The sequence below is a fragment of the Colias eurytheme genome, chromosome 2, assembly GCF_061535395.1.
Source record: "Colias eurytheme isolate Ceu_HAF_F1 chromosome 2, ilColEury1 Martin Lab GWU primary, whole genome shotgun sequence".
Lineage (NCBI taxonomy): Eukaryota > Metazoa > Arthropoda > Insecta > Lepidoptera > Pieridae > Colias > Colias eurytheme.
In genome coordinates, this window is record NC_142981.1 from 1,144,535 (window position 1) to 1,288,713 (window position 144,179).

The 144,179-nt window shown below is 37.2% G+C and overlaps 9 protein-coding genes and 1 long non-coding RNA gene across 12 annotated transcripts in view; 5 read left to right on the forward strand and 5 right to left on the reverse strand.

Moving 5' to 3' along the window:
* The first annotated feature begins 345 nt into the window (after positions 1 to 345).
* LOC149910067 (uncharacterized) lies at positions 346 to 4,669 on the forward strand. Its single transcript, XM_090110225.1, has 6 exons — positions 346 to 519; positions 597 to 711; positions 788 to 873; positions 1,069 to 1,216; positions 3,304 to 3,428; positions 4,529 to 4,669. The coding sequence occupies exons 1-6, from the start codon at positions 508 to 510 to the stop codon at positions 4,658 to 4,660; spliced, it is 618 nt and encodes a 205-aa protein (XP_089966351.1). The 5' UTR covers positions 346 to 507; the 3' UTR covers positions 4,661 to 4,669.
* A 6,144-nt stretch (positions 4,670 to 10,813) lies between these two features.
* Positions 10,814 to 31,597, reverse strand: LOC149910068 (cilia- and flagella-associated protein 43-like). Its single transcript, XM_090107192.1, has 24 exons — positions 31,499 to 31,597; positions 30,776 to 31,024; positions 30,305 to 30,440; positions 29,820 to 29,983; positions 29,491 to 29,644; positions 29,056 to 29,280; positions 28,635 to 28,846; positions 28,278 to 28,424; positions 28,006 to 28,163; positions 27,542 to 27,761; positions 27,205 to 27,325; positions 26,985 to 27,103; positions 26,615 to 26,782; positions 26,366 to 26,539; positions 26,060 to 26,187; positions 25,672 to 25,866; positions 25,183 to 25,308; positions 13,924 to 14,029; positions 13,477 to 13,635; positions 12,994 to 13,107; positions 12,514 to 12,657; positions 11,780 to 11,932; positions 11,333 to 11,469; positions 10,814 to 10,955 (listed from the first exon to the last, which is right to left on the reverse strand). Exons 1-24 carry the CDS (start codon positions 31,547 to 31,549, stop codon positions 10,814 to 10,816), a joined length of 3,702 nt encoding a protein of 1,233 aa, XP_089963318.1. The 5' UTR covers positions 31,550 to 31,597.
* Positions 31,598 to 31,872: 275 nt separating this feature from the next.
* On the reverse strand, positions 31,873 to 35,260 carry LOC149910069 (uncharacterized). Its single transcript, XM_090108930.1, has 7 exons — positions 35,196 to 35,260; positions 34,906 to 35,069; positions 34,503 to 34,601; positions 33,849 to 34,011; positions 33,034 to 33,244; positions 32,674 to 32,802; positions 31,873 to 32,079 (listed from the first exon to the last, which is right to left on the reverse strand). The coding sequence occupies exons 1-7, from the start codon at positions 35,258 to 35,260 to the stop codon at positions 31,873 to 31,875; spliced, it is 1,038 nt and encodes a 345-aa protein (XP_089965056.1).
* A 640-nt stretch (positions 35,261 to 35,900) lies between these two features.
* tweek (transmembrane protein KIAA1109 homolog tweek) lies at positions 35,901 to 88,092 on the forward strand. The gene is made up of 55 exons (XM_090110232.1): positions 35,901 to 36,043; positions 36,145 to 36,368; positions 37,619 to 37,762; positions 38,024 to 43,165; positions 43,239 to 43,384; positions 43,465 to 43,949; positions 44,565 to 44,745; positions 45,250 to 45,411; positions 45,627 to 45,752; positions 46,164 to 46,269; positions 48,620 to 48,712; positions 49,148 to 49,290; positions 49,537 to 49,723; positions 50,449 to 50,595; positions 51,102 to 51,313; positions 51,758 to 51,893; positions 52,446 to 52,649; positions 54,281 to 54,497; positions 56,622 to 56,753; positions 58,520 to 58,687; positions 58,852 to 59,029; positions 59,100 to 59,270; positions 59,995 to 60,141; positions 60,346 to 60,511; positions 60,969 to 61,099; positions 61,402 to 61,524; positions 61,926 to 62,069; positions 64,033 to 64,132; positions 64,399 to 64,616; positions 64,933 to 65,037; positions 65,521 to 65,812; positions 66,227 to 66,343; positions 66,435 to 66,514; positions 68,817 to 69,040; positions 69,553 to 69,663; positions 70,649 to 70,851; positions 71,584 to 71,716; positions 72,054 to 72,212; positions 72,619 to 72,907; positions 73,162 to 73,402; positions 75,148 to 75,376; positions 75,618 to 75,877; positions 77,102 to 77,243; positions 77,706 to 77,785; positions 78,022 to 78,127; positions 78,992 to 79,149; positions 79,788 to 79,962; positions 80,589 to 80,788; positions 81,303 to 81,428; positions 81,892 to 82,050; positions 82,491 to 82,730; positions 83,458 to 83,664; positions 84,330 to 84,460; positions 85,035 to 85,141; positions 85,741 to 88,092. Coding segments are annotated over exons 1-55 (14,193 nt in total). The 5' UTR covers positions 35,901 to 36,041; the 3' UTR covers positions 85,925 to 88,092.
* Positions 88,093 to 95,601: 7,509 nt separating this feature from the next.
* On the reverse strand, positions 95,602 to 120,577 carry Atg3 (Autophagy-related protein 3). The gene is made up of 7 exons (XM_090110251.1): positions 120,355 to 120,577; positions 119,887 to 120,075; positions 119,195 to 119,308; positions 118,413 to 118,562; positions 117,186 to 117,338; positions 115,755 to 115,882; positions 95,602 to 96,043 (listed from the first exon to the last, which is right to left on the reverse strand). Exons 1-7 carry the CDS (start codon positions 120,424 to 120,426, stop codon positions 95,890 to 95,892), a joined length of 960 nt encoding a protein of 319 aa, XP_089966377.1. The 5' UTR covers positions 120,427 to 120,577; the 3' UTR covers positions 95,602 to 95,889.
* On the forward strand, positions 96,410 to 97,604 carry LOC149910072 (uncharacterized). The gene has a single exon (XM_090110247.1). It carries the CDS (start codon positions 96,423 to 96,425, stop codon positions 97,602 to 97,604), a length of 1,182 nt encoding a protein of 393 aa, XP_089966373.1. The 5' UTR covers positions 96,410 to 96,422.
* Positions 120,578 to 120,855: 278 nt separating the features above from the next.
* LOC149910073 (uncharacterized) lies at positions 120,856 to 123,460 on the reverse strand. Its single transcript, XM_090110259.1, has 6 exons — positions 122,872 to 123,460; positions 122,607 to 122,699; positions 122,208 to 122,273; positions 121,937 to 122,005; positions 121,519 to 121,590; positions 120,856 to 121,389 (listed from the first exon to the last, which is right to left on the reverse strand). Exons 1-6 carry the CDS (start codon positions 123,164 to 123,166, stop codon positions 121,253 to 121,255), a joined length of 732 nt encoding a protein of 243 aa, XP_089966385.1. The 5' UTR covers positions 123,167 to 123,460; the 3' UTR covers positions 120,856 to 121,252.
* Positions 123,461 to 123,882: 422 nt separating this feature from the next.
* LOC149910074 (uncharacterized) lies at positions 123,883 to 125,450 on the forward strand. The gene is made up of 2 exons (XR_016457532.1): positions 123,883 to 124,367; positions 124,856 to 125,450. It is a non-coding gene; the product is annotated as an uncharacterized LOC149910074 (long non-coding RNA).
* A 1,543-nt stretch (positions 125,451 to 126,993) lies between these two features.
* Fis1 (Mitochondrial fission 1 protein) lies at positions 126,994 to 130,074 on the forward strand. 3 transcript variants are annotated; one of them, XM_090110292.1, is made up of 5 exons: positions 126,994 to 127,182; positions 127,259 to 127,372; positions 127,664 to 127,834; positions 129,283 to 129,437; positions 129,724 to 130,074. In XM_090110292.1, the coding sequence occupies exons 1-4, from the start codon at positions 127,138 to 127,140 to the stop codon at positions 129,400 to 129,402; spliced, it is 450 nt and encodes a 149-aa protein (XP_089966418.1). In that variant the 5' UTR covers positions 126,994 to 127,137; the 3' UTR covers positions 129,403 to 129,437; positions 129,724 to 130,074. The 3 variants fall into 3 exon arrangements, with proteins under 3 accessions (XP_089966418.1, XP_089966409.1, XP_089966424.1); XM_090110283.1 differs by having other exon boundaries at positions 129,283 to 129,416; XM_090110298.1 differs by having other exon boundaries at positions 129,283 to 129,391.
* A 57-nt stretch (positions 130,075 to 130,131) lies between these two features.
* Positions 130,132 to 144,179, reverse strand: part of LOC149910076 (protein abrupt-like) — a 17,194-nt gene continuing 3,146 nt past the window's right edge. Inside the window, exons 3-14 of the mRNA XM_090110273.1 lie at positions 141,839 to 142,002; positions 141,340 to 141,455; positions 140,822 to 140,963; positions 140,021 to 140,181; positions 138,399 to 138,528; positions 138,002 to 138,161; positions 137,785 to 137,829; positions 134,249 to 134,390; positions 133,970 to 134,107; positions 133,649 to 133,845; positions 133,379 to 133,564; positions 130,132 to 133,299 (exon numbers count right to left, since the gene is read on the reverse strand). Of these exons, the coding sequence (XP_089966399.1) occupies positions 132,881 to 133,299; positions 133,379 to 133,564; positions 133,649 to 133,845; positions 133,970 to 134,107; positions 134,249 to 134,390; positions 137,785 to 137,829; positions 138,002 to 138,161; positions 138,399 to 138,528; positions 140,021 to 140,181; positions 140,822 to 140,963; positions 141,340 to 141,455; positions 141,839 to 142,002 (2,000 nt within the window). The 3' untranslated portion in view covers positions 130,132 to 132,880. The remainder of the gene's footprint in view (positions 133,300 to 133,378; positions 133,565 to 133,648; positions 133,846 to 133,969; positions 134,108 to 134,248; positions 134,391 to 137,784; positions 137,830 to 138,001; positions 138,162 to 138,398; positions 138,529 to 140,020; positions 140,182 to 140,821; positions 140,964 to 141,339; positions 141,456 to 141,838; positions 142,003 to 144,179) is intronic.

Sequence of the window (144,179 nt, forward strand, 5' to 3'; positions counted from 1 at the left end):
TAACTAAAAATTGTTTCATGAAGTTAGAAATAAAATAATAAAATTGCTTGATATGGAACGCATATTGACATATTTAATAACGTTTATAAACTGGGAATCTTAAATTATTTTAAAATTACGTCTATAATAGAATATGCCATTTGAGGCAATGGTCTGATAACAAAACAGTGCAATTAACAATATATAATATATAAATAAAGCAACTTGACTAAACGATAAAATTGTTTTATAACTTTTTGAACAATATATCGGATATACTTCAAGGAATGTGACATTACTGAACGAATCTTGGCATGAGTTGGAAACCGCGCAGTCGCAAAATATTTAAAAAAGACAATGAAGAAAAACAATATGCAAGTGCAGGAATAGCTTTTAGGAATTTTATTATAGGTTTTTTGTATAATTTTTCTTAGGTTTAAGTAAGGAAAAAAAGATTGAAAATGTTGTGGAAACATATTAAAAAGGGATCAAAAAGAAGCGTTAATCGCTTTTGGTATAATAATTGAAATGTTTCAGCAGGTACGAATGCACTGAAAAATCAATATTTTTTTAAATTATAGCAGTTGATGCATTACGCTGCACATCTTTGTTTGCAGGGTCGCGTTATAATTGTTTGGTTATCTTGGCTTATCGGAGGAATTTGCGGTGTTATTATTTTGTTAATTATTATATGTTACTGCCGCCTAATGCCGCGACATCAGAAATCGTTTGGTATGTTAAATAGTCCAATAATGAAATGAGATGAGATGGGAAGCTTTTAAACAACATGAATTTTATTGATTTTTAGATGAACAATATTTAAAAGAGAACTACACAATAAAAGAGGGACATAGCTACACATGTCAAGATAGTTACAGAATAAAACACACAGAGGTATGTATTATTTATTTATTATCTATACTTACATATAAAAAAAATCCATTTCTATTTAAATTGTATGTAAACATGTACCTATTTTAAATTAAAAATGACATGTTTACATATGGCTCCTTATACTGAATTATTATTATGGATGTTGACATCTTTACGTGCATTGTACATTATTTCAAGAAATAAATTCATAAACAGGTGCAAGTACAAAGGCACACCAGGCCAGCGAGTTACGCAGGGGACGCAGAATGTAGGCACCAGAGGGAGGCTCGGCCACAGGCACATTGCTATGTGAATAGAGTCCCTGATACTCCCCGAGAGACTGCACAGTATGCTTCTAGTGGGAGTGAGTGTATTTGTGTGTTTAATTATTGCACGCCTCATAAGCGAAGCGTTGAGGTGGGTACTACTGTCGCTTCGCGCAAAACATCTGATTTTTCAAACTTAAAATGTCTTTATGTATCATACATTGCACTTGTAAGATAATACATACACACACATATTAAGAAAAAACACTATTTTTAACGTTCATGATATTTTTGATGTCATTTTTGTTATTTAAACTAGTTAAAAAACAGTTTAAAAAAGTTCTGTCTTGGACGTCCGTGTGTCTGTATGTGCGGATCCTTTTTCTTGTTAACACGATAGCGACCGAAATACTTTACTAATCGAGTCTTTTTTTTTCCCTTACGCTTGAGTATGCTCAGGAATAGAACCCTTTCATTTTTCAGGGTCTGATTCGATGTGGTTTAATTGTTATTAAATAAACAAAAAAAAAACTCGGATGTTTTTTTTTTTTTTTTTTTTTTTTATGAAGTGAATTTTTATATTTTTATTGAAATTGATTCCAGAAGATTACTGGGAACTTTAAAAATTCATTTTGTTACTTTTATTAGTAGGTATCCTTATAAGTATTTTAGTGTATTCAACCAACTTAAAAAAGTGTGACTATTTTACAACAATTTGAATATGAATTGTATTATTGTATACAATATCGAAGCTTTTTAAGAAATGTATAAAATACTTTTTTAAGAATTATTATCATACATAATATTATGTTACCGGCAATATATTAAAACCGGCATTGTATGCAATTCTTAGTAAATGTATGTTATTCCGAGAAACAGTCGGAATGAAATAAATTAAATTCGTCACATTACCTACTTATATCTTTAAATCTGAACTTTTCCTAAGTAGCAAACACATTTGCAAATGTGGGTGGTTTTTGGGGTAGCTATTAACCAATATGAGGTCAAAACTAAAATCCAAGATGGCGCCGACGAAAATTTGAAATCTTTTCGTCATGGGTGTCATTTTCATGGTTTTTGGGGTAGCTATTAACGAATATGAGGTCAAAACTATAATCCAAGATGGCGCTGATGAAAATTTGACTTTTTTTCGTGATGGGTGTCATTTTCATGGTTTTTGGGTTAGCTATTAACGAATATGAGGTCAAAACTAAAATCCAAGATGGCGCCGACAAAAAATTTACATCTTTTCGTCATGGGTGTCATTTTCATGGTTTTTGGGGTAGCTATTAAACAATATGAGGTCAAAATTAAAATTCAAGATGGCGCCGACGAAAATTTTACACATTTTCGTCATGGGTGTCATTTTCATGGTTATTGGGGTAGCTATTAACCAATATGAGGTCAAAACTAAAATCCAAGATGGCGCCGACGAAAATTTTACATATTTTCGTCATGGGTGTCATTTTCATGGTTATTTTGTTCTCTTACGCTTGAGTATGCTCAGGAATAGAACCCTTTCATTTTTCAGGGTCTGATTCGATGTGGTTTAATTGTTATTAAATAAACAAAAATAATAATTAATAAATAATTATTAAAAAAAAATTATGAGGCGTGCACTTTTGGATTTTCCAAACTATTTATTAATACTCATTAGTATAGTAATTATTTATTTATTTATTGTGTGTAAGAAACTGGTCCATAAAATATATTAAGTATATTAAACAGTGCAGAAGGCGGCTTTATTAACAAGTGATCTCAAAACAAGCTATTGTGTATAGTAAAAAGGAGTTTTTAAGTATGATGAAATGTCTTAATCACAATTTTTTTATTAATGCTGCTAAAGCTAGGCCAATGAATGCTATAAAACTTAAAATTAAAAATAACATAATTTCAGATATTTTATGGCAACACTAATTAAAAATAATATATTAAATAAATAAATAAATCTTTATTAGCTCAAATGTGGTTCACAAGTTATTACTATAAGGAAACAGCACATTCGCCAGTTATAATCTGTAGTTAAGTTCAAATACTTATTTATACATGTCAATATTTATGTTTATTTGGTAATTCTATTTTTTATGTTACGTAAATGCCATAAACTCCATAAGGCACAATTGTCATTATAAAATTATTACTTATTTATGTTTAGATAGGAAACTTAGCTTTCAACTATGTTTAGTGCTCGACGAAATAGAGGGTGCGGCAAGTATAGACGCTTTGAAGACTCGCTCACTGCCCGCCTTCCTCAGACCCAAGCAGAGACCACTCTCTACTGAAGATGATTTACATCAGTTGTATGCTAAGGTAGGGAGAAATGTTTATTTTATTTTATTTATTAAAATTAAAATATATGACTATAATTAATACTTTGTATGCCTCTTGGTGGAACTGCATTCTATAGTTTAGATTTTTTAAAGAAACGCAATTACTTGTGATTTGTGAATTGTGTTTCTTTAAAAAATCTAAACTATAAATATATTACTGTTATTTTGTTTTGATCTTCATCGGTGATCATCATTTAAATAAAAATGAATGTATGTCTGTGTGTCCTTTATATTCCTAAGATTATGGCCAAGCTCGAAGCTCGAAGGACCATTTCTAATTGAGAATATTTTATGATTTTATTTTTAATGGTAAACTATGCATTTGATCATGTGATTATCTTCAGCAAAGTATTGAAAATGAGCCCAAAAATATTTCCAAGTTGATACATATAATACATTTTATTAGTGTACCACAGGTGAAGCCGGGGTGCACAGCTAGTTTAAAACAAAAATAAATTTTTAAACTTATTTATGAATACATTATACAACCACGCATTCATTAATGATAAATGATAATATAAAAATGCGGATGTGGAGTGATCGTTCGATCACGCCATCGCATCGACCCGAAATCGGTATCTAGGTAATCGTCTTGCAATGTGCGGTCATTGTTCCGTACAATAAAATTTATATTGACAATAAGATAATTTATATTAAATATTAAGTTCTGTCTGCTCACATTCAAGGTAGGGAGAAGATGCATTTTCCATTTGTTCCTTTAATCGATTTCCTGGACCCTTCCATCATGTCACTATTTTTTTGTTATAACGGGAATCGAACCCAGAATCTCTCGGTTTTACGTTCACGCGTTAAACATTACCTAAAATTGTGAATAAACGTATGAATGCATGAAAAGTATGTTATATTTTAATTTTTGCTGGAAAACGTTTAAATTAGTTATATCCGGCTCAAAGGACCATAACTGGTTTACAAATATTTGGAATATTATAATTTTTTTTATTAATTTCAATTTTATTTCATTGGCAATTTTCACCAGGTTATTTTGAAACATATTTCAGGCACCAGTCTCTAATAAATTACAAGTAGACAATAAAATGTACATATTATTATTTATTCCAGGTGAATTTAAGCAAAAAGTACAAGAACCGAATGCGCAGCGAGCACGCGGCGATCATAGCGCTCAGCAAGTCGCACAGTCAGTTCCTCGACGCAGACGCCGTTATTGTGTACGATCAGAGGACTGCACTGTAATACCAAAGATATTCCATACTTATCCCATATCTATTCCATATGGGCAACTCGACTATCCGAGAGATATCCCATAGCTATCACATATTATCCCATTGAAATCCCATATGGGCTATCCCACATTATGGGATTGATTGATATGACGGGTCCAATAGTTTCGACAGAATAAATGATGAGTGAGAAAGAAAAGATTACATCAATGTCATCTTTGAAATAGATTCTGACTAAAATTGGTATCCCATCCGATCAAGAAAACATATTTTAGTAAAACACATTTTGGTTTTTTGGGCGGAAAGGTAATATGTATACGTTATAGCGCGTTCCATCTCAGACCACATCTCAGTTTAACATCAGGCGAGATTATGGTCAAGCGCTTCCCTATTTACCAATAAAAAAAAGAACGTAGGTACAAAATGTAACATAAACAGAAACCAAATATATAAATAATAATTGTTGAACTTTATACCTTCTATGTATCATTCTATAGTATATTAGTTTCTACTTCAATTAATAGAATATCTATAAATATAGCCCGCGACTTTAACATAATTTAATTTTAACATAAATATAGCCCGTGACATTAATAGTTTCATGCAAATATATATAGGTATACGTATTTCATAAAATCCATACATTTTTTGATTTTTAGTCCTCTTGTAAGTCCCTTATCGCTCTTTACATATCAATAAATACATAACAGTATTAAAGTTAGGATAGACTCAGTAAGGTAATACTGCTTCTAATATCTAACCATCCTACGCAATATTAATTTGAAAATAGATTTGACATTTTCAATAGTTAACAACTGACTAACTGACTAACAAACTGAATAATGAATATGAACTTGTCTGTTTACTGTATGGTATAAATCATCATAATATTTATTTTGCTTTAGATGTAACAGTTATGTTTGAGACTTTGGAAAATATTAAATGTGATTAAAATAAGTGTGATACATGTATCAAATTGTTGCCTAATGTCGCGCGTTATATTCTGTCGTGTTCTCACGAAGTTTTTAACTGCTCAATTTAAATTTTAAATTTTCTCTTGTCAGAAATTTTACCGAAGTTTTCAAAAAAAACCTTGTTAAATATGCCAAGACATATAAACAAGCCATATTTTTTAATTTATTTAAATCAGTCAAATATCACCATTTTGTATCATGTTAATTGGAATTTATAAAACACTACCTTTCCGCCCGCGGCTTCGACCGCTTTGTCTAAAACCTAATAAATTATATACTAAAACCTTCCTCTTGAATCACTCTATCTATTAAAAAAACCGCATCAAAATCCGTTGCGTAGTTTTAAAGATTTAAGCATACATATGGACACAGGGACATAGGGACAGAGAAAGCGACTTTGTTTTATACTATGTAGTTTTATCCTATTAGTAAATAAAATCTTCATGAGAACACTACAGAAGAAATGAATAAGGTTATTGATTGAATAATGTATAAACTTGTTGTTAGCTATAAGTAGCATTTGTACGCAAATTTTATAACACGAAACGAATTTTGAATGTAGTTGTCTATTTACGTGTTTTGGAATAATTGAAGATAGTATGTATATAGAAATGCAATTATTTATTTGAGGCATCATGCATATGGCCTTTATCTTATAGGTATATATAACTTCAAATGAAATTCATTTTCAAATTGAGACTGACCTCTGCCATTGCAGAATGCAGATTCACACAGAGGCTCCCAGAAATAGTAATAATAGGCAAAAATTTGAGCGGCACAATCCTTTTTAAATCGCAGAAAATGTAGTAGGTACTTACCTTGATCAAGTTCGTAATTTTGTCATTGCAATATAAGTTCAAATTATTGAATGCTACACATATGTACCTATCTTAAATATTTGAGAAAGAAAAGAAAGATAGAAAACATTTATTTCAGGAATGTACCACATTCATTGAATATTGAAAAAAGTTCGATTGTGGTATAAAGTAGTTTGATTGCAGCTTAGGCAATGTTATGGCTCGTAATATTTTGAAAAAGAAAAATGTATTCTCAAAGTAGTATCAAAGTATAATTTTATTTATTTAGTTTAATTACAGATAAATTATATATTTATTAAAAGCTTTTCTATAAGTATATTGTTTTAGTTAGCAAAATTATAGCCAATTTGTTAAAATCATTATAATTTGGATGTTATTGAGAGTTTTAATACATAGAAAGAAATCTAAATAACTGCTGAAACACACCATGTTTACACACATACGTCTCGAGAGCAACTGAACAGCGACGAACGCAATGGTGGCTTGGAAGTCACCTGAGTGGTGACAAGGTCACGCGCGCTTAGATTTCTATGGTTTTAATAGTTCAATTAAAGTCTTATTAATTTAAAGTTAAGTTTATTTAAATTTTATTTGGAAATTATATTTTGAGTACTTATTTTAATGATAATTTAAGAGTTTATAATAGTTACTAGCGAATAGTATTAATAGTTTAGTTAAAGGGCTCAACTATATCGAATGTTTAGCGTTTTGAATTGTTTACACGCCATTTTGTAGGCTTGAGGTTGTATATTTTGTACGCATTGTCATTATCTTCCGAAGTATTATGTATGTGATAGGTATGCTGTTTATGAATTACATGTTTTAAACGCATTTATTTGTTTTATTTCTAACCTTAAAATTAGGTACATAATATATAGTTTTATGTGGTTTTATTTCTTGCTCTTGCTCTGGGGCCTAGACACATTAAAACTCAAACATTTATTTATTCAATTAGACTTCTTTTAGAAGCACTTTGGAATCGTCATTACATATTTTTAATAATTACCATTATACACAATATTTGAGTTTATAATCCCAAGCAAGGATAAAGAACTATTTTGACTATAATTTCCTAAGCACATGAGCTGAGAAGTAATTACCTACGTATAAGCAGATAGTATAGTTTAATTTCGAAAAAAACATCTATACCAATAATAAAATAGAAGTGTCTTTGAAATAACCGATTTTTACTAAATGCATAACTAATAATATTACATAATATACCAAAATAGTAATTTTTACAATTATTGTCCGTGTGTCTGTTTGTTCCGGCTAATCTCAGGAACTGCGGAACCGAATTTGACGGGACCTTCACTATATAGCTGTTGTTATAAGGAACATTATGATTAAAAGGAAAAACTCATTCAAGCGTGGGGGTGAAACCGCGGGGTGAAGCTAGTGTCCTCAATAAAATAAGTATTGGCTATAGTTTGGTGGCCCGACTAGAAAAATGGGGCCTCCAATCTCCATTATATGTGTACAGTTGTAACACATAACCATACAAAACTAAATAGGTACGTAAGATAGTAATATTAATTTTACCTTATTCATGATGATTTCTAAGTAAGCATTAAGTAGGGGGAGTCCGGGAGACTTGAACCGCTTTTTACTAAAAACTCTATAAAATCTGATCATTGACCTGGAGAGCTTTAAGATCTACACCATATGGAAGCCTTATTATCTGGCTAAGATTTTATACTATTCTGGAAATAAAAGTTGCAAGGAGAAGATAGTAAACTAAGTTTTAATAAAAAATGAGTTTTGATTCAAGTCTCCCCAACCGGTGGGACACTTGCCCATCAGGTGCGGGACACTTGCCCATACCTTTTTAGAGAGGGGAAATGACGCAAATAATGCATATTATTCATTAGTTATGTATTATTTAGAGACATTAATTAACAATAACTAGATTATTCATAATCATCTTCTAAACAATTTAGTGAAAAATGTTTTCAGAGCAACTCCTAAACATAACATTCGCTTCTTTTTATTAATTAAATACTCGTTTTGAGGTATCTACTGCTAAATAAATCTACAAAACTAATTTAACACGTTCACTGCGGCATGTCCAGTATCGGGCCATCAGCGACTACACCACAGTGCGGCGCCCAAAATCGCAGTTTTCACCGTGGTGCGGCGAGGTTTTTTATATGTTAATGAATGACTAGAAAAGAGACAAATATATTTTTGTGATCACAGTTTGAAGTAGGACTCAATTTCGTTTAAAAATCGTATGGCAAAATATTGGACACACGCATAGAAAAGAAACCGTTTCTTTTGTGTGCGGCATGTCAAATATTTTGCCATGGACAAGCACCTCATGCCGCACTGTACTGCGAGCGCGCCGCGTGTCAATCTCGCATAGTGATGTACCAGGACCGCACGCGTCGTTATCAAATTTTTAAATGACAATGATACCTTAGAGGCTTTAGTTTTTTTTACTTTCTTTTATTTCGTAGCATAAATGCAAAAATGTGATGACAGTTGTGAAAATAATATAAAACATTAAAACAAAAGTTACTGAACAAATTAAAACAAAAGTGACTGAACAATTTCCTGATAGTACTCTATCAAGTACCTTGTTTTATATGTGTTTTTTTTTTGTATCGACGATCTCGTTATCTGTTAACAAACAGACTGAAATATACAATATTGATTTATATCGATATCGATGTTTTATTTTACAGTGTTTCCCATCGCTATTACTGTAAACATGCCGTATCAACGCAGTGCGGGATGGCAAATAATTTTTCACAAAATCAGGGGTTTACATTTTCCCTCATATCTTTTAAACTATTGAGTCAAACTAAAAGCTATTTATGCGGTATATACAAGACTATATATACTATTATCCGAAAAAAAAATTTTTGAAATATCTTGAAATTTCATGAAATTATTAACCTTCAAAGTCAGTAGGTGCGATGTGATAAAAATGGCTCATGACGCACAGTGGTGAACTTGCCGATGTGAAGTATTGAAGACATGCCGCACCAACGGTAAGTTTGGCATTTTAGATGCCGCAGTGAACGTGTTAAAGACATTTTTTACTATTAATATGTGCCTATTTGCCTATTTCTTCAATATTTGCCTCTTGGATGTTCACTTTGGAGGAATTTGGCGTAGTCGAATGCTAGTTGCATTGCTTGTTTTATGGTTAAACCATAGTGCATTTTACTGCAGGTCAATAAGTAACGAACGAGCAATTTCTCTTTATTTACATTGAAAATCCGGGTGCATTTGTATTGGCTCCCCTTGTCTTGCAAAGGTGTTAACTTTTGTTCACCTAACAGGTAATACCGTAAAGTGGTTTTGCCTATCCCATACATGATTGCAATTTGACGAATAGATCTTATTTCTCTGACTGCGCTTTCAATCTTAGACTTTACTTAGTACCTAAACGGTTTCCTGCGACGACTACCTTCCTTAGGCTTATTCTGAAATGGCATTTTCTTTCTAAAACAAAACAAAAGCAACTTAAATAGTATACAAACTGCAAAGGGAGAGTTAAACCATTGTTCAAGTCTCCCGACTGCAGACTGGTTCAACTCTCCCGCACCCGACCCATGGCCATATCTTGATTTTTTCCAACAAATCCACTATCAACTGGAGAACAACACTGAACGTACGACAAAATATGATGATCTAGTAATGCAATAACGTAGGTGTCTGATATATACCTTCATAAATGCGTGCATAGCAATTAAAACAACAAAGCCAAAAAAATTCACTCCGCGACGATGAAACCACTTTTTCGGAACTCACGGTCGAACGCGTCTGTTATCACTCAAAATTGTGAGTTGCTTGTGATTGGCGGATTACGCGCGTTCATTTGAGTGCCACTTGGCGTAATTTGGCACCTAATTTAAAAAGTTATTGAAAGTGGTTCAACTCTCCCACCTGGGCAAGTCTCCCGGATTCCCCCTACCTACAACAAGGAAAATAAAACAACCGTCGAACGTAATAATTTATATTTATTAAAATTTAAAATACTTAAATTAAATTAAACACATTCAATTCTTGAATTAAAACTTAAAAAAAAAAAATTAAAATTAAATTTTAAATTAAAATTTAAACTTCTTTAAGCGATTTGAGAGTAAAATTTCAAGTTCGTGTCAAGGCAATACCGTCACGTCATGGTTTAAGGCAACGATTTTGATATCTTTGAATCTTGATAAAGAAGTTTCACTTCTGACACGTGTGCTCAGCACACACGCTCTTCTTTAGGCTACATTAACTTTTAACGAGATCGTAATCTAATTCTTCCATTTTCATTTATACGAAAGATGACTTTTGATGAGAGCCTCTCCATTTATTCCAAAACTTCTGCCATTATTTCCTCCCCATATCCCCCAACCCTTGGTCGTAAATTCGGGGTTACTCCAGGGTTCTGAAGCTGGCCAGCGTGGGGAAGGTCTTGAGCCGCAGCAGTTCCAGCTGAGTCTGCAGCAGCACCACGTTGGTGTGGTTCGCTTGCACGTCGCGGATCAGCTTGCTGCGCATTACTAGGGTTTCCATGCTGAGGAATACATAAAAGAACATTAAAATTAAGGGATAAATAATTCTAAAAGAAAGAATATTATATTCCAGCTGATCACCCTGCTTTACCTTAAAAATACTAATATTAAAAATGGTAAAAACTAAAATGTGTAACCTAACCTAACCTATGCCTTTCTTTCACATAGCATGTTTTATATAGCATCTTTATGTCCTTGAGATCGTTAAGAAAATAAACAGTAACATATAATATATTAGGCTACTTTTACCGTGGTGAAACTTCCTTTTGGGGATTTCCTTTAACCTCGATATCGTAGCCGCGGGAATAATACTACAAAATATGGTTCAGAAATAATACTTTTAAACTAAGTAAATAAACGAAAAAAATCCACTGCTTACCGTTTCTTAAAGATGCGCCGTATACGGATCGGTTCCAGTGGATCTTCGTGCAGTCGCTTCTCCGACACCTTCACGTTCAAGCTGACGATCAGCTTCTCTAGGTCTTGCGCTTGCGCCTCTAATGCGTTGATTTTTATCTATAAAATTAATAAGTTGTAGGAATTTTGTTAAAAGGTTATATTTGGTCACAACTTTATAGAAGTATCGTCTACCTCTAATTAATATTGGACGTGATATTATTGTCTAATACTTATTAATAGCGAAGTTAGAAGTAGAGAGAAAGAGATAATGTTGACAGTTGAGTCTACACTGACCTATCTAAGTAAAATTTGGTATTTGCAAGAAAAGTGCATTACATAAAAAACAAGGGTACAATTTTATGAGATTTATGATTTTACCCTCAAACGAATTTCAAGCCCTAAATTTGTTACCCTGAAAAGTTCATACCTCAAGTTCCTCCACCCTCCGTATAAGTTGCGCAAGCACTTTATTAACGGAAACTTTAGACGCCTCCATCTCTTTTTCCATACGAAGGTAGTCCTGTTCGTCTGTGTAGCCCAATTCCTTGTTCTTCAGATACAGTTGCAGTTCTTTTGGTACCTGTACAAAATTTATGAATTTTGTTGTATCACGATTGCTGCACCCCATTGTTCTTATCTCCTCATCAATTATTTATTATGACCCAAACACATGGAGATATTAATTCGAATAGAGTTCTTGCATCATGTACCGCAGATATACTAAAATTCTACTGCCCGTTGTTGTGTTTCTATTGTCTGATGCCTTCTGTTATCGAATAGTTACGACCTTGTCACAGTAGGAGAAAAACTCTCGCTGCGGCACGAAAAATATACCTTTTCTTACATCTACCCTTTTCAATTCCCCACTTTTCTTCTTCTTTACTGTCTCCCAAATCCAATTAATTATTGTTTCTAGTATACCTAAAGCCGCTGGTAGGAGTAGAGCTCCAGTTCCTGCTCTATGTGTAATACAAAACTATTAAAGTACTAAAGTGCGTGTTCTACTATAATGATTGGTGTATAGTGGCGATTTACTTTTTGGTATGTGTTAAAAATATGTAATGACGATTCGAAAGTGCTTCTAAAGGAAGTCTAATTGAATAAATAAATGTTTGAGTTTAAGTTTGAGTTTGATCCCCTTTGGAACTCCATAATATTAACCTTAAGCCGCTGGTAGGAGTAGAGCTCCTGCTGCATGTGCCGCAGCTTCATGGCGACCTGCGCGTGCTCCCACTCCTTGGCGAGGATGCCCTTGCGGAAGTCCATCTGTTTGCGCATCATGCGTAACTTCCAGTCACCCACTTTCTATGGATTTTGGGGGTAATTCGTAAATTTTTGGCTTTGGGTTCTGGTTAGGTTAATTTGCTAAGTGTGATTGTTATAATAGTTCGGTTATAAATGGAATAGAAGGGAATGATAAAATATGGTAAAGAGGGAATATCGTTGAAGAGCAAAAGCCAAGAACAAAAAGAAATAAATGGTAACTTTGCAACTGATAATCAAAATCAAATTTGTTAATACATGGTATACAAAATGCAACACTGTGGTAGAAAAACAATATGCTCATATTATATATTTTTTAAATTGATTTTTAATAAAAAAATTTGGATATGGTTATAATGTAGAAGAAAACTTTTTTACCAATATAAGATTATTGATTTGTTCGATGTCTTCACGGAGAATGAGCGTGGCGTCTTCAAAATCTTCCATGTGACCAGTCGTTATTATTTCTACTTGCCCCGCTGGTAGAACTAGCTAGAATGGAAAATATATTTTGATTATCACTGTCTTGTGTAATTTAGTTAATATATTGGACATTTTTTTGCTTTTCAGCTTATAACTGGAGATGAATCTGACGCAAGTCTCCAATGTCATGCTTGATTGATATAATTTTCAGTGCTTATCTACCATAAATTTATATATTTTGTAACAGTGCTTTTTGGTAGACATAGTAATAATCGTAGTATGGCGAATGGAGTAAGAACGTAAGAGGTCTCAATAAAGAACCACTGGTTGCGGCTGCTCTAAGTTACACCTTACGGCTACCTTCAAGATGGTTACCAATACTTACCAATACAAACCTATAGAGAACTTCTTCAACTCGTGTACCTATAGTACCCTTACCTGCAGAGTCTTATTCCTAGCAGCAAACTCCACTTGCTCTCTATGTTGTTTCACAGTATCAGCTAATCGAGCGAGCCGGACTCGTCGAGCGTGTGCTGCTCCACGCCAAGCTGTACTTGCGCACTCTACGTAGCCCATCTCTTGGCATATTGCGCGCATCTGGTAGATATAGCAAGGAATAGGGTTATTTTGGTAGATAGATACACAGAAGTAGAGGTAGACGTACAAGATGAAGAAGTAGTAGTAGACGTGCAATTCGAATTAGTAGAAGAAACAGCAGAAGTAGTAGATGTAAAAGTAGAAGTAGTAAAAGAAGAAGAAGAAGAAGTAGGAGTAGAAATGGAAATAGTGAAAGAAATTAAATTAGACTGGATAGATTCTACATAAGTTCTTTTTTCTGAATAACGTCTAGGTACAGTTATTGTACGTACAGTAATTTAGCATTACCCGTATTTCGTTTTCTATCTTGACGCGGCGCAGCTTGCACATGGTAGCCCACAGCCCTTCATCCATCACGGGTGGCATGTTGCTGATTTGGTCCAATTGTTCCACGCTGCATGATAAATTTGATTATGAAGTCTAATCAGTCTTTTCATATTTTGTATTACATGTTTTTTCAACAACTGTTCAGAAAGAGAGAGAAAGAAAATGTTAACTTTGCTAAGTACATCTATTATACACTACTCAAAAATTTAACTTTTTCTGATTACCCACTTGAGAATAACATTAAAAAGAATAGTTAAAACAGCAATAAAGTTTCGTTAACATGTCAACAACGTAAGGGAATACTCAAGTACCCCAATAACTACCCTATAAATTACGTGTAGGCAAAACTTTGAGATAAGTGTAGGTGGGCCCTATTTTGTTTTGAGTAGTGTAGTTACGTAGTATGAATTAATTTTTATATATTATTTCGTATCACTCTAATAACAGAACACTTGAAGCACATACAAGGCACGCACAAAAATGCATATTTGTTCAAGCGTATTTTACATTAATTGAATTGTTGTTGTGAATTGATAGATGCGATGAATGTAAATCCAGTATGAAATAAACAGTCAAAGTGAATACACGTATTTTTTCTTCAATATCCCTCTACTGAGCTAATTTGAACCTTAACACAATAAACATATGGTCCTTCGAGCAGGATTAAATTGAATGGAGGGATTAGCGAGCTCGACCAGCGAAGACAAAAGACGACATTCCTTAGATAACACGGGTGTTCTTTGCATCGGTATTGTGCAGTTTTAATGTAAACAAGTTATAATTACGTTTTATAACATTTGTGAAGATTGATTTTATTGGAAGATTTTACTTACTATTTACGAATATAAAAAATGTCGCCGCCTACTGTGGAACAAAGTGGATATTTAAGTACATTGGAAGACTTAGCTAGTACTTTACAAAAAACACAAACAAACTTAAAGAAATGTCCTAAGCAGCGATTAACGGAAGGTTATATCACAGCGCGATTGCAGACGATTGAAGAGTATTGGGCATCGTTTAAGCAAGCTCACAACGGTCTTGTTAAGTGTACGCCACGGGAACAGAAGGGAATATTGACATACTTCCTGAACGAAGAATATTATTTATATGAAGATTTGTATCTCAACTTAGAAGCCGATTTACGGGATTTATTAATTAAATTGAAACAACCGAATCAACCCGCTCCGCCGTGTGATATGTCAATAACATGCGTAGAAGGTCAACAATCGTTTTCTAAGTTACCCAGGATACAATTACCAACTTTTTCGGGAAGATATGAAGACTGGCCCACTTATCAAGATTTATTTAAAGCGCTCGTTCATGACACTTCATTAGGGGATGTACAGAAATTACATTATTTGAAAACAAGTGTTTGTGGTGAAGCCGAGATGTTGTTAAGAAATATACCTATTACCGGGTCGAATTATAAACAAGCGTGGGACACATTAAAGGGACGATTTGGAAACAAAAAGATGATTGTTACTTCTATTTTAAAAAGATTATTTAACCAAAAGAAAGTAGTGAACCAGTCTGCAAGTCAAATTAAAGCAATATTAGATACAACAACAGAGTGCATACAGAGCCTTAATAATTTGAATATTAACACCGATTCTTGGGATCCTATAATTATATTTCTGGTGGGGCAGAAGTTGGATACAGAGTCGTTAAAGGACTGGGAGGAACTTACACACAAGGATGGAAGTGATGAACTATCTACATGGTCAGAACTAAAGAAGTTTCTTGAAGCTAAGTTTCGTACACTTGAACTTGTCACGCCAGTAACAACATCTACTAGGGAGAAATCTTCAACTTATAAGTCACATCACGCCACAGTCGAAGACGACCGCCGGGATATTTATCAAACACCACATGTTCGTGTTTCACCGGTATCATGTACTTATTGCAACGGTGAGCACTACATATTCAACTGCAAGGAATTTGTGAATCAGTCGGTTGATACGCGACAAGAGTTTGTGAAGAAGAATTATTTATGTTACAATTGCCTTCAACCGAATCATAATGTATACCGATGTAAACAAAGGAAAACATGTCGAGTTTGCGGAAGAAAACATCATTCACTTTTACATAAGGTTAGACTGACACATACAGACGAAGATGAACAACCACAACCAGAACAAAACATTACAACAGCACACTTCTCTAGAGAACAACCCGATCAACAAGTATTGTTAGCGACAGCACAAGTTATGGTTAAAGCGAAGAATGGTTACACACATATGCTTCGTGCTTTAATTGATCAGGGATCAGAGGCCACATTCGTTTCTGCGAGAGCAGCGGCACTTTTGGGTTGTACAAAATCCAAAATCAACGGTGTAGTCTCAGGAGTGGGAGAAGGAAATCGTATACAAATACAACATCTAGTCGATCTCGCAGTTTCGTCACGATGGAAAGAAGAAGATGATAGTATTGAAGTCAGGGCTTACATTCTTAAGACTATTTCAACAAGTTTGCCCTCAACACACATCAAGACAAACTGTTCAGAGCTCCAAATGTTACCATTGGCTGACCCTACCTATCATACACCAGGAAGAATTGACATGTTGTTGGGAGCGGATGTCTATTGCAAAATTATAGAAGAAGGATTGGTAAAATTGTCAGATGGGCTAGTGGCGCAGAAAACACGTTTGGGATGGATTATATCAGGTCGAAGAGATGAAAGGGTTATAGATAACAAACACAATGTAATAACACTACATATAACAAGGATGGTTGAAGAAGATAATGATTTACTTAGAAGGTTCTGGGAAATAGAAACAGATGTCTACAAAAAGAAGAAGATTCAAACAAAAGAAGAAGAACTATGTGAGGAGATTTACAAGAATACAACAAGAAGAGATTCAACAGGACGATATGAAGTACATTTACCGTTAAAACAAAGTATAGAAGACACGATTAAATTATGTGGAAAAACAAAAGAGCAAACTATGAAGAGATTTACACAACTAGAAAAGAAATTTGAAAGAGATGAGAAGTTGAAAACAGAATATACAAAGGTTATACATGAATACAAAACAATGGGTCACGTGAAACATGTAAAGGATGTCAATAGCGATAATGCTATTTATCTGCCGCATCACGCAGTAATACGTGATGACAAAGAAACGACGAAGGTACGAGTCGTCTTTGATGCATCGGCTAAAGGTTCTAATGGCTATTCATTAAATGATTGTATGATGATTGGACCTGTGTTACAGCCAGACCTCAGAAGTTTAATTGTAGCATGGCGAATGCATAAGATATGTGTTGTGGGGGACATCGTTAAGATGTATAGAATGATCAACATGACTGCTAAACATACACCTTTACAACGCATCTTATGGCGAGATAATCCTCATGATCAAATTGAAGAATATGACCTAACAACTGTAACCTTTGGTACAGCAGCAGCTCCTTATTTAGCTGTGCGTACTTTAATACAATTAGCAGATGATGAGTTGCATAATTATACGGAAACTGATGTTATTAAAAAGGCTTTCTATATGGATGACCTCATGACAGGAAATGAAAATATTGAGAAGACAAAGAACATGTGTAAAGAAATAACAGAGATATTAGCTAAAGGAGGGTTTCAAATGCAAAAATGGTCTAGTAATTCAGAAGAAGTATTGAAATATTTACAAAGAAATGATATTGATACAAGGGACAAGATAAATATAAAGTTAGATGATGTAATAAGAATTCTCGGATTAACATGGGATAGAAAGGATGATGCATTCAAAGTATCAGTAAACTTACCAGAAATGAAGCTTCCTGTAACAAAGAGAACAATTCTATCTGATGTGGCTCGACTTTTTGATCCTTTTGGGTGGCTTTCGCCTGTAATTGTTACTGCAAAGATTTTAATACAAAGATTGTGGTTATGCAGCTTAGGATGGGACGATAAACTAACACCGGATTTACGCGAAGAGTGGATAAGATACAGAGAACAACTTACACATTTGCAAAACCTCAAGATACCACGTTGGTTAAAAACTACACTTGATAAGGACAAAGTTGAATTACACGGTTTTGCAGATGCATCTGCTCAAGCTTACGCTGCAGTTACATATCTGAGAGTTATTCATGAAGAGAAAGTACATGTAACTATACTTGCATCACGAACTAAGGTTGCACCATTAAAGCAAATATCGGTACCTAGATTGGAACTTTGCGCTGCAGCCCTACTAGCGGAGCTGATTGAAGATCTTGTGGAAGTACTCAAAGTACCTAAACACAGAATATTCGCCTGGACCGATTCAATGGTTGTACTTTCATGGTTACAGTGTCAACCGATTCACTTGAAGACTTTTGTTGCAAATCGGGTTGGAAGTATAACACGAGTCTTGGATAACGAATGTTGGAGACACGTCAAATCTGCCGAGAATCCTGCAGATATTGCAACCAGAGGCATTGACGCATGTGATCTAGTAGATTCTGAGATTTGGTGGATGGGACCGGTTTGGTTACAACAAACAAACCTTCAACTTGAGAGATGTGATGTTCCAAAAATAGAATTAGAAATGAAGAAGCTAAAATGTAATGTTATTATAGAAGAAAAGCCAATTTGGGAGAGATTTTCCACTATGTCAAGAATGAAACGGGTACTCGCATATTGTAGAAGATTTGGTAAGAAACGGACAACACAAACACATCATTATTTAACATCACATGAAATGGAATACATATTAGAAGAATGTATAAGATATTATCAAAACTTGGTTTATGAAAAAGATATAGAAGCGCTAAAGAAAGAAGGAAGAGTGAAGAAACGAAGTACACTGATATCATTAGCTCCATTCATAGACGAAAGAGGTCTTTTGAGAGTAGGAGGCCGGTTGCAAAATGCATCACTGTCAGATACAACTAAACATCCTATTATAATACCGAGTCATCAACACATTACAAGGTTGTTAGTTAACGAAGCACATACAAAAACGCTCCATGGTGGCATACAACTAATGTTTATTTATTTATTTATTTATTTATTTATTTATTTATTTATTTATTTATTTATTTATTTCACCTTACCACCACCAATATAATATTACAATGTAACAATTTTAGTCTTTGAAATCATCAACAAAGATTCGTAGGTATAAAAGGCACGAGATAAACTTTGTGACATACAAAATATGCTTGTTCTTAGAGTATAAATACTGAAATTACATACAAAAAAATGCCATAAATTAATTAAATGCTTAACTCATACATAAATTAACTAAATACACTCTACTATAAAATTCTAAAAACTATCCACAACAATTTATTATTTAGTATATTTAGTATATTTATATTTATATATTTACCTCCAGACAATTTACAAACATCAATTAATCTATTTCAGTAAGACATAGTAATTATTACAAATAAACATAAATTACTTCCCTCCGTGCTAGTCGCTGACGCCACTGTGTTACAGTAGGGAAGTTTATTTTTATTTTATTTTTATTTATTTATTTTTTGCAAAGTTTACACTACGGTTTAAAGATATAAAACTTATGAGGATAAACAATAATTAGGTAAATTTAAGTAATACGTGTACTAAAAGGCACTAGCCACAAACAGTTTTTCTGTCTCGTTGTAGTCGAGGCTAAGCAGAAATTTATCCAAAGATTTACTGCAAAGGTATCTACTCATTTCTTTTATTTTAATTTTATTGTTAATATAATTATACAAATAGGGAGCAATATAATATGCAAAATTTTTCGCAAAACGAGTTTTACAACCCGGCACACAGTAAATCTCTTCAATGCGGGTTTTTCTTTTTGTAACAACGGAAGAAGATGGAGGAACTGTGTGCTGCTCCAGGACTATTACTTTGATAAATAATTGCCTCACAGTCAGAACGCGGCATTCGGTGTACAAGAGATTTGTTGGATATCTAAACGGCTTAAATTGCAGTACTTTTAAGATACATCTCTGTGTGCGTTCGAGCTTAAGAAGTGTTGTTTTGTTTGCGCCACCCCAAGCCGAGATACCATAATTAATGAGCGATTGGCACAAAGACTGATAAACGATTTTGTTCGTGGTTTCATCCTTAAGGCGTCTTATTTTTTTAAAAATTGGTATAAGTTTACGTATTCTACTTTTTAAATCATCTATTTGCGGCTTCCAGTTTAAGTTTTTATCTATTGTTATCCCTAAGTATTTTATAGTATCGACAGGACAAAGAGTATAGCAATCGCAGTTTCCTACATTTAAGCACGTATGCGCCTTTATAGTAAAATTTTGGGGAGGTCTATTATTATTTTTAAGAGAAAAATTTATATATTTAGTTTTTGTAAAATTTAAAGTTAAAAGATTATGATTTAGCCAATTTATTACCAATCGCATGCCTGATTCAGCTGCCAAACGAGCAGATTCCCATGTCTCCCCTTGAAAAACAATAACAGTATCATCAGCAAAACTTATTAACTTCGCGTCAGGTATGTGTAGATTACATAGGTCATTTAGGTATATTAAAAAGAGCGTAGGGCCGAGTACCGATCCCTGAGGAACGCCAAAATTTATGGACCGCTTTTGACTCCGTACATCACCAATTTTAACAAATTGAGTCCTATTTGATAAATAATCTCTAAACAATTCTAGAGGGGTACCACGAATTCCCATTGATTCAAGCTTTGCCAGGAGCAGGGGGACAGAGACAGTATCGAACGCTTTCGCCAGATCCAAAAAAACACCCAAACATTTTATCTTCCTGTCTAAATTGTTAGCAATAAGAGACACAAGAGTATTGATAGCATCACTAGTCGATTTTTTTGCACGAAAGCCAAATTGATTAGTTGAAAGTATGCAATTCTTTTCCAAATAATTAACGAGACGCTTGTTAATAATCTTCTCCAGAACCTTTGATATGGTTGGCAAAAGTGAGATAGGGCGATAGTTGGTTATACTGTCTCTGTCTCCCGACTTGTAAATCGGCACAACTTGAGATTGCTTTAAACGATCAGGAAACACACCCGATGATAAGCATATATTGCATAATTGCGTGATCGGTGGGCCAAATATAGCAAGATTTTTCTTTAAGAAAATAGATGATATGCCATCATATCCTGAAGCATAAGTGTTTTTTAAAGACAAAATTGTACTAGTAACCTCCACTATATCTGTTTCCAACAAAACAAATGAATTAAGTGAAATGGCGCCTTGATTATTTTTAGATTTGAGCTGAATTTCTGATAAATTTAGTTGATTTAAAATATTTGATGCTAATTCATTACCTATATTAACAAAGAAATCATTTATAAATTCAATAGAATGAACTGGAGTGTTCTTAAGTTTTAATAAATTTAAAGCATTATCAGGGCTTTTTAATGAGTTACTGTTTATATGGCAAATGCGTTTAATAGTTTTCCATGACTTTTTAATATCTTTTCTGTTATTATTAAGCTCAATTTTATCATAGTTGTTTTTAGAAGTATGTAAAATATTACTGCAATGATTCCTATAGCGTTTATATATGAGTTCAAGTTCCTTATTATTTGGATCGTTTTTGTTTCGGCGGTGTAAAATATCTCTGAAACGTATACATCGCAGCAAACCTGGTGTAATCCAGGGTTGTAAAATAGAATTTCTATTAGTTTTTTTTAAATAATCGGGAGCTATCGCTTATAATATTGCCAACGGTATCAAGTAATGAATTAGTTAGACTATTAGGATCATTTGTAGATAGTAGATTGTGCCAATCTACCAATGAGAGTAGTTTGGAAGCTTTTGAGTAATTTATATTGGTTGTAAAACATGTTGTCTTAGCTATACTAGTTTTTTGTTTGTTAGAAAAAGTAAGAAATATTGCAGAATGATCCGTTATTGCAGACTCACATACAAAAGTAGCCACTTTTATATTAGATTTTACGAAACAGTGGTCAAGACAGCTTTTACCACGTGTAGGTAAAGAGTGACTTGGTAAGAAACCGTGACATGCAAGAAAATCTAGATATTCGTCAGATCTTTGATCAGTGTTCTCATTACTGATGTCAATATTTAAGTCGCCAATTATGTAGATATTAGGAATAAACCTTAAGTTACACAATATTAAGTCAAAAGAATGCAGGAATTTGTCTATTGTCGCAAAAGAGGGAGATCGATAAATACAAACAAAAGCATATTGTTTTGCAATAGTTATAATTAGACCATCAGCATCATCCAAATTTGGTTCAACAACTTCGATGTCAGTAATATTATTACGTATGTACGCAGTAACCCCGCTGTTCTGGTTTATATGTCTTGTAGTGTTGTAACTATGATAGTTCTCTAGGGGTGGAACAAAGTCATAATTTTTTAGCCAGCATTCAGTAAGTATTATTAAATCGCACTCGAACGCACAACGTGACAGAAAAACCTTAAATTCCAAGAAGTTTTTATTAATACTACGAATATTTTGAGTAACAATTTTAAAAGAGGAATAAGAAGAAAAGCTGCTATCATTAAGAAGTTCCGGATTAGCAATTAAAGAAGAATTACCCACTCCAATCTCACTATCAACTTGGTTCCCTAGTGTTTCCACATCGTTTCTATCCATTTTCCAATTTAAGAATGTATGGAAAGTATTTTTGACAGTTATTTCTGGGGATGAGTGAGTAATATTTAGTTTTTTTGGGTCTTCTTGATAATTTTAGGTACTCCATTGAAGTATTTTATACATAGTTCTTGTTCACCTTCTTCAATGCGACGATTCATCTCTTCTCTTACTGATAATAAATGGGATTTTTGCGCGGGCGTTTGGTCAGAATACATAAAAATATTTTTAGGGAGTTTAGTTCTATTTCGCAGCAGAACTCGGGGAGTGTCATTCGAATTAAATAACACTTTTATCGGTCGACTTTTATTGGAAATGAATTTCCCCAACCGTATGCACTTTATTGGTTTCGGGCAATTTTCGTATATTGTCGAGATAATTTGGAAAACTTTTTCATAGTCATATGTGGTTCTAGAATTAAAATTTGTATCAATTTTTTCCGAAATACCGACCAAAATTACATTTTTTTCACGCTCATTACGCTCCTTCAATTCCGAAATTAAGGTTTCATCAATAACGCTTGTTGTTTTTATTTTGTCGTGATCAGGTAATAATTTTATTTTTTGAAAGTTGTTTTCTAGGGTTGAAATTCTGTTTTCTGACGAGATTAGACTAGAACGAATTTTTTGAGAATCACATTTCAAGTCATTTATTTCTTGGGTAAGCGATTGCGTTACCGAGTATATGGCAGTTATATCTTCTTTAATGCATGATATCTGTTGGCTCAATTTAGTTAAATTTTCATTTTGATCTTTGGCGAATTCTTGGAAAAAATTCATGATTTCAATACGAAAATCCGCTAGGTCTTTTTTAAAATCTTGTTCATACGTGCGCTCCTTTCTTTTCCTTATGTTAATATTTGAATTCTGTGTTTCCTCCATGCCGTATCCACGCAAATTCGGTGTTGATCCGCCTCCGCTACCGCTGCCGCTTATAAATGTAATACTCGGCGGCGTGTGTTGCAAACTCATAGCGAAAACCTGTTTGTTATCGTAAATATACTGCACGGGCGTTTAGTAATAACACTTCACTCTTAGTATGAATGTACTTTTGTATAACGTCAATGGCAGGTTCGATGTAGACTATGTAAATGTTCATATAACGTTTTATTAATTAATATAGCTCAACACACGTTATTTCAATGTAGATAACATCCGTAGTGAATAGTATCGACGAGTTTATAGCGAGTCAGACCGTGTACAGGCGCCGATAACACGAGTGCATCGCGCTGCGGCCGTGCGTTAACTGAGTTTACTTACATTAGAACAAAATATTGGGTGATTGGAGTGAAGTCGGCAGTAAAGCAATGTATTCGCAATTGTAAGATATGCATTATAGACAAGGCTAAAGTGAAGAGCCAGTTCATGGGTCAGCTACCAGCAATGCGAGTCAATAGACATCGACCGTTTATCAACAGTGGAGTCGATTATGCTGGTCCCGTATGGATAAGAACATCTAAAGGACGTGGTCACCATGCGACTAAAGGTTATATATGTTTGTTTGTCTGCATGGCGACACGCGCTATACATTTGGAAGCTGTGACAGATCTTACTTCACAAGCGTTTATAGCTGCGTTTAGAAGATTTGTCGCTCGCAGAGGCCACTGTGCTCACCTTTGGAGCGACAATGGAACTAACTTTGTAGCCGCAGCTAAGGAGATCAAAGATCTATTTAGTACGGGCAAGAGTAATATTTCGAATGAAATAGCCGAAGTTTTAGAAAACGACGGAACAACGTGGCATTTCATTCCGCCAAGAATGCCATCATACGGAGGTCTATGGGAGGCAGGCGTTCAATCTGCAAAGAGGCACATAAATAGAGTTAGTAAGAACAGCACCTTGACGTATGAGGAAATGTGTACTCTCTTGGCCCAGGTTGAAGCTTGTCTGAATTCTCGTCCGTTATGTCAAGCCGATGATGATATGGATACACCCCTTACGCCTGGTCATTTTCTAGTGGGCGAAACTTTAATCGGCGTACCCGACACTAACTATGATAATGTAAAGATTAATGTTTTGTCCAGATGGCAACTTGTACAGAGAATGACGCAGGATTTTTGGCGCCGGTGGCAACTGGAATATCTTAATACACTACAACAACGCTACAAGTGGCATGTCAGCGTACCATCACCTCAAATCGGGGATATGGTGATAATTAAAGAAGATAACATGCCTCCCACAAGATGGCTTATGGGAAGAGTAAAGGATCTACATCCTGGGGCAGATAACCATGTCCGTGTGGTGACGATACAGTGCCAGGGTAATCACGAGTTCAAACGGCCATTATACAAATTGATAGCGTTGCCTAAAGATTGTTAGTTTATTTGATTTACATTTATACACAATTGTTATTTACAAATTTACAGTCCACTAATATGTTATTTATAGTTGTTGTATAAATTTATTTGAATGTTATTAGATGAGTTCATGTTGATTTTACTACTGTATAAAAACTATTGTTTTTGGCCGCCGGTATGTTCAAGCGTATTTTACATTAATTGAATTGTTGTTGTGAATTGATAGATGCGATGAATGTAAATCCAGTATGAAATAAACAGTCAAAGTGAATACACGTATTTTTTCTTCAATATCCCTCTACTGAGCTAATTTGAACCTTAACACAATAAACAATATTAAATATGCTGGAAATGAAATAAATTATAACACTTTTAACCCATATTAAGGTACAGCAGACGATCTCACCCTTTAAAGAAATCACCACAATCCACATGCAGTAGCGGCGGGCGAACACCGCTGAGCACGGCGCCTGCCAGCTCGTATAACACTGCTGGCGTCATGCTCGCGCGCTGGTGCCACTTGGGGCGCTTTCTGATGAGACGTCATGTGGTTAAACCATAATTTGTGAATTAATACATCGACATAAACCGTAATCGTTACACTGTAAATTGTACGTTGTAAACTGTAAATGTTATAAATTGTAAACTGTTACGTTTAAACTGTACATTGTAAACTGAGAGCTGTAAGCTCCAAACTGTAAAGTTTAAACGGAATATTTATAATATGACATATATATTTAAATTTATTTCTATAAATAGTAAAAGCGGCTTGTCAAGTACTGACAAATTATCTCAAAGCAATATTGGTAACAGAACAAAAAAAAAACGGAAAAATGGATACAACACGTCTTTAACTATGCAAAACAATATCCCTAAGCAAAACAATATCCCTTACTTGAAAAACTTATAACATTGGTCGACAATAATAGGCGACAGATCGGCAAAGTGATTTTTGAACGTCTTGTCCAAATGTCTGTCCTTCTGCGACAGACTTTCGTACGTCGCTTGACAGTCCTCACTCTCTTGTTGTATCTTGTGCAACTCTTGTTGGAGCACTTCCACTTCTGCTTCTGTTTTGCTTATGTCATTTCTGAAAAGAAAATTTATGGGCAGTTTTCAAAGCTTTGGACAAGACAAGCGAATGTTTCTGTGATTTTATGTTTATCCTATTCAGAATTTTTTACTTTTCTTCTATGTATTTGGTATGCCTTTTTTCGTAAGGAACTTTCGTTAAGTCTGTATGCCATGTAGTCAATGCGTAAATTGCATTGTTTACCAATTACCTTATGTCTTCCAATTTTTCAGCCATTTCAGTTCTGTCTAAGTTTATTCTCCGTAGTCGCATCAGATTAAGATTTTCTTGGCCGATAACAGAATCGACTCGAAGTTTTGTCAACCACATCTCTTTTACCTGAAACAGTATATTTTTATTAACAAGCCTATGTCTTCATTCGTGATACCCGCATAAAAAGTAAAGAAACTTATGTGCAAAAATATAAATTACAATCTGTATGTGTGCCAATTTTCGTTCAGATCAGACTAATTTGAAAAAGCAATAAGATATTTTTTATTTCAATACAAATTTTCACCTTTTGATTAAATTTAACTATTCCCTCATTCAGAACTTGTGAAAGCTTCGCGTATTCAGCGTGCAACATCTTCCTATACTTTTCCCGTTCTTCATTTCTAAACGCCACTTTTGCTTCGTAATCGAAAACAAGGCGGAGGTCATCTTCATTGAAATGTTCTGGGTCTTTATCAAGCTGAAACATTTATTAGGATCAATAAGTTGACATTACATTATTAACATACGTTATATTAATAAAATAATATCTTACCATACACTGGGGCATTGGAATAGGTTTCTTTATCTCTTCATGCCACAGTTTTTCAAGAACTCCATCCATCATTTCTATGAGAGCTCGTTCACGGAAATCATCCTTTGGTCCAGGGTCTGGAGGTGGAATTACTATTTGGCTTGGGCTTATGTATGGTTCAATGCTACACTGTAAACAGTATAAAATTAACATAATTGCAGACCGGCTTAAGCGCTGGCTGATAAAGTACCTGGTAAACTATTTGCCATTTTAACTGACGTATAAGCTAAACACGACATAATATGAGGAATCTGTGAAACCACTAACCAGGCCTTACGGACATAAATTACAAAATAGAAGTAGGAGTATAAAAGTATTAAGTGAAACTTACCTCTTCTGGTTCGACTTTAATTAGCTTAAGTGGTTGTTCTTCTTGTTTCCATTCAGGGTCTTGAATAAGTATTGTTAAATGATGGAAGCTACCGCGGAGGTCTGATAACTTGTTTAGTTCTAGAATATTAATTATATTATTAATGGAATGTTTATTTCATAACACTTAATTATTTTTTAAACTTCGCTTTCTAACACTTGAATGTTACGAAGTTTATTACCATCGATGATAAAACGAAGCCTCGCATTTCTTTCTTCGACGAGACCAACTTCGCGTTTCTTCTGATTCATTAGATCGTCAAATTGCTTGTTGAACCACAATCGCATATTTTGCACATTCAACTGCAACATTATCAAAAATATTTTAAATTGAGGGTATTTCAATAATCTCTGACTAAATTAATTTTTATTTTTTATTGTGAATCCAGCATGGATTACAATTTGTTTCTACACCTATTTTTTCCACCATCACATTAATTCCTTAATTGGAATCGACGTTAAGGATATCACCAAATAGCTATGACACCTATTCTATCAAAATTGATGCAACAACCATACCTTGACGATATGCTGCAACCAGTTCATTTGCAGGAAGCTAAATGCCACAGTCTGCGGTATCATGAATGTGGGTATTTCCACAAATAGGTGTGCATTAGATCCCGCGAGTACGTATGGGGAACCTTCTAGAGATTCCTCTGATACAAGCGCTTCTGCTATCATTTGGCTCTCCATGCTTTTGTGAGCGGATTTCATTGATAGCACAGATTCGGGACCGGCTCTGGAGAATTGTATTGAATATGTTTCAGATAAATGAAAAATGATTTTAGCATAGGATATTCATAGAATAGTCATATTAAACTAACGATACACGGAAAAAATATTGGTTATACTGGATGTGAGAAATAAACTTGCTGAGAGAAATAAAATGCTTAAAAAATAAAGCGAATAGCAAATATTGTACGATGAAACTTAATAAATAAAAATTTGGAGACCCATATTATGTAGTGTACTATTATCATTACGGTATAGAAACATCTTCAACGCTTGGTTTTTCCACAAATTCTTCCCAAGGTCGAAACAAATCAGTATCGTTCTCCATTTCCACTCCTCTGAGTGCTTCGATCTGTTGCAGTTCTGGCCAATTGTCTCTCTGTGTTGGTAGTACCGCGTAGTTTTCTACCTATAATATTATACAAAATTTTTGTAAACACAACATTTTCAACACAACACAGTACAGTCTATGACAACTTTACATTTTTTTCAAATTAAAAATATTTTAAACAAAGTCTTTTACCTGATAATGGCTGAAAATAGCGAACAGTTTAACTCGCGGAGTGAGCATTGTGTCCCAGCAGTTAGCTTTAATCCAAGCAGTCACTTTATCTTGTGCCTGGATACGCGCTTCTGTATCTAGTCTTATTTGCTCACGCTCTTTCTCTGCCTAGAATGTGTAATTTTTATGCACATTACATATTTAATTATTTCAGTTTTCTCTTTGAAATGATTTTGATTGTTTTTAAAAGTAAATATTTTTATCATAAAGATTAAAATATTGAATAAATTCATGTTATTTAAATTATGTTTTACGTCGATTGATTCTGAATGTTACTTCTCAGGTCATTTTTATCTACTACCCTCAAACGCATAATACCTGTTTTAGCCTTTCCTTCTTATGCTCCAAATGTAAGTTGAACTCTGACAACGACAACTGATGCAATGGTATCTCCGCTATATTTTCCTCTAATAAAGCTACGACTCGAGACTGAACCGACTCGAAGGACCTGACGACTTCCTCGCGTTGCTTCTTGTAGTCCATCGCTTCTTCCCGAACTTTTTTGTCTTCTTGCAGATCGAGGTAGTTTTCTATTGCAGAAGAGAATTGCTTTTATTTTAATCATGTTAAAGAACATGATATTTTGATAACATCATTTTATAGAGAATAAAAAAAAATGTCAGTGTTACAAATTTAACAATAGAAGTTATTAAATTTTTTATAAAAATAACATTATTGCCACGATTTTGAATGTTAAAATATACAGATTTGGAGCGGATAGATCAAGAAAGGTACTTACTATCCCGTTCCCCAATAATAGTGATAGTATTATTAGCTTCTTCAAACATCTCCAAGGGCGGTGGTTCATGATGCAACTCTGTTTGTAAGTCAAGTCGCAGGCCATGCAAGTACTGCACTACAACAGTACCGTTACCGGCGAGGTGCGCTATGTGCGTGTTGTGCGCGTCTATGAGCGCCTCGCGTATGCCGCTCTCGTAGCGGTGGGTGGCTGATAGCTTTAAATCTGGGAGTATATTGATGTGTTAGTCTTTGTCTTATATCGTAAGTTTGTCTTACTCGTATTGTTAAGATCGTGGTTAGTTTGTATTTGGGAAAAGTGCTGTTTATATTTAAGGTTTTATTGTTTTTAGTTTTAACATTGTCATGAACTGGATTTACAATTGTATATTATATTTTTTATAGATAGTTCTGATTGAATGACTTGAATGCATACCATATTCTTGCGGTCCATGTGCCTGTCGCATGACAATAGTACCGTCATATCCAAAGGTCAGAAGGGCTCCCGAGTTAAAGAACCCATCGTAATATTTGAGCTCATGACCAGTTTCTATTATAGGTGCCATTTTCACAGATACCGTCACTCCTTTCTACAATTTTTTTTTCAAAATAACGATAAGTACACTACTACGAACAATAACATCACAAACTTTTTCCACAAGTAGGTTAACTGGATTTTCATCTCCTTAAACAATAAGCATCATAGCATTTTTTTAATCACGGTTACAATCCTTATAAATTTAATAAATTAATAACATAACTTACATCCCCCGATAGTTTCAGCACATGAGCCTTCGTAGACAAATGCGGTATGGCTATAGCCATGTCCTTCCCGCTCAGTGGTAATAGGCGCGAGTACGGGCCAGCCATCTTGCCGGCGAACTTGTTGTCCTTACCTGTGTCTGCGTTTATGCAAATAATTCTCTCACCTAAAAAGGTATTTTAATTAAAATAATAATTTATTTCAATTAAAAAGTTAAGATAAGTGTGGTAATTTCAACATTGAAGAAAAATTATTCTTGAAATTATCGAGCATACTTTGTCAAACAGATTGAATTGATTGAAAGATATTGAATAAGCCAGAATTTCCAGAGCCCATATTATGCCGTAAAAGTGTAGATTTAGAAGTCTTGGCTGAAAATGATAGGAAACTAATGTTGGTGGAACAGATAATACCTACCTACTTGCAGAATTCAAAACATTTTTTTGGTGTAGAAAAAGCGACTAGTAAAACAATTAAAATTTCTTACCAATTGGATATTTATCAGAGAATAGCACTAGGCTGAACGCCCGCATCGCCTCTCCAACTTGCATGAGGAAACAGTCCGCCAAACCTCGACCCAGTTCCGTGTAACGGACAAGGGTTAGTTTGTAATCTTCAGATAACTGAAGGAATATAATTTTTATGATCAATAGGAAATATGTAATCGTTGAAAAGGCTGTTTAACACCTTGTAGAAGAAAACATAAAACGATTTGTAATCGGTTCGATCTTAATAATGGATTCAATCACATACTCATCACGTATCAACACTATTTAAAACGAATGTAGACGACTATCTCTAAATAGCGAAAAAAAACCGATGTTGATGATATTATCACTTCTTAAATATTCAACAAGAAAAACTGAAGACCTTCTTTGCAATCGAGAAGCAAAGAAAGAACAAGTTCTTATGTGGATGATATTATGATAACTCGAAACAACACAAAGCCGCAAATCACCTTATAAATGAATATATGGCCAGCTGACATAGCTGCTGCCACCAATTCCCTTCCCCCCGGCGAGAACACAACCCTGGACACAATCTGGTGCGTCAGGCACACGCTGCCGACCTTCCGAAGGTCTGGTGGGAGGAACTGGTATAGGGCCATACCGTAGTTGTTGGCCACTTCACCGAATATTATGAGGAGCGGATCCACGGGACTGGCTTGGAAGGATATGTCGTTGCCTTCCACATATTTTACTAGGACCTAGAGCAAGTATTGTTTGTAGAGGTTTAACTGCGTATTTGGAACCGGTAAAAGGTAAAACTACGTAGAAAACAATATAAATTAGTATAATTTTATCCGTTATTCAATATTTGGATCACATCTCTATTAAACGTTAGGTGGGGTGGAATTCAAATAAGACATATTTATTATATATTGCCTATTACACTGCCTATTACACTTATTAAAAACATTCATAAAATAAATGCAGAAATTGCATTTCACCTACTTTTAAAATGAGAACTATGTGTTTTACTTATGATCATGTCTACAGTAGGTAATTAACTGAGGAATAAAAAATTAACGACTTATTACGTAATTTTAAAGGTGGCCTTCTTAACCATTTTTCATATACAAACTATTTAACTTGTGTCGTAATTGAATAACTTTATTTTTAGTTTCAATTCATGAAGATATTTCAACGTTTATAATAATTATATAAGACCTGTAACTTACGAGTTTTCCAGTGAACACCTCATAAATGCAGAGCACGCCATCCTTATTCATGGTGGCGATATGATTGTAATCAGGCGCTATGAGCTGAATTTTTATTATGTTTCTGAAATCAATTATTTCAGGATGAGTGATGCCAATCTCGGAGAAGGTGTTTTTTTAAAGTTTGTTTGGTAAATTTACCTTTATTAGGGAATACATTACATGAAAAAAATAATAATAATAAGAACCAAGTAGTGGACGTGATGTCCACAAATGCGAGAAAAAGTGGGATGTTTCTAAATTTTGTCTTGAGTCAATGTGAGGTGACTACCAAAGCCCAGCAAATCTGATTCGGAAAGTTGCTTCTCTCGAATATAAAAAAGCAAGATACAATACTACAATACTACCAATGCAAACCTCTGCTTAAAGCAAAACAGTTTAACATCCACGCTATCCCCGTCCTCCACGAGTTTGAAGACGAAGCCCCTCTCCGTCCACATGACCGCGAGGTCTGCGCTTGCGTTCGATACCAGTCGCGCTATTGTATCGATGGGCGTGTACTGCCAGGTGATGTGCCAGTGCTGGTCGGTTTTCTTCAAGTACTATAAAATATTATTTCCTATCATTGAGATATACATATGGAGACGACACCGCCTACATCACTTATGTTCCGCTCAACATAAGCCATATGGCTTAACTGCACGCTCATTTTTTATTTGTTATAAAGTGAAACGCATCAAATATGCCTTCGTGTGTGTTACGATATTGCACAAAAATAATACAAATACTGTGACTAACATAACTTTTCATCGGTAAGTACCTACTTAACTAGATAATAATTTTTAAAACTTAGTTAGAGCAAAAAAATGGCGCACAGATTTTGTTCGTGGTGTCTCCTCCATACGTAGTAATATTATCTCAATGATTCCTATGCAATTGTTTGATGAATTTATATTAGTCGTCTTTACGTATATGTCCCAGCAGTGGGTTCGTATATGGGCGGATGATGATGATGATTATTACGTGATCTAGAAGCGTTTGAAAGGAAAAGTTGAATTCGGAAAAGTTGCGGTATGTCGTTACATGTAGTAGTTATTGGCCAGAAGAAATGTAATCAAGCAAAAATGATCAATAGACAATCATAACATTTTTAACCAATACATGTATTTTTTTATCTTTTGATGAAGGAAACTTACACGAAGATGTTTATCAGGTCCATACATAAGAATTCCATGGCCAAAAGTGCACATGCAAGGTTTTCTTGATCCTTTTAGATCACCAGACCAATCCAGGTTTGTGACCATCGCGATACCGTCAGATAGCAGCTAAAATATGACGTCAAATTACATAATTTTTATGCAGCTGTATACAATTATTACAATACAATGAAATTTTGTTTCACCTTGAATTTGAATTTGAACCTAATTACACATTTATTGTAATTTACCTTCAAAAATCTTTAATGCAAATATACCCTCAAACCTCTATAGAAAAAGAAATAACTACCCTCAAAAATTCATAAATAAAATACCCACACAAATCTACCCCAAACTCACGCTATACAAATTGGCCCTCTCATCGATAGCGTACAGTTGCCCCTCGGTGCTCCAACAAACACCAACTAGTGGCGGTTCAGCCACTTCCCAGCCGGTGCTCTGTGGCTTACTGCGTCGCATCACTAAACAGCGCTTATAGCACTGTGCTACCTCCCATACTGTGAGACCCTCCCCCCAGCATTCGCAGAGGAGCATGTGTGATCGACTCGCCCTGGGGGCAATTGATAACTTAAATTTGCCGATGATTGATTGTGAGTTTATAGGAAAATTTTTGTGCATGATTGTGAGTGTAGTTGTGTAAACTAGACTCACAATCATGCACAAAAATTTTCCGAAATAAAACTCTATCTACGCTGATATAAGGCAGAGTTTAACTAGGGATACAATGGACTTCTGCCACGAAAGAAGGTGTTAATTTCAATGAATGTTTTATATTTATACAATAAAGCTCGGAATTTTTTTTTTCGACATTTTAATAGGCCATTATGAGTCTGGTTCAGTCTGGTTTATTACGGCAATGATTGATGGGGATAGCATTTTAATTATTATCTGTTATTATTGGAGTGTTTTCTGATTATCAGAATTAGGAATTAAAAAAATAATAATTGGTTTAAAAATGTTCGATATTCGATATAAAAACGTAACTAAGGTTTTCCTAAGAATATGAACTCCTGAAGGTTTAATTAATAGAGTAACTGTATGACATAATGTTTTATGATAAATATTACAAATTATTTTCATGACAATAAAGTTCAAACAGGAGTTTTTTTTTTTTTCATTTTTACGAAATAAAAACTTAAGCCAAAAAAACTGACATATAGATCTGCTGCCGCCTAACCACCCCCGTGGGTACATTGATCAGTCGCTGGTGGGTCCGCCAGCTCCACACCGTGAGGATGTAGTTGGGGAAGCCGCTGAAGCCGGCCACCAGGTCGCACTCCATCATGCACAGACCCTTGTAGCGGTTTACGTCTGTATCTGTGTTGAGGTCTTTTTTGTGATGAGATGAATTAGGTGCAATAAATTGTACACAAATATCTCTAAGTGTTTTTATTTTGATCCTATATTCAAGCTATAAATTATTGGGTTTGGATGGTTTCCCATTGACAAACTTTGACTAATAATAATAATGAAACAACAAAATAGGGGTAGATAGATATAGGAACCCGTAACAACAGTCGAGAGATAGCGTGCAGAGCTTGCGATAATGCGAGCGATGCACAACATGCAATATACAAACGTCCTAACTAAGGCGATTAACACACGGTACCGCGTACCGCCGCGGTTGGCAGTGGTGCCCTACGAGGTACGGACCATTCGACCGCGCGGTCGGGCGGTGTATGTGTGTTTAGTATCAACGGATTTAATAGAAGCCAATGCAACTTGAGAACCGCTTCACTGCCAACCGCGACGGTACGCGGTACCGTATGTTAATCGCCTTAATCAAATTTCAAAATGGTTTTGCTTACCTTTTAGCTCTGCTAATATATGAAATGAAGGATATTGAACTATGAACATCCGAGGGTTTTTCACCTTTTCAGCAAACGCAAATATATTTGATCTATGTCCTGTAAATAAAGAAAATTAAAAACATTTCTAAGGCCGAGCACACACGTTCAATTTTCTGATAAGGAATTCATATTCGGAAACCTGAATGCTCTGCTAACATAAAAAAGTTGCTTTTTCTCCGGGAATTCTTCGTAGTATGTATTTAAAACATAAAAAAAGCTGGTCACGTGTCCTGACGCGAGTTTAAGATTTTATACCCAACGCCGCTAAAGAAGTTTTCACTTCAAAAATAAAACAATTCGTATCTTTCGAAATCGAAAATACTTTAATGTGTACCTACTGAAAATAAATATAATATATTACCTGCAATAACATCCACTCCATCACCTTTCTCTCGACTGTTCGCTACATACACGAACTCTCCTTGCGTTTTGAAGTTAAAAAATATAATGTTTACATCATGCGCCACTGCAAATACTTCGTGGCCAACGAAAGTCATGAAATCTAAGCGTTGAGGTATCGCCCATCTGGAAACACGATAGCAGAAATTAAAATTTCGGATTATGTATACAAAATATAAAAAAGATTTTTATTTGTAGTTAACGTATTTATGAAAATCAATAAAATCTTATGCACAATTATTATTTTTTTACCTTGGCTTGGGTTTTAATTCCAGATTTCCTTCACTATCAGTATCTCCAAGACTACCCTCCACCATGATACACTGTATTACTTAGGCTCTTCTTAAACTCTATAAAATAATTATTATATTAATAGCACTAACAAACCTTAACAAATACACAAATATGTAGCTCTTTGTGAAATTAAAAAGCACATTACTTCATAATAATAACTCAATTTAAAATTACATGCACAGATTACATGAATTTGTTTTTGTTGCTAGGCAAACAATAATAGATGCCATTAATAAATCAAAGATTAATCAATTCATACAGATTACCAATTAGACAGCTACATATTATAATAAATTACGTAGCTATATAAAATTGTACCTTCTTCATCTTTTTAATTTTTATTAATTTGAAAAGCAACGGCCAACGATATTTCGCGCGCTTTTTTGTTAGTTTGTGAACGGAACATACATGAAAAATATAAAGTTTTATAATTCTTGGCTTCATATTAATAAAAAAATATGAATTAATTTTATTTGTAGGTCTTACAAGTAAATTAAAATCTATATTCCTAAAAAATCAATAGAAATTTATTTCATTTTAAATCCCGAGCAAATAATAAATTATTGAATGCGTCAATTTAAATGTCAAGATGATAGGCTAAATGTCAAATGTCAACTAACTTGTCATTTGTCAAAAGTAAGAATTATGATGGCCGATGGGGAACGATGGGAAGTAATCATAAACGAAAAATAAATTAGCGAAGTAAATATTCATGTGAAGAGAAATGTTTCCCTCTATCAAATCTGTGTTTATTTCGTATAGTGTTTTAAAATGAAAACAAATTAGTGAAGCAACGCAATCAACATGTAAGTTCAAATAATTGCGTTTTTATGAACGATGTTTATCAAATTTGTGACACACAAAGGGCTTGTTATTGTATTGAATGTAATGCTTTTCATGTTTATAGGGAGAACTTTACCGGGTCATTCGATCCGGTAGCAGAAAGATGGAATGCAACGATAGATTTCGGCAAGATTACCATGGACAGGAACTTTGCCCTTTTGATCGTTTCCCTAATATCGAGTATACTATGGATAGTCTATATAACTTACTACAATAGCCGAGTTCTGGGATTCATATTAACGAGGTTGATCAATAGATTTTACTTTCAAGACGAAAATTTCAAGATTGGTAAGTTTTTTCCAAATTAGTCTTAATTGTGAAATCAAGTGTGTCTAGAATATAAAAATCAATGTCAAGGATAAAGGTGAGTAAATGAGTATTAGAGATAATTTAACAATTCGTTAAAATAATTGTGAATATGTAGAAAAAAAGGTCATAAGTTTAATCATGAACATTAGCAGAAATTATGTTTTTGTGTATTTGTTTATTAAATATCTACATTATTTATTACACACTTTATATTAGCTTCACCTGTATGTTTGTATGTTTGTAACCGACTTCTTTGGGCGCGATTTTGACCCACTTTAAACGGCCAGATTTCGTTCAAACTTTGTAGATTTATTGAGGACCGATGACAATACACTAATTTGATAAAATTTTCTATTTTTTAGTTTGGTTTTCTATAAAAAGCGTGTTTTTTAGTTTTTTTAAACTATTATTATTTGTTAGGTATTTATGAAAATTTCTTGATGTTTTGCTTTTTGCTTGACTTTTGTTTTAAGTAAATACTTTTATTGTATTGGTGTATTGTTGTTATTCATATAATATTGAAAGAAAATACTACTTAAATAAAAAATATTAGAATGGATAATTTCATAGCCAGCCTTTGAAACAGTGCAAAGTATTTTAAATTTTCATATTTATATAAGAATCTCAATAAATCATTGATATGCTTAAATACTGTACTATTTCTATAATCAATATCCAAATGAAGAGGGAAGCCATAGAATTTGAGGCTCAAGTTTTAAAATAAATTGATGAATATTGTGTTTATAATGCAAAACAGTTTAAGACAAAACTTTATATGTGGCTATTAAGCAAAAATTTTTATAATGTAAGGGACTTTTTGGATTATAAACATAAATATTGACATGTATAATAATAACTGAAGTATAATAATTAATGTTTATATAATATACATTTTTTTTGCTGATTATGCGGAGATGTGAAATTATGTTTGCATGCCAGTATAACTGGCGAATGTGCTGTACTTTCCTTATAGTAATAACTTGACACATTTGAGCAAATAAAGATATTTTTATTTATTTATTTATAATATGCAAAACAACTTTTTATTTTTATTTTGGGGCAGATTATCTCATCAAGGTCAAAAACTTATGAGAGTAAATGTCTTTAGCAATCTATCTTGTGATCAACATGGAATACAATAATATATTACATTCCATTTTATACATATTTCATTGTATAATTATAGTATTGTTTACGCATTAGTCATTAGTTCTGTTATTTCATTTCAGGTTCCTTTACTCTTAATGCTCTCTCTGGAAAAATAATGTTCCGTGATATTGTGTATATTAATTACGACTACACACTGAGAATTCAAGACGGTTACCTAATATTTAGATGGTGGCGATCATATGTACCTAAAGATGTTTCTGAAGGTGAGATTTTAATCTTTATATTGTTTTAAACAAAATGTTTTTCTTGTGTCATTATTTTCAACAATGTTTTACTACCTACAAAAATATTATTATAATAAATAAGCTACTCATATTTTATGGTTGGACATTGTCCCCGGTACAGTAGTTAACGAGTTTTATTCCCGGTGGAGACCTAAAGATGCGCTCTCGCAGGACAGAAGGAGTTGATCAGCAACTTTCCTGTACATACATTTGTTATGAATGCAATATTTTTGTTCACAGATTTGTCACATTCTGATACTCGCCTATCGATAATGTTAAATGGTTTTGAATTACACTTCTACAATCGGTGCGAACTTTATCACGAACTTGAAAAAATTTTCGGCTTAGATCCCGTTATAAAACAGCCACATGACGATGACTCGACTGACCAAGACAAAGCTATGAATGATGCAAATGAAAAGAGAAGACGCGCTCAGGACACCGTCAGATCGGAGGCTGCAATGGCTAGAACTTGGCGTGATCTCATCCCAGTCATTAAAATCGATGTTTGCGCAGGCCGAGTGGTTTTCGGCAATCGCTTAGTTCCTACAACATTATCTATCAGTGTGGAAGAAGCTCATCTAATGTACAGTACCAAACCACCTGCATCCAGCTTGGATCATCTCATGCATTTCGTAAAAGTTAAAGCTGAAAATTGTAAAGTTATTTTAGCCCCTAGTCCCAATTACACAGCAATGGTTGATGAACCCCCACGTTACATGGGAGAAGGTTTTGTTGTGATGAGCTCAAACTACATCGAAGTCTATTTCTATATGGACGAACCAGGTCTAGTTCCTGAAGAACCAGTTTTGCTCCAATTAGCTAATGGTGATATTGTGGAGTCCGCTCCGCCTATATGGGGTGTCGATATCAAATGCGGTAAAGGAACCGACTTTAGCTACGGCCCATGGGCTGATCGGCAGAGAGACCATCTATTCAAATTCTTTTTCCCACCGAATTATAAAAGCTTAGAAGTCACTCCACAGCCAAAACCCGGCGATAGAAGACAAATGCAGTCTTTCGACATTCGCCTATCAACACTCAACGAAGCCACAATCGATATTTTGTTTACCAAAAACAAAGAGACAAATGCAGTTCATATCAATGTTGGTGCTGGGTCATACTTAGAGGTGACATTGCCGTGGATTGTTCTTCAAGATGGCTATACAACGAAAATTACGGGTCAATTGCTACACTTGGAAGCAACAACGAGTCTTCAATATAGAAGCTTAGCTGAGAGCGAAACTCTTGAATATACTGTAAAATGTCACTATCCACTAGTTTGGAACCACCACCAGTGTTGGCAACTTTCCCTTACTGGATGTAAAGCAACTGCCCATTTTGTGTACACACATATAGATTTTTTCCAAGATCTCACCAATGACTGGGCCAGTAAAGCGCGCCCAGATATTCTGCACTTTGTGCCATACACATGGAAAATATCATTACTGCTTAAAGAATGTGAAGTTGTCACAGTTAGTAATCAGTACAACTGGATTGACTGCAGCTCGACGAATCAAGAAAATAATCACGTCGCTTTTTGTGGCGATCTCTTAGATGTCTCTTTCGATTTACCATTCGTTGATTTCCTACCTGATGTAATTCCGCTTAAGATCTGGGTACAAGGAGAAGCAGTGGATATGAGTTTATACTTGCCCGAAGTCAATACTTCAAGATTACTGCTTTTATCAATTGACAAGAACATGAAATTAGTGCCGAGCAGATTAAGGGCATCAAAATGGCGAAGAAAATGTGTAAAATCACAAGGATGGGTTGATTGTTGGTCTGTTCCGATAGTCGCTTTGAGTGTTCGGTACAATTACCACCCTATCCCACCACTTGGACCAGAACCTCAAGCAGATATAACAACGCCTGAGAAGGAAGAAATTTTACTATCTCCCATGAGGATACCTAGAATGCGAAAACAACCGCAAATGAATTGGGGCATAGATGGCAATAACTTTGACAGAACAACACTTCCACCCGACAAAGTAAGCGTAGAGCTAGAAGTGGGTCCATCAGTTCTTCTGGCATATGGAACCATCATCACAAGTTTCATGAACTTGTTGGAAAATATTTTTGGTGAAGATCAAACATTTACAGATATGCAAAAAGCGCCCACAACAGGAACATATTATTGGGCCAGTGAAAACACCACAAAACTAAATGACAGAAGCAGTATTAATCAACATTCTGAAATTTCAATGGATGATTCGACAGATTCAAGTAAAGGTCCATTCGATCCGCGTAAATGTAGACCGCTCGATGTAAGCGTTTCTATCATAATCCATGACATTCAAGCTCATATGGTAAAAAATTGTAGTGAAAACGAACCTACCTGTCCAGTTATTTTAATTGAAAGATTTGGGTTTGAAATGGATAAAAGATTTAGAGAAACAAAACTTCAACTTCTTTTGAGCCCTTCAATACTCATATCGGCAAATAATATGTCACGACCAGTCGTCAACGGAAGCACTAATTCGAGTGTGCTTCAGCAAGGACATTTAATGCTTTCATCGTTTCAATTAAGAGGCAATGGATTTTTCAGTGACACCAACCGCTCCGTTGAAGAGGAAACTGTCGAATATGCCTGGATGATGGAGTTGCAATTAGGTCAGTTGACTGGACGAATGACACTACCTCAGCTATACCAAGTCGTTTCGTCGTTAGAAACATTCCTGTTACTAATTTGTGACAACGAGAATGAATTAATTCCACCAAATTCCGTTAAACAATGTCACCACGGTTTAAATAAGGCTTTATGTCCCGAAACAGACATTGCATTGAAATACAGGTGTCCCACAGCAAACGAGATAAAATACCGAATGATACGAGTAGCTATCGACCTCGTTGATTTGTACATCGCAGATTCCAATACTACACTCCAGTCTTGGATATCTCCCATACGACTCTCATTTTGCAATCTACACGGATCTGGCTGCGGTACTGGTATTACCGCTCTATTGCCTAACATTAAACTTGCTCTTTTCACACAAACAAATATGCAAACAAACAGCTACCACAATTCCAATGGTAGTGGAACAAGTAACAATGTACCACCACAGACTAAACTGCCAGAGAGTGAAAATTGGGTTGGTGTTGGATCTGTTGCCTTGGGTCCGGTATTGATTGAAGCAGCGTCATCGCTACCACAAAGCCCCAAAAATATTCACCTCGTACAACAGAAATTCTTGAAAACACATGATGATAAATTCAAAAGGTTATGGTTTCTCTGGCCAAATGAAGGTAAAGGTTCGCAATGCGGCTGTAACGGCGGATGTGCCTTTTTTGGTTCAAATAGAAATGGTGCAAACTTTTTCAAACCGTGCCCAACCGACATTCAAGAGGGTGTCAATATAGCCATGTTTAATGTTATAGAAACATCGCCCGGAGAATATGGCTATGGTCAAAGCTTGTTACATCCTGGCCAGCTGGTGTTCCACACCCCACCCTATAATAGCCTGAATGTTTGCTTGCAACCTACTAACGTTTCAACACTCATACCTTCGCCATTGCCACAAAATCTGAACAAATCACCGCAACCAACGGATAGAAGAAGTTTGACGAGACGATTTTCCTACACAAGTGTGAATAAAGCAAGCAATAACATATTGGTGTCGAGCACAAAGAGTGACGTTCCGTACGCTCGTTTGGTAGATTCCACGGCCCCCTTGGGCAGTTCTAAAATTGATAGTGATTCAAAACTAAACAAAACAATTTTAAATGTACCTCAAATGGAGAGTAGCGTTTCAGATTCGAAGCTAGCTTTGAGCTGTGGGATAGTAAAAGACAGTCCAAATATTACAGGCAGGAGACATATTCAAGTTGATAATGAACCATTTGCAGTACCTAAAGTACCTCCAAGAAGTGTGGCTGTGTCAGAATCTCACTATTCTTTGAACTCCCAACATCCACACGAAGAAGTGACGCCACATCAAGTTCAAAGAACTATGTCTATAACGAGCGAGAATCAGTCAGAAGCATTCTTCTCTGCCGACGAGGACATGTTTCCCAGTCGTTCGTCTAGCTTGAAGCATTCCTTTGGCAGTCGGCATAGCAATCCGAGAGATAAACACGCATATGCCATTAATGATATTAGCAATGAAAAGTGGACTGCAACTATTCCGAGGTCAGAAGTTAGGGATGGACCTGATAATATAAGCAATATAAGTGGTGTGCAACCAGATTCTGAAAGTGGTTCTGTATCTTCAACTTCATTCATATCGGCGATTTCCTCTCAAGAAGACATGACTTTAGTCAATTTGCATATGCAGACGAATAAACCTATAGTAGACTCCCCACTACTTATGTCAAGTTACATGCATAATTTACCCCAGTATAAATGCGGTAATTGGTCTACATGTTCTTTACCCACTGGAAATGATTTATTCACGCTTCCACTTTTTAGAAGAGCAGAGGATGGTACGCTAGTTTACGTGGGCCAGAAGTATCTACCGAACTTTGAAGCATTTGGCAAAGTGAACGTTTTAAAACTGATATCAAAGAGTACACAGAACAATCAAAGTTTACACGGCACATACGCGAACTTACCACCTAATTTTAATTCCCAAATCAAAACTCATCCATACCCATTAGCTTGGTGGGATTTACAACAAAATCTACAAGATAACCAAGAAACCAATACTGAGAAAAGCACAACATCAACATTAACTACTACAAGTGATACCAAAAATGGCTTATTCATAAGGCTTCGTGGTGAAATTGATATTATGCTTACTCCTCTCGTATTAGAAAGCACTCAAAAATTCGTTGAATCTATTACACCCGTACTAGCCAATGTACATCCGATCACTGTTATCAATCATTTGAGACTCTTATGCATTTCGTCTGTGGAATCGTCAAACGTTTTGAAGCAAAAACAACATGTATTAAATTGGTTGCCGCAAATGCAAGCTCGAAACGAATCCAGTATCATTATAGATAAAGACGATAAATGCAAACTGGCCATCATTCCTCAATCAAATATTTATGAAGAAACAATTTACACCCAAATCCAAGCTACAATGACTGTACCTAAAGTAAATATTATTTTCATTCAGTCATCTGTCGTTGAGGATATGATATCTTTTTCTGCTTTGGACAACATACAAGATCTCACATGCGTGTCACTGTTTGGTGTATCAATGGAAAATATTGTGGCCAAGTATGTTAGCTCAAGGAAAACGTTAGAATCAATACAGTTGTACTACAGACCTACATTACGAACTCTTGGAAGTAAGAAATCTTTTGGTATAATGAAGGGACCGAGAGCATTAATATCTCAGGCTTCAGGGCGAAAACGAGGGCCAGAAAAAGGAGAACCAGTCTTTATTGAAAGTTCACAACAACAATGTGAAGACACCAATGTTACATTGACAGTCGGTACGTAAACTTCTTACAATATAAATGCGACTATTTTGTTATGAAACAAATGTAATAAATATTCTTTTTGTAGGTAAAGTACATGGCCAGCTGCGACGAATTCGTAACGAATCATCTCAGTTAAAAGACGCGACAATAACGGGTATTCCATGCCAACATTCTAAAGTCGCATTTAAATTCGTAAGAATCGATTCTAATGCTAGAGGATGTGAATCTGTGGTAAGTGATATTCTTTATCTTATAATCGACAGGTATATTATATTATGTGTGTTATACTACTTAAAATATTTATACTCTAGAGTGGTGCTACGGAGGGTCAAAAAGAAAATTCAATTGGCTATATCATGTTCGAATGTGGCCTCGAAGGTGTCTCGGTGAAGGTGTCCAACCACTCTACGTCACACAAACCAAACGAGGAGAAGAAACCCGTAGTCGCTGACAACGAGAGCTGCCGGGAATCGGTTAAATCAGCAGAAGAGATGAAGCCAGAGAAAGAAAAGAAAGGCATACGAACTTCCGGCTTCGAGGATCTTTTCAAGAAACGGGAGTCGAGTTCTAAGCCGAGTACACCGAATTTGAGCAGTTCCCAACCTCCGCCAGTTCCTCCCCCACCAGAGCCAACGACTCCAGGGCCTGACGAACCTTCGAACGACAGCTGCACTACCCTAGTACCGGCTAAAGACAACGGGAATACGACTTCGTGCTCGATAGATCTGAAAGTGGTTTGGTTTAACTTCGCAGCACCGCCGCGCACGCCGATTACTAAAAAGATTGATTACACTCGGTAAGTCTTTCAGTTAAAAACTTAAATGAAACTTCTCCATCGGGAAAATAAGATAATTTTTATTTGAATATGTTTCAGTGTTACTAAATTTTAATATGGTGTAACATATCTCTGTCGCTCCTGCGTAAAAAAATGCGTCACGTTCGTACGGATCGCATATTATTGCTCACGTGTGAACGGGATGCATTTTATGCGTTTATATTGCATTTTTTATGTGACAAAGTAATAATACATCTGGCACCGATTTAGAAAAATTTTGAAAAATGAAAATGAAAAATTATTTATTTCAGTAAAAAACACAATAACAATACAAATATAAACAAGATTAGAATTTGGCGTAGCTTATTACACATTATAAGTATTAACTTAGCTTCCACACTAAGAGAACTTGTGTCCCACACTAAGAGACTGATTTTACTGATTTATTTTTCCTATATCCCAAGGTTGCCAGGAAGAAATCGCTTTTAAGTGATAAGTCCGCCAAATTGTACATTTATTTTAAGTTACATATTGTTTCTGTAAATTTTGTTTTTGTGTGCATTGTACAATAAAGTGTTTTCTATTCTATTCTATTCGAAGAGAGTTCTGCATTGGTTTTTTCACATAAATCCCTAGACTCGACTGGAACCTGCTCAGTACAGCATCTCCAGCCATAAACGCGTGGATGAACCCGTGCAACCGGCTGGGCATCCGCGTGGTGGGCATGTACCGCGCGCGGGCCCGGCGCCTGGCCGCCACGGCCGCCAGCCTCATGGCCTCCGCGCTCGACCGCGCGCCGCAACACACTCTGCCCAAGGTGAGTGTTGCGGGTGATCTACAAGCGTGGATGAACCCGGCTCGGCGTTAAATCGATCGCCACATCACATTTTGCCCAAAGTAGAGCTACAGGATGGTTAACGAAATACAAGAGGTCGAGAATTCGATAGAAATGTGTCTTTGTAGCGACTCCTCGCTCTGAATTACGCAAGCGAAATGTTTTCGCTACAGACACATCATTCATTGGGGCTATAACGGTTAGTCAGTCAATTAGACTGGTCGAGAGCTGATTCCCTATTTGCCTGGAACCCATTTACATTGATATCTCATGTGGCATTGACATACAATAAACAACTAACACACAATCATGTGTAAACTTGACCGAAGCAAAACTCTGCCTATGTGTGTATTAGAAGGCAGAGTTTTCTAATGAACGATAAAATCGACTTCCAATGTTACTGCAATAAATGTTCCAAGTAACGCCGATCGGACATTTTTTAAACAGTAAAATTTTGTAGTCTAAACGTAACAATTCATATTCCAGAGTCGCTACGGGCGTCACACACCCATGGCGAAACAGCTACGCGAAGAGCCATCACTACAGTTATGTGCTGTACTATTGAGATACGCGTTACAAGCTGATGCGGCTGCTGTGCAAGCGGATCTGGCTGAAAGACATCTACCCTCATTGTCTACGTTGCGACAGGTAAATAAAAAAAATAAAAAAAACTTAATCAGTTACTTCACTTTTTTGTATACGGTTCGCTAAATATAGTAATATTAGTATTTTCACAGTAACCGATCACTTTTCTGATAGGTGATTTAAGATTTTTTAATTATTATTTTTCTTAGATGCATTCTTATTATACAACCCTAATTATGTATACTTTGTTATAAATAAATAATTTTATTGTTTTCTAGGGTGTGATCGTATTAACGCGGCAATGGAAGAACATTCTGTATACGCCGTTGCTATTGGAGCACAGCTACAAGAGCAAAGTGATGAAACCTGTCGCTGTCACGTTCGCCTTGCCGGATTTAATTGAGGTATGAAAGGGATAGATATAGATGATAGAGATAGAGATGACTACCCGTAATTTTTTTAATTTTAATTTTATTTGTTTCATAACTATTAAATTTTTATGGTGTAATTTTGTAAATTAGCGAATACAATATACACTTCAAGCGATAGATATTGAACTTACAAAAGTAAATTCGTTGTGACCGATAATTAGACGATGGGTCTGCTTCTGTTGTTAAATTGTGTACAAAGTTAATCACTTTATTTTGAACCTTATTCTAAATGCTTAAGATTTATATTACTATATTTTTACATGTATGGTTCAGGATACTGTTTTTTATTACATTTTCACATGAGCAATAATGTTTTTTGAGTGAAAAATTGGAATCTAAATAGAGACGAAAGAAATTATTCATGCCTTTCTAAAAATTTCGCAGGATTCAGTAGAAGGATGGCAAGAATATCAATTCGATAATGAAGGACTCGACGAAAACTGTCTTTTATTAAATATGGAACCAGATAAATTAGCTACTACATTGCCTGGTATGTACTCAATGCTGAAAATATTTATTTTCTCACAATTATTAGATTATAAAATTATATTTTAACATTGCATTAATATAATTGGCGCATAGTAAACAAAAAAATATTAAATAACTGTAGAATTAATATATTTTATTTCATTAACATCTAAACCTGTTATATACTGGTCATACTTATTGGAAAACGATTCTTAATGCAGTATATTTAAGGTTTAAATTGCTTCATTAACTTGTGACGTCGATATGATAAACTATTTATTTATAATATTTTATATTAAAATGATTTTGCAGTGTTCCATACCACTTTGTGTACCAAAAATTTAGTCTAACTGTTGATTTTAAAAGTCTTTATTTAAGTGGGTGGAAATGATGTATTTTTTAAGTGGGGAAATAGACAGCTTGCATAGATATCGGATATGGGTCATCTATGTGAACGTGAACTCGGATAGTTTCAATAATATGTATTTTGGCAAGCATCACAGTACAGCTAAAAGTAACAGAATCACGAATACGCGGCTCTATTTATCCAATTTCACGTTCTATTAAGTTTAACTATAAAAAAAACCTTTTTAATAAATAAAAAAAAAATATTTAAAATATCGTGGTATGAAGCATTGCAATCAAGTGACGTAATCGCAAATCACTAACATGTGGGTTGTGTTGTCAAGCGGCGGTGCGGTCGGCTTGTCGCCCGCACTCCTACCCCTCCACGCCGCCCTCCGGTGCGTACGAGTATACGTTTTGTGATCGTTTTCTGTTCTATGTTCTTTATTTTACTTTTATTATGGGTAGAGATGCCAATTTTTAGGGTTCCGTAGCCAAAATGGCAAAAACGGAACCCTTATAGTTTCGTCATGTCCGTCTGTCCGTCTGTCCGTCTGTCCGTCTGTCACAGCCGATTTACTCGGAAACTATAAGTACTACAGTGATGAAATTTGATGGGAATATGTGTTGTATGAACCGCTACAAAAATATGACACTAAATAGTAAAAAAAAGAATTGGGGGTGGGGCCCCCCATACATGTAACTGAGGGATGAAATTTTTTTTTTCGATGTACATACCCGTGTGGGGTATCAATGGAAAGGTCTTTTAAAATGATATAAAGTTTTCTAAAAAACATTTTTCTTAAAGTGAACGGTTTTTGAGATATCAGCTCTCAAAGTCGTAAAAAGTATGTCCCCCCCCCTCTATTTTTATAACTACGGGGTATAAAATTCTAAAAAAAATAGAGGTGATGCATGCTAATTAACTCTTTCAACGATTTTTGGTTTGATCAAAGTATCTCTTATAGTTTTTGAGATAGGTTGATTTAACTGTAATTTATTATATTTGCTGCTACGGAACCCTTTGTGCGCGAGCCCGACTCGCACTTGGCCGGTTTTTTGGTGGTATAAGTTGTAAAAGTTACTATAATTATGTACTTTAAAGTTATAATAACTGGTAACAGTTATTTATGATGGTAAAGTAAGACGTAAAACGAAAGTTTTATTCACTTTATCTGGCAACATGTTTTTTGGACAAAGTTTTAATTACAAATTCAAGTTGATTGAAGAAATAATTGGAACAAAAGATTTTCACAAAATATAAGTGTAATTGCGTTTTTTTTTTCTTTTGGCTAATACACAGCGTGGCGCACATCATCTGCTTTGCAACATTATAACCTACTCATATTAAAATAAAGTATATTATTGGAATCTGTCATTGCTTTTACCTTGTGCTTTATATTTGTAGTACATGGGTCGCTATGGTTATCTTACTTTTCAGCTTACCTCATAATATTCATATCTTCATAAGCTTCACAAAGCACTTCTAACTACACATTTTTTGTACAATATGTGTTACCCTCTATAATATATTATTGTTTTGATTGGTTTCTTATAAATACTCATAATAATCAAAGTCAATAACAGCTAAACGAGATATAACTGTTCACTGTATAAATTGTGACTATTTCTCGATTTTCCTTTAAAAAAAAATACACACAATGTACAGACATGTTTTGAAACAGGAAATTGACATATCATTATTAATGATCAGGTTTATCACCTTCTACACACATAATATACAAGGTGAAAGGTAAGACGTTTGAAAAATTTAGACAGGAGCTTCTACTCATGAAACTGAACAACTTTTGTTCTACAAATTTGCTGAATTCGTAAAAAAAAATGGACTTTGTAAGGAAACTTCGCTAATCAGTTGACAGATTTCCATACAAAGTCCAAATTTTTTTCTACGAATTCAGCAAAGTTGTAGAACAAAAGTTGTTCAGTTTCATGAGTAGAAGCTCCTGTCTAAATTTTTCAAATGTCTTACCTTTCACCTTGTATATGTATGATGATATATGATACAGTCCGTGCAGCGCAAAGCAGTCGTGCGAGCCTCGTATTCCCGTCGTTGCCATTCTCCACGAGGAAGACGCCGTTCCAAGACGACTCGATTGCTAGTGAGTCGCCTTCATATATGTACTTCATTTAACATATTTTATAGTATATTGTCTTTGGTGGGAATAGCCTATCTTAGCAAAACATAATACCTAAAGAGAGTCAGTCATTTGAAGATCGTTACATTTCAATGTTGTCGTTATCATTCAGAGTTACTGAACACACGCAGAACAATTTAAATTGAAAGAAACGTAGCTCAATTTGTGATATAACATCAACAGATGCTGAGAGGAGTATAGGTATAATAATAATCCAACTGAAGTGTATATTTTCAGTTAGATTCGTATGGTTTAGTGGGATTATGCTTCTCTCGGTGGAAAGAATTAGTAGTGTGCCATGTAGTCGAACTAAATATCATGGGTTTAACGTTTTAACCTATAAAAAATGCTTTACATTTCTTAAATAATCGTGCTTTATTTTAAAACAATTCTGTACAGATTATGGGACATTGAAAGAAGATCTTCCAACCGTAGGTTCGAACCCATCCCTGTACTCTCAAGGCAGTCAGGATAACATAACATCTGACCGCGCAAGAGAGGACCTCTACCAGTGGATGGCGAAGCAGGAACCTATTAAAGTTGTACGTACTATTTTTAACTCTCATATTAGTCTTTTCAGACAAAAAATATAATGGTTTACCTGGTACCTTTACGGAAATTTATAAAATATGTCGATATTATAGTTTTTTTAATATGATTTTTATTGGTACCTCTTATATTTTATGTCCAGTTTTACGTCCTCAAAATATCAACAATTTGTTACTGATTTGTTGTAAAAAATTCTGTACTAAAAATACATTTCTCAATAAATAATTCACAATTTGCAGGAGCCAAAGAGTAAGAAGCCAATGATCCCGGCGTCCAAAATGAACCCACGCGTGGTGGCCCAATCCCTGCCGGCGTGCAGTCTGTATCCGTTACAAGGGTCCCTCATGTTGTTGGACGCACACCTCGTGTTCCAACCGTTCCTGGCTGCTTTGGGGGTGTCACCGCACCAGGTGGCGCATGGAAAGGGTGAGTTTGATTGTGAATATATAAAAAAATCTTTAAATGTCGTATGAAGTATATTGTATTATTGATGAATTCATTTGCTATCAAATATGGATTTTTGAGAGATGTTTTATTCGATTTTATTAAATGATGTTTTTTTTTCAATTTTAAAAATCGTTAATATTTGCGCACAGATTTATTTATATAATGAATAGAATACATTCTTATGTGTGAAACAGACTACATACACTAAAAATCACGAAAAAATCCAAGCCTAACCTATCGCGTTCAAAATCCACTTAGTCCTTCGAGCCGGATTTTAATTTATTTACTTTACGGTCTAGCCTTACATCCTTAGTCAGCGCTTTACACGAGCCGCGAACGCAGACTGACTCCGTAAAGATATTGTTTTTACGGTAATGTAATAGGATCGTGTAAAGTTGCAGATCACCTTAGCAGCTCATACATTTAGAAATATAAATAGAAAGCGTTTTATGTGCCATCATGTAAAAAAATATAAATCTTAGTAATATATCACACAAAATAGAAAAAAAAAGATAGCAATGGTGGCAAAAAGGACTCCCAGTCAAAGCAGCAACCATTATTTAAAATTTATTGCTGCACTGATTTTCAGAGGAGACCGCGTAACTGTACAGATGCAATGATTCAGTACTAAATGATACATATAATTATGACAGTGTGTTATTGTGTGCATAGGTAGAGAAAATATATGTGCATTTACTTGACAGGCGAGTCCAAGGACAGCAGCGGCAGCGGGGGCAACGCGGGGCTCGAGGCGCTGGGCTGCTCCGTGTCGCTGGCGGGCTGGCTCGACGCGCTGCGCGTGCACATCGTAGTCAGCGAGCTGGGCAGGCACGGCAAGGGGAAGGGGAAAGGTATTTAGCGATGGTTTTTTGAAGTGAAAACTTCTTTAGCGGCGTTGAGCACTTTTTCTGTAATGGGTATAAAATCTTAAACTCGCGTCAGGACACGTGACCTGATCGAAAAAGTGTAAGACGGATACCATTCCAAAATATCAAACATGCTCAACGTTAATAATCAAGTTTTCACTTCTGCCGGCACTCCCGGAGTGCAACCCGTCTTTTTTTTCATACAGAGACCGATAGATGTATAATAAAAAAAATAGCTATTTCTGTAAATCATTTAAATCTTCTAAATAAAAATGAATAGTCGAAATGTTTGAACGCAAATAACTTCCGAACGACTGCATCGAAGTTCCAATAAGAATCCTCACTGCTAATTCTAGCTTAAGGTTTGAATGAAAAATATAAAAAAAATTGAAATTTTTGAAATAAAAAAATGTTTCCGTGGGCGGAGCAGGGCACGCTTATAAAAAAATACTAAGTACGTAAATAAATAACATAATTTTCTATACTTGCAGCGTCACAAAGCCAGCCGGACATGGCGGCCGAGAGCCCCGCGTTCCTCTGCGAGAAGATATCCATCGACGTGCTCGTGAAGAAAGTGGCCGACATGGCCGTGGACGAGCTGGTGCAGAAGCAGAACGTCGTCTACATCTCCAGGGGGCAGCTGAAGAAACATATAAGCACCATGATTAACTGTAACCTGAGCATACGGTTTATTTCGCAACAGGCAAGAAAAAATCCTTATCAAAAAAAACTTTGTCTTCTCAATGAAATAGACTTGTTACTTGTTGACTTTGCCAATTACATTTCTGATTTTTACAGACTTTAATTTTAAAATTATATGTTTTTCTGCAGGTCATAAATTTGCCCTACCATTTTCAAAGTTAATATTTTTTTAAAAGAATACTTTATGGGTGATCTGCATTAGATACTGAAGCCAAAAATATAATTTTTAGAATTTTTGTCTGAATGTATGTCCGGGCTAATCTCAAAAAGCTCTGCATGGTTTTGCTTCAAATTTGGTACAGAGATAGCTTGAGACCTGAGGAAGGACATAGGATAGGTTTTATCCCGGAAATCCCACGGGAACGGGAACTATACGGGTTTTTCTTTGACTACGCGGGCAAAGCCTCGGGCGGAAAGCTAATAAAATAATGTGTTGCATTTACAGGTGAACATGCCACTGCTGCGCCTGCTGCATCAGATCAGCAACATGTACCAGAACGTGAAGGACACGCACAGTGAGCTGCGCGCGCGCACTGCACGCCCGCGCCCGCGCGCGCGCTCGCACTCGCACCGCGTCTCGGGTGAGTGCGGGCTTGTGTCAAAGAGGGCCCGATTCTTTCCCTATGCACCAGGGCCCTTGTCCCCGTTGCGGACGCGGTTCTACCGAATACCCGCGGCTCCGTCAATAAAGCGGCACGGCGGAACACAGTGGAGTTTAGTCGGTAGGACCATGCACTCAGCAGGGTGAGTCCGACATAACCCAGGGCTCTTCCCCCGAGTGCCCTGGGTATACCTAAATGCATTCTCCACTATAAAAATAAAAAAGGGCCCTTGTCCCTCTAGCTACGCCACTGCTTGTGTGCTGCTGCACCAGTCACCAACATGTACCAGGACGTGAAGGACACGTGTACAACTACATTTTTGGCTCGAAGGACCAAAATATTATATGCTCTTACACAAAACAATTTAAACAGTCTAACTTTAAACGGACTCTGTCGCTTTAATAGTTGTCCATGTGAAATACGACAATACCACCCTTAAAGTGTGAAAATGGAAATGACTCCAAAAGTTTAACAATGCATTTACGTGATTCGTAGGGACATAACTAATTAAACTTATTCATATCATTACAGTGGAATATCGCGAGAACCTAGTAAGCGTGACGTCCCTAGACAAGGACAGTCAATACGCAGGATTAGACTCCAAATGGGACCTACCCGCCACAATCGGACCAGAAACTAGCTCGGAGAAGGACATGAGCCCTCCGCCGCGGCCGAGACCGCAGTCCTTTGCGCAGAAGTTGCGCTCCACTGGCAAGAGCGTTAAGGGAAAACTAGGTAAGAATTACTGACTCAAGTATAGCATGAAATTTCATGAGCCAGGACATGAGCCCTCCGCCGCGGCCGAGATCTCAGTCCTTTGCGCAGAAGTTGCGCTCCACTGGCAAGAGCGTTAAGGGAAAACTAGGTAAGAATTATTGACTCAAGTATAGCATGAAATTTCTATAGGAGCGTTGAGAGTAAAATTTCAAGGTCGCGCCATGGCAATACCGTCACGTCATAGATTAAAGCGACGATTTTGGTATCTTCGAATCTTGTCAAAGAAGTTTCACTGACACGTTTGCTCGGCACACACGCTCTTTTTTATACCGATGTCTTGAATGCCATTTATTTTGTAGTCTTGTGTGTTGGAATAAATTATTTCTTCCTTTCTTTAGTCTTTTAGCACACCATACAAAATTACCGTTTTGACAGTCGTACTGTAGAGACTGCAAATGTGTGTGTTAACGCTTTATGGTTGGGCACATTTGTGACTAGCGTAAAAAAAAATTCGCGTTTTTCTGATGAAATACATCCGTAAACAGCACAATATCTAACCATTTTCTACAAAAAACGATAATCACAGATCCAAAATAATAAAATTACTTAACCCGTTACGCGTCCGGCGCACAGCCGGCACCGATCCCGATAGTGTCAAGGGAGTTCACGAAATCTAGCTTTTTTATGACTACCGAGTTTGAAAATTTTATTTACCCTATTGTTCTATAATTATATGCCATGTATGATATATTTTTGGAAAGAGGAAGAAACTAGTTATAGCATAAAAATGTAATCATGTATATTTTTTCTATAAAATTATAAAAAATTGATTTTCTTTTGTTTTAATTTTAATTGCTTACATACTAACACTTACATGATAATGCTGAGTCATCAAATGATCATATTCACGTTTTCATATCACTACACGATTGCCAAATACATTCACTTATATTTTCACACATTTAACACAACGTATTTCACTATGAATAATAACAAATCTCCATTATTCACAAACAAGAAAAAAAGCGCCATTTTGCGTCTTCCGCACTGAAAAGTTGAGACACTTTTTCACTGAGTATTCTTCAAATATCCCTAAAACCAATATCATAAACGTATTCTACGTAAAATTTCCAGTAATATACGTCTCAATTATCACTCATCTAATTATTCCTCTCGGCATAATTCACAATCCAAATATTCGTTGAACAAGACAAATGTCACAAACTATGGCCGATGACGCAACTCAATCAATGATTCACTTTTTTTTTTATTTTGTGGTTTTAGTCTCTATTGCCTGTCTCGGAGTCGTGTCGATTCGAATTATAAATGTTTAAGGCATAGATAAATATTTTTTATACTGGAAACATTCACTTGTAAGAACTACAGGTGACCTTCAAAGTCATTGGCCGCGTTAGGAACAGCTTTTGTACGCAGGACGCTACAGTACCATTTTGAGTTACGAGCAACCGCTGTACGTAGGACGCGTCACGGGTTAAGTCAATTTGATTAATGTTGCCAATCTTCGTTGCGTATCGTCCTTGTAGAAAAATGCGGACCATTTATAGCATGATCGTGCGGGGTGAGGTAAGTGTTTTTACTTTGGCGGGAGGCGGTTCTGTGCCTTTAGCTCATGATGTATGTGTTTGCAGGCTACAGCTCGCTGAACGAGGGCGCGCACACGCCGCTGTACGGCGCGGTGCGGGAGGGCACGGGGGAGGGCGCGGCGCGGGAGGGGGGCGCCCTCCCCCCGCCCTCCCCCGCGCCCGCCGGCCCCGCCCACCATCTGGCGCCGCGCTGCTGGCGCACGCTGTACCTGCTGCTCGACCTGTACGCGAACATGCCCGACGCGGACACCATTACGCACAGGTAGTGTGTGTGTGTGTAAAGACACGCATAGAATTCACAATTTATTACTTGGAGGAAGAAAAAGGAATTTGCCTATCCTTATACCTTCCCTATAGTCCCTAAAGTATCGACCGTACAAAAAAAATTGAACATAATTTAAAGGAAATTTTATTTTAAATATTTTCCTAGAAGTAACCGTCATGCTATTTGTGCAGTTTTTAGACTTATGAACAAAAATCTAAAAAAGGGTAGAGGACCCTTAGTTAACCTCCCACTCTTGAGAACTTTCGATATGATCATCAAACTCAAACTCAAACTCAAACATTTATTTATTCAATTAGACTTCTTCTAGAAGCACTTTTGAAACGTCATTAAGTACATATTTTAACATTTACCACCGATTCGGAAAGCAGTATCTACGGAGAAGAATCGGCAAGAAACTCCATAGTTGCTCTTTTAAATCATGTCAGATTTACAATTGTACAAATTACATATGTAATAATATCATAATATTATATTATCATAATATGCCAAAGAACTGTCCTGTGGTTTTTACGCGACAACCCTCCATGGGTTTTTATCTTCCATATATTCCTTAATACTGTAATAGGCTCTCTTGACAAGTACATTTTTTATATAAGATTTAAATTTAGAACTACTTAACTCTTTAATATTATGAGGAATTCTGTTGTAAAAGCGTATACCTTGGCCCATAAATGAATTTTTAACTTTAGCTAGCCGGAATAATGGCATTTCAATTTTATTTCTGTTTCTTGTGTCATAACAATGTCTATCTCCTACTTTTGTGTGTAAGTAAGCGTTATTATGTACATATAAAATATTATTAAATATATACTGCGACGGTACAGTAAGGATACCAGTATTCTTAAAGAGATCTCTTAGTGAGTCTCGAGCACGCAAATTATATACAGAGCGTATGGCTCTTTTCTGTAATATAAATATAGTTTCTATATCTGCAGCCCTGCCCCATAGCAGAATTCCATAGGACATTATGCTATGAAAGTAGCTAAAGTAAACCAATCTAGCCGTTTCTTCATCGGTGAGATGCCTTATTCTTCTAACTGCATATGCAGCTGAGCTGAGCTTAGCAGCGGTGGTGGTAACATGGGCCCCCCATTGAAGCTTCTCATCTAATGTCAAACCAAGAAAAAACAGTCGATTCCACAGGGTATAATACCTCCCCGTTTAAAATAATATTCCTTTTCACCTTTTTTACATTTGGGAGGATAAATTCTACACAATTTGTTTTTTTTGTATTTAATAGTAAATTATTAGCATTAAACCAATTGGATATGCGTAAAAGAGCAGAGTTTACTTCGTCAACATTTGTGTCATGTCTATCCACATTAAAAATTAATGAGGTGTCATCTGCAAACAGTACTATTTCACACATATCCTGCAAATAATAAGGTAGGTCATTAATATACACTAAGAACAAAAACGGTCCTAAGATAGATCCCTGCGGAACACCTATGTTAATCGGCGCACCGCGAGATTTCTCTCCATTAACGACAACGGTTTGTACCCTGTTCTGAAGATATGAAGCTATGAGATCCTGAGCTAAACCTTTGATACCATAAAAATTTAGTTTCCGTAGTAGAGTGGAATGTTCTACACAGTCGAAAGCCTTAGAAAGGTCGCAGAATATCCCCAAAGCATTCTTTGAATTTTCCCATGCTTTGTATATATGTGACAAAAGAGCTACTCCGGCATCAGTGGTAGAGCGCCCCTTTGTGAAACCATACTGTTTGGCGTGCAGTAAACCATTTGATGCAAAATGACTATTTAATTGGTTTAAAATTAGTTTCTCGAAGACTTTGCTCAAAGTTGGTAATATGGAAATTGGCCTATAGTTATTACTGTCTTCTTGGTCACCACTTTTAAATAAAGGAATAACTTTGCTAAACTTTAGACATATCGAGGACATATCGAGGAATAACTAGCAATTTTCAAAAATACACGAATTATTTCCGCTATTGGCCCATTTCAGCTTAATTTTCTCGGGCTAAATATTGCGATTCAAAAGGGTCATTTTAAGAAAAATATAGCTTCTGTCTGAAACCATAGCGTCGCGAGTCCGACTCGCGCTTTATTGGTTTTTATAAAATTTTGGTACACTTACAGATTCTCTGTATCAACGGAATTACCAGAGGCATATCGAACAAAAAGCGCTCGACCTAGTTCCCGTGAACAAAATAATAGTAATTCATCATCCACTGCCACTGGGACTGGTATCGTCGTTGTCGGTGCTGCTAAGTGAGTATTCGTTTTAAAATTTCAACACAAATTTTAAAATTTAAATCAAAATTCAAAATGTAATATTTTCTAAAATTGTGGTTACTGAAATGTACTGTTATAATTATTAAAATTTTCCACCATAAATCGTTAATTGATTGGCATTTTAATTACAATGATATATGCCGATTCATATAATTATAATTATTAATGTTTGGTCAATAATATGTATAAACTAAAAAGAGCAATGGTCCCAACATGCATCCTTGTAGCACACCACACTATTTATATTCATAAAACGGTTTAAACGGGGTCATTTCCTGTTTAATATTAAAATTTGTTATTTCAACACATTGGTTTCTTCATGAAACTCTCGATTTAGTAATGCGCATTGACATACTTTTTGCACTTATTCAATAAAATGCCATGGTTAATGAAATCAAATGCCATGGTTAATGAAATCGCTTTTATCAAATCAAACAATATAAAGCATGCATCCTAATACTATGACAGCCGTACAAATAAACGAGTTATAACATTTTATGATAAGGATAAACTAAGAATAAGTAAAAATCATACAAATAAACACGTAATAAATGAAACCTAGTATAATGTCGTAATAAGTATTCATACTGATGATATTTCGTCGTTATTCCGGCTACCACTCTAGTATAAGTCTGACATAACCGAGTTATAACATATCTTTTGGTACATTGTGCTGTGTTTTACAAATTTTACAAGCAATTTTCAATCTGAATTTGAGATAATATTAATGAGAGTAATACGAGAAGTAGAAAAAGTTGAGCAAATTAATAATTTCATTACGTACCTATTGAAATGGAAAATTTTGTATGAAATGTCAAAATATACGAAATTATGAAAATCCCTTTTGATATTTATAATGATTTATTTATTTTTATGCGCCAAACCATACATACATAAAACTTATTTCTAAACTTATCATAATAATATAAACTTTCGTTGAAAATATAAATCTTCTAAGCCTGGAGTTGTATGAGTACCAGTTATTTGGCAACTCTCTATCTCAAGGTAGGTTTATCTTCTGTTCTCCAGATATTTGATAGCGTTCTCTTTCATTTGCTTGCATTTTTAATGATATATTTAAATTATTTCCAATAAATATTTAAAAAATAAATAAACAGAACATCGTATGATGTAACTTCACAACAAATTCGACGAAGTCAAACGAGCGTCAAAATGACAGCACCGAGGCATAACCGTAGACGATTTCAATGTTTTTCATAATTTTGTGAATGAATTGCTATGTTGCCGCTTCGCGCCTATTGCATAGCGTGAGCATAGTTACATCGACGTTATTCCAAATTTATTTGTAAGAAATTATGACATCCTTATCCTTTATTTATTCTTATCATATCTATTCATTGCATAAGGTTTGAATACGCAAGTTTTTATTTGTACGGCTGTGAGGATTTTCGCTGCGAAACTTATTTTTCCCAAACTCAAACATTTATTCATTTGACTAAACTTCATTTAGAAGCACTTCCTAAAACTCCTAATATTTATCATCGGTTGGGAAAGATTTTTTTACAAAGACGACATCTCGAGAAGAACTTAATTTTGTGTTTTTATATTTCTTTTCTATGTAATATTCCGTTTGTTGTTGCTAATTTGTTTGTAATTGTAAATGTCCAAAATGACATGGATATGAGTTTATGTGACACGTTAATAATTATGCTACATTACACGATACACCAAAATTTACTCTTGTAATTGGGGCTTTTATAATAATAATGTGTTGCTTCCAGAATCCACCGCACGCGTCTGCTGGCCTCACTGTCGGGGCTGAAGCTGGAAGCCGAGATCACGTCGCTGCAGGGCTCGCTGTCGGCGTCCCGCGCGCGGCAGTGGGCGCTCAGCGGGAACCTCGGCCGCACCGCCATCGTGCTGCTGGAGGGCAACGCGCCCAACCACCAGTCAGTGTGATATACACGTCTAGATACGCAATACTCAAGATTAAAGGCTATGCTGATTGGTCAACATAGATAAATTCAACCTTATTTCGATGTGTTAAAGTCGATTTTATATCAAATTTTATTATTGTGGGTATTATAAGTGTAGACATGTATTTGTGTGTCAGGACGGTTGTGCGCGTGAGCGTGGGCAAGTCGCAGGCGCTGTACTCGTGGGAGGGCGGGCGGCTGGGAGCCACCGCCCTCGCGTCGGTGGGCGGCGTGAGGGTCGACCTGCCGCAGCACCCCGTGGCGCTGCACGGCGTCATGACGCGCTCGAGCCGCCAGCTGTCCAGCACGCTGCAGGTATGTACTCGTGCGGGTCGACCTGCCGCAGCACCCGTGGGCACTATATAACTGTATCTCTGTTGCACAGGAGCTGGGTGTCACGCGCACGGCCTCCCGGCTGTCCCGCGGCGGGCCGGGGGCGGAGGGCTCGGAGGAGGAGGGCAGCCCGCCGGCCGCCCCGCCCCCCCCGCGCCGCGCCCCGCCCGCGCCCGACGCGCTGCTGCATCCGCTACACCTGCAGTTCTCGATTGTGCTACAGGTATACCACTACTATGTATAGTACCATATTCAAACTCAAACTGAAACATTCATTGAATCAACTAAACTTCGTTTAGAATCGTTAAAATACAGAATAATAATAATTTACCTTGTAGTTATTGTGTTCTGGGGGAATTTTATCTGAATCTACCCTTTAATAAAAAATAAATATTTTATTTTGCATAGATTTTCAAACTTCTTAATTCTGTATTATTAATATTAATATTTCAGAAAAAAAATCTTATTACCCTACATTTTACATTTTGTCAAAAAATAGGTACATCCATGACATTCCACTATGTAGTAGTTGTACGGGCTAGCCGTACATCCTGAATCAGCACTTTACACGATCCTATTTCATCACGGTAAAAATAATATATTTAACGAGTCAGTCTGCGTTCGCGGCTCGTGTAAAGCGCTCAGGGTGTATGCGCTATAATATTATCATCAACTATCAATTACTATCAAATATCATAAATCAAATCATCAATATCATAAATCAAAAGCAATAACTAGTTCTTTATCAATATCAAACTATCAACTAAGGAGTGTATGGTATATCATATCACATCAGCAGCCCATACAGTAGTGTTACCTATTATAAAATAAATTAAGTACCTATTGGATTTAATAACTAAAAATTCTGTTTAACTAAAGCTATCTTCCAATTTAAATTACCTAACCAAAACTTAACCCCCAAAAAACACAATTCACCGTAATTCCAGAGTCTCAGTATAACAGCAGCCCTCCTACCGTCCCTACAAGCGCAATACAAGATGGAGCGCGTGCACAGCTCCGGCGTGACGGCCGGCAAGGCGCACTTCACGGTCGAACTGCCGCACCACTCGCTCAGCTTCGTCACCAAGCTGCAGGTGAGGATATCTTGTGACAAAAAACAATATCTTTATTGACAAAACATTTTACATTTGTGACATTTGTGATACTTAAAAAAATATTTATTGCCAAAGCATTTTACAATTGTGTTACTACCAAAATATTTATGGTCAAAAAATTTGACATTGTGACACTTAGCGCATGTATAAAGTATTTTCAAAATGGAATATTTTACACCCCAGGTGACAGAAGCGAACATTCCCGCGGCCGCGTCAGTCGCACTACCCGCAGTATCGTGCCGAGCGCGCGTGCTCGACTGTGCACCCGCTGACACGCGCCCGCAGAAACCACACGCTGATGCGGACGCGACCAGCGCAACTGACGCGACTGACGCTACTGATGCGCAACGTGAGTATGCTGATAACTGTGCTATATGTTTCGATTCTTTCAGCCCGGATGATAAGACCACTGTTCAAACTCAAACATTTCAACCGACCGATTCAATAAACAGACAGTTCGACATGTTTATATATTATAAAAATGGTCAAATGATAAGAGGCGTTGCCCTCTTTTGGACAAAGAGTGTATATTCTGGCATAACCACAAAACGCACTCATTCAAAGTTCCTTTTGATAAAATTTTGCAAACAATGTCATAGATAATACGGCATAATATCAAAATTGTTTAAACTATTGAAAATGCCATTACTAATGCCAAACTAGAAAGTTTATAATCAAATTTTTATGTAAGAAAATAATTAATGTAACCCAGCTAAGGCATTCGAGAGTCTTCTGGAACTTTACCATCTTTCGTAACATGACAAAACCACGTACAAAATATAAAATAATAAATAATCGTGTGTCAGCGAGTGCGGAGGGCGCGGTGCTGATGGCGGGCCGCTACCTGGCGGCGACGGCCGACATCGGCCTGTTCGAGCACACGCTCTCCACCGACCTGCTCAACCACCTCGTGTTCGTGCAGAAGGTCTTCATGAAGGTACGGGACTTTCTATGGTAAAACTAGTAAGGAAATGTGGGAATCAGTTTTTAGGGACTTAAGCGATTTGCGGAAAGGAAATGTTGGATAAATTTTGCATGTATTTGGAAAATTTATGTTTGATGTAATATTTTTTTTAAGTTCAGAAAATATATTGTCTATCTTTTCAGGTAGTAGATAGTGGCAGATAGTGTCAACCGATCACATCGATCGAACTGACAAAACGTTATTTAAATTCCGAGGGTTTTTCCACGATTTAAAAATGTACACATTATTTTATAAAAACAATATTTTAATTGCAGGAAGTGAACGAAGTAGTGCAGAAAGTTTATGGTGGTGAAAAGCCCGTGCCGTTGTGGAATGAAGAAGAGGCGTCATCTTCTGCACTGAGCAGAATATTGTTCTCCTTACTTATTAGAATCAAGGTGAGTGAAAAGCCTTCGTGTTATACTAGTATTAATGGTACTTTTACTAACTTATCCACCTGCATATTATAAATTTTGCTACAGATTAGCATTTAATAATGTATTATGTACGAATGACCCCTATAACACAGGTTTAACCTAGCATAGTGGACTCTGTATGTAAAAAAATGTATATACCTTCAAATTAGATCTGTATATTCCTTGTGTTTTTTTATTGAGTTTCTTGAGTCAAATAAACTTTATTTTATTTTTTATTTAATAATGAGTTTAAACACTAACTTTTTACTTTATCTGAAACGAATTGGCATGTCATATTTTCCTTTTACTTGATCTGAAACGAATTGAACGAACTGTCACAATATTATCCCCTCGACTATAAAGTATCCCCTTTATTTCCACAGCGTATCCAATTAACAGCAACGACGCCCAGCAACAGCGCGGTGCGGCTGGAGACGGGAGCAGTGGAGCTGGAGCTGTCCAACCGCGTGCAGAACGTCACGCAGCCCGCGCAGTCGCACGGCTTGCGGCTCTTCGCTAGGGCACAGGTATACCCACAGCGCATCCAGCTGACAGCAACGACGCCCAGCAACAGCGCGGTGCGGCTGGAGACGGGAGCAGTGGAGCTGGAGCTGTCCAACCGCGTGCAGAACGTCACGCAGCCCGCGCAGTCGCACGGCTTGCGGCTCTTCGCTAGGGCACAGGTATACCCACAGCGCATCCAGCTGACAGCAACGACGCCCAGCAACAGCGCGGTGCGGCTGGAGACGGGAGCAGTGGAGCTGGAGCTGTCCAACCGCGTGCAGAACGTCACGCAGCCCGCGCAGTCGCACGGCTTGCGGCTCTTCGCTAGGGCACAGGTATACCCACAGCGCATCCAGCTGACAGCAACGACGCCCAGCAACAGCGCGGTGCGGCTGGAGACGGGAGCAGTGGAGCTGGAGCTGTCCAACCGCGTGCAGAACGTCACGCAGCCCGCGCAGTCGCACGGCTTGCGGCTCTTCGCTAGGGCACAGGTATACCCACAGCGCATCCAGCTGACAGCAACGACGCCCAGCAACAGCGCGGTGCGGCTGGAGACGGGAGCAGTGGAGCTGGAGCTGTCCAACCGCGTGCAGAACGTCACGCAGCCCGCGCAGTCGCACGGCTTGCGGCTCTTCGCTAGGGCACAGGTATACCCACAGCGCATCCAGCTGACAGCAACGACGCCCAGCAACAGCGCGGTGCGGCTGGAGACGGGAGCAGTGGAGCTGGAGCTGTCCAACCGCGTGCAGAACGTCACGCAGCCCGCGCAGTCGCACGGCTTGCGGCTCTTCGCTAGGGCACAGGTATACCCACAGCGCATCCAGCTGACAGCAACGACGCCCAGCAACAGCGCGGTGCGGCTGGAGACGGGAGCAGTGGAGCTGGAGCTGTCCAATCGCGTGCAGAACGTCACGCAGCCCGCGCAGTCGCACGGCTTGCGGCTCTTCGCTAGGGCACAGGTATACCCACAGCGCATCCAGCTGACAGCAACGACGCCCAGCAACAGCGCGGTGCGGCTGGAGACGGGAGCAGTGGAGCTGGAGCTGTCCAACCGCGTGCAGAACGTCACGCAGCCCGCGCAGTCGCACGGCTTGCGGCTCTTCGCTAGGGCACAGGTAACCCAAAAAAAAAAAACCTTGTCTTGCAAAGGCTTCAAAAAATTGAATGAATGAAAATACTTTCACACAAAACAAAACCTACAAAAAAGCGGCCTTATCGCTAAAACAGCGATCTCTTCCAGGCAGAGATTTGAGGATCATGAACATTACGTTTTATGAGAAAATTAAAAAAAAAGATGGGTTGCACTCCGGGAGTGCCGGCAGAAGTGAAAACTTGATTATTAACGTTCAGCATGTTTGATATTTTGGAATGGTATCCGTCTTACGCATGGAATATAAGGGCTATAAAAAAAAAATCCGTCTTACGCTTTTTCGATCAGGCCACGTGTCCTGACGCGAGTTTAAGATTTTATACCCAACACCGCTAAAGAAGTTTTCACTTCAAAAAAGACCGGCAGAAGTGAAAACTTGATTATTAACGTTGAGTTCTCTCCATCCGTCTTACGCTTTTTCGATCAGGTCACGTGTTTTATACCCATTACAGAAAAAGTGCTCAACGCCGCTAAAGAAGTTTTCACTTCAATAACCTTGTCTTGCAAAGGCTTCAAAAAATTGAATGAATGAAAATACTTTAACACAAAAAAAACCTACAAAAGAACGGCCTTATCGCTAAAACAGCGATCTCTTCCAGGCAGAGATTTGAGGATCATGAACATTACGTTTTATGATGAGAAAATTAAAAAAAAATTGATTCAATTCCAATCTCTAATCAATTTAAAATGTGATATGTAAAAAAAAAATACCGGCTTCTCCTTTTTTTTGAAGTCGTTTAATCAATCACTTCACTTGACTAAATGCGAACATAAAATTGTGAACTATGATTAAACTGTAGAAAAATGCAATGTAATAAAATAAAAATGTTTTGCAGGTGGACATTAATCTGAGCTTGGGTCAACTGATACGAAACGCGATGTTCGAGGAAGCCGAGCCGGAGTTCCAACAGTATGCCTTTTTCAACACGAGGATTTGTAAGTGCACTAATACCTTCTTTTAAATGTTTATTTACACTGACAAATAATAATTTGCAATCAAATAATTTTGCGACTATAAACTGAAATGTAACGTATCCTATCTTTCAAGTTAGACCAAACTGCACACGGGTGCAAATCAAATTTAAAATTGGTTCAGTAGTTTTGGAGTCCATCGCGGACAAACAATGAAATTCTGAAATGTTTATTCCCTATTGTATTTTAAACTTGCCAACCGTAACAAAATCTTATTTATCTCCCTGTAGCAATGCGCAACGCGTTCCAAGAGGAAATAGTATGCGGTGAAGACAAGGAAGTAGTCCTGATCACCCTAAAGCGGCCCCTCGTGTACATACAACCCGTGGCCGTGGATCGGGCTATATTAGTGTGGCTGAATTATAAGAATGCGTATGAGTACTGGAATGAAAAACGCATGACGCTGAATAAGGAGGTGCTAACGGCTACCCAGCAGGTTTTTGAAAAGGTGTGTAGTACTTGTATGTACATCTTGGAACTTAGGACTAAGTTAGATAGCTGATAGTTGAAACATTTAAAACGATTGTCAATTTGTGGGACATATCTAATGCGTCTTTGAATATTATGTCAATAGTAATTCCATTTTTACAAAAAAAAAGAAATATACCACATAAAGGCCGTACTTACAATTTTCTATCGTTTGAAATCAACTTTGATGTAAATTTTGTGAATTTTTTATAAATTATATTTATAAATTATATAAATTGAAATAATATATTGCTTCATATTATTTCAATGTGGAATATGATTATTATTATTTCCAGGTGCAATTAACATCACAAATCGGCACGCCGCACCTGAGCACGCTGTTCTTACAACTAAATGTGGACGATATAGGCATTTGCTTGCCGCTCAACCAACCGCCTGTTGTAAGTCATTTAATCTTTTTGATGTGAAACATCTATAAGCGCACGAAAACCGATTTCTGGCTGAATTCTGGTATATTTGCATATTACTTTTACAAAAAAATGTCCTTGTTTCACATCTGCCAGGCATTCCGTGATGGCTTACATTTTTTTTATTTTTTCGATTATTGAAGTATTTCGATCATAATTCTATGATTGTTTTTGTTGGTTTGAATTTTAATAGTTAAGTAATTTGGGAAAAGAAATGTTGATTTAAAAAAATATTATGAAATGGAACGCAATTGCATCCTTAACAGTAGCTGAAATTTTAAAGAGATGAGGAAATCCACATTGAAAATGTAATTTTAGAGAAATTCGTTACTGATATTATTTTACGATTTTGATTTTATTTGAGAGATCATTATATCTTATTTATCGTATTCAATATAATATTTCTATCGTAATATTAGATACTATTCTGAATACTTAATAAGGGCTGTGTTTCAGTCGAAATGGTGCGGCTGGGGCTGGGGCTGGGGCGGGGGTGAAGGCCCGCTGGGGGACGGGGAGCGCGGGGCCGTGGTGGTGACCCTCGAGAGCACCAGCATCTCCGCCGTCAGCTCGGGGGCGCTGGTCAGCAAGGGCCGCTTCGTGGGGCTCTGCCTGCGGTTCGCGAGGGACTTTGAGGCCTCGCTCGATGATTGGAAGCCCGAACCCAGCGAGGCCTGTGTGAATGTTTGCTGTGTGTCCGAGGGCACGTATGAGGTGTGCAGTCGCACGGCCGCGGCCAGGCATAATGGTGAGTGGATTGGTTTGAAGGAAGTGTAGGAATAAAGTCTGATATAAATGAATAGATATCAGGATCAGTTACGCGTTTTCGTAATGATGTAAATAAAAACTCATAAAACGCTATGAAATATGGATGCAACTACAGTCACCTATGTCAGTGTGCAATACTTCCAATCAATAGTGACTAGTTACGTGTGAAAATTAAAATTTTATTTCACTCCAATACGAGTACATAATTTACAAACTCAGCAACACGCAAATAAGCCAATTAAACAGATATTTCCTCTATCTTTTGGCTGATACAGATTTAGAGGAGCTATAAAACTAATATTGTATGTACTATTTTCACTTGACTCCTGTGTTCATACACTTCTTGTTAAAACTTAAATTAATTTAAGTTTTAACAATATTATTCTTTTTACAGAAAACGCGAAATGGTTCCTGAACGTCTCGTGGCAAATGGAAGGTGTGGACATACATCTGGACACCAATGTTGGCAAACAGCTCTCCGCTTTGGGACATACTCTAACAATGTTAACTGGTAAAAATATATTTTCAGTAAATTCCATATAAAATCAATTTGGCTAAAATTTAAGCACAATAATTCTAACTATAAATTTATTATGAAACAGGTTTTGAAGAAGAGGATCCCTTGAAAATGGATTATGAAAGTGATTTGGACGATGAAGCTGATAACAGCAAAGATTCACAAGTAAGTAATACCTGTCAAAAATTTGTTATGTACCAATGTTATTTAATGGCTATGTCGTTGATGAAAATTGTATTTTCGGTAATTTCGTTTCTCAAATAATTGATTCATATTTAATTCGTTGTCCTTGTGATACAAATTTATTTTTGGTGATTATAGATTTCCTTATAACTTTAAGAAATTAGGGACCAAAGTCATAAATGTTAACGCGTGGTTGTATTACGTAATTAAATACTTTTTAGACATCTTGACTCGACCAAAGTCGGTACAAGAATGACTCGCAACTGCAGACGACCGTTATTTATAGGACGATTATTCGAGTGGCGTGACTGTGTGAGTCAGTGCAGGTGTTATTTGTGTTGTTTTGATCGTTATTTTGAATATGACATGTAATATTATTATTATTTGATAATTAAATGATTATTAATACTTTTGTCCATTTGATTATTATTAAAATAATTAATTAAGTTCATCAATTGATTTACTTTTAAAATATAATTTTATCTTTAAATTAAACGCGCTAACACGGCCATTCTGAAAAAAGCTCGTGCTCTGAGCGGTAATTCAAAACTCAAAATATCAATGATATAATTCACTTCAGCTGGTGACACTCCGACTTGTTTTAAGTAGTACATTATATTCAAATTATTTGTTTCTTTGTCCAGTTGTCAGACTAAACCACTGTCTGGATCTGGATACTGACAAGTGACAATCAGGTTATTATTATTTTCCGCCCAGTTGTAAGACTAAGTCACAGAAAACCCATACAGACAAGTGGCGTTCAATTCTATTATTATCTGCCCAGTTGTCAGACTAAGTCACAGAAGACCCGAACAGACAAGTGGCATTCGATTGTGTTATTATCTGCCCAGTTGTCAGACTAAGTCACAGAAGACCCGTACAGACAAGTGGCATTCGATTGTATTATTATCTGCCCAGTTGTCAGACTAAGTCACAGAAGACCCGTACAGACAAGTGGCAGTCGATTATCATAATTAGTTTCCATTACCGCTAACACGGTCATCTAAATTTGGCTTTGGTACTATTCTTACACGTACATAGGACACAATAGTAGTCTAGCAATTGCTTGTACTTTTCGCTTCATAGCAATCATTGTCGAGTATTATTGTGATTTACATAGGATTCGATAGCTCAAGAGTTTTTCCAGAGCCTGCGAACAGTGGCTTCTGTATCTCAACTCTCAAGTGAAAACCATAAGTCCTGGAACATAATTAAAAGTTAAAACACAAATTATATCCGGCTTGGCCATAGTAAAACAATAACACAATAACGTGCTCGTACGTTCATTTGAAATGAGTACGGTAATTTATCTCGTGATGTCAAAACACAATGTATTATAACACAATATAACCGCTCGGCCAAACTGACCTTATAGAACACCATCACATCCACATGATGAACTCAAACTCAAATATTGATTCATTCAACTGGAATTCGCTTAGAAGCGTTTTTCAATCGTTAAAATACAGAAAAATAATAATTTACCACCACAATAGCTTACACTGGGCGCCATCGAAGGCACCACATTGGATTCAAATGCCCTGGGATCAAAAATTTATTTGTGACATAAGCACGTCGTTCGCTTACCACAATTAAAGGCTCAAATATCCTGGACTACCGCCCGGATTGCACATCACATTATAATATTGATGAACTACATTACCGTCACAATATTCCACACCACAAACATTTACTTCACACAACGCACAAGAAAACACATTGTGCGAGTTCGTTCATCAGGGATTGTTTACTTGAAGTCAATTCAATTCAATTTTTTCGAAGGTTTAAGTCCACAGTCGTATATTGTCATGATAGTGACAGTGACAGTTGCACACTGTCACGTAGTATGATGGAAGAATTTGTGCCAGCCTGCCAGGATTCCGAGTAAGGGCTGGTTCATCTTCTACTTCTGATGTTAAAGCGTTGTTGTATTACGTAATTAAATACTTTTTAGACATCTTGACTCGACCAAAGTCGGTACAAGAATGACTCGCAACTGCAGACGACCGTTATTTATAGGACGATTATTCGAGTGGCGTGACTGTGTGAGTCAGTGCAGGTGTTATTTGTGTTGTTTTGATCGTTATTTTGAATATGACATGTAATATTATTATTATTTGATAATTAAATGATTATTAATACTTTTGTCCATTTGATTATTATTAAAATAATTAATTAAGTTCATCAATTGATTTACTTTTAAAATATAATTTTATCTTTAAATTAAACGCGCTAACATAAATATAGATTTGGAAAGTTCTTTAAACCATTTAACTTCTTGTAGGAGAGCATAGTCCTCCGGCGCAAATACACGGACCACTTACCAGCGTTCGTGTTCGACACGTCCCTGGACGCTAAGAAGCGATCCAAGTTAATAGAGAAAGAGATGACGGAACAAGCGAAGATCATCAGCGACCTGCGAGCTCTTGGTGCAAGCCACAGCACTGTGGAGTATGAGCTGAGGAGGCTGCAGGATCTGGAGGCACTGGTGTTTAAGGACTTCCGCAGGTGAGGGTAGAAGGAAAAAAAATGGTATGATTCGTGATTTTTGAAGTGGAACTTCTTTAGGCACGTTGAGAGTAAAATTTCAAGGTCACGTCATGGCATTACCGTCACTTCATGGAGTAAGGCAACGATTTTGGTTACTTTGAATCTTGTCAAAGAAGTTTCACTTATGAAACATGTGTATTTTTTTATCTTTGTCAGTAAGTTGGCAATGGTATTTATGACACGTGACATTTATTTGCTAGACTTGGTCAGTCAGCAAAAAATAGATAAGATCTTGGCAAATGGTTAGGTCAGAATTAATGTTTTTTACATACACAAGTTGTGGATTATACAGGTTGTCTGGTAAATAGTGTAATGAAATTAGATGAGATATAGATGGGCGGGTCACCTGTTAAAAAAAAAATTCAACGAACTCCAGGTATGGTTGCGATTATATTCGATGCTTATATTTGTTTTAATTGGTATAGAGTATACACTATTAATAGATAGTAAAAGATTGATTTTTTCCACAGAGACATGCTGCAGAAGCTCCGTCGGCAGAGCGTGCGTGCGAGCTCCATCACGAAGGGCAAGCTCGGGCTCGGCTCCAGCCGCCCGCCGCCCTTGCCGCATGATACCGATAGGTATTGTTTATTTATTTATCACTACATAGTATAAAACAAAGTCGCTTTCTCTGTCCCTATTTCCCTATGTCCCTTTGTATGCTTAAATCTTTAAAACTACGCAACGGATTTTGATGCAGTTTTTTTTAATAGATAGAGTGATCCAAGAGGAAAGTTTAAGTATATAATTTATTAGGTTTTAGTATATAGGTTATTATTGTATGTTAACCCATTGAGCCCCGAACGGCCAGATCCGACCGCGACACAATAGAAAATCTATTGTGATCTGTGATTCCGGGGCCTGATGGATTAAGGAAGGGGAAACTCAAATATCGGGCTTGAAGGATCATAATATAGACGCGTACCAGATGGAAAACAATAATAATTTGTTGGACAGTGAAGTAGTCAAAACGTTATTGGTAATGGTAGTAGTTAATCTTCAATTTCAACTACTAAAAAGTATTTTATTGTTCTTCTTTGGCAGGATCTTCAGAGATTCAGCCGTAATGACTGGTCACGTTCTCAAAGTTTATTGACCTCTTGACCTTCCTTACTTAAAATTATTTCTGAGTAGCAGTAAAACCAGTTTCTCGTCCACAATTTGCATCATTTATCTCCTAGATTAACGTTTAAACTTACAATTTACTAATTAAATTAAGTTTCCGTTTATTTTAACTAAATTTCCTTTTTAACTACTACTAAAGATAGACGATAATAATAACTGTAATGTAAAATGTTAAAATTAATCTAAAAATATATTGTATTTTAGTGAGTTAAATACACATAAATATTTGCATGCCAGTTTGCTGGCGAGCTGTGCGGACTTTATTGTAATATATTATTGTAAAACCTTGTATTAACCACAATTCCTGCAAATAAATTATTTCAATTCAATTTCAATTCAATTATTTCAATTTCAATTCAATTTCAATTTCAATTTCAATTAACTATTTTCGTAAAATGTCCAAAGGACACTTATGTGACCGTTAAAAATTATCTTTCCCAGCATTGGCGAGCCAGCGTCCATCGGCCTCCTACCTTCAAGCACAGTGGGTCTGGGCATGGGGCTGGGCAGCCTGCCCAGTGCGGGCAGCCTCACAAGTGTGGGCGACTCGGGCGAGACGCTGCTACTGGCGGAGGACGACACTCGCTTGGCCGATATCATAGAGGGCGCTTCGTGGAGCTCTATGGATAGTGAGACGCTTACTGGTGAGTGATTTGTAGCTTTATGTCAGCGTACATGCGATATATTATAGTTCCTTTCTTTGTAGATACAAAGAAAATATACTAGACTAGCCAGATGCTGCATTAATATGGCCACCAAATTATTAATTAGAGTAGAGATAAACTACGATAACATGGCGCGCCCCTCCAAATTACTGTTTCAATGTGTGTAGTGACATCCTTACGAAGGAGTTTGTATGTAGTTGTAAGTATTCGTCTTTAGTACTGTACGTCCAGATTTGTTGGTCAACTAATCATAAGTTGCCGAGCGCCCAAGACAACGCACGTGTCGTTTTCATAGAATACGTCAGTGCAGCGCCATTACTAATAATAATGAGCGATTAGAGCGTGACTAATCGAGCAACAAATCCGTGGATTTGTTTTTGTTTGACGGCCGTCTCATTACGCACACATGCGTTGTGAATCTTGGTGGTGCATTGTAAATACTTTCAAACGTTTTGAATTTTGGAGGGGCGCGCCATGTTATCGTAGTTTATCTCTAACAATCTTTAAAAAAAGAACCCGTAATGCTCTGTTCGCTGTTTTTAATTCTATAGCCCTCTAGTAATAATTGTTAAAATATGAACTCTACCAAAACTTACCTTTGTAAATAATATTTAAAACGTGATACACGTTGAAACTATTGTATCAAAATAATATTCAACGTGTGATTATAAATCGAAACAAAACACTAGTATAATAAATATTGTATCCTAGGTCCTGGTCCATCCCGCTGCGGGTCACTACGCGGTGCGAGCGGGACAGTTGGCGCATCGCGTTCTGTCTCTTTCCAACCGCGACAAACTTGGCCCGACTCGCTTGACCTGCCCAGGAAGAATACGGACACTAGGTAAATCCGATTTCTGATATTATAACTGGGGATGTGTGTATGTCTTGGATTTATAGGGAAAAGTTGTTAAAAGTACGTGAAAGGTGTTTTTGTGATGTACATGAGTTTTGAGTTATATTTTCTTTGCACAGTATGAATTGCGATGTATCGAGAGAACATCTGATTGTTTACTCTTTCACACTAAAATTGCTAAACAAAGTTTATTAAACTTGGCGTGCAAGTTAAATATTACGGGCTTATTAAAATGTGTAACCTGGCAGGCGAAACCGCATGCTAACTTATATAATTTGTGCTTATTTGAATGCTAAAATCTTCAAACATGTCGTTTTTCTTACAGTACAACTTCAGAAGGCGCAAGTCAGTCAGAAGGCAAACAAAGCAAGACGAAAACAGCAGAACCGAACATCGACTTTGAGTTGGACGTCAAAGTGCACATAAACAGTGGAAAGTGCGTGCTACACACTAAGGAACCTAATAAGGACGATGATTTGAAAATGTAAGTATTTCACTATTATTTTTGGTCCTTCGAGGTAGGTATTGAGTTTCTGTGTTTCTAATAAAAGTGGTTAGCTTATAAAAAAAAAACGAGTTGCACTAAGGGAGTGCCGGCAGAAGTGAAAACTTGATTATTAACGTTCAATTGGAATGGTATCCGTCTTACGCATGGAATATAAGGGCTAAAAAAAATCCGTCTTACGCTTTTTCGATCAGGCCACGTGTCCTGACGCGAGTTTAAGATTTTATACCCAACGCTGCTAAAGAAGTTTTCACTTCAAAAATTAAAAGCTATGTGTTTTAATAAGTGTATATTTTGTCAGAGTTAATAATTGCGAACTTTATAAGTGAAATATGGAATGCATAATATGGATAAAATATGAAAATTAACACAAACTCATTTCTAGTGGCAGATCACGCGTAGGGCGTTCAGCATCCGGTGGTTTATCTGGTGCAGGCGCAAGCGCAGGTTCGGGGCTCGAAATGGGAGGCACCAGCGTGCCCTCCGCGACACCATCTGGTCCTGCAGGCCCCGGGCCCCTGGGCCCTGGTCCCCTGGGCCCTGGTGTGCCCTTGGGGGCCAGTGGGAATCTGGGCCCTGGAGGTTTGGGTGGTTCGCCTAATGCGCGTCGTAAGCCACGATTACCGCCGCCGCCTGATGTTACCGTGTTTAGAGTGCCGGGATTGCAGTTAAAAGTAATTGTTGTGACCATTTAATTGTTACAATTAAAACTGACATAAATTAGAAAAAGAAAAATAGTCTGCTTAAACCATTAAAAAAATAATGTATCATCTGTTAAAACAAAAATTACCTTTGTCGAACCTTTTGCTGTCTGCTGCTTTCACACACACACATACACAACTGAATTATTTTGTACTTTACTGAATTTTTTTGAACTTTATTTTTTACTACTTAACTACATATAAACGTGTTTAACATAATTTAACAGGTACACTACGAATCGAAAACACTGCCAGAAGAATCTGCGTCCCCGCAATCAATACCCAACATCCCCCCTCCAAATGTGGTGGGAGCCCGTAAGATGGGCACCAAAAAAGCGGCCCTATTTGCCTGGATCACACTGCAGAGTATACCAGAGGAGACCATCATCAGTCCGCATATATTGGAGTTCTTGGAACAGACTTTGGAACCTATTCCGACAAAGGCGTCGTTCTCTATGCCTACACCAGGTATTTTTCTATTCATTTATATGTAGTAGGAGTAAAATGTACATTATTTATGAATATACAGTCGACTGCCTGCGATAATTCGAACCTCTCTATAATTCAAAGTTATCACGAGGTCCCTACAAAATCTCTTTATATTTCGAACTAAATCCATACATTTTTGTGCACTTGGTAATTCGAATGAAAATACCATTGCTATATAACAAAACGACGCGTTAATTCGAACTCATCGGCGTCCAACACTCGACAATTCAAAGTTGCAGAGAGAAAGATGCGGAAAGATTGTAAGCAGGTAGTCAGGTAGGTACATTTTGCGACAAGTTCAAACTTGTTCAATGAGCCGTTGTTTTTGTTATGATTAGTTTGACTTTACACTTCTCACGAATTGGTATGTTTAGTTATCATTCGGTTACTATAGAATAGCATTTAATAAATAATAATTGATTAACAATTAATAATTCGAAGTTTTATTTATTTTCTCTCACAAATTTCGAACCATTTGATATTTAAACCTCTTGATAATTCGTAATATTTTGAGAGTCCCTCGAGTTTCGACTTAACGAGAGTCGACTGTATTTAGTTTGTACGTAAGAAAATTACGTCGCTCAGCCGTTAACTGCTCGAGCTGCCCGTGTACGGCCGCTCTTAGAGCCTATGTTCATCTATACTGTACTAATATTATAAAGCTGAATAGTTTGTTTGTTTGTTTGAACAAGCTAATCTCAGGAACTACTGGTCCGAAAGTTTTATATATTTTTGAATGTATAAAACTCAATGTCAATTTTCGTTTCTTGTCAAATGTTGTGTGTTTTTACATAATATAGGCGGCCAAAATTTATACACTCGAACAATTTATGTATCTGTTCCACCCAACCGGCTCGAAGGACCAAAACAATTTACAAAAACGTTAATTTAATTAATAATTAATTACAAGAGTTAATTTTCTTCATGTTCGAGTAGATACTTGATGACATCAAACCTGTGCCAGGTGACAGGCCTAGCATACATGATAATTTTACATTAATTTAAGCCTATAAGAATAGTAATGTCAATGACCATTATGTGTCAAATGCCAATACTCATTTGAACAATGCGATTTGTTTGTAAAAAAAAGAATGTGTGTGACGTGTCAGAAGTGAAACTTCTTGATATTTGTTTTATCCTGACGCTTACAAACGTTATCGCTTAAATTATGACTTGTTAAGTCGTTATGAAATAACAGTTATAACGTCACAAAATAGATCTAAGTCAAACATATTTTTGTTGGCATAATTACTTAAGACTCGAAGGACCATTCCCATAGGCATTAAATTTTAAGCCTATGCAACTATCTAGTTTTTTGGATTGCGCTTCATTTCCCTTTCCTTCCAGCGGAAGGGACCTTTGTATTACGTAAAGGTCAACCACTCTCTAGTCTCCAAACTGTCTCCAGACAAAAAACGAGAGAATAAGCAGCATTCTTGCGTAGCTGCGTGATCGTAATTATACGTATACAATCTAAGGAGGGGTTTTCTCGCTTTACTCATTTATAGGGAAATGGTGACAAAATGAAATATTTACTTTTATTACAAAAGTACACTAGATTTTGAGTACCGAGTTGTCTCTTACAGTTTAACCTATTGAGCCCCGATCGGTCCGATCGGTCATCGGACCCAGACACAATAGATTTTCTATTGTGTCTGTGGTTCCGGGGCCTGAGTTACTACGGGATATTTGACTGGTGACCCTGTATATTATTGGTATCGCAGAAACGGAGACAGCGCGTCGCGGGTCGGGCGAGGGGGGGTCGGGCGCGGAGGAGGCGGGCGGCTCGTACGGGCAGTACGTGTACGCGTCGTTCCCCGTCGACGTCATCGTGCACTTCCACACGCGGCCCTCCGCCTTCCGCTTCAGCTGCCTGCCCGCCTCGCGCGTCGAGTGCCTGCTGCAGCTGCCCAGCCTGCAGATCGTGTTCAGCTCCAAGCGCGCGAGCGACGAGTGAGTGTGCCCCTACAGGTTCACCTGCCAGGAGATAGCGACGAGATTCGGCGATTTTATACAGATATTTTGTTAATTCAGGAATTTATGAATAAGTTCATTTGCCAAATCGAGCGTCCCTTTAATTTATTTAGCAGGTTGGGCACAATTAAGCTATCTTTACCTTCTATTCGTCCAAACTTCGATTTATGTAGTCTCCATTTGTGTAAACATACAAGTACAAAAAAAATTCCATCCGCAGAGAAATGGCGGAAGCGGCGATCGCAATGGGTGGGCTGAGCGTGACGGGATGCCTAGCAGACTTCTCTGTATACATCTTCCATCCCTACGGTGGCAAGAAGTCGAGCCTTAAAGAAGCCCAATGGTCGCCGCTCGCGGACACAGAGCGGAAGGACTCTCTCAGCATCAACGTGGAATTCGTCAAGTTCCACCTGTCCAGGTTCAGGAAACTTGACTTTCAAACCGACCAGGATCAGTCGAAAGCGACTGTTCGGTTCTCAAGTAAGTGGCAGATTGTTAATGTATTTTTTTTGGAAACGTGGTAGAGTTTTACTCATTACATATTCACATTTTTTTTGCGATGTTGAAGGTGAAACACCTTTTATTGTCATTCTAGCATTAAAATACATATTATAAACAATAAACTTTTATATTAGAAAACGAATACGATAACTCTTAACCTCTCAACCACTGAGCGGCCAGATCCGACCGCGACACAATAGATTTTCTATTGTGTCTGTGATTCCGGGGCCTGATGGATTAATTGGTTACATATTGACATCAGAGGCGGCTCGCCCTAAGGAGCGCTGGTGCAGTGAACTCCCATAAATAATTATAATAAAATCATACTCCTTAATTTAATTATTAACATTAATTATTACTATTTAAAACAATCGAAATCTTTAAAACTACTGTTAATACCAATGAATATATCCATCATTCCATCATCCCATACACCTGTATAATACCTACTGTATTAATGTAACGCGCGAAGCGGTGCGCTCACGATTGCGCTCCAATGAAAAAAGATTTAGTACATTTCCTAATACGAAATCCAATAGGAGTGAAAGAGAGGGTTTTGCCAAAGCCCTGCGCGTGAAACAAAAGATTTTCTATGGAAAAGTAGCAAAATTTGGAGCGCCGCACCCGCAAACGTTGCCGGTTCGTTTTTACCGCCCGGCAGGACAGCGATAGCGCGCGCGGCGCGGCGCGACGTTGCCAGTTACCACTTCTAAAAATAAACAAACACTCGAGTCAACTTCAATGCTCGCGCGCGATTCATGCAATTTTCTAATTAAAATTATAAAATACGTGTTGAAATAGCCTGTAGTTATCAGTATTACTTGTGAGTGTTAAAATGAACAATAATTATAATGTGGCGTTCATTAAAAAGTGTGATAAAACGTTACAAATTCGGCTTGAATGTAAAGCTAAGGGACCGCCACGGCCTGAACTTGATCTTACGCAAAAATGTACGACAAAAACGAAAACATATACGCGTGTGTTTAAATCTGAACAATATGTGAAAACATCGTGGTTGTGTGGTTGTGATGAAAGCAACAAACTATTTTGTTTTCCGTGTCTTTTATTTAAAGTGGGCGCGGCCGGCGGAGGTGGCGGCGGAGGCGAAAAAATAATCACCACATCTCGCGAATATTCTTCATTTCATCGCCAATTGCATTCAGACTCTATGAACTTAATAATAAAGCACAAATTCGTATACAGCGATAGTAGACGTCGGTTCAGCATCCTTCAAGTACGACATGCGGCGGCTCGGCGAGATCCTCGCGTTCCCGCGCGCCTGGTACCGACGGTCCATTGTGAGGAGGCTGTTCTTGGGCGATGTCAGTTTGGACGTGGATCAGCCGTGAGTGGATATTTCGAAAATGGTCCTTTAATTGTAGAATAATTAATGTGTTTGGAAATTTCAGACAGCTAAAACTTGTCAGGGAACTTTTTTTTTACCTTTCACTTTATCCCACTAAAAAAAATATCTCGGTCTGGTAGGACACAGAAGGCTGATCACCTACTTGTCCCTAAAGAAAATCGATCAGTGAAACAGACGTATAATGCATCTGCCCCTTACCCCACTAGGGGACATGGGACTTCACACTTTTATCCCACTAAGTCTGTGAGCGACTGTCACTTGACATGCAACACAGACGAAAAGTTTGAGACGATGGCGATGTAATAAGTTTCTCTTTAGAAAAGAAAAATCAAACACTTTTGTTCTAAAAGAGTGTGCCTGTAACTAGTAGTTGAAAACGACATCATCTTTCGTAAACAACACTTATACATTTATAAATAGTTAAAATAAAAAAAATTATAGGACGTCAAGCAACAATACACCGGTGTCGCCAGTTCTGCCACAACGCGAAAAGGCAAAACTTGATCCACAAAAGTCTAAAGGTGAGCCATATTGATTTTTTTTCTTTTATAAATTTGAAATCAATTTCTAGTGTTTATAAAAAAAACCTTTTCATTTGTATTTGCAGATGAATGAAATGGAATATTTTTTCTTCACATTATTTTGCTAAAGATAGGCAGAAAAAAGAAATAGACAAAACTAAAATATTTATTTTTCTCTTATTTATCTCATTTATGAAATACTACAGAACACAATGTAATTATTGTTTGTCTCTCAGAGAGTAAACAGTGGGGCGCTGCGTGGGAGACTCTCGTGCTGTTCGCGGTGAACTTCACGCGGCTTAACATTCACATGAACATGGGCAACGTTATGGGGAACGTCAGGTAACATTTCAATGTGGCATTTTTATGTGATTATATCAGTGAAAATAATTTTCAATTTAGAATTTTATGAAATTTGGTGATAGGTTAATTGTTCAAAAGAAGAATGTTATATTAATGTTCAATACTCACACTAAACAGCAAAGGGTCCTGTCTTTAATAGGCCTCTTGTACCTACAAGCTGTTTCTCGCGTTGTATTGTTACTATCGTCTTATACAGGGTTACTTGTAAAACACCGGCAATCTCGCAGGACAAGATAATTTGTTAGATTTTATTTTCATATAAAAATAAATATTCATTTAATTTTCCGTCTGAATATTATAAACTCTACGCCTCCCAAAAATTACGTAAACAAAAAGCGAACGACAGGGGGAAGGGGGCGTCGCGTCGTCCATCCGATAAAGAATAGAACATAGACTTACAAATGTTAGGAGAGTACAATAAAAGTTTAAAAAATCATTTAAAAATAATTTATTGCGTTATGCCAAAAGTCGTAGAACAAATGTTGTTACTTATGATGTTAGCTATCTTGTCCTGCGAGGTTGCTGGTGTTTTACAAGTAACCCTGTATACCTATGTTACGGCAAAATGTAGCAGGACATCTCACAGAAACATAAAAAAAGACGTGTGACACTCGGGGATTGCCGCGGTAAAGCTATGGCATGCTATGCCTTCAAGCCACACCCCCGAGCCCGTCGGAGTGGGGAGCGTGAGGTTTTTTCGTTACGGAATTTCTCGATTCGGTCCCCGCGCTCAAATCAATTCTTTAACATGCTTTACTAAGCGACTTCAATGAACTATGTATCATTTTATATTTTTTCACTGCATTTTACTCATTATATCACCATATTATTTTGTGTTGCCAGTTGGCAGAGTCGCTCGCTAGGCGCATCCGGTCGGCTCAGCATCGGCAGCACGCGGCGGCGCCACATGGTGGTGCGTGTGGCGCTGGGCGGCTCAGCGCTAGATGCACGTGCTGGTATCGTGGGCGGTGCTATCAGCCTCGCGCAGCTGCATGCGCATGGTAAGATCAATAAATACAGCTTGAATATGAATCCAAAGCACAGAATACATAATAGTACCTAAACGCTACAGAACGGACACTCCGCCTCCCGCCAAAATAAAACACTTACCTCACCCCGCACGATCACGCTATTAGATGGCCCGCATTTTTCCGTAAGGACGATACGCAATGAAGATTGACAACATTAATCAAATTGACTTAAAGTAATTTTATTATTTTGGATTTGTGAATATCGTTTTTCGTAGAAAATGGTTAGATATTGTGCTGTTTACGGATGTATTTCATTAGAAAAACGCGGATTTCTTTACGCTAGTCACAATTAATGTGCGAACCCTAAAGCGTTAGCACACACATTTGCACTCTCTACAGTGTGACTGTCAAAACGATAATTTTGTATGGAGTGTCCGGGGTGTGTCCAAAGTAAAAAAAAATTGTTATCCGGCTCGAAGGATCATTGTGTAGAAAATGTCTAATTCGTAGTAGTAGCAATGAATATCCGGCTCGTAGCATCATTGTGTAGTGATTGTTTTAGCAATGAACACTAACTTTTTAATACGATTTTGGTCCTTCGAGCAGGATTTTTATACATTTAATTATTTTAAAATTATTCTGAACCTATATTATGTTGTGTTATGCAGTGCACGTGGAAGAAGAGCCTGGCAGCAGTCCAGCACACGTGTGCGGAGTACGCTTATCAGCACTAGAGCTGCGGCTGGAGTACATGGGTACGCCGGTTCTGCTCGCGAGATTGTCGCGCCCGCGGGCTGCGCTGAGGGACCAGTGGCAGGCGCGACGACACCGACCGGCGGCCAGGTGACTATTGTGACTATGGGTGACTATAGCTGACTATAAGTGACTATAAGTGACTATGGGTGACTATTTGTAACTATTAATAAGAGTATTAACTGATTGTGACTAATGTTGATTATTTGCAACTGTTTGTAACTCAAAAATAAAGATGATTACACTTTCTTCACAAAACATAATATGTACCATGTCGAATTAAGTACTTATTTCTCTACTCTTGACCTACTTATTTCTCTATGATCAACTAGAAATTGACCATTGCTATTGATGGGATACAATTATTCATTTAATATAATATTACTCTCAAATCTGCAATACAAAGTTTGATAGATTTAAACACACAATAATGACAGCGAGTACCGACTTCGTTTTATATCATGACTTATCTTAATCTTAATACTATTATAAAGGCGAAAGTTTGTATGCATGTTTGTTACTCTTTCACGTAAAAACTACTGAACCGATTACAATGAAATTTAGCACACATATAGAGGGTAACTTGGATTAACACATAGGATAGGTTTTATCCCGGAAATCCCACGGGAACGGGAATAATGCGGGTTTTCCTTTGAAAACGCGGGCGAAGCCGCGGGCGGAAATCTAGTGTGATATAACGTTATCGCTATCCCCAGCCGTCCAGCCACAATCCTGACGCACTGCACGCTCAGCTGGCACCAGCTGCAGATCCTGATGAGCCGCAGCACGACACCCGACCTGCTGAAGATGCAGCTCAAGCTCGAGGAGTTCTTCACGCAGCAGTTCAAGTCGAGCAAGCGCGTGTTCAGCTCGCTGCACCCGAGCTATGGCACGATGCGACGGGATCGGAAGGAACGTGAGTATCATGCGTTGTTTTGATTAATGGGTATTTTTGTATGATTTGTAATATTGGCGTCTCACCTGTGGTCTCCCCGCTTTACCCACTACTACCCGCTAACAGTGGGTCTACCTGTTCTGTTGTGTTATCGTATAATGTTGAAATCTGGCAACTGTTTTTGCAACTTAATTGGCAACTTAGTTTCTATGGTACTTGTAAATTAGATAATAATCAATTCTTCTAAAGGCCGAGCTGGCTGAACTAAACATGAAATACATTTATAGTGAAGACAAGTGAGAAGCCCTATAAGATGTTGTGGACAGCTTCCAGCAGTGCTCTAGTGACCATGAGAAAGCTCTTAGCCGTATCGCTGAGTTGGAATGTAGCTTAATGGAAGTGCAAGAGGAAAATCCCAAGCGTTGCCTGTCATTTGCTATATAATATATTTCTATTCTCATCGTACTAGCTCAATCTGAAGCTTACTTCCCCATTTTGTAGACCATTTCGTGCTAACACACCACAAATGTTGCAGCAACAGCAACAGCGGGCGGCAGCCAGCCGCCGCAGCAAGTGTTGCGGCACCACCGCCACTGGCAGAAGGTGCTGCACTTTGTGGCCGGCGTGCCGCTCGCTAGTGACCCCACTTCTAATCAACAAGGTGAGATAAAATACTGGTTGAAGATGCCATTGTTTCACTCGTGCTTATAGCTATAATAAATAGCGCTTATTTAATCTAATTAATTTGACTTAAGTTCAGCATCATCATTTCAGCCTACTGGCTTCCACTATTGAACATAGGCCTCCCTCGGCTAGGTACAACCTGATGATTATTCAGAAATGATGTGTACTATACGCCCTTAACGGATCCAGGTCGACTTATCCTGTAACCCTGTATAGTCAATTTTACTATTTTATGATAAAAAATCTGAGAAATTCCATTATCGCAATTATGACAATTAATACTAATGTAGATAGGATTTGTAGGCAAAACCTCTGTCTTTCTCGCACCCATATTTTTACCCTAACTAAAAAGTTGTGTTATTTGCCTACATACGGATTCTTCGCATGTAAATATTTACTGCGTGAAAACCCCAGTTACTAAATAATATTTAATTGTACAGGGTGTGTGCTCGGAGGAAGCATGGAGCTGCTGGGGTCCAACATCTCGCTGGCGTGTTTCCATGGCAACAGCCTTAAGGCCAAGTCGTGGGCGCTGTTCAGCCTTAAGGACGTCTGCATCAGCTTTGCCACCGAGGCGCAGAATCTCCACAATGAAATTGGTAATGTATATTTGATGATTTTTTTGATGGCATTTTGAAAGTTGGTATCAATTTTAGTTATCAGGTGGTATTTTTAATCATAGTTTAATTAACGTACACCTTCGTATTGCAAACGCTATTTTCATGTTAGGTGATATATAAATATTTATCTTTTAATTGAATTATGGTTATGATGATTGAATTATGACAAATAGGATAGAATAAAAATAAGAGACATTTGAAATCGTTACATGAATGGAATATAATTCGATAGCCGGCTGCACGCACAAATAAGCATGACTTATGCGGCGTTACCTCGCTCTGAGGCGTTCCATGTAAGGCTTGAAGTGCAAGCGAGAGCGCGGAACGAGCGACAAAGAAGCACAATCGGCCGTTGTCACGTTCAACTATCGTCAGTAAACCGACTTTACATACAACCAAATTTTTGTTATAACCAACAGGTGAGGTGGAAGTGCACGCGGTGCAAACGCTGACGGCGAGCCTGGGGGGCGCGGGCGGGGCCCCCGGGGCGGGGCGCGCGGGGCCCGGCGCGGGGCCCCCGGGGGCCGCGGGGCCCTCGCCCGGGGGCCACCAGTCGCTCGCCACCGTGTGCCGCATGTCGCGCACGGTGCTCTTCCCGCCGCAGTTCAAGACGCTCCGCGAGTGGTTCCAGTACGCGTTCGCTGATAGCGAGATTGACGGTCAGTGTGAATTGTGCCAGTAGTCTGTTTGATGATTATGTCCGAATTTGACACCAAAAACGTAAAGTTATTGAGATATATGCACTATTTACCTTTATCGATGATAAATTTGAGTTATTTGTTTTTATTAATTTTGAGGTGCACTTTTCGAATTTCCACTTTGCCACATCGGTACTTTTTCACACGCAGTGTCAAATTGGAAAAATTGCCTCGTAAATTTTGTCCACATTACCTTGACAATTAAGACGAACAAATTACGAGGAAATCATCTAAATATTCAAAATTAACTTAAGTTAATTAATGAACAAATTAATTTTCCGAAGATTTATATTCTAACGATATTTTTTATAAAACCTATAGTTTCGGCATGTTGATCGCCACAAATTGACATTTAATACGCATTTTCCTGGTATAAATCCTATCTATACTAATATTATAAAGCTGAAGAGTTTGTTAGTTTGTTTGTTTGTTAGTTTGTTTGTTTGTTTGTTTGTTTGAACGGACTAATCTCGGGAACTACTGGTCCGATTTGAAAAATTCTTTCGGTGTTAGATAGCTCATTTATCGAGGAAGGCTATAGGCTATATACCATCACGCTACAACCAACGGGAGAGGAGCCACGGGGGTGAAACCGCGCGGAGTGGCTAGTGCGAAATATACACAAGACTAGGTGAATACTATGTGATGGTAGGATGGTCGTAGATCTAACGATGCAAATCATCCACAGCGATCGAATTATTCCCGTCGCTCGAGCGGGAGGGGGGCATAGCTAGCGCGGCACCTGCCCCGGGTGCTCCGGGCAGTTCCGGGGGCACGTCGGGCAGTACCAGCAGCAAGCCGGGGCACGTGCGTGAGGTGATCTTCGCATTGCCCGCGCTGCAACTGCACTTGCGCACGAGTCACAGACAGCCGCAGGAGGTGCCCACGGAAAACGGTAGGTCCTTTGAATTAATATGCATAATTTTAAAAATAATTCGAAGCATTTTGTGGTCTTTGTATTTCTGATTTTTTTATGCATGAGACGATATTTTTTATGTCTAAAATGAAGGCATATTGATTAAAAACTAATGATTATAAAATTGATTGTATAGTTTTGAGATATCTTACTTATTAATAAAGTGTATTTGGATGAATATTAGTCTATTTTCATAACAGAGTTAAACCAGCAACTATATAAACCGCAAATATATTATTAAATTGAATTGTGTATAGTGTAGTGCTTAATATAATCTTAGTTTTAGTTTTAAACTATTATATACTAGATTTCCGCCCGCGGCTTCGCCCGCGTTTGCAAAGGAAAACCCGCATAGTTCCCGTTCCCGTGGGATTTCTGGGATAAAAACTATCCAATGTGTTAATCCAAGTTACCCTCTATATGTGTGCTAAATTTCTTTGTAATCGGTTCAGTAGTTTTTACGTGAAAGAGTAACAAACATCCATACATCCATACATCCTTACAAACTTTCGCCTTTATAATATGTATATATTAGAATATTAGATTAGATGTATGTTAGTCTGTAAGGTATTTATTCTATGGGTCTGTACAATTTATTTTCTGTTACCTGAATTAAATATAATAAATAAAAAAATATTGTATAGATCCAAAGCCAGTAGTGGAGTGCAGTTTCATCACGGAGTTCGAGGACCATATCTTTGTGTCGGTTGACGCGGAGGCGTTCTTGTTCCTGCACGATCTCATATCGTCTTATATTAAGGAGAAAGAAAGAGTGGTATGGTTTTTTTCTTTATAACTTAAATAGGCAGGCTTTTACTTGGAATTTTAAGTTAAAATTATTTGCAAATAATGATCGTTACAAGCGAAGTTGATTTTTACTTTTAAGTTAATGCTCATTATGACAAAAGTTGGAGTCGATCTTTTTGTTAATGTTTAGGTTTGTATCCTTTTTTACAGAAGTCACAGATGAATTTGATGTTTATTTTTAAGCTTTTATCAATTTTGGATGTTGGAATAAACTTCGATCATAATGTTTATTCTAATACCAATTTTGAACTGGTGCACTAAACTTGGATATTATTAAGATGGCTTTAAAGCCATCTCTTCACAGCAGATTTTTACAATCCTTTTTCTATTACAGTAAATTGTATGATCCAAGTGTTAATTAGTGTCTATAAAGTGCTAATTTATATTTATTTATTGGAATAATTTGTAGTATGTCATGTTATGTATGTCATGTAATTGTATGATCCAAGTGTTAATTAGTGTCTATAAAGTGCTAATTTATATTTATTTATTGGAATAATTTGTACATTGTCCTAAACAGACAAATAAATTTGTGTCCACAGATGCCAGTAGGTCGGTCGGGTGTGAGTGAGGCGTGTGAAGCTGTTGGCGCGGCGCTCGACTACCGCGACTACCACTGCCTCACATGGCATCTGGAGCCCACTGTGCGGTGAGTTTGTTTATTTTTGAAGTGAAAACTTCTTTAGCGGCGTTGAGCACTTTTTCTGTAATGGGTATAAAATCTTAAACTCGCGTCAGGACACGTGACCTGATCGAAAAAGCGTAAGTCGGATACCATTCCACAATATCAAACATGCTCAACGTTAATAATCAAGTTTTCACTTCTGCCGGCACTCCCGGAGTGCAACCCGTCATTTTTCTCATATCTATTTAAATCCTCTAAATTAAGCGGTGCGATTTGGGGAGTGCCTGGCGATCTGCACTACAGGCTACGGCCTATCGCAGACACCAGTCCTCTTGGTTTATGTTTACGTGCAAATTTTGTTAATGTAGTAATAAGTTTTTGTGAGGAAAATAAATGATTTATTTATTTATTTATTAGATGTTCATCATTCATTATGTACATATTTGCTTTTTGATTAAATGTAGCTTTAGTGACCCAGTGTCGCATTTATGTGACAATACATGTCTAAAATGTTAAATATGTACTGTAATATAAATTCTTGTAGAAGAATAAAATGGAGTAGATCTTTTTTATCTCAACTTCCATCTGCTACGACATCTAATAAACTTCCTTTATCCCCACAGATTGCTATCCTGGGCGGGCAAGTCCATCGAACCTTACGGGGTAGACTACATCCTGCAGAAGCTGGGCTTCAGTCATGCAAGGACCACTATACCGAAGTGGCTCCAACGCGGAGCCCTAGATCCCCTGGACAAGCTATTGGCGCTCCTGCTGCTTAGACTGCTAAGACTGCTGCATCAAAAATGAGACCAGAACTGATCCACCAATCTTTTATATCCTGCTGAGTTTATTGGGAGCAGAAAAGACCAATAAGCGACTGACCATTCTGCTAAGTGAGCAGACCAATCATATACTGCTAAGTCATGAAAATACCGACACCAATCTAAAGCCACCAACCATATCATGACAACACGTTAGAAGCAGCCAGGAAAAGATCAATCTGAAGAAACCACACCATATCCTGCCGGTTTTGACAGACCTGAAGGTCCTACAGAACTGCGGACCGCTGCATCATAAATGAGCCCAAAGACCAAAACTGAAATGACCATGTCCTGCAAAGTTTGCGGAATTGCAGGTCTACCCGTAATTAAAACTAAGAAGAAAGTACTCAAGTATACCTTATCCTGTCAAGTCGTGATAGACCAGAAGATTCTGCTGAATTACGGATCTACTATTAATACGTAGTAAAGGCTCTCAGCAGGCGAATATAATTTTTACACCTTAATGAAGCTGGTGAAACGGGTGCAAAGAATAAATCACTACAACTATCCTACAATTAACTATAACAAGCGAGGACTCACCGAAAAATGATATTTCTTAGACATAATTTATTGCTTAAGCTATGGAATGGTTACTCTTATGATGAAAATTAAACCATAATAAAATAACAGAGATCAAAATACGATCTTCTGACTAGAAATGTCAAATTATTACGACGTGACATTTCATCTACTTCGTCAATTTATAGAAAAAAAAATCGAAACTGAAACTTCAAGAATATAAGGAAGAGATAAAAAATATGATTGAGTAATCTAAAATTGTGTACCTATTAATATTGTAGCATCACATTGAGAAAGTTTTATATTATTAATTAGTAAAATGAATAGACAAATTTAAACTTTAATGTTTTTCAATCAGGTAAGTATCGATGTTTAGGATTTTTGTAATACCTTAGATATGTGCTTTATTGTGACCCAACGATGTAGAAAATATCAAAATATAAGATATTTAAATATTTAAAATGACATAATCGGCCATTTGTTTTTGGTCACTCTGTTAGTAAATTTAGACTGAACTTTGATATACGTTTTGGTAGCTTGTAAATTATAAAATGTATCTATTCTTATTTATAGCGGCATTAAATCTATGAAGGTTTAGCGTAGAGGGTGTTAGGGATTAACGCCTTCGATCAACTGTACAATATATCTTAGAAAATGTGAACAAATTGGTGCTATATATCTCACATTTAACAAACTTCTGAAAATGATATGAATTTCATTAGAGAATCTATGTATCCCAGTGGAATTATAAATTTCGTAATATTTCAATGAACATTTTTTCTATTTTTTACCTCGGTTCTTTCTAAAAGTCGATTCGAATTTGCCCCGTTGATCGAAGGTCTTAAAACTGATTTAAAGTACAAGTGATGAATGTACTTTTCTTAAACAATACTACTCCGTTTTATAATAATTGTGAAATCTATCGAAAATGTATTCAATTAATGAAATAATTGATAATAAGATGAAGTATACGCATTGCTAGTCACATTTTGTTTTTGCGTTATAGATTGAGATATTTCATTTCAATATAAAAAAGATCACACGACTCACCCTCCAAGAAATTTTTAATGTACTAAAAAGCATGTAGCTCTCAAAAGCATTCTCATTTTTATAGCAATGATTATTTATTATTAATCGGTTTTTGGGGATTTAGGGTTTTTCAATTATTGGGTTTGAAAATTTAAGGGGTTAAAAATATTTTATTCAATAATTCGCGGTTAATGTTAATACAGAGATTTTACATTATAATTCATTCCAATTTATGTTTAATATAGGAAATTTATTGTATTGTTAATGTTTTCATGTTGTGCTAAAATATGTGAAATAGGATTTCATGGTCAATTTTTATAATTTTAAATACAATTTGGATAAATTGTTTAAATTGTTTGTCTATATGATTAAATAACCCAAAAATTGTAATTCAAATAGGTAAGGTTTTATAGAAGTTTCATTTTGATACAATGTGTATAATTTAGTAAGGACATTAGCAATACCTAGCGCTATAAGTTGGCAGTTGTATTATTTTGTATAGAATATTTTGTTTGTAATAATTATGCTTCTTACGTACTGAATATATTTTATTACGGAACATTATTTGTACATAATGAATGTGATATCAATAAACAATTGAATAAACCTTTTTTGTTTTATTTTTTGGTACCTATTGTTATTGTAACTACCTCGAATTAAAACACCTTACATAGTAATAGTAAAAGTAATTACAGATTAAATTTGTTGGAAAATTAAATTAAATTCGGATCAGGTGTCTCATACTAATATTTCTATAAATAATTTCTTACCATTATACCTATCACGGAATCATTAAAATAGTTTAGCGTATAAATTAAATTTTCTGTATTTTGACCATTCAAAAGTGCTTCTAACAGAAGTCAAGTTAAAAAAAAAACATTTTTATGAGTTTGAGATTCTGTTTATCAAACCCCGAAGCTCGCTCACGTTGTCTAGCTGAGGCGTCTTATGCGCGTGCGATGATTATGCTGCGTTCGCCTACGCCCGAGACTGCTGCTGACTTCTGTCAAAGGGTGAAATTCAAATGTATTTAGAGGATTGCCCGATGGTTTTTGCCAAACCTAAGATAAATCAGTCCTTCCGCGTAGAGATTGTGTTTCGGGATTTCACTATAACATATACTTCGAAATAGAATGTAAGGACGCTTTGCCCTCTAGAGATAGGTATTGCAGAAACGCTAAAGAATAGAATCCGCTTCGATACTAAATGAATATAAAGAGCTTATATGTTTTGCTAATCGTACAGTCACACTACCAACGACGACGACCACGACCAAAATTCTCGTTCTCGTTGGTAAATTTACTCAAAATACAATTAAAAATAAAATATTACAATTTCCCGTGACATTCCGGTAATTGGTGAAAAAAAGGGGTCAATGGTTGTACCTTGGTTGTACGATTTACGTATTACATACATCGAATGTGGACTGTATATAGGTCGCGCTAAATGCTGCTAATAATGCTATGATATTATGGGACAACTGGGAACACTTTAATTGCAGACTGCTAATAATTATATATAATTTACGCGGATTCGAGCGGATAGATTAGCACTCGGGCGCTGCTATGGATGAACTGCGCTTTCCGGCCGGCTCGGCCGTCGCACGATAATAATGCTGATGCAGCTTGACCTGATTTACGTTATTACTCAATTATTGTAATACTAACAATGATATTATACATATATAGAAACAAGAGGTAGATACGTCATCAACGCACCAAAACTGATTCCGTGAATTGGTCCTATTTGGGACCAATGCAATCAGTCAGATTGTCACCGGTCCCAGTGAGCGTATATGCCGATAGGTACATTAAAGTTGTCGAAAATGCCTTCCTGTGTGTTCAGAAAGTGCACGTATTCGTGCAAAAAAATAAAAGATAAAGGAATATCATATTATCACAGCAAAATATATTAAAATAACAATTTACAATTCTTTATGAATGACACTTGCTTGACACGTGTATTGAAATAATGAAAGGGATAAAACATTGCTTCAATCACTAGTGTGACAAAGCTAGCGTACACTGTGTTCAAAGATTATCATGTAGATACGATTATTGAAAATAGAACGGTTATTTTATTAATTTCGATTTTGGTAAATACTTGATTATTTTTATATTTAAATCCACAGTTTACATCCAGTGCATATAATTAACAAATATAGCTATTTATTATATACAATGAAATCGTGATGGCAAAAATGTTTGTATGCAATAATAAAATGATTAAATATAAAAATAAAATGATGTTGAATATACGTAAACATTAAAGAAAAGATTATCGCTACTGACGAAAAATGCTATTTGCTTTTCTGTAAATAGCTATTGAACATAAATTTTATTTGTGTATTAGATAAAAAAGGCTTATTACTTCATCCTTTCTTTTATTTCATCCTTTTTTTCATCTAGGCATTATTATAATTATCCTAGAAGTTGGAGTGATGACCTTGAACGGGTTTCGGGAACTGCCTTGAAACGAATAGCGTAAGATCGGTCCTTATGGAGTTCTATAAGGAGGATTATACAGTATGCTCAGCAGTGGGTGTTTATCGGGTCAAATGATGATGACCGAAAACGAACACCACAGCTAGTAATAAATACTTTTAATACAGTTATATCTCCAAAAAAAAATTTTTCTTTCATTGTAATACGACATCATAATAATCATAAAATAGTAAATGAAATTGTCACATTTATTTACTTGTGCAGGAAACCTAACATCTATATTCTATAACATTGAACCTTCTGTGTCGTTAGTCTATGCCAATTACCATGACAACTATTTGTTTATTTATATTTAATTGGCGAATTCTTATGACTTTTGCTTACACCTGCGCGGAAGTGACAAACTATCTTTGTCTTTTTTATTTATATCATTTTATTAGAGCCATCTCTCTTATACAGTCTGTCAATGTAATAAATTAAGTAAAATGAAAATTGTATTTGTGTGTGCCTGACACTGCATATGAACCATTTTTTTTGGATATATTGTGAGTATATAACGTATCTATACATAAAATATCATTGAATACTATAGTCCTTTCCACCTAAGATGATTTCTGTGACACATCGATTTTTGACACGTGTAGAGATGTCGGTTACTGAAATCGTATCAATTGTTTCCGATAATCGATAATATTCTATATGGAAATGAAATCGATTTGAAAAAAGTACCAAAATTAGTTTTTTCGGCATTTCGCCAACAATTAACTAAGGAATTTCAGCAAACAACAGCAACAAAAAGTCAACAATAACAATTAGTAAAAATAACAGAATACCACGTAAAGTATCAATATAAAAATGCATCTTGTATACAAGGCTGACGTACTCGTACAGACGATTGTCTCGATTGACAAACGATCACAAGATGGGCGCCGATTATATGATTTTCCAACTCTATGATTTTTCAACGATCCATTTCATGTACACGAATTGCGTAGGTATTATATTTTTGTGTTATTTTATTTTATTTTTCATTATATTAAACTAAACAATACTGTTTTTGATTTATAAGCTTAAGATGTTTCATTTTTATATTTTTGGTAATAATGCCGCCATAAAATAAAAATATTATGCACTAAAATTATTTTGACTTTTTAAACATAAAATACGTAATTCGGAACACGATGAAGTGTCACAGGAATCATCCTAAATGAAAAGGACTATAATATGTAATATAGCTATAGATAATAAGTAATAAATGTTTAAAATAAAATATTTGTTCGCTGCTCGAACAATGGTTAAAAAATAGGGTTTTCGAAGAAACGGTGACTCCTATTATTTATAAACAATTTTATGGTCTAAAAGCACCAAGCACCGGAATAACGGAAAATTTTAATATTTTATTTTGATCAAAATATCGGTTGGATCGGAATTTTGGTTGTTGTCGTCGTCGTCGTTAGGGTGACCGAAAGATTAGCTTAACATCATGGAAGCCTATGCCATTTAACGATATCGATAGCGGATTCTATCTAGCCGGCCATTTGTCCAGAGGCCCTTATATCCAGATTTTTTTTGTATTTTCTTTAAATGACGACTTTGGTAACATGGATAAGCATTTTGAAGTCAATATCTGAATTTGTTTAACTATTTATGTGAAAAGAATTGCAATATAAGAATTTCCATTTGTGATGTTTCAGTTTGCGCATCTCACTTGGTAGAAAATATTTTTTGATTATCTTTACTGCACAGACTTCTAGCTGTTATATTTTTATTTGATGATTGAACTTTATTGGGACGTAAATCCATCCACATATACCAATTGATTTTCCAGCAGTGAGAATCGAACCCACCTATGTACATTAACCAATGCGTCATTGAGTCATGTATCAGAATGAATACCTGCTCTTAGAACTTTTCTACACTTTTGTTGCTAACTTGGATTAAATAGACGAAAAATTGGAGAGGATAGGCTAGGTTAGGTTTTTGGTACAATGAAACACAAAAGTCGCAAAATAATTATTTATTTAAATAACAAAATCAAGCTTTACATTATACATACACTTTAATTACAAGAAGCTTGATAATTGATCTATAATGAGATCCGTACATAGAGCAAAATCTACACAATTTCTTCAAAATAATGGCATCGAATAATTTTATGAGAAAATATTAAAACTACAGTAAAATACCAGATGTTTTATCAGGTTTCATAAGCTCTGTCAAGTGAGTTGGTAAAAAACAGTTTACTAAATATTTGTACTGATTTTTCATAAAAATCGTGAATTTGCTTCTTTCGCAAAACTCCAACGATTTATCCAACCAATAAATACAGATTTTTTAAAGACGTTCTTGCAAGATTTCCGTAGTACTTATCAACTCATTAAAACTTATGATAACATGTTTTTAATAATTTTAATTTGTTCCACATCTTACAATTTCAAATTATTTGACATTAAATAGAAATAAGTAGGGTTTTAATAATTATTCAAAAGCATATACATATAAAGAAAGCTTAGTTTAATAAAAGATAATTGGTGGTAATTATTGCTGTGTATTGGTGTATCGAACTTATAACTAAAATATAAAACTAAAATTAATAAACAAAGACTGCATTTGTACGAATTACTATAGCTTACTTATAAACAATATTGGGCACTCATTTCATAAGTATATTTATCTTGATATCCAACAGCTTGGTGTCCTAAACCTACTTGCTATTCTAAAAATGCAGAAAAATCTTTGAATAGAAAGCTAAAAATATATAAAAGATTTCAAGGATTTATTTCAACCGTTTGTGATTATTAGCAGCACAGAATTGATAAATGCATTCAGCTGCAAACGAGTCCTACAATATCACATTTCTTAGCACATTTGTTATTTTTGACCTTTCTATAACATAGCTTTTTGCTTGTTACCTCATAAAGTTTTTTAAAACAATAATAATGTATAGAAATTAGACATAATATCGCCTCGCCTTTTTTGCAAAAAAAAGCAGATACGAAAAGTTATCATATTCGATAAATTATTTAAAATCAATATAATAAACTTACAAGATATTATCATTTTATTTGATATGCCCGACCATTACTTGCGGTTAAGGAAATTGCAATCTTACGGTACATTTAGATCAAACGAGCGAATGCTCATTCTAACCCCGCTGTGTAAAATTCTTTTAGTGTAAACAGGCTTTGAGCATTATTTCATTGTTCTTAGTGCGTTCGAAAAGGTTCAATGCAATGTTCGAATACGAGTTTTCGTTTACACTAATAGATCACGAAAGAATGCTCTTGCTCTATGTTCTTTTGATCTAAATGCACCGTTACAAGTTAAATTCCGATTGATAATCAAATATTCTTTACATATATCATTATTTTGTAGCATAAATGTCTACTTTTTTCCTTTCTCACCACATAAGACCCATAACGTTAACTAACATTTAATTGTGCCTTAAAATAAAGAAAAAATTATACTTTTAGCGACACAAGCTCTTAGTCCATTGAATAAAAAGTTCTAGAGTGCGTGAGTTAGTAACGTAAGATGTTTCTTCGGAAACATGTCAAGAGTCCCTATGTAATAAACATACTAAAACCCCGGGCCACTAGGAGGAGCCCCGGAGTGGGGGGAGAGGGGAAATGGGTCCATTTTTTCATTTTTCGCTTAAATCTCAAAAACGGTACATGTTAGAGAAAAACTTTCAAGGAAAAGTTGAAAGGCCATAAAATTATCTACAAGTTGTACCTGAATCATTTTTTCCTATATCCTACCGTTTCTGAGTTATACGCAGTAAAACATGATTTTGGCTCAAACAATTTCCACATCAATCGATCAAAAAATATTTCTTTCTTCCAAAAAACTCAAATGTGCAACTTGTGACCGGTACTGATAGATTGCTCTTAATTAGGTCTATAATTGGTAAAATAAACACATTCCTCCATGGAAGCCTTTAGGAGGAATCGATTGTCAAAATATTATATTATGGTAGTTTGAGTTACTGAACTTGATCTTTTTATTTTTTTCTTCCAAAAAACTCAAAAGTGCAACTTGTGACCGGTACAGATAGATTGCTCATAATTGGTTCTATCATTGATAGAAATACCAGATTCCACCACGGAGGCGTTTACGGGGAATTGAATTTTATTAGGGTAGTTACGATACTTGAACTTTTTATTTTTTTTTCTCCAAAAAAACTCAAAAGTGCAACTTGTGACCGATACTGATATATTGCTCTTAATTAGGTCTATAATTGGTAAAATAAACACATTCCTCCATGGAAGCCTTTAGGAGGAATCGATTGTCAAAATATTATATTAGGGTAGTTTGAGTTACTGAACTTAATCTTTTTATTTTTTTCGTCCAAAAAACTCAAAAGTGCAACTTGTGACCGGTACTGATAAATTGCTCTTAATTAGGTCTATAATTGGTAAAATAAACACATTCCTCCATGGAAGCCTTTAGGAGGAATCGATTGTCAAAATATTATATTAGGGTAGTTTGAGTAACTGAACTTGATCTTTTTATTTTTTTCTTCCAAAAAACTCAAAAGTGCAACTTGTGACCGGTACAGATAGATTGCTCATAATAAGGTTTAACATTGATAAAAATACTAGATTCCACCACGGAGGCGTTTACGGGGAATTGAATTTTATTAGGGTAGATACGATACTTGAACTTTTTATTTTTTTTCTTCCAAAAAAACTCAAAAGTGCAACTTGTGACCGGTACCGATAGATTGCTCATAATTAGGTCTATCATTGGTAAAAAAACCAGATTCCACCATGGAGGCGTTTAGGAGGTATTGAATTTTATTAGGGTAGTTACGATACATGGACTTTTTAACTAACTACCCTAATAAAATTCAATACCTCCTAAACGCCTCCATGGTGGAATCTGTTTTTTTTTATCAATGATAGACCTGATTATGAGCAATCTATCTGTACCGGTCACAAGTTGCACTTTTGAGCTTTTTGGAAGAAAAAAAATAAAAAGTTCATGTATCGTAACTACCCTGATAAAATTCAATTCCCCGTAAACGCCTCCGTGGTGGAATCTGGTATTTTTAGCAATGATAGACCCAATTATGAGCAATCTATCTGTACCGGTCACAAGTTGCACTTTTGAGTTTTTTGGAAGAAAAAAATAAAAAGATCAAGTTCAGTAACTCAAACTGCCCTAATATAATATTTTGACAATCGATTCCTCCTAAAGGCTTCCATGGAGGAATGTGTTTATTTTACCAATTATAGACCTAATTAAGAGCAATCTATCAGTACCGGTCACAAGTTGCACATTTGAGTTTTTTGGAAGAAAGAAATATTTTTTGATCGATTGATGTGGAAATTGTTTGACCCAAAATCATGTTTTACTGCGTATAACTCAGAAACGGTAGGATATAGGAAAAAATGATTCAGGTACAACTTGTAGATAATTTTATGGCCTTTCAACTTTTCCTTGAAAGTTTTTCTCTAACATGTACTGTTTTTGAGATTTAAGCGAAAATTGAAAAAATGGACCCATTTCCCCCCTCCCCCCACTCTGGGGCTCCTCCTAGTGGCCCGGGGTTTTAGTATGTTTATTACCTAGGGACTCTTGACATGTTTCCGAAGAAACATCTTACGTTACTAACTCACGCACTCTAGACCCCCCTTGGAGGGACTCATTCAATGGACTATCTACACTGGTAAGCGAGTTTTTATTCGATAAAATTTAAATATTTTGAGTTACATAAAAATCCATTCCTAACTTTTTTTTTAATTTCTGCTTGAGAAGGGATGAAAGAATTATTACCTCAAAATGATTAAATTTAATAGAATTTTTTTGTTCTGAATGTTCAAAATTTTATATTACATCAATAATAGTACATTCAAAACATTTTAACATGGTAGTTGATGGTAGGTTGTGGTAGGAAATTGTACGCAGTGGTTGGATATAGTAGAAATTGTAGGTGATGGTAGAAATTCGTAGTTTAATGTATAGTAAAGTTCTGCGTAAAGTCGTACTCCACCGTGGGTATGACGGTTTGCACGAATTTCAAGAAAACTATTAGATAGCTGTGAACGCCGAGCGATCCTCCACTCTCTGTCACTGTTTCTATGATTTTCTTCATTACTTCTGCGTGCCTGGAAATAAATAAACGTTACTTAAAAAGCGCTTCTCATTCGTCATAAACATACTTTAAACATAATTAAATAGAACATGTTCGGAAAAGAGACCTGGATAAATAGAGACTAACGCTTAAGAGTTCAAACAAGTAAACTACTATTCAATCCGTTAAAATTATATTTTATCAACCTAGCTCATTGCATTTTCAATTTCAACCTAGCCCATTGCATTTTCAATTTCAACCTAGTCCGTTTCATTTTGTAACCCTATCCCGTTACATTCTCAGGTTAGGGAGCTAAAACAGATGCTTTAACAGGTCAGGGAGCTTTTACAGGTGCTTTAACAGGTCAGCGAGCTTTTACAGGTGCTTCATTACTTCTATATATACGTTTAACGATGTCGACTTTAAAATGTTGTCATTGTAATATTGTGATTGACGAAATGCTTGCATTTATACAAAATAAGCTGTCCATAATGAGTGAGGACGGTTTAGTGCGAATTTGTTTGTCTGCATTTACGCGAGATCAAGTCGATACGTCCTGGACTTTATTATCACAATCAATTCCAGTGGAACATAAACCAAAAACGACTCGAAAAGGACAAGGAAAAGAAAATCGAATTCTTAACGATATAATTAATCTACTCAAGACCGTTGAGCCTGATGTCATTCCTGTGTTCGTGGCCAGGGACTTGGAAAAATTACCGCCCGTGACATTTGATCATGTTGATGTGACGAAATTACTTAAAGATATAACGTTAATGCAGTCGGAAATAAAAAACATTAAGTCTTCCTATGTAACGCTGGAGAAATTTCAACATATGGAAAATGAGATAAAAAGAGATAGAATTTCATCGCCTCCTACGAATAATATCAACTCTAAAAGGGGTGCAGGCTGTTCATATGGCTCCCCAATTACCCCAACTACAATAACCAAGGAATATTCCATGCATAAAAGTAATGAAAAAACGTTTTCTACGAGCATGTTATATAAAGAGGGTACATTAAAATTGACGCCACGGAAAAATAACGGCTCGCGGCTGCGTCAAAACGAGAGGTACGAGCGGTCGCCGTCTTCTCACTCCCTCGCAATGACGTCACATGAGCGACACGAAGTTTCTATTAAACAACCAATGAGAAGTCCGAACAAATCTGACATGACAAATGTCAATAACATTGAACGAAATGAAGGCTGGATAACGGTACAAAGGCGTAAACAATACAAGAAGAAACAATTATCAGGAAGGATTGGCACAGCAGATATACTTAATACGTTTAAAGCAGCGGAAAGAAAAATACCTATATTTATAACGAATGTGCATAAGGATACTTTAGAGGCCGATATATGTGAATATATTTATAAAAATACTAAAGAAAGTGTTGAATTGGAAAAAATTGACATTAAAAAATCGAGTGAATATTGTGCTTACAAATTTTTTGTATGCAGTCTAAAGAAACATTTATTTTTAGACGAAAAGCTATGGCCTAAAGGTATAATATTCAGGGAGTTTATACACTTTAAATATAAACGTCCATATGAGCTTCGCTCCAACGGCAAGTCACATATAAACAATGTGTAATAAGAATAATGCTATGTGTAAATTTGTAAGCTTCAACTGTAAAAGTATAAAACGCTCGATCGATGGAATTCGCAAACTATGCGAATCAGCTGACGTTATTGCGCTTCAGGAAACATGGTTGCTGCCACATGACATATCATTCCTTAATAATGTACATAGCGATTTTCAATATACCGGGACTTCGGCGGTGGACACATCGGCGAGTATACTACAAGGGCGACCCTATGGCGGGGTCGCTTTGCTGTGGAGGCGTGACATGTTCCCCGTTGTGAAAGTGGTTCAGTGTCACAATCCGCGAATATGTGCAGTGCGTTTAGAAGTGAATAGAAAGCATATATTAGTGATAAGTGTTTATATGCCTACAGACTGCGTTATAAACCTTACGGAGTTTACGGACTGTCTCGCGTCGGTGAGTTGTATAATAGACAATGAAAATACTGAATATGTTTATTTGTTAGGGGACTATAATGCCCATCCAAATGAATTGTTTTATAAAGAATTGATTGATTTTTGCAATGAACAAAAATGGCATTGTATTGACATTGAATTATTAGGATTAAATTCTGGTTCCTTTACTTTTATTAGTGATAGCCATGGTAGTAAGAGATGGCTAGACCATTGCTTGGTGACACAAGCAACTAAGCTTACAATAAGACATTGTTATATACAGTATGATAGTTTCTGGTCTGATCACTTTCCTTTGATTCTTGAATGTGACTTGGGGTCTGTAAATGTGAAGATATCAAGGACATTTCTTCCTTTTAATAAAATTGTATGGGGGGAACGGAATACTGAACAAATAAAAATGTATAACAAAAATTGTAATGATAAATTGAAATTGTTATCTTTTCCTGATGTATTAAATTTGTGTTGTAATAAGCATTGTAATGACATGGAACATAGAAAATTATTAGATAATATGTATAACAAAATTATATCAATATTATGTGACTCCGCTATTAGTAGTAGTGATGACCATAGGCATACCTGTAGGAGAAAAAGAGTTGTGGGGTGGAACCGACATGTGGCTCCAGCATATAGGAAGGCTAGGTCTGCCTTGCAAATCTGGTTAGACATGGGTCAACCACAATTTGGTAGAATATATGATGAAATGCGTGAAACCAAACGCATATTTAAATCACGTTTAAGATGGTGTCAAAATAATGAAGAAAAAATCAAAATGGATATTTTAGCAACACATAATACTAACAAAGATTTTCATAGTTTTTGGAAGGCAACAAATAAGTTAAGTGCAAAGCCAAGCCTTCCTGCTTCTATTGAAGGTTGTAGTGATCCACATGAAATTGCCCATATCTTTAAATGTCATTTTTCTGTAAAACCTTTGCAAGTGGCTTCATGTGAAGAGGTGCCGGATGCTGAGACCTCCGATGATATTACTATTCGGTTCACTGATAAAGATATTCAAAATAGAATAAACTGCGTAACTCGAGGGAAATCACCTGGTCATGATGGTCTCAGCATCGAGCATCTGCGCTATGCTGGACCCCACATGTCGCGTGTACTTGCTTTACTGTTCAATTTATGTATCAGTCATTCTTACCTGCCTTATGACATGATGAAGACAGTAGTTGTACCAATTGTAAAAAATAAAACCGGCGATCTCACAGACAAGGGCAATTACCGACCCATTTCACTGGCTACGGTGATTGCCAAGGTCTTTGATGGGATGCTTGAACCGCTTTTAAAAACCTCTATAAATCTACATGATAACCAGTTCGGTTTTCGAGCCGGACTAGGCACTGAAAATGCTGTCCTGTGCTTAAAACATGTCATCAGGTACTATACATCAAAGCAAACCCCAATCTATGCCTGCTTTCTGGACCTGTCTAAGGCATTTGACCGGGTGTCATATGAGGTCTTATGGAGGAAGCTAAGAGATTACCACTTGTCTCCTGAATTGATCAGGATTTTACAGTTTTGGTATGGTAACCAGGCCAATACAGTTCGTTGGGCTGGTGTTCATTCGGACACATTTAAACTTGAATGTGGGGTAAGACAAGGAGGGTTGACTTCTCCAACACTCTTTAACTTGTACATTAATGCACTTATTGTTGAACTTAGCAACACTCATATTGGGTGTCATATTGATGACACTTGTGTCAATAATATTAGCTATGCAGATGACATGGTCTTATTGAGCGCGTCAGCATGTGGGCTCCGTAAGTTGATTACTATATGTGAAAGGTATGCCGATGGTCATGGCTTGCTCTATAACGCATGTAAAAGTGAGGTTATGGTTTTCGAGGCAGGCCGGAAATCACCCCGGTCAATGCCTCCAATCACTCTGAATGGGCTTGTTTTAAAAAGAGTCAATGAATATAAATATCTTGGCCATATACTGACATCTGACTTGAAGGATAATGCTGACATAGAGAGGGAGCGTAGAGCATTGTCGGTCCGTGCGAACATGGTGGCCAGGAGGTTTGCTCGTTGTTCCACTGAAGTGAAATTAACACTATTCAGAGCATATTGCTCTAATTTCTACACGTGCAGCCTCTGGTATAACTATGGTCGTCGGGCATACAATGCTCTGCGTATTCAATATAACAACGCATTCAGAGCGCTGATGGGGCTGCCTCGCCACTGTAGCGCATCGGGGATGTTTGCTGAAGCTCGGGTAGATTGCTTTTATAGTATAATACGGAAGAGATGTACATGTCTGGTGCGCCGGGTGCGGGGCAGTACCAACACTGCTCTAAAAATGATCGCAGACAGATATGATTGTGTGTACTTGCACCATTGCGAGCAAGTACACACATCCTATATCAATAAAAATAAAATGACATTATATAAATGGTAAATTGTAAAATGATAATATGTATTTAAATAATTAATGTAATGTACTAACATAGTAATTAAGAAATTACTAACAAGTGGACCTATGATGTCTTATCAATAAATAAATTATTATTATTATTATTATTAAAATGTCAGGGAGCTTTTACAGATGATTTAACAAATCAGGGAGCTTTTACCGGTGCTTTACAGGTCAGGAAACTGTTACAGGTGCTATAACAGGTCCGGCAGCTGTAACAGATGCTTTAACAATTCAGGGAGCTTTTACCGGTACTTTAACAGGTCCGGGAGCTTTAACAGGTGCTTAAACAGGCCAGGGAGCTGTAACAGGTGAATTATCAAGTCAGAGAGCTACAACAGATGCTTAAACAAGTCCAGTAGGTTTGACAGGTGCTTTAACAGGTCAGGGAGCTTTAACAGGTGCTTTAACAGGTCAGGGAGCTTTAACAGGTGCTTCAAATTGTTAGGGTGCTTTTACCGGAGCTTTAACAGGTCAGGGAGCTTTTACAGGTGATTTAACAGGTCAAGGAGCTTTTAACGGTGCTTTAACAGGTCAGGGAGCTGTTACCGGTGCTTTAACAGGTCAGGGAGCTTTGCCAGGAGTAAAAACAGGTCAGGGAGCTTTGCCAGGAGTAAAAACAGGTCAGGGAGCTTAAACAGGTGCTTGAACAGGTCAGGGAGCTTTAACAGGTGCTTCAACAGGTCAGCGAGCTTTAACAGGTGCTTCAACAGGTCAGGGAGCTTTAACAGGTGCTTAAACAGGTCCGGGAGCTTTAACAGGTGCTTAAACAGGCCAGGGAGCTGTAACAGGTGAATTATCAAGTCAGAGAGCTACAACAGGGGCCTTAGGTAAAGTAACTATTAAAAAACGATAACGAAGTTAGAAAAGGCAAAAATGTATGGGATTGACATACGCCGCGTTAGATCACGTGGTCGATCTAATGTCAAACCCATACATTTTTCCTTTTCTAACTTCGTTATCGTTTTTTAATTGTTACTTTGTCTAAGGCCCCAGATGCTTAAACAGGTCCGGTAGGTTTATCAGGTCCTTTAACAGGTCAGGGAGCTTTCACAGGTGCTTTAACAGGTCAGGGAGCTTAAACAGGTGCTTTTACAGGTCAGGGAGCTTTAACAGGTGCTTTTACAGGTCAGGGAGCTTTAACCGGTGCTTTAACAGGTCAGGGAGCTTTAACCGGTGATTTAACAGGTCAGGGAGCTTTTACCGGTGCTTTAACAGGTGCTTCAAAATGTTAGGGAGCTTTTACCGGTGCTTTAACAGGTCAGGAAGCTGTTACAGGTGCTTTAACAGGTCCGGCAGCTGTAACAGGTGCTTTAACGGGTCAGGGAGCTTTTACAGGTGCTTTAACAGGTCAGGGAGCTGTAACAGGTGCTTTAACAGGTCAGTGAGCTGTAACAGGTGCTTAAACAGGTCAGAGAGCTTTTACCGGTGCTTTAACAGGTCAAGGAGCTTTGCCAGGAGTAAAAACAGATCAGGGAGCTTAAACAGGTGCTTGAACAGGTCAGGGAGCTTTAACAGGTGCTTCAACAGGTCAGGGAGCTTTAACAGGTGCTTCAACAGGTCAGGGAGCTTTAACAGGTGCTTCAACAGGCCAGGGAGCTGTAACAGGTGAATTATCAAGTCAGAGAGCTACAACAGATGCTTAAACAGGTCCGGTAGGTTTATCAGGTGCTTTAACAGGTCTGTGAGCTTTCACAGGTGCTTAAACAGGCCAGGGAGCTGTAACAGGTGAATTATCAAGTCAGAGAGCTACAACAGATGCTTAAACAGGTCCGGTAGGTTTATCAGGTGCTTTAACAGGTCAGGGAGCTTTCACAGGTGCTTTAACAGGTCAGGGAGCTTTAACAGGTGCTTTAACAGGTCAGGGAGCTTTAACAGGTGCTTTTACAGGTCAGGGAGCTTTAACAGGTGCTTCAAAATGTAAGGGAGCTTTTACCGGTGCTTTAACAGGTCAGGGAGCTTTTACCGGTGATTTAACAGGTCAGGGAGCTTTTACCGGTGCTTTAACAGGTCAGGAAGCTTTAACAGGTGCTTCAAAATGTAAGGGAGCTTTTACCGGTGCTTTAACAGGTCAGGAAGCTGTTACAGGTGCTTTAACAGGTCCGGCAGCTGTAACAGGTGCTTTAACGGGTCAGGGAGCTTTTACCGGTACTTTAACAGGTCCGGGAGCTTTAACAGGTGCTTAAACAAGCCAGGGAGCTGTAACAGGTGAATTATCAAGTCAGAGAGCTACAACAGATGCTTAAACAGGTCCAGTAGGTTTTACAGGTGCTTTTACAGGTCAGGGAGCTTTAACAGGTACTTCAAAATGTAAGAGAGCTTTTACCGGTGCTTTAACAGGTCAGGGAGCTTTTACCGGTGATTAAACAGGTCAGGGAGCTTTTACCGGTGCTTTAACAGGTCCGGCAGCTGTAACAGGTGCTTTAACGGGTCAGGGAGCTTTTACCGGTACTTTAACAGGTCCGGGAGCTTTAACAGGTGCTTAAACAAGCCAGGGAGCTGTAACAGGTGAATTATCAAGTCAGAGAGCTACAACAGATGCTTAAACAGGTCCAGTAGGTTTTACAGGTGCTTTTACAGGTCAGGGAGCTTTAACAGGTACTTCAAAATGTAAGAGAGCTTTTACCGGTGCTTTAACAGGTCAGGGAGCTTTTACCGGTGATTAAACAGGTCAGGGAGCTTTTACCGGTGCTTTAACAGGTCAGGAAGCTTTAACAGGTGCTTCAAAATGTTAGGGAGCTTTTACGGGTGCTTTAACAGGTCAGGAAGCTGTTACAGGTGCTTTAACAGGTCCGGCAGCTGTAACAGGTGCTTTAACGGGTCAGGGAGCTTTTACAGGTGCTTTAACAGGTCAGGGAGCTGCAACAGGTGCTTTTAAAGGTCAGGGAGCTGTAACAGGTGCTTTAACAGGTCAGTGAGCTTTAACAGGTGCTTCAAAATGTTAGGGAGCTTTTACCGGTGCTTAAACAGTTCAGGGAGCTTTTACCGGTGCTTTTACAGGTCAGGGAGCTTTTACAGGTGATTTAACAGGTCAAGGAGCTTTTAACGGTGCTTTAACAGGTCAGAGAGCTGTTAAAGGTGCTATAACAGGTCCGGCAGCTGTAACAGGTGCTTAAACAGGTCAGGGAGCTTTTACCGGTGCTTTAACAGGTCAGGGAGCTTTGCCAGGAGTAAAAACAGGTCAGGGAGCTTAAACAGGTGCTTGAACAGGTCAGGGAGCTTTAACAGGTGCTTCAACAGGTCAGGGAGCTTTAACAGGTGCTTCAACAGGTCAGAGAGCTACAACAGATGCTTAAACAGGTCCGGTAGGTTTATCAGGTGCTTTAACAGGTCAGGGAGCTTTCACAGGTGCTTTAACAGGTCAGGGAGCTTTAACAGGTGCTTGAACAGGTAAGGGAGCTTTAACAGGTGCTTTTACAGGTCAGGGAGCTTTAACAGGTGCTTCAAAATGTAAGGGAGCTTTTACCGGTGCTTTAACAAGTCAGGGAGCTTTTACCGGTGATTTAACAGGTCAGGGAGCTTTTACCGGTGCTTTAACAGGTCAGGAAGCTTTAACAGGTGCATCAAAATGTAAGGGAGCTTTTACCGGTGCTTTAACAGGTCAGGGAGCTTTTACCGGTGTTTTAACAGTTCAGGAAAAGCTGTTACAGGTGCTTTAACAGGTCCGGCAGCTGTAACAGGTGCTTTAACGGGTCAGGGAGCTTTTACCGGTACTTTAACAGGTCCGGGAGCTTTAACAGGTGCTTAAACAAGCCAGGGAGCTGTAACAGGTGAATTATCAAGTCAGAGAGCTACAACAGATGCTTAAACAGGTCCAGTAGGTTTTACAGGTGCTTTAACAGGTCAGGGAGCTTTTACAGGTGCTTGAACAGGTCAGGGAGCCTTGCCAGGAGTAAAAACAGGTCAGGGAGCTAAAACAGGTGCTTTAACAGGTCAGGGAGCTTAAACAGGTGCTTGAACAGGTCAGGGAGCTGTAACAGGTGCTTTAACAGGTCAGTGAGCTGTAACAGGTGCTGAAACAGGTCAGAGAGCTTTTACCGGTGCTTTTACAGGTCAAGGAGCTTTGCCAGGAGTAAAAACAGGTCCGGGAGCTAAAACAGGTGCTTGAACAGGTCAGGGAGCTTTAACAGGTGCTTGACCAGGTCAGGGAGCTTTAACAGGTGCTTCAACAGGTCAGGGAGCTTTAACAGGTGCTTCAACAGGTCAGGGAGCTTTAACAGGTGCTTCAACAGGCCAGGGAGCTGTAACAGGTGAATTATCAAGTCAGAGAGCTACAACAGATGCTTAAACAGGTCCGGTAGGTTTATCAGGTGCTTTAACAGGTCAGGGAGCTTTCACAGGTGCTTTAACAGGTCAGGGAGCTTTAACAGGTGCTTTAACAGCTCAGGGAGCTTTAACAGGTGCTTTTACAGGTCAGGGAGCTTTAACAGGTGCTTCAAAATGTTAGGGAGCTTTTACCGGTGCTTAAACAGTTCAGGGAGCTTTTACCGGTGCTTTTACAGGTCAGGGAGCTTTTACAGGTGATTTAACAGGGCAAGGAGCTTTTAACGGTGCTTTAACAGGTCAGGGAGCTGTTAAAGGTGCTATAACAGGTCCGGCAGCTGTAACAGGTGCTTAAACAGGTCAGGGAGCTTTTACCGGTGCTTTAACAGGTCAGGGAGCCTTGCCAGGAGTAAAAACAGGTCAGGGAGCTTAAACAGGTGCTTGAACAGGTCAGGGAGCTTTAACAGGTGCTTCAAAATATTAGGGAGCTTTTACCGGTGCTTAAACAGTTCAGGGAGCTTTTACCGGTGCTTTTACAGGTCAGGGAGCTTTGCCAGGAGTAAAAACAGGTCAGGGAGCTTAAACAGGTGCTTGAACAGGTCAGGGAGCCTTGCCAGGAGTAAAAACAGGTCAGGGAGCTTTAACAGGTGCTTCAACAGGTCAGGGAGCTTTAACAGGTGCTTTAACAGGTCCGGGAGCTTTAACAGGTGCTTAAGCAGGCCAGGGAGCTGTAACAGGTGAATTATCAAGTCAGAGAGCTACAACAGATGCTTAAACAGGTCCGATAGGTTTATCAGGTGCTTTAACAGGTCAGGGAGCTTTCACAGGTGCTTTAACAGGTCAGGGAGCTTTAACAGGTGCTTTAACAGGTCAGGGAGCTTTAACAGGTGCTTTTACAGGTCAGGGAGCTTTAACAGGTGCTTCAAAATGTTAGGGAGCTTTTACCGGTGCTTAAACAGTTCAGGGAGCTTTTACCGGTGCTTTTACAGGTCAGGGAGCTTTTACAGGTGATTTAACAGGGCAAGGAGCTTTTAACGGTGCTTTAACAGGTCAGGGAGCTGTTAAAGGTGCTATAACAGGTCCGGCAGCTGTAACAGGTGCTTAAACAGGTCAGGGAGCTTTTACCGGTGCTTTAACAGGTCAGGGAGCTTTGCCAGGAGTAAAAACAGGTCAGGGAGCTTAAACAGGTGCTTGAACAGGTCAGGGAGCTTTAACAGGTGCTTCAACAGGTCAGGGAGCTTTAACAGGTTCTTTAACAGGTCCGGGAGCTTTAACAGGTGCTTAAGCAGGCCAGGGAGCTGTAACAGGTGAATTATCAAGTCAGAGAGCTACAACAGATGCTTAAACAGGTCCGGTAGGTTTATCAGGTGCTTTAACAGGTCAGGGAACTTTAACAGGTGCTTAAACAGGTCAGGGAGCTTTTACAGGTGCTCAAACAGGTCAGGGAGCTTTTACCGGTGTATTAACAGTTCAGGAAACTGTTACAGGTGCTTTAACAGGTCCGGCAGCTGTAACAGGTGCTTTAACGGGTCAGGGAGCTTTTACCGGTACTTTAACAGGTCCGAGAGCTTTAACAGGTGCTTAAACAAGCCAGGAAGCTGTAACAGGTGAATTATCAAGTCAGAGAGCTACAACAGATGCTTAAACAGGTCCAGTAGGTTTTACAGGTGCTTTAACAGGTCAGGGAGCTTTTACAGGTGCTTTAACAGGTCAGGGAGCTTTTACAGGTGCTTTAACAGGTCAGGGAGCTTTTACAGGTGCTTTAACAGGTCAGGGAGCTTTTACAGGTGCTTAAACGGGTCAGAGAGCTTTTACCGGTGCTTTAACAGGTCAGGGAGCCTTGCCAGGAGTAAAAACAGGTCAGGGAGCTTAAACAGGTCAGGGAGCTTAAACAGGTCAGGGAGCTTAAACAGGTGCTTGAACAGGTCAGGGAGCTTTAACAGGTGCTTCAACAGGCCAGGGAGCTGTAACAGGTGAATTATCAAGTCAGAGAGCTACAACAGATGCTTAAACAGGTCCGGTAGGTTTATCATGTGCTTTAACAGGTCAGGGAGCTTTCACAGGTGCTCAAACAGGTCCGGCAGCTGTAACAGGTGCTCAAACAGGTCCGGCAGCTGTAACAGGTGCTTAAACAGGTCAGAGAGCTTTTACCGGTGCTTTAACTGGTCAGGGAGCCTTGCCAGGAGTAAAAACAGGTCAGGGAGCTTAAACAGGTGCTTGAACAGGTCAGGGAGCTTTAACAGGTGCTTCAAAATATTAGGGAGCTTTTACCGGTGCTTAAACAGTTCAGGGAGCTTTTACCGGTGCTTTTACAGGTCAGGGAGCTTTTACATGTGATTTAACAGGTCAAGGAGCTTTTAACGGTGCTTTAACAGGTCAGGGAGCTGTTAAAGGTGCTATAACAGGTCCGGCAGCTGTAACAGGTGCTTAAACAGGTCAGGGAGCTTTCACAGGTGCTTTAACAGGTCAGGGAGCTTTAACAGGTGCTTTAACAGGTCAGGGAGCTTTAACAGGTGCTTTTACAGGTCAGGGAGCTTTAACAGGTGCTTCAAAATGTTAGGGAGCTTTTACCGGTGCTTAAACAGTTCAGGGAGCTTTTACCGGTGCTTTTACAGGTCAGGGAGATTTTACAGGTGATTTAACAGGTCAAGGAGCTTTTAACGGTGCTTTAACAGGTCAGGGAGCTGTTAAAGGTGCTATAACAGGTCCGGCAGCTGTAACAGGTGCTTAAACAGGTCAGGGAGCTTTTACCGGTGCTTTAACAGGTCAGGGAGCTTTGCCAGGAGTAAAAACAGGTCAGGGAGATTTTACAGGTGATTTAACAGGTCAAGGAGCTTTTAACGGTGCTTTAACAGGTCAGGGAGCTGTTAAAGGTGCTATAACAGGTCCGGCAGCTGTAACAGGTGCTTAAACAGGTCAGGGAGCTTTTACCGGTGCTTTAACAGGTCAGGGAGCTTTGCCAGGAGTAAAAACAGGTCAGGGAGCTTAAACAGGTGCTTGAACAGGTCAGGGAGCTTTAACAGGTGCTTCAACAGGTCAGGGAGCTTTAACAGGTGCTTCAACAGGTCAGAGAGCTACAACAGATGCTTAAACAGGTCCGGTAGGTTTATCAGGTGCTTTAACAGGTCAGGGAGCTTTCACAGGTGCTTTAACAGGTCAGGGAGCTTTAACAGGTGCTTCAAAATGTAAGGGAGCTTTTACCGGTGCTTTAACAAGTCAGGGAGCTTTTACCGGTGATTTAACAGGTCAGGGAGCTTTTACCGGTGCTTTAACAGGTCAGGAAGCTTTAACAGGTGTTTCAAAATGTTAGGGAGCTTTTACCGGTGCTTTAACAGGTCAGGAAGCTGTTACAGGTTCTTTAACAGGTCCGGCAGCTGTAACAGGTGCTTTAACGGGTCAGGGAGCTTTTACCGGTACTTTAACAGGTCCGGGAGCTTTAACAGGTGCTTAAACAAGCCAGGGAGCTGTAACAGGTGCTTTAACAGGTCAGTGAGCTGTAACAGGTATTTAATCAGGTTAGGGAGCTATAACAGATGCTTTAACAGGTCAGGGAGCTGTATCACCTGCTTTAACAGGCCGGGGAGCTGTAGCAGGTGCTGTGATAGGTCAGGAAGCTGTTAAAGGTGCTGTGATAGGTCAGGAAGCTGTTACAGGTGCTTTAACAGGTCAGGGAGCTATAACAGGTATTTAATTAGGTGAGGGAGCTATAACAGATGCTTTAACAGGTCAGGGAGCTGTATCACCTGCTTTAACAGGTCAGGGAGCTTTTACAGGTGCTTTAACAGGTCAGGGAGCTTTAACAGGTGCTTCAACAGGTCAGCAAGCTGTAACAGGTATTTTGTCAAGTTAGGGAGCTATAACAGATACTGTGACAGGTCAGGAAGCTGTAACAGGTGCTTCGACAGGTCAGGAAGCTGTGACAGGTGCTTTAACAGGTCAGGGAGCTTTAACAGGTATTTTGTCAAGTTAGGGAGCTATAACAGATACTGTGACAGGTCAGGAAGCTGTAACAGGTGCTTCGACAGGTCAGGAAGCTGTTACAGGTGCTTTAACAGGTCAGGGAGCTTTAACCGGTGTTTTAACAGTTCAGGAAGCTGTTACAGGTGCTTTAACAGGTCCGGCAGCTGTAACAGGTGCTTTAACGGGTCAGGGAGCTTTTACCGGTACTTTAACAGGTCCGGGAGCTTTAACAGGTGCTTAAACAGGCCAGGGAGCTGTAACAGGTGAATTATCAAGTCAGAGAGCTACAACAGATGCTTAAACAGGTCCAGTAGGTTTTACAGGTGCTTTAACAGGTCAGGGAGCTTTTACAGGTGCTTTTACAGGTTAGGGAGCTTTTACAGGTACTTTAACAGGTCAGGGAGCTGCAACAGGTGCTTTTGCAGGTCAGGGAGCTGTAACAGGTGCTTTAACAGGTCAGGGAGCTGTAACAGGTGCTTTTACAGGTCAGTGAGCTGTAACAGGTATTTTATCAGGTTAGGGAGCTATAACAGATGCTTTAACAGGTCAGGGAGCTGTATCACCTGCTTTAACAGGCCAGGGAGCTGTAGCAGGTGCTGTGATAGGTCAGGAAGCTGTTACAGGTGCTTCAACAGGTCAGCAAGCTGTAACAGGTATTTTATCAGGTTAGGAAGCTATAACAGATACTGTGACTGGTCAGGAAGCTGTTACAGGTGCTTTAACAGGTCAGGTAGCTTTCACAGGTGCTTTAACAGGTCAGGGAGCTTTAACAGGTGCTTAAACAGGTAAGGGAGCTTTAACAGGTGCTTTTACAGGTCAGGGAGCTTTAACAGGTGCTTCAAAATGTAAGGGAGCTTTTACCGATGCTTTAACAAGTCAGGGAGCTTTAACCGGTGATTTAACAGGTCAGGGAGCTTTTACCGGTGCTTTAACAGGTCAGGAAGCTTTAACAGGTGCTTCAAAATGTAAGGGAGCTTTTACCGGTGCTTTAACAGGTCAGGGAGCTTTTACCGGTGTTTTAACAGTTCAGGAAAAGCTGTTACAGGTGCTTTAACAGGTCCGGCAGCTGTAACAGGTGCTTTAACGGGTCAGGGAGCTTTTACCGGTACTTTAACAGGTCCGGGAGCTTTAACAGGTGCTTAAACAAGCCAGGGAGCTGTAACAGGTGAATTATGAAGTCAGAGAGCTACAACAGATGCTTAAACAGGTCCAGTAGGTTTTACAGGTGCTTTTACAGGTCAGGGAGCTTTTACAGGTGCTTGAACAGGTCAGGGAGCCTTGCCAGGAGTAAAAACAGGTCAGGGAGCTTAAACAGGTGCTTGAACAGGTCAGGGAGCTGTAACAGGTGCTTTAACAGGTCAGTGAGCTGTAACAGGTGCTTAAACAGGTCAGAGAGCTTTTACCGGTGCTTTTACAGGTCAAGGAGCTTTGCCAGGAGTAAAAACAGGTCCGGGAGCTAAAACAGGTGCTTGAACAGGTCAGGGAGCTTTAACAGGTGCTTCAACAGGTCAGGGAGCTTTAACAGGTGCTTCAACAGGTCAGGGAGCTTTAACAGGTGCTTCAACAGGTCAGGGAGCTTTAACAGGTGCTTCAACAGGCCAGGGAGCTGTAACAGGTGAATTATCAAGTCAGAGAGCTACAACAGATGCTTAAACAGGTCCGGTAGGTTTATCAGGTGCTTTAACAGGTCAGGGAGCTTTCACAGGTGCTTTAACAGGTCAGGGAGCTTTAACAGGTGCTTTTACAGGTCAGGGAGCTTTAACAGGTGCTTTTACAGGTCAGGGAGCTTTTACAGGTGATTTAACAGGTCAGGGATCTTTAACAGGTGCTTTAACAGGTCCGGGAGCTTTAACAGGTGCTTAAGCAGGCCAGGGAGCTGTAACAGGTGAATTATCAAGTCAGAGAGCTACAACAGATGCTTAAACAGGTCCGGTAGGTTTATCAGGTGCTTTAACAGGTCAGGGAACTTTAACAGGTGCTTAAACAGGTCAGGGAGCTTTTACAGGTGCTCAAACAGGTCAGGGCGCTTTTACCGATGTTTTAACAGTTCAGGAAGCTGTTACAGGTGCTGTAACAGGTCCGGCAGCTGTAACAGGTGCTTAAACGGGTCCAGTAGGTTTTACAGGTTTTTTAACAGGTCAGGGAGCTTTTACAGGTGCTTTAACAGGTCAGGGAGCTGCAACAGGTGCTTTTACATGTCAGGGAGCTGTAACAGGTGCTTTAACAGGTCAGTGAGCTGTAACAGGTATTTTATCAGGTTAGGGAGCTATAACAGATGCTTTAACAGGTCAGGGAGCTGTATCACCTGCTTTAACAGGCCAGGGAGCTGTAGCAGGTGCTGTGATAGGTCAGGAAGCTGTTAAAGGTGCTGTGATAGGTCAGGAAGCTGTTACAGGTGCTTTAACAGGTCAGGGAGCTATAACAGGTATTTAATTAGGTGAGGGAGCTATAACAGATGCTTTAACAGGTCAGGGAGCTGTATCACCTGCTTTAACAGGTCAGGGAGCTTTTACAGGTGCTTTAACAGGTCAGGGAGCTTTAACAGGTGCTTCAACAGGTCAGCAAGCTGTAACAGGTATTTTGTCAAGTTAGGGAGCTATAACAGATACTGTGACAGGTCAGGAAGCTGTGACAGGTGCTTCGACAGGTCAGGAAGCTGTGACAGGTGCTTTAACAGGTCAGGGAGCTTTAACAGGTATTTTGTCAAGTTAGGGAGCTATAACAGATACTGTGACAGGTCAGGAAGCTGTAACAGGTGCTTCGACAGGTCAGGAAGCTGTTACAGGTGCTTTAACAGGTCAGGGAGCTTTAACCGGTGTTTTAACAGTTCAGGAAGCTGTTACAGGTGCTTTAACAGGTCCGGCAGCTGTAACAGGTGCTTTAACGGGTCAGGGAGCTTTTACCGGTACTTTAACAGGTCCGGGAGCTTTAACAGGTGCTTAAACAGGCCAGGGAGCTGTAACAGGTGAATTATCAAGTCAGAGAGCTACAACAGATGCTTAAACAGGTCCAGTAGGTTTTACAGGTGCTTTAACAGGTCAGGGAGCTTTTACAGGTCAGGGAGCTTTTACAGGTACTTTAACAGGTCAGGGAGCTGCAACAGGTGCTTTTGCAGGTCAGGGAGCTGTAACAGGTGCTTTAACAGGTCAGGGAGCTGTAACAGGTGCTTTAACAGGTCAGTGAGCTGTAACAGGTATTTTATCAGGTTAGGGAGCTTTAACAGATGCTTTAACAGGTCAGGGAGCTGTATCACCTGCTTTAACAGGCCAGGGAGCTGTAGCAGGTGCTGTGATAGGTCAGGAAGCTGTTACAGGTGCTTTAACAGGTCAGGTAGCTGTAACAGGTGCTTTAACAGGTCAGGGAGCTTTAACAGGTGCTTTAATAGGTCATGGAGCTTTAACAGGTATTTTGTCAAGTTAGGGAGCTATAACAGATACTGTGACAGGTCAGGAAGCTGTAACAGGTACTTCGACAGGTCAGGGAGCTTTTACAGGTGCTTAAACAGGTCAGAGAGCTTTTACCGGTGCTTTAACAGGTCAGGGAGCCTTGCCAGGAGTAAAAACAGGTCAGGAAGCTTTAACAGGTGCTTCAACAGGCCAGGGAGCTGTAACAGGTGAATTATCAAGTCAAAGAGCTACAACAGATGCTTAAACAGGTCCGGTAGGTTTATCAGGTGCTTTAACAGGTCAGGGAGCTTTCACAGGTGCTCAAACAGGTCCGGCAGCTGTAACAGGTGCTTCAACAGGTCAGGGAGCTTCAACAGGTGCTTTAACAGGTCCGGGAGCTTTAACAGGTGCTTTTACAGGTCAGGGAGCTTTTACAGGTGATTTAACAGGTCAAGGAGCTTTTAACGGTGCTTTAACAGGTCAGGGAGCTGTTAAAGGTGCTATAACAGGTCCGGCAGCTGTAACAGGTGCTTAAACAGGTCAGGGAGCTTTAACAGGTGCTTAAACAGGTCAGGGAGCTTTTACAGGTGCTCAAACAGGTCCGGCAGCTGTAACAGGTGCTAAAACAGGTCAGAGAGCTTTTACCGGTGCTTTAACAGGTCAGGGAGCTTTGCCAGGAGTAAAAACAGGTCAGGGAGCTTAAACAGGTGCTTGAACAGGTCAGGGAGCTTTAACAGGTGCTTCAACAGGTCAGGGAGCTTTAACAGGTGCTTCAACAGGTCAGGGAGCTTTAACAGGTGCTTCAACAGGTCAGGGAGCTTCAACAGGTGCTTTAACAGGTCCGGGAGCTTTAACAGGTGCTTAAACAGGCCAGGGAGCTGTAACAGGTGAATTATCAAGTCAGAGAGCTACAACAAATGCTTAAACAGGTCCGGTAGGTTTATCAGGTGCTTTAACAGGTCAGGGAGCTTTCACAGGTCCTTTAACAGGTCAGGGAGCTTTAACAGGTGCTTTTACAGGTTAGGGAGCTTTAACAGGTGCTTCAAAATTTTAGGGAGCTTTTACCGGTGCTTAAACAGGTCAGGGGGCTTTTACCGGTGATTTAACAGGTCAGGGAGCTTTTACCGGTGCTTTAACAGGTCAGGGAGCTTTAACAGGTGCTTTTACAGGTCAGGGAGCTTTAACAGGTGCTTCAAAATGTTAGGGAGCTTTTACCGGTGCTTTTACAGGTCAGGGAGCTTTTACAGGTGATTTAACAGGTCGAGGAGCTTTTAACGGTGCTTTAACAGGTCAGGGAGCTGTTACGAGTGCTATAACAGGTCCGGCAGCTGTAACAGGTGCTTAAACAGGTCAGGGAGCTTTTACCGGTGCTTTAACAGGTCAGGGAGCTTTGCCAGGAGTAAAAACAGGTCAGGGAGCTTAAACAGGTGCTTCAACAGGTCAGGGAGCTTTAACAGGTGCTTCAACAGGTCAGGGAGCTTTAACAGGTGCTTAAACAGGCCAGGGAGCTGTAACAGGTGAATTATCAAGTCAGAGAGCTACAACAGATGCTTAAACAGGTCCGGTAGGTTTATCAGGTGCTTTAACAGGTCAGGGAACTTAAACAGGTGCTTAAACAGGTCAGGGAGCTTTTACAGGTGCTCAAACAGGTCAGGGAGCTTTTACCGGTGTTTTAACAGTTCAGGAAGCTGTTACAGGTGCTTTAACAGGTCCGGCAGCTGTAACAGGTGCTTTAACGGGTCAGGGAGCTTTAACCGGTACTTTAACAGGTCCGGGAGCTTTAACAGGTGCTTAAACAAGCTAGGAAGCTGTAACAGGTGAATTATCAAGTCAGAGAGCTACAACAGATGCTTAAACAGGTCCAGTAGGTTTTACAGGTTTTTTAACAGGTCAGGGAGCTTTTACAGGTGCTTTAACAGGTCAGGGAGCTGCAACAGGTGCTTTTACATGTCAGGGAGCTGTAACAGGTGCTTTAACAGGTCAGTGAGCTGTAACAGGTATTTTATCAGGTTAGGGAGCTATAACAGATGCTTTAACAGGTCAGGGAGCTGTATCACCTGCTTTAACAGGCCAGGGAGCTGTAGCAGGTGCTGTGATAGGTCAGGAAGCTGTTACAGGTGCTTTAACAGGTCAGGGAGCTATAACAGGTATTTAATTAGGTGAGGGAGCTATATGCTTTAACAGGTCAGGGAGCTGTATCACCTGCTTTAACAGGTCAGGGAGCTTTTACAGGTGCTTTAACAGGTCAGGGAGCTTTAACAGGTGCTTCAACAGGTCAGCAAGCTGTAACAGGTATTTTATCAGGTTAGGAAGCTATAACAGATACTGTGACAGGTCAGGAAGCTGTTACAGGTGCTTTAACAGGTCAGGTAGCTGTTACAGGTGCTTTAACAGGTCAGGGAGCTTTAACAGGTGCTTTAACAGGTCATGGAGCTGTAACAGGTGCTTTAACGGGTCAGGTAGCTGTTACAGGTGCTTTAACAGGTCAGGGAGCTTTAACATGCGCTTTAACAGGTCATGGAGCTTTAACAGGTATTTTGTCAAGTTAGGGAGCTATAACAGATACTGTGACAGGTCAGGAAGCTGTAACAGGTGCTTCGACAGGTCAGGAAGCTGTTACAGGTGCTTTAACAGGTCAGGGAGCTTTTACCGGTGTTTTAACAGTTCAGGAAGCTGTTACAGGTGCTTTAACAGGTCCGGCAGCTGTAACAGGTGCTTTAACGGGTCAGGTAGCTGTTACAGGTGCTTTAACAGGTCAGGGAGCTTTAACATGCGCTTTAACAGGTCATGGAGCTTTAACAGGTATTTTGTCAAGTTAGGGAGCTATAACAGATACTGTGACAGGTCAGGAAGCTGTAACAGGTGCTTCGACAGGTCAGGGAGCTTTTACAGGTGCTTTTACAGGTCAGGGAGCTGCAACAGGTATTTTATCAGGTTAGGAAGCTATAACAGATACTGTGACAGGGCAGGAAGCTGTTACAGGTGCTTTAACAGGTCAGGTAGCTGTTGCAGGTGCTTTAACAGGTCAGGGAGCTTTAACAGGTATTTTGTCAGGTTAGGGAGCTATAACAGATACTGTGACAGGTCAGGAAGCTGTAACAGGTGCTTTAACAGGTCAGGGAGCTGTAACAGGTATTTTGTCAGGTTAGGGAGCTATAACGATGCTTTAACAGGTCAGGGAGCTGTATCACCTGCTTTAACAGGTTAGGGAGCTGTAACAGGTGCTTTAAGTCAACCTAACCCGTTACATTTTATCAAATCATCCCGTTACATCTTATCAACCTTTCCGTTACATTCTGTAACCCTATCCCGTTACATTCTGTCAAAATAGCCATGTCAATTTTATCAACCTATCTTGTTACATTTTTTACAATCTCACCTGAACCACACTTACATTAAACTAACTATCCACTCTAGCTAAAATCCGATGAAAAAAAACACGGAAAACAATAAAAAAAGTCATCAACTCGACCAACACGACTCTACAAAGGCCATAGCATGCCCAAGGAAAGAAAAAAAAAGACGGGTTGCACTCCGGGAGTACCGGCAGAAGTGAAAACTTGATTATTAACGTTGAGCATGTTTGATATTGTGGAATTGTATCCGTCTTACGCTTTTTCGATCAGGCCACGTGTCCTGACGCGAGTTTAAGATTTTATACCCAACGCCGCTAAAGAAGTTTCACTTCAATAACGTCATTATCACCTGCACGGGTGCACGGAGGCCATGGAGGGCCCCGAGAGGTGCGGGTGGTGCTCCATGGTGACCGTCTTCTTGGCGTGGTCCTGCGACACGTCCTCGTACATCTGCGACACGCTCAGCAGCTTGCGCTCCTGAGAAAATACGTAATTAAATGATGTATAGTGTAGTTCCTCGGATTGAATACTTTATCATCAACTAGGTTTCCGCCCGCGGCTTCGCCCGCGCAGTCAAAGAAAAACCCGCATAGTTTCCGTTCCCGTGGGATTTCCGGGATTGCGTCATTTTCCCGGGATAAAAAGTAGCCTATGTCCTTTCTCGGGTATCAAAATATCTCCATACCAAATTTCATGAAAATTGGTTCAGTAATTTAGGCGTGATTGAGTAACAGACAGACAGACAGACAGAGTTACTTTCGCATTTATAATACTAGTATGGATAAAGACAATGCTGTACTAAAACTCTTCCAACTTTTAATTGAAAATTATTAATAATAAATCTTAATTCAAATGCAGATAACAAAATTAATAATACAGAAAATACATTAGGGGATATCCCGTTGTGAGTCTGGAATCAGTGTTCAATTTCATCATCATAATGATATTTTTTAAACTAGGTTTAATTAATGTCACAGTTGGCCACTGTTCAGGTGGATCGCTTGATGCGTAAACGATCACTGACGCACTTTAACATTTGCTTATGCGTTGCCCATCTTTAACGTTTATACTGTTTAAAGATATTATGAATGTAGGATTTAATAATTAAACTTGCTTCTTCAGCCTTCTATTCAATAATATTGAAAATTAATTACTTTATCGTCATAACTCACAATATATTGATTATTGACGTACTAAGTTAACGTCGTAGTTTCAAAGAAAATTTTAAAACTATTAAAATGCGGGTACATGAATAAATTTTCTCAAAAAACAACTATTAGTCAGTTCAATAAAGAAACGAATCTTCAATGGCGGCCAAAGCTGACTTTGACAGATGGTAGGATCATCAAAAAAGAAAATAAAAATAACGTAAATTGATAATTATTTTATTAATTATTTCAAATTGTTTGTTGACAAACTTTTTTGTTATTGTATTTGTGTATTTATATGAATTATCATATTTACGTATACAGAATGTAATAAAATCCCCATAATACTTGTAATAAGCCCATAAAACTGAACAACTTTTCCCAAAGAACATATTTTGTCAAATTCCAATAAAACATTATTTACTTTCGCAAATGCATAATTGTCATTGTAAATTTATGATAAAAACTATTATAGGGAAAATCAAATACATTTTGGTGATTTTATTTTTCCATTTTTTTTTTGCATACCGTACGGCCGTGTGTGAGCGAGAGGGAATGATAAGCGCCGCCATTGAAGATTCGTTTCTTTAAAGAACTAACTAATATAAAAAATAAAAAATTCCCCAACTCACCTCATCATACCCAATCAGCCAGAGCCGTGGCGTCTGGTAGTACTTGTCGTAGGTGATGTGCAGGTCGTACGTGCGCGTGCGCACGATTTCGTCACCGCTACGTGCGCGGGACGTAGTGGCTGGCTTGGTGGCGCGAGTGCTTAGCGCTACTGACTGATGGACACATAATAACATAAATACAGGGGCTCATTTATGTTAGAGCGTGGTTGTATTACGTAATTAAATACTGATATAATATTTCTTAGACATCTTTACTCGACCAAAGTCAAGATAATAATGTCCCGCAACTGCAGACAACGATTATTTATAGGGCGATCAAAGCAACTATTCGAGTGGTGTGACTCAGCCCAGGTGTTATTTGTGTTGTTTTGATCGTTATTTTGAATATGGCTTGAAATATATTTATTATTAGGTAATTAAATGATTGTTAATAGTTTTATATTTTAATTCATTATTATTAAAATAATTTATTAAGTCAATCAATTGATTTACTTTTAAAATATAATTTTATCGTTAAATTAAAAGCGCTATCATTTATATAGCTCATTTGACCCTTTTGAGTGTAAAAAACAAAAACACCCATTTCATGCTATATTTCGTCATAGATAAAAAATAGGCTAAGGATAAGTTGTGAATGTAGTGCAATTTAGTTGAAATATTTTGGCATACACTTTCACGTTTTTTGTTTAGACTTCAGCCTATTGATGTTTTACTGATCGTATTTAGGTTTGAAATATTGCACATGTTATATTGTAACAGTTGCATAAATTGATATATTTATAAAAGCATTTAAAATATTTTTTATTATTTATTTATAAAAGCATTTAATGGTAAATTCAATCACCACAGAAACCAACAAAATTTTCCAGGTGTAGTGAAATAATGCAAAATAATTTATTTAAAATTTCCAAAAAAGCATAATATGATACATTTTCGATTCTAAAGAAACTGTGAAAATGATTATTTCATATTTTATTTCCACTTTATTTCAAACTAGCTTTCACCCGCGGCTTCGCCCGCGTGGTGTTTTTTTGCAATAAAAGGTAGCCTATGTTCTTTCTCAGGGTCTAAAGATTGTATGTGCCAAATTTCATCAAAATCAGTTGAGAGGTTTAAGCGGGAAAGCATAACACACAGACAGATAGACAGAGTTACTTTCGCATTTATAATATTAGTAGGAATTTATGCAGTGTATTTTTTTAATATCACATCATGTGTGCAACATACCGGATCAACTTCATCCAGCAAGCCAGATTCCTGGAAGTGTTCCATATCCTCAGCCTCCCCCTCATCCCCATCATCATCATCCTCGCCATCCCCATCCCCATCTCCATCGCTGTCACCTGTCTCCGCTGCGTCTAACGTCATCTCGCACACCTTTTATGTGAATTTTTAAGGATAAAACAAAACAGAAGTAAAGAATTTTCAGATCAAAAGATCAAATCTAATTATGTACAGCTGAAAATATTTTTAGTTAGTGTAAGTTTATCTTATGAACTTGAAGGTTAGGTGTGAAATAAACAATCTTAATATGTATGTATAAATCTCGTGTCACAATGGTGATCGTGTCCTCAATGTGGTCTCAATGTACTCCTAAACCACTGAACCGATTATAATAAAATTCGCACACCATGTGCAGTTCGATCCAACTTATAGTTAGACGAGATAGATATTATACGAGATAGGATAGTTTAAACATGTAGGTACCACGGGCGAAGCCGGGGCGGACCACTAGTTATTATTATATTTGTGTTAGAAAGCCCATTAATTATTATCCAACCAATAGGTATGAATGTGTTTTGAGCATTTTTATTAAAGCTACATTTAATATTTATTTAACAGCAATAAACATTGATGTTCATTGATATATTCATTGTTTTAATAAACCTACGTTTCACATTTGATTATCTGAAGTCCTAACAACTGACAACAAATTAGTACGGAGCAGAAGATTCCTATTGCATTTAGCCATTTACAATATCCTTAAGATTAGCATGGAAAAATTTTACTTTTTCCTCAACAGTTGGTGATCCCGCAGAGTCATAGTGGTGTGTGTCAACCCAGCCGCCTTCGCCATCATTTTCATCCTCAATAATTTTCTCATGATCCTCACAATATTCTATCTGTAAAGAAATTATTACATATTTTGTTTTAACCATTTATTAATTTGTTAATATTAAAATTGTACAAATTGTATCTAGAAAGCTGAGCTGATATTTCATTCAAGCAAGGCTGTTTCACACCAATTCAATGTTTATAATCTTTATAATAGAAACAAAGTAAAAGATAATATAAAAGGAGTTGAAGTCAATTTTAATGTTACAATACATAATATGCAATATTATTTATTTCTAGCTGCTCCGCACGGTTTCACCCCGTGGCTCCAGTCTCCACTCCTGTCAGTCGTAGCGTGATGATATATATATTAGCTTATAACCTTCATCGATAAATGGGCTATCCAACACCGAAAGAATTTTTCAAATCGGATCAGTAGTTCCCGAGATTAGCGCTTTTTCTAACAAACAAACAAACTCTTCAGTTTTATAATATTAGTATAGATGCTATTTTAAATTTTCTTAGTATTTACTTATAGGACTTTCTAGACAGAATTTACATTCTGAAACATTGATTGATTATATATATAAAATTATAAAGAACAATAGAATATAGCTGTATGTATAACATAAAATTCCCAAGTTACCTGTTTGCACCTCCGATAGCATGGCACATTCCTCGTAATTAGGAATTGTTTATCAGCTGGTAGATATGGCTTGATTTTGGACTCCTCTCCCTTCGCCCACTGCCAGGTGGGACAGTGGTGCACCAGGTGGTCACCAGCCGCTACAAACTCTTCCGGAGTTAACACACCAGTTTCTTGGAATTTGGATTCCTGCATTCGAAAATTAAGTAATATTTATTTAAGTTAAGTTTATTGCAGAAACATATGAATATCACAATTATCTATACTGAATACAAAGAGATACAAGACGTGTAGGAATAAAATTTACTAATAAGAAACCAATATGATAATTATTAATTACTACTCTGCTGTTATCGATAGAACATACAAGACAATTTATTACCAAATTGTATTCACATCCGGTGCTCTTGACATTTATTCATTACTTTGTTAGCAACGATAACAATATGCGAGATAAAATGAACCCACCTTCAAAACTGGTGTCAAGTAACCGGCGACCCCAAGAGCTGTGCCCTTTACTGTATTTATAACACTCTGCATTCTTGATTCTTATTTATGCCAAGAATGCAGATTCTTCATAAAAAAAACCTATATGTTTTGATTTTTTCCAAACGCCGGACAAAGCAAATACGCTGTAATAAATCTACAGCAAAACGACAATTCTTCAATTCTTTTAACTTTTGACTGTGCTTTTGACCACAGATTAAGTATTAGTTACTACGTAACAGATGCGACAGTGATGTTTTCCATAGTTTCAGTTGGCCAGTTGTGGCGCTGCTGTAGCCTTATCAATTTTGACAGTAAAAAGTAGTGTTGCCTACCAGTTCGATATCTATATCTGACTATCGATACTTTAGTGAGGTGCCCATTGTATCGATAAAAATACTACGTACTAGCACAGACTAAGTACTAGATATTAAGTAAGCTCCAAGCGTTATTATTGCGAATAGGTATTAAAAATAAAACAGATTTCGTTTTCAATGTTTATTTATTTAATGCTCTTTTTCTTAATTTATTTGTTTTATATTTCATTAAAGCAATTTTATGGATTCCTGCCATTTTTTGCACATATCTCTCCTCTATAGCTCCCTTTAAAATTTTATTTATAATATTGCTCCAGTTATGGACATGAAGCCTAACAATATATGTTAAAAACATTTTTTTTAAACACATATTGTGTGTTTTCTGACACCCTAACCAGGAAAACTCCAAATCTTGAACTTTTTCTCTTGTATTTGCCCCAATTTTGTTTTGGATACAGTTATCGTTTAAATAATTATGTATTATACAACTTGCTTCCCTGTACAACACTAGAAGTTTGGAACTTGGATAAACTAAATTACTATTTTTTAAAATAGTAATTTAGTTACAATACTTCATTATTTCCATAGGCAGCAGCCTGTTTAAGATTTTGTGTGGTTGTTTTACCCAAACTATCAGCAGTTATTTTGGTTATTTGCTTCATAAATTTTCTTTTCTTTGGGCAATTTTTTTTCATAAAATCTGAAAACAAAATTTACGTTACAATTTTGATGATTCATTGTGGTGGTGTGGTTAATAATAATAATTTTATCACTGAAAGAGATGTGAAAAGCACTTGTAATGTACATTATATTACTAATAATAAATTACCTTTACGCTTTTGTATGATACTCTTATTTTCATGAGTAGTTTTTTCTTCTACTGTGGGTTCAGTTATATTTCCTGAAAATAAAAGTTATTTTAGTATTTGTAGTGAGCCCATCCATACAAAGACAATTCCACAGTTCCTATTCAAATGTTGTAAGCCCCAGATTTAAACAATGGCAGTTTAACTGTGAGATTGATAAGTCACATACAATAAACATATCTAAGTAACCACAAACTTAAAGATAGTGCAAGTGCACACTATACATATTGTGTGATCCTACATGTGTTAGTATATAATTTATGAACACCACATTTTTTAGCATCTGTCAACCTTAAAAAAAACCTTTTTCTAAATCCCATGTCTCTTGCAATCTGCACTAATAAAATCAAAGTTAACCAGTAAATAAAACCAAATACTAACCTGCATCTTCACAAAGAGTATGAAATTCTATTTCTTTGCTTAAGGAACATGAAGTTTGGTCTGCCATATCTGTAAATCGGTAACAAAACAATTACTTTTAAATATAAAGTACCTACAAACATTACATACATATGAAACTTTGAATCTAATAACAGCTAATGGAATTCTCTTAAAAGCAGCTCTAAAGTTAAATCTGAGAACATGAATAAAAACCTTACTAAAATTTACAAACATGGATTTATCAACCTATAAACTATCATAAATCACATACCTGTAGGTCTTTTCATAACAACTGGAATAGCTGGAATGCATGATGGATGTTCATGATAATCATCACCTAAAACCAAAGAACTTATATAAATCTATACTATATATTATACTAATATTATAAAGCTAAAGAGTTTGTTTGTTTGTTTGAACACGCTAATCTCAGGAACTACTGGTCCAATTTGAAAAATTCTTTCGGTGTTAGATAGCCCATTCATCGAGGAAGATATAGGCTATATATCACCACGCTAAGACCAAAAGGAGCGGAGCCACACGGGTGAAACCATGGAGCACAGCTCGTAACTTATAAAATCCTATCCTGATTACTATATTATAATTTATGTTAAATATAATACCATATTATAGGATAGCTTAAATAAAAATTTGAGTGCATAATACATACCTGCCCTTCCAATGACCAACATATGATCTGTAATATTTTCATTCTCATCTGATTCCACTTTGTGATAATTGTGATCACTCAGAGCATTTTGTACTGTAACAAGTAAATACATATATGTAACATTTAAAAATATAATTCAAACACAAATAGAAGGTATGTAAAGTATGTCAAAGTATTTGTTTGGAGCCATGAAACCTGTCTTACCAAATATCAGCTATTTACATAATTTTTAATCATGTTATTTATAGCTCCAGGTAGAACTCACCAGTTTCACTGGAAGACAGGGGCATGCCGTGCGCTATTTCGTCATCCGTAAATAGGCATGGGTATGAATGCCTAAGCCTCTTGCCTTCTTCATCGAACTGATATCTATCGAAGTGTTTCTCACAAACGCGTTTGTGTCGAAGTTGATCTTTCGACAATCCGATGAGGGAGGAATTAGTGGGCACCAGAAAGGACATCCACAGGTTCCTCAAATAATCATTCTGCGGAAAACAAAAAAGCCGATTCGTCGCATTGGTTGCGGTGCAACCACCGACACAGCACTTTAATAGTCCCATGGCAAATTTAGCACTTCTTTACAGTAGAACACTATAAAGACTAGTAGAAGGTATCGTATCAAAAAACTAAGGAGTAATTGGATATTTTGGATCTCAACTCAAGCAAAAAGCGAGGAAATAAGTACACAAAACACCAGTACACTCAACTCAGTTATTCGACTGATAATAAACCTGTCCACTTATTAGTTTTATTTCGCGCGTTATTAATAAAACGTAATACATAAGCAGCTGCGCGTTTAAGTCTATTATATTGTGAAAATCGAGAAAAAATAATTAAATTATAGACACAATGGTCGTTTCGTTCAAATAAATGTCAATTGTCATAACATGGCTTCTCAAAATGGCGCCGTAGCCGGAAACAAGTAGAAAAAAAAGTACAGGAAGTAATGCAGCGCCACAACTAGCCATTTTGAAACTAGGCTGTCAGGGCCCTGCTTTTGACGTAGGTAAATGATAAACAGTTCGTCTATGGTTCGCCTGTTCACTTCTGTCAAAATATGTCATGTCAGCATGGAACTATAAGTCATACTGGAACCCAAACTCCTAAGGGCGTATTCAGAAAGAAAGCTTGAAACTTATAAGCGCTTATCGGCGCTTGTCATATTCATATATTTTCCTGTCAGTGCTGTCAACCCGCGCAGGAAAATATATGAACATGACAAGCGCCGATAAGCGCTTATAAGTTTCAAGCTTTCTCTCTGAATACTCCCTAAGAATAAATAAAAAACTGATAGAATGACCGCAAGTAACCCCTGTTTACCCCATAGGGTAGCCAGCGTGATTGTAAATTTTTCCCCTATTGACGTGCATTAAAAAATCGACTGTCAGTAATAATAGTCTATATGACATAAATCATTAATAAAATCCGCTAAAAAAATGAAATTTAAACGAGATTCATGCAGGTTTGCTTTTCCATTGAAATAACAAAGGTTTACAACTTTTAAAATGGACTGCTTATCGAACACGCTCATAATTTTTTTCCCATATTTTGAATTATGTTATGAAAATCGTTGCGCGGCAGCCCCAATTCTAGGTGTCAAATAATGTTTACTGCAAAATGGCGGATGTTTATGTTCATTTCGTGAGTTTGTTCTTGTATTTTGGAATTATTCTGAGCCAAAATTAATAGAAATGGTTGTAAATATATTGTGCGCGGTTGCAAAAGTGAATGGCATCCAGGATGTGATATTATATTTCATTCGTAAGTACAAAAAACCATGCATAAACTACGCTTCATGTAAAATTGTAGTTTAGTAATATTTCTACTTTAATTGTTGTTAAATCTGGAATAATAGATCGAAGTTGTGATTATAATGTTAATTTTGATTAGGTTTTTTCCATTTAACATCGTTATTTGCTTATTATTAAATGTTTCATGATTGTAATAAATATTAGACTAGGGTGTCCATACTTTATAAAATTGTGTACATATATTTCGGTATGGTATTTTATATGAGGAGAAGTCTTTCTCCACTTGAGTTAGTTCAATTGGCGTGAAAGTTAATGGTATAAAAACGTTGTTTACTACTTTTATATAATGATATATTGTAAAATCAAAAACTCAAAGTACATACATATATGGTACCTACTGAAATAGAAGCACAAGACAACAGCACAAATTTTGTGTTATCTGTATCTAAATGACATTTTTTTTTATATTTTGCAAATAATCTTCTTTTCTCTTTACAGGTTTCCGTCCAATCTAGCGGAACGTAATACATGGCTAAATATAGAATTAAAAATATCCTGTTTTGAAAAAGTGAAGATATGCAACATTCATTTTAAACCCGCACTTGGCCAGTGTGGTGGATGTGGCTGTAACCTCATAGGAGGCCATGTCCCAGCAGTGGGAACGTAATATATACGTTACGGGAAATAAAATGTATGGGAGGGTTTAAAGTTACATTTTTAGATATTTCTTGTTATATTTAAAAAAAGTTATTATTGTTATTTTACTCATTAGGTAAAGTATCATATCAGTATCATATCGATATCAGTTTAAAGTTTTTTGATACCTGCAATAGTTACGAAATAATCACCTGTGCACACTTAACGATTACACCCTGAATATATTATATTTTGTTTTTTATTGTATGATAGGGAAGCGCTAGACCACGATCTCATATTTCAAGTACTCTTAAAACTATTTAAATACTTAAGGGTATGGAATGATAAAAATATTTTCAGTGAACCGATTTCGTTACTTTTTATTGTTATTATCTTATAATTTGCAAATTTGTAAAGGCAGTTGGCATTGTAATGATAAATAAATATTATAAAAACACATTGATATTTTACTTCATTAATTCCTCAAATGACTGGACGTAACGCCAAATTATACAGCAAAATGTTGTCATAATTTATAGCGGTCCTGTGTTCTGAAGATGCAAGACGGGAGACGCAAACATGAAAAAACGCTGAAAGGAACATTACAATTTTCCAATGTTAAATACTTGAACATCTATTTTTTATCTATTTGCAAAAATTCTACAGTAACTATATTAGAATAATAAATGCAATTACGTAATTTATTTCCGCCGTAAATCATCAACCATCAATCAATCAATAAATATAAAACTCTCCCGTTACTTAGTGACTGACAGACAACGCACAGCCCAAAATCACTGGACCTAAAGACATGAAATTTGGCACACTCTGTATATCTAGAATATCCTAAAGGTGCACTTAGAAAGGCTATTCCGAAATCCAAACGGGATAAATGGGATTTTATGTTTTATGACTTCAACGAGGACGAAGTCGCGGGCAAAATCTAGTATTATAGTAAAATTTTAATACGAATAAAATTGATGTATCCGTTATTTTTTTCCTTAATATCCTGAATTTTTTACATTTATACTCACCCCACGGAAATATAGACATACTATATATATTATGACTCACCGTAACTAGAAAGAGACGGAGGGGAAACGATAAGATTCAAGGTCAAATTTTTTGACTTTACTTTTTCTTAGGGAGTGTGGGTTCCATACGTAGTATATATAGTTCCATGCATGTCAGCCTTGTGCACAGAAGAACAAAATATTTGTATAAAATGAATAAGAATAAAAAAACACATAATCACAGCTCATAATATAATGGGATATTTAAATTGTTCTTGGATTCCGTTTGATAATATCTATTGTATCATGAGATACTTTATGATACTGCTTTTAGCTTTACACGCTTTTCACAATTCACTACATCTTGAATATATTTTCCCCGTTTTCCAATTACAGCACTAGAGCGCATTATGCGGCATAATGCTTAACGTTGAATGTTCCAACTACAGCAACGCTTCGCACAATCGAGCACTAGAAAAAGTAATGCGCGAGAATTGATGCGTGCAATCGATTTATCGTTAGTAATTATTAATTGTTGAAAAAAAATTTAAAGCTTTCGTTTAATTGTAGTTTTTTCGAAATAATCAAAGTTAATTCAAATTGTGTTAAAAAAATAAATATAAGTATGGATGAAGGTACAAACATTGAAAAAAATGTTACTGAAAAAATACAAAATCCAAATTACTTAAAATAACCGTAAATATTTTTCAACCAATTATTATGTATAAGTATAACACTTTATTTACACATTAATGAGGTTATTGCTAACTTTAGGAATATTTTTTTTTCTACACTGAACTTAGCGCAACCTGCTGGTGCGTTTCACGTTCCAATTAAGCATCAGCATAATTCGGCATTGTGCGGCACTGAGTCGCATTATGCTCTGTAATTGGAAAACGGGTTTTATCTATATTCCATATTTTTTAAGTTGTCAAAATATTGTCTCTGCTGTCTTTGGTGATTACAATTGAATCTCTGAAGTCTGAATTGAATTGAACGAAAGTCGAAAAGAAAAGTCAATTTTTATCAATACTGCCGCTGTGTCGTCGTCTCTTGAATTTATTCGTACCTACCTTTTGATAATATGATATTTTAATACTGAAAATTAAAACGCAGTTCTAATATTTCAATATGGATGATGTTTTAGATGAAGTTGTTTCGTCCGAAGATTTGCAAGTAAGAATGTTTATTTCATAATGCAATTTTGTAATGAGTCATAAATCGCTTATTGTTGTATTGTTTTTTGTCTCAGAAATTCGAGAAGGTCTACCATGAGCAGCTCCATCAAGGAACAGTAACGCACAAAGCACAATTTGAGTATGCGTGGTGCCTGGTTAGAAGCAAATACGCGACGGATATCAGAAAGGTAATTTAAAATTGTATCGATTAAAAAAAAACATAGTGAACTTTGAAACGCATTTGAAAAATATATCGAGTAATTTAATATATACATATATTTATAGGTACATACTACAGAAATTAGAATAACTTGCATTGTGTAACTGTTAGAAGTTGGTTTGATAACATTGTAGATAACAAATGCTTAGACAATGGTTGCTGCTAAACTAGATTCGTTAGTAACTAGTTTTGTTTTGAGAGTGGTTGCTTACCATTATTTTTTATATTCATGTTTTAATAGCAAATTATGTAATTTCAGGGCATACTGTTGTTGAAAGATTTGTTCAACTCGCACGCTGAGGGCAAACGCGACTACCTGTTCTACCTTGCTATTGGCAACGCTAGAATTAAGGAGTACAATAAGGCCCTCCACTATGTCAAAGCATTCCTTGAAATTGAGCCCGCCAATCAGCAGGTTCTAGCTTTAGAGGTAAGATGATTGCAATCAAATTTTGTAAGTTATATTGGTATGTTGTATATGTATATTGCAATGCAGAAGTTTTGTTAATTGCAAACTGATAGTATAAATGAAATTTGTGACTGACCAATTTTTTTTTCATATTCATACATACCTACAAATTTTTAAAATATTTAGTATATGTATACTTATTTGATTGAAGAAATTTAGAATGAACCACATACTATATTTCTACATAATACTTATATTATAAGCGCTTCCATAATAAATACTGTATCCGGGATGTCTAATGTCCATCTTGCAATATAACAAAGACTTTCAGATTTTCTGATTTCATACTACTTACCTAATAAAATTATTAACATGCCTACCTCTGCTTACTCAATAAAGTCAATAGAGATTCTTTGTGAAAATATATGTAGGTATAGTACCTATTCTATCTTTGTAGTTATCCAAATTAAATTTTTCTGTTAATATTGAATCTTTATAAGGGCACATTAAATATTTTAAAAAGTTGTTATTCAAAATCCAATAACAAGTTGTAATAACCCATACGTTTATATTTTTATTATAATAAATATGTAGTTTAATAGCATTGAACTTGCATTTACAAATATTTTAAGATGCCTTATCTCCCTGTCATTGATAAAAAAGTCATCCTTTGTTACAAGATTATGTTTTGTTTGACACCAAGTGCAATAACCTTATTTCAAGTAAACAATATCTATTTTAGGAGTTGGTTTTGTAATGTTTTAATGCCAAAAATATTGAGCTTTTTATAGGCATTCAATTGCCTTTTGTCTTTGTGATAGCTACTTTATTTTTGGTGGGTTATGAATCAAATGTAGGTATTTCTGGGTTTATGGTACCTAATCACTTAAATACAGTTAATCGCTTAAAACAAATAAACTTAATTTACCTTAAATTACTTTTTGTTTACACAACTTTTCCCTCTGATTGAATACAAAGAATTTTATCCCAATAAGATTTCAGTGGAAACTGGAAGGTAACAATATGTAATAAATAATAGTACCTACATTAACAAATTTATACTAATATTATAAAGCTTAAGAGTTTGGACGTGCTAATCTCAAGGACTACTGGTCCGATTTGAAAAATTCTTTGGTGTTGGATAGCCCATTTATCGAGGAAGGCTATAGGCTATATATCATCACGCTAAGACCAACAGAAGCGGAGACATGCGGGTGAAACCGCGGAACGAAGCTAGTAAAACTATAAACACACTAGCTGCTCCGCGCGGTTTCACCCCCGTGGCTCCACTCCTGTTGCCCGTAGCGTGATGAAATATAGCCTATAACCTTCCTCGATAAATGGGCTATCCAACACCGAAATAATTTTTCAAATCGGACCAGTAGTTCCCGAGATTAGTGCGTTCAAACAAACAAACAAACAAACTCTTCAGCTTTATAATATTAGTATAGATTTGAATAAAATTTCAGCGTCAAATCAACAAGCGAATGGAGAAAGAAGGCATGATCGGTATTGCAGTAGCGAGTGGTGCGGTGCTTGCTATCGGCGGGCTCGTCGGCCTCGGCATCGCGCTCGCTAGTAAGAAATAGCATTTGGCCTTCTTGTGAGTCCTTTCTTGTTATCTGTAAGCTTACTATGTCTTATTCTATTTATGTTTTGATTTAAAATTTGGGTCTGATCATATTATGGCTGGTCAGATTGATGTGTCATGGTGTGATTTTTTTGATTGACTACAATATTGCGTCATAAAAAGGAGGTTTTTGTTATTGATTTAGTTTTGCTTAATAGGAACAATATTCTATGTATAATATTATTTCGTTGTATATATTCAAGTATTTTTGTTCAGAAATTTATTGTGAGATATAATATTTTTCTTATGTTTAAATAATGTGTGGTTTGTATTGTTGCAGAATGAACGCCTTAGTCGGCGTTCATTATCTTCTCTCTAAAAAGAAACCAAAAGAAGAATAAAGGTGACATCTGCAATTCACTGAACACCAAAAATTTATCCAAAATTTCACCCTAACCGTAGTTCATATTTGTACATTTGAAATGCTTAGCCACTTTACAAAATTGTTTAGATCAAATGAATTTACTTGGGTTTTGTTTAAGAAATTAAATATTTAATTATTTATTTTGTGTAATATGTGTAATTTATTTCTTAGTGTTAGGCTTCAATGTAGTTAAGATAAAAATATTATATTATATTCTATATCAATGTATGTGATTCCATTAAATAAATATGATTTGTTTTTATATAAGTTTTAGTGTTATTTTCGCATTACATGTATAGATGTATAGGTAAATGTAAACAACGATTTTCAAAACAATTATTTTTATTTTGTTTATAATAATGTAGAGAAGCGGCATACAACTAGTACACTAATGAAGATGGCGTAAAACATGGCAACCAACCGAATAAACATAAATATTATCATCTAAAAATAATTCGCTAATCATAAAGTAATCGAAACAAGGCAACACTGAAGAAGACCATAGATAATTTTCTGAATAATTCTTAGTATATTTTTCGCTTTTATAACTGTAGTTTTGTACCTATTTTGGAATTTTCTAATAGCTTATTTATTACAACCATAAAAGTAAACGTAGTTTGTGCTTTATAATATAAGAGAATATAGACAAGCTTGATAACATACAAAAACAATATATTTTGTCGCATTATAAAGACAAAATTAATAAACATGCACAAAAAAAATTAATATAGTGCACAAAAATTATATAAAACACTAATGTTCATGGAACATCGAGTAAACAAGAAAATCTTAAAGGGAACTAATGAGGTATTAAGATAAAAAAGATGTCGAACTTTCAAAGTTCACAAGGTAACTAAAAATACTTTATACACAATACTAAGAGCATAATGATTGACTTAGAGTCCTAATTATTATAATATCTCCACTGGTATATATAATATAAGTATTCATAATTCAACAACTGTTAGACGCGTGATATTATATCGATTTACATTTCCTTGATGATCGCATCACCAATCATGTGACGATCGAACTTTTTATTGAAATAATCACCTAAAAATAAATTTCGCTTTTATTTTTAATAGCCTCATGTTTCTGTAATTTCCCAAAAATCGATATAATACCAACGAAATCTAAGAATATTTAATCTGTGGTATGCAAAACTGTGTTCAGAAAAATATATATTTTCATGATCACATTCTGGTAACTATTGCTTATGTACCGTGCTTTAACAACTATTTCATGAACTGTATTTGTGGTAAATATATTCTAAAAAATTACTATAACATCGTGTCAATTAAGCACACTTCTCTAAACAATCAAAAATTTTATGTACAGTCGAAATAATTACTCACTATGGCAACACTGATAACTGTCAACAAGGTTAATGTATACGCAAACACAAACCGACTTATTTCTTAAATCTCACTAACACGCTAAACATAATGTTCAATCAACCCGTAGCACTTAATTCTAATTGTGAATGTGTCGCAGCTCCCACGAACCGCACTGTGGAGTTCCCCGTTGCCGCCAAAAGTGACAGCTGACAGTTGCAGTGTGGCAACTCGACATATTCCAAAATCTCCCATATAAAAGATTAAATGCTCCATCTATTGCTCTAAGTTCTCTTAACGTGAATTCTAAAGTTCGGGAAGTAAATATATTTTGTGACTCGCTTACGAATATACTTACACTAAATAACTATAACATTGTACTCTAAAAAATATGTATAATTATTGAAGGCTAATATGAGATTGTAATCACAGTATTTGTTAAGTAACCAGCCCACATTATTACTACAAAATAAACACTCATGCGCCTCGGTATCGATTCGGTATCGGTTATCCGGACAGCCACAGACCAACATATTTTGGAACTACCCGCATCCTATTTACATACATTAGAAGGCAACATCAAGGTATACTTTATTTATTGCTTTTTGTTTCTATTTCTCTATATTCATATAATTTACATATCACCAAATATTATTTACAACGCATTACCTCAATATATTTTATGTATCATCATATTTGAACTTGTCGCGAATCGCTCGAAAAACTTGAAAAATATTCAGTCTCAAGACAAAAGATGTTACAATTTAGAATCTGCTCGTAAAGAACTCTATAAACATATATTTATTATCTTCTCGACTCGTATAAGCGACTCTTTATACGAAAATTGTATAGTATAGTTAAGCTCTGTTATGTTTGTTCGTATACAAAGATATTTGTTCTCTAAATATAAAGTGTGCTCGTTCAATATAAGGTAATGTATTACTCGCTACTATTGTGACACAGTCTAATGTTTCTCTAGTGAGTGCATTCACTATTTTAAATAAACGTTTAGTATACACGTATCTACGGGCAGCACTAATAACCACCTAATGACTTGCATAATATTTTACCTACAATATACTCTATATAGTTTATATATAAATGCAATCTGCAAAATGCATAAAACAACAGTTATTATATCTATAAATTGTATAAAATATTAAATAAAATCTATTGAAGTGAGGTAGATGGATGGAATTCACAATTTGTGTGGATATATATTTTATAATCGTCGCCGCATTGGCCCGAACGTTGAGGTAGTTGGATGGAATTACTATGTAAGAGGCCCTACTACGTGACAGGGACCTTACATACAATACAAAGTCACTACTCACTAGATTAGTATACTACTGAAACAATCTCACAAGTGGCGAGTCGACTCGAACTAACGTGTTCAGGTTACACTAGTGACATATGGCATCTCGGTCGGGTAAGGTATACTCTCTAACTGTTGCTACGGTTTCTTATCCGACTCCAAAAGAACGAGGGTTGAAAGTTGACACGAGCGTATTGACTCAGATAGCCATATTATCACGTCAACTTTGTGCAAGACCATTCCATAACCTAACTTAATTTACATTACATCGGTAATGGCACCAATGACATTCCACGGGTCAACAATAAAACCGTTTCAACATCAGCTAATGACGTAACATAACACTCAAGCACCGTTTGAAACCATCAACAAAAACACTGTTCTCAGTTTACATGCACTAATACGGAAAGTCGCAAAGGACATTTCATGAAGCCGCGGCCTTGTTGTGTTCCTCTTCGGAAAAGTCGCCGTCGTCATGAACCGTCATATTATCTCCGTCCTGCTCCAAACTATGTATTCTATTTCTGTCTTCATCGTTATAGGTCTTGGTGTAATAATCTTTATTTAGATCCTTATCCATGTCATGTCTGTCTGTGTCGGCTTCGCTGATGCTGTCGTTCCTTTGTCTTTCTTTGCCCAAATCGAGCGGTTCCTCTGAGTCTCGCATGATATCAGGCTTTCCCATGTTCTCAGTGTATTGTCTTTGCATTTGTTTTAAAAAACGTTGATGAGCAAGAGTGGTCGGCGGTGGTGGTAGTGAGCCCATCTGTGGCGAGGGTTCATCATAAGTTTTTCTTTCCATGTGCATTGCATTCATTTGAGCAAATTTTGCCGGGTTCATTCCTAGAATAACAATTGTAATTTAGTATAAGTTTTATCAACACAATGATTCCAGAATAATATTCTCTTTGATTAATCTTACCAAAAACGTTTTCTCCGATGTACTGCAGGTAAGTGTCCAATATAGCAGATCCACCTCCGAATCCTGGCGGATAGTCGTCGTGCTTCATGCCCGTCAGACCGTGCGGAAGATTTTCCACGGTTTTCGCTGTTACTGCTCGAACTGCCGGAACTTTTGTTATTGTCGTGTTAGTCAGGTTATTAATATCTGCAATGAAAGGACTTATTCAGTGAGAATTCTATTAAAATGTTGTATTTCAATCGTAGTAAATAATTGTCAAGTATGACTTACGTGGTGGCGATACAGGGATGCTGTCTTGATACTTCGACTGGCTGAGATCATCGTGGTCGTTATCTCCACAAATGGAGCTGCTCTCGGATGCTGCAGACTTGGCGTCCAGTTTAATGTCAGATCGTCTCGGTCCGGTCGGGGAAGCGCGAGCTCGTAACTGTTCTGGCGATACCTTTACTCCAGCTTTGGCTAGTAATCTGAAAATAAATGGAAGTTTTAGGTACATACATAAGTAGGATCCTTTTTTTTAATCAAACAAAATATGTTGTTTTATTATCCCTATTTGGGACAATAGTTTTAAGCTGTCTCTAGGTAACTTACTGGCTTGCAAGTTCTGGATCGAAACGGGTTGGCATTTGCAGTACGGGCAGGTCCTTGGTCGATATACCGCGGTGTTGTCGGGACATGTGAGAGTGCAGTGAGTTCCGGGACTTCGCTACTGTGCCGCAGAGCACACATCTATAGAAAAACAAATGTTTTAGTACCTTAACTCTGTTGTGTCATACAAATAGGGCAAAGTAATGATCTATAAAGCTTTTTCTTCCGTTTTTTTATAAGTTCATCACAGAAATTATGGTTTGAACGAGTTCTTTTATTAACCTGTAACCAGGGCAGACGGTATGTTTGTCTTCAAGATGAGTCCGTAGAGTGTGAGCCGATCGATATATTTTTCCGCATTTTGGACAAGGCCTGGGATCCGTAGCTCTCACGCGCAGCAGGTCTTGAGTGCGACGACAACCACCTAACGAAAGCATTGAATCATTACTTCAAGAAGTTTTCTAATCTACCCTACAGAACGTAGCTAGCTTACCTGTTAACTGAATTCGAATAGAAATATTTAATTAAAAATGCGCTGTGTCTACTTCGTAGTTTTATTCTTGTGTTTCATATAAGCAGACAATTTTCGTTGGGTAAAAATTAAATTATTACGTATATACGATATCACTAATACAATCGCAACTAGAATCGTTACTCACATTGAACATTTGGTTATTGGGACTAATTTATAATATTGTACGCTTAAAATATTTATATTCCTTACGATATACAAGATTGCCTCAAAGGCGTCAGGAACAATTTTATCTACTCGCTAAATTTTACCGATTTTTATATATCTTCGGATCTATGCATTTTATTCCTATCGCATATATTTAATAGTTGAAACAACGCGGGTGATTGTTCTTATAAAATTGTATATTGCTGTAAATAAGGTACTTATCAACTTTTTATAGGTTAATCTTCTAGTATGTTGCATATTATTATGCTTAAAGCCACTATTGTTATTGTAAATATGTAGTATAATTGTGAATTAATATCTCAGGAATCCATGCAGTGCACGCCCATTTCAAAGGCATCAAAATTTTGTAAAATATTGAATGTATTGTCAGTCATACTCTGTGTATGAAAATCCAGAAAAATACCTCCAAATCGAAACAATCACCCGAGTTGTCCGTCACAAAACGTCCGGTATGCAATCTCTATTGAAAAATATGTAAACTCTCTATAAACTGAATCCGTATAATATTAAGCTCTAATATAATATGTCAGAAAATATATGCGAACGGAAAGCACTTATTTATATACAGGTTTCATAAATCATTCGAGTTTTTCCTACGTTGACTAGATATGTTTTTAATTGTGCACGTCGCCTACAAGGCTCTAAACGGACTTTAAAAAATAAATCCTATGTTGTTGAACATATACTTATCTATTGCTTTAAAAGGCATTTGATTTCCATAATTCTATTTCGTATTGTCTTATCTATGGTCAAAAATATAGAAGCTTAGTTATAAGATAATAGTAACTGCAGTGCAACAATCCTTTGGAACTATATGATATTGCAGGCACTTTTGTATGTAAATTCTTGTAGTAGTAAAAGAAAGGTAGGCCAGGAAATACATTAAAACGAAAAACTGTTAATATATTGCGTCGAAAGAAACTGTTGCACCGTAATTTAAATAGTCGACATGGAAGAGATGTTAGAAAAACTTACAATTAAAATAGATACGTTTACAACACAAGTTCATTTTTACAACCAGAAACCACCACGAATTATATATACATAAAACGAGTTTTCCGAAGACTTAGTTCAGAAGTATAATAATACACGATATATGAACTATCTTAGGAACTTAAATACAAAGAAAAGTCTACGTGAAATCGAAGCAACAATGGAAGTTAGAGACATTTGGAAGGAAAAAGAATCTCTTAGTTGCTCTTCGTAAACTATCAATGGCACCGATCATCACAAGTCATAATGCGCTTTACAACTAACCCTTAGACGGCACTGAAACAATCTTCACTTTTAGAATATTCCAGAATCTACATCGTTTCCTTTTCCGCGCAATAACCGTACTACTTTAGCAATTGTTTCAGTGCTCATCTAAGTTTTACTTAAAAGTATCAGTCTATTCTACTACAAAAATAATTTCAGTCAATTTACTCTACAGTTTTATACAATGTTTACATACGAACAAGTACTGCAAAATATGAAAATGCATCGTGGAGATCAATATTGGGTTCCTCTGTAACATATAAAGCCCCTACTCTCAGTTCCCTTTCACAGCCGTTTAGCAAGATTAGCTACACCGTATCATTTTTCGTATATCGAGTCTTTCTATCCAATTAGCACGTGTTAGCCCATCCGCAGCTCCATTTTAGCGTTTTCATCTTTTCCCACTGTCTCCTATGTTTTATCCGCATATGATTGCGTACCGAGTTGGGATGCGCGAAATATCTCGAACAAGATGCGACGGGACAGACGGGGCTGTCGCGCGGGTAATGCGCCTCTATGTGTCTTCGCGCTATCACCAAGGAGTCCAGATTCATGTAACACAACGGACACTGCAGACGATCGTCTCCATACGATGCGCTCTTGGCGCTATCTCCTTCCAAGTACTTTAGCAACTCGCTTCCTCGCTCGCCCCCTTCGCAATCTCTTATCGCCGGCTTTGCCAAGGCGTCCCTCGCCGCGGCATCTGCAATGCCGACAGCACTATATTACTGAATGTCGAACGGTTGGCAAATCCGACGATAAACCCTACGCACCCTAACGACGTCTATAAACGGTCTAAAAATATGAATATATATCGAATACAGTAAAATATCGGTTAAAAGTCCCAATCGTTAAATCGTTCCGTCAGTCCGTTGGCACAAGCGGGGGCGGGCGCGGGGCGCCGGCTCTAAGAGTTCTGTCGCTGGCGGATGCCGTGCGCTTGGAGCTGGTGGTTGATGAGATAGTGCTTCGTTTTGCACTTCTTGCCGCAGTGCTGGCATGGGAACCACTGGTCGCGGTCGGTCTGCGAGTGCACATTGAGCATATGCTGGCGCAGGTTGGACGTGGAGGAGTAGACCCGGCCGCAGAGCGGACACTGCGGCCGGTAGCCCATCGCCGCCCCGCCCGCGAGAGCCGCCCCTGTAACACAGAGGCGGCGGTTAAAAATCCGAAAGTACATTTATACGCTATTGTGAGTGTATCGATCGAGATCTGCGGACGGGGCGGGATCGCGCCTCCTCTGTTTGACGCCGTGTATGGAGTTCATGTGTATCTGCATGTACTGGCGCGTCTTGAAGCCCTTGCCGCAGACGGGGCACGGGTGCGAGAGCTCGCGCGCGGCGTGCACGTTCAGAATGTGCTGCTTGAGGTTGCTATTGTTGCTGTACAGCTTGCCGCACTCGGGGCAGGCGGGCTTGCTCGGCTCACCGTTAGCGAAGTTGGCGCCGTACGCGAAGCGCTCGTCCGCCTTGGGCTTGCCGTCGCCGCCGCCCGGCCAGGTCGCTCCTGGGGCAGACGGACCACGCTTCAGTTCTCTCGCCCTACCATGTCTAACGTAAGGTTCGGCTCTAACTTCCATTGTCGCTAATCCCTATCTCTCGCTTTTAGAATATATAAGTTATTGAATCGAGACGGCTAGCTGACCTACTTATTGTTTTGATTGTTAGTGCTATTTAACGTGCAGTACATGACTCAGTAATGTATAATTAATGACGATTAATTGTCTAATGTTGGTCGCTATCGGAACGTGTAAATGGAAGTATTTCTGGTGGGATCTAATTGCATTTATATCGAGGTGTCATTATCATTACTGCGTCATTAATATATTAGGTATATGAGTGCAATAAGGTTGTCAACTCACCGAAATTATCTGGTATTCCTGATGGGCCCGGCAGTCCGGGAAAACCTAGAAAAATATGGGAATTACTTACTGTATACGAAATAAACAACAAGGAATTTTAGCTAGCTAGCTAGATTTCATAATTTATGCATATAAAACATCTGTTCAGAACCACGAACAATTTAGTCCTAAGGTTTCAACAGTGTTTTACCATCTTTAATTTTCATCTAGTAATTACCGGGTAAATTTAGCAATCCAGGGAAGTTGTGTGGCAATGCTCCGTTGGTGTTGGCCATGGTCGCTGGGTCGTCGTAGTCTACTGGCTCCTGTTTGGTCCTGTTGTCCCCTTCAGTGTCACTCGCTCCGGCATCTGATGATGATTCCTCGCCATCTCCTGACTGAAGGACCAATGTTAAAACACAATGTTGTGAAGTTTGTAAAAACAGTTTATCTAGTTGAGCAAATCCAACTGTTTCAATGCAAAACTTCTTTACTGCGACATCCTTGTTCAATTCTATTCATTGCTTAGGTCAAGCTTAGGTACTCAAAGTGACGTGTAGAAAAATTAATATTACCAAATGGACACTTAATTAAAACTTATCAGAAGTATATCACCAAAATAAAAGTATACTGACCATGTTATTAGAAACGTTAGACAAGTGTGGGTTCTGCACGTTCTCCAGGGCGTGGCTGAAGAGGGCCAGGTCGTGGCCGTTGGTGCCCATCCGCTCGGGACTGCCCTGCGAAGCCAGCAGCTGTTCCGTCCTACACCGATAAATTGAACTGCCTATAGTACGACCTTTGTAGTTTGAGGGTAGTTGAACCGAGAGTTCTTATCGAGTGGAAAATTTTATTAGAAATTTTTTGAAGTTAACTGAAACCGAAAAATAATTCAAAACATCGTCGTAACTTTTCATAAAATTTGAAATAAAAAAAAATCATTGTTAGGTGTCAATTGATTTGCTCAAAAGTTATGCAATATTGTGATAATTACGATATTTTGTAAAACTAGAATAATTAATAGTCTGTGCAATTCGTTTGAATCATCATCTACAAATAAAGAGAGCTTACAAAACCGGAAAGTGTTGCATTCCATAATGCGCAATGCTCGCGTAAAAAGAACACAATATGGCATCATATACATAGGTATTAATAAATAAAAGTCGTAGGTAGTGTTGGTACATTGGTACATCACTAGTAGATTAGGCCCGACATGACAACGCTTCAAGCTGTAACACAATAAGTCAATACCACGCTAAAACCGAACACATAGTGGGAGGGAAATTTTGCCATCAATATGGTAACACTAATTTGAATATAAATTTCTAGACCCCCCATATGGTCATTAACAATTACTATACCGTTGTGGCGACGTTACTATTGGAATTAAATTCGTCGGATTTTTATCGTTTTCCTATTTAAATGTAAACGATTGTATATAGCGGAAATTATGGCTTCGCTTGTCATCGTGAAACTGATGTTCGTAATATGGTTCTTATTTATAATTATTGCTTAGAGAAAGTAGGGCGTTGGTTGGTATTCGTGAATAAGTTCGCCGCTTTACGGAAGATGTACGTTCGATATCGTTCATATATTTTAAATGAATATCAATTAAATCTGTCACATTTATGGATATTATTTAGATACGTAACGATTGCCTACATTGGTCTGCTATTTTAGGATGGTTTGGTAATTTAAATTTAACAAACTTGTTCGTAATGAGAATGAGATACTTACGCTTATTTAGATGGTGAATAATAATGTAAACGACTTACGTTTATAATGTAATGAAATGTTTAATGGTGGTCATTTGCTTATCATTATTATATGGATTTTAAAGTGGTTTAAGTGTAGTATAGTATTTAGGTATTCGTTATCATGGATGTTTTAAATTTTACATTATTTTATACGTACCTAAGTATATTGAATTAATCCGAATCATTACTAGATAGTGGATACTATATGTTCTATTTAACTTGCGAAATAAACATTGCAACCAGAGAAGGCAAAACATTGTCACTTTTCGCGAAATACTGAAACAACCTATGCCCCTGGGCCCTGCATTTTTATTTAAAATTTAGGAGTTAAATACTTTTCTGATTGACCCTCAATATGCCCAAACAAATTACGTATGAAATATTTTCTTCCAATTACGACGGACAAACAGTCATAGATTAGAAGAGGTAAAATGTACATATGATTTTTTATCTCACAAAAATAGAATTACAAAACAATGAAACTCCAAAACTATATTCACCTGGTCTTCATCTGCGCCTGGTACAAATCAGAGGATCTAGCCCGCTTGGGCGGCGGCGTGCTGGCAGCTTCGTCCGGACGGCGCGCGCGGCGGCCCTCGCGCTGCGAGTCGCGGCCTTCGCGGGACGCCGCGCTGCCGGTCTCTGTCCACGATGATGCGGACTGTGGATAATGGACCTTATTGTAATATGGTTAGGGTTGAATTTGCAAAAGTGGATTCGTAAAAATTCTGGCCAGGATGACGCGGACTGCGGGATAATGGACCTTATTGTAATGTGGTTAAGGTTGAATTTGTAAAAGTGGATTCGTAAAAATTCTATCCAGAATAATGCGGACTAGGGAATAGTGGATCTTGTTGTAAAGGGGTTAGGGTCGAATTTGCAAAAGTTCGTGAGATTATCAGTTCGTCCAGAATGACGCGGTCGATTTGGGATAGTAGATAATAATAATTGATGATGATGATTAACAATGATTAGCTAAATTATTGTTTTCGTCACTTTTTAAATGATTTTTTTTTTCTGCAAAGTCTAAACTTTTCTAGTGTTCCCTGATATTAATGTAAAAATTTCATACCGATATATACTTACCTAAATTGTGTAATGTAGATTAGCAAGTTACACAATTTTAATTAGGACCTTATAGTAAGTGTAATATAAAATATGCATACGTTTATCATTTTAATAAAGATAACTATTTGTTATTACATATTTTACATTATTATACAACATTTAAATTTAATTATTATTTCACAACACTAAAAACTACCAAATCAATCACAATATAAACAATCTCAATTACTCACTGGCGAGGCCTTCTGCTCCAATGTAGTGAGGGGCGCGGGGGGAGGAACATCAGTGAGCCCTCTCACTTGCAGCAGCTGAGCGGCGCGCAGGAACTCCTTGAGTTGCTCCTGGCCGATGTGCACCTCGCCTTGGTACATGAACCTGTATGAAGAAATGTGTGAGCTGTGTGGTAGGGTCTTAACAGTTGGGTGATGTGTATTGGAGCTGTGTAGTGCAGCCTTTACAGTTGTGTGACTGTGTTCATAATTTTTTTTTTATTTGGAACCAATGCTTATTGTAAATTGATGTTTAGAATTTAGAACTATTTTAACATTTAAAATACAGATAAATTTGAAATAATATGCTTTACTACGTTAATTAGCGTTAAGTTTGATGACAACTATTTTTTTTTCATACCATAGATAAAAAAAGAAACATTTTTTCAAATTTTTTTATAGCATACATTTTTTTCTATATAAAAAGAACCTAATCACGTAATAGTGCAATAGCACAGATAAAACAGTTCGCAGGCACTCACCTCAGCAGACTCTCCATGTCTTTGTCGTGCACATCTCGCAGTATAACAATGGGGTGTTGACACGGATTCGCCTTCAATAATCTGCGGAAGTACGGGCTGCACGCTGATAGTACCACCTGTGTTCAATTAAGGGTAGCTTTTTCATAATGTAATAGTGTGTGATAGAGGGATAATTTATTTTTTAAATTATTTTTCATAATGTCAAAATCAGTGATAACAATTTGATTATTTAATAAATCGATGTTAATACTAACATCAGTAAAATAAATCACACAAATCAATAGATTATAATAAATATTGTTCATTATTTTGTGCATTCAGACCGGGATCTAGCGTTTGTCGATTTTTTTAGCATTCAAATGCATTATAATGTATGAAAAAAATTTAAACAATAAAAAAATATTAGAAGAGATGCGAGATAAAAAAATTCAATGTGCAATAAGCTACAATATGTTTTCAGTACTTTCAATAAAAAACACACACAAGAAATAAAACCCACCTTATGAGCTGTGAAAGTAGCGCCCGCACACGCGAGCGTCACATCAACGAAGTCCTCTTCATCCCTCAGCCGTCTGAACGAGGAAACTATCGCCGAATGGAAGTCGTTCCACCGCAGGGAGTACTGCTGCTCGCCACCGGCCGCGGCGCCGCCTGGGTGCCACACTAGTGTTACAGGGCAGAGTGTGTATTGGCAAACGAAAAATAATAACACAATAAAAACAATAAAGAACGAAAAAAATCATAAAAAGCTGGCACGTTTGATGATAAAAAAATTCAAAAAAAGAACGAGAAAAAAAAGTTACGAAGCTGGCATGTTTGACGAAAAAATAACAGCGCATATTCAATTAGAAATGATGTGAATTCAATAAAAAATAAAAATAAGTAATAAGCAATTACAAATTTATAAACACACATTTAGAGAGCAGTGGTGGCTCAGTGGTGAGACCTCGGACTTCGAATCGATAAGTCCGGGGTTCGAGACCGGGCGAGCGCGCAGGAAATAAATTGATTTTTCAATTTATCTGCGCATGTTGTAACATCACCACTGCTCGAACGGTGAAGGAAAACATCGTGAGGAAACCGACATGTCGAAGAATCAAAAGTTCGACGATATGTGTCATCCGCCAACCCGCACTTGGCCAGCGTGGTGGATTATGGCCTGTACCCTCATAGGAGGCCCGTGTCCCAGTAGTGGGAACATATATGGGCTGATGATGATGAAACACACATTTAAATATCAAAGACAATGGTTTTTCTTTTATCAAGTAAATAAGGAAAGGTTACATAGTGTTACTTAATTTTATACAGGTATAACAATAATTTAAACTTGAGCTTATGCAAGTGGGAATTAACGTTTTTGGTCGAAACTGACTCATAAATTTCAATGAAAAAGGCTCTACATAAAAGTGTGATTCATTATTTTAATTATCATTTCAACTCATTTGTCAGAAAAAGCGCGAAGTCATTTTTATGTGATTTTAGTAAAGCGCAGTGTGAAACAGTTTTTAAGAGGAAACTTATTGATTTTTAATTCGACAATAAACTTCTTTGACTTTAAAATAAAACACAGCCGGCCAGCTGTGCAATTATGTATGTGATTTTATTCATGACCATGCGAAATGTCGAATAAAATTGTGAAACTGACTTTAAAATTGTCAACTTAGCGGGAGGCGGGAAGCGAATTACAGACATTGTTATTGCCATGTATTACAAATTGAATAAAGATTTTGATAAAAATATATATTGAATTAAAAAATACGCGTAGCTCTACTTTATATCAAAAGATTGCCATGGTCCGAAATAGTTCTTAACTTGAAAAGATTTAGAAATTTCATAATAGATATTATAAATATAAGGAAAACCCGAAAAAATTGGAATCAATTGTTTAGTTTTGAGGCAAAATAAACTTCCTTATCTCACAACGGAAAAACTACCAGTAAGATGGAGAAACGAAGAAATTTACCTACTTTGCAATATTATTAACGGGAAAAATACCGAAGCTTATGAAAAATTTAATCTATCATAGTAAGTATTAATTTTAACAAATTTGCAAAGTAATCATAATAATTTGCGTAAAACATTCTAGTTTACATTTAATTATGCGAAAATATTCAAAACAATGTGGTTGAATACATTTTACTGTCCGACCGTTCACCTTTAATCCTAGAGGATTTTAAAGGACACAGGGCGAAACGACACGCCTTGCAAGTTGCAAGTTGCATTATCACTACATAGTATAAAACAAAGTCGCTTTCTCTGTCCCTATGTCCCTATGTATGCTTATTAAATCTTTAAAACTACGCAACGGATTTTGATGCGGTTTTTTTTAATTGAGTGATTCAAGAAGAAGGTTTTAGTATATAATTTATTATGTTTTAGACAAAGCGGGCGAAACCGCGGGCGGAAAGCTAGTTCACTAATATATTGGGTTTTTACAGACAAATAATAATTCGTAATAACTTATACTGTATATTGTTTATCGACCAATTATTAAAATTGTAGTTTCGCTTTAAAACTTTTCCGAGAATTGTAAAGAATTTTGATTTCATTCAAATTTCATGCGAAATTAATTACAATAATTAAGCAAAATACTTCAGATATATCTAGTTTGTTAATGTTTACCGTTATCTAATTGAATAATTGGTATTGCTAGATTTTATTGATGCAGTTTATTTTGAATAATGTATGTTGTAAACATTCTAATTCAGCATATTGCTACAGCAAAAAAATAGGTAGATAATAATTAAAATTGCAATTGCTGTCAGAAGTAATTAAATAAATTGTATGCCATCATACATATATCATCATCTTATTTGTTAAAAGAATACTGTTGAATTAGA

Bases quoted from the DNA above. Each gene is read 5' to 3' on its own strand.
- LOC149910072 (XM_090110247.1), top strand. From the start codon at position 96,423: ATGTCGACTTTAAAATGTTGTCATTGTAATATTGTGATTGACGAAATG.
- Fis1 (XM_090110292.1), top strand. From the start codon at position 127,138: ATGGATGATGTTTTAGATGAAGTTGTTTCGTCCGAAGATTTGCAA. The intron at 127,183-127,258 runs GTAAGAATGTTT...TTTTTGTCTCAG, and splicing joins TTTCGTCCGAAGATTTGCAA to AAATTCGAGAAGGTCTACCA. The intron at 127,835-129,282 runs GTAAGATGATTG...ATAAAATTTCAG, and splicing joins AGCAGGTTCTAGCTTTAGAG to CGTCAAATCAACAAGCGAAT.
- Atg3 (XM_090110251.1), bottom strand. From the start codon at position 120,426: ATGCAGAGTGTTATAAATACAGTAAAGGGCACAGCTCTTGGGGTCGCC. The intron at 118,563-119,194 runs GTAAAATTTTTC...TTCACATAAAAG, and splicing joins CACCAACTGTTGAGGAAAAA to GTGTGCGAGATGACGTTAGA. The intron at 96,044-115,754 runs GTGATAATGACG...ATTTATTTCCAG, and splicing joins GCCTCCGTGCACCCGTGCAG to GCACGCAGAAGTAATGAAGA.
- LOC149910069 (XM_090108930.1), bottom strand. From the start codon at position 35,260: ATGGTGGAGGGTAGTCTTGGAGATACTGATAGTGAAGGAAATCTGGAA. The intron at 34,012-34,502 runs GTAAGCAAAACC...ACCTCAACACAG, and splicing joins TATATTAGCAGAGCTAAAAG to ATACAGACGTAAACCGCTAC. The intron at 32,803-33,033 runs GTGAGTTTGGGG...GTCATATTTTAG, and splicing joins AGAGGGCCAATTTGTATAGC to CTGCTATCTGACGGTATCGC.
- LOC149910067 (XM_090110225.1), top strand. The intron at 874-1,068 runs GTATGTATTATT...ATTCATAAACAG, and splicing joins ACAGAATAAAACACACAGAG to GTGCAAGTACAAAGGCACAC. The intron at 3,429-4,528 runs GTAGGGAGAAAT...TATTTATTCCAG, and splicing joins TACATCAGTTGTATGCTAAG to GTGAATTTAAGCAAAAAGTA.
- LOC149910068 (XM_090107192.1), bottom strand. From the start codon at position 31,549: ATGAATAAGGATGGCGTGCTCTGCATTTATGAGGTGTTCACTGGAAAA. The intron at 31,025-31,498 runs GTAAGTTACAGG...TACTTGCTCTAG, and splicing joins AGGTGTTCACTGGAAAACTC to GTCCTAGTAAAATATGTGGA. The intron at 25,867-26,059 runs GTAATTGGTAAA...TTTTCTTTTCAG, and splicing joins GAAAAATTGGAAGACATAAG to AAATGACATAAGCAAAACAG.
- LOC149910073 (XM_090110259.1), bottom strand. From the start codon at position 123,166: ATGGGACTATTAAAGTGCTGTGTCGGTGGTTGCACCGCAACCAATGCG. The intron at 122,700-122,871 runs GTGAGTTCTACC...TACTTGTTACAG, and splicing joins CCTGTCTTCCAGTGAAACTG to TACAAAATGCTCTGAGTGAT. The intron at 121,591-121,936 runs GTTAGTATTTGG...TTTTATTTTCAG, and splicing joins TACTCTTTGTGAAGATGCAG to GAAATATAACTGAACCCACA.
- tweek (XM_090110232.1), top strand. The intron at 51,894-52,445 runs GTGAGTGCGGGC...ATATCATTACAG, and splicing joins GCACTCGCACCGCGTCTCGG to TGGAATATCGCGAGAACCTA. The intron at 59,271-59,994 runs GTATACCACTAC...CCGTAATTCCAG, and splicing joins AGTTCTCGATTGTGCTACAG to AGTCTCAGTATAACAGCAGC.